This window comes from Acomys minous (assembly GCF_964271855.1).
Source record: "Acomys minous genome assembly, chromosome: 2".
NCBI lineage: Eukaryota > Metazoa > Chordata > Mammalia > Rodentia > Muridae > Acomys > Acomys minous.
Window position 1 is genome coordinate 69,919,825 of NC_140484.1, and position 121,896 is coordinate 70,041,720.

At 44.8% G+C, this 121,896-nt stretch overlaps 2 long non-coding RNA genes and 1 pseudogene across 4 annotated transcripts; 1 reads left to right on the forward strand and 2 right to left on the reverse strand.

Annotated features, from left to right (window-relative positions):
• The first annotated feature begins 8,354 nt into the window (after nucleotides 1–8,354).
• On the forward strand, nucleotides 8,355–9,037 carry LOC311591848 (small ribosomal subunit protein uS3-like; annotated as a pseudogene). Its single transcript has one exon. The product of its transcript is annotated as a small ribosomal subunit protein uS3-like (transcript).
• A 15,802-nt stretch (nucleotides 9,038–24,839) lies between these two features.
• Nucleotides 24,840–120,504, reverse strand: LOC311582642. The gene is made up of 2 exons (XR_014774179.1): nucleotides 120,459–120,504; nucleotides 24,840–25,270 (listed from the first exon to the last, which is right to left on the reverse strand). It is a non-coding gene; the product is annotated as an uncharacterized lncRNA (long non-coding RNA).
• LOC311592882 lies at nucleotides 50,767–54,687 on the reverse strand. Of its 2 annotated transcripts, none has more exons than XR_014777530.1 (3): nucleotides 54,566–54,687; nucleotides 53,581–53,668; nucleotides 50,767–52,777 (listed from the first exon to the last, which is right to left on the reverse strand). It is a non-coding gene; the product is annotated as an uncharacterized lncRNA (long non-coding RNA). The 2 variants fall into 2 exon arrangements; XR_014777531.1 differs by lacking the exon at nucleotides 54,566–54,687 and adding an exon at nucleotides 54,302–54,519.
• Nucleotides 120,505–121,896: the final 1,392 nt, after the last annotated feature.

Consider the following 121,896-nt stretch of genomic DNA (forward strand, 5'->3'; position numbering starts at 1 on the left):
GAACCAACCACTGCTCCTCCATTTTTATATGAAAATCTGGGAGGATGCAAGAGAAGTGAACCTGTGGTCACGTGTAAAATCATGAGGCTTCCAGGGTCTTCATCCTAACCTCGCTGTTTGGCTTTCTGTGGCTCTTAGAATTGTGTGTGTGTGTGCATGTGCGTGCGCGTACACACACACACACACACACACACACACACACACACACACACACACGTTGCTAATTCATCAATGCCCTGCCTGTTCCTCACACTATGACACAAGCTCCAGAACAGAAGCTTTTGTTGTTGTTGTTGTTGTTGTTGTTGTTGTTGTTGTTGTTGTTCACTTCCGTGTTCCCAACCCTAGGACAACACAGGACTCACAGTAGGTCATCAGCAAATACAGGCAGATGTGCCTAAGCAACATGTGTTGGGCATATGACAGTGTTTTCTGCTGATAAATTAGATTATCAGAGCATTGTGAGTCCATCCGATGGCATGCTATTTGGCCCTAGGAAAGGAAGAAAGTGACACTATGTGCCAGAGGATGATGGATCCTGAACACGCTGAGCAGAAGCCAGTCACAAAAGCCACACATTTTACGGTCCTATTTAAATGAGCTTCCAGAATAAGCCAGTCCATGAAGACAGAAAGATTAGTGATAGCCAGGGGCTTGGGAGCCGAGGGTAGGAGTGATGATAGTTAAAGTATAAGGGGCTTGGAAGCTGACTACTACTCTACTCCATTGGTAGAGTGCTTATCCATCAAGCACAAGGCCCCACGTTTTTCTCCCTAGCACTGTATAAATCAGGTGTGGTAATTTCAACACTGGGGTGGTATAGGCAGAAGAATCATAAATTCAAGATAATCTTCAGCTACATAAAGAGATTGAGGCCCACCTGGGATACATACATAAGGCGCTGTCTGTGAAATGGGGGAGGGGAAGAGTATAACATTTGTCCTTCTCCGTTTGGTTTATGTCACTTAACATAATGATCTCCAGCCCCGCCCACTTTCCTGTGGATGTCTTCACCCCATGTTTCTTTACAGCTAAACTAAACCTCAGTGTGAACATGTATCACGTTTTCTTTATCCATTCATCTATTGATGGGAACTTCAGGCTGGTTCTGCGTCTTAGCTATCGTGAAGAGAACAGCAATAAGCATGGGCTTGCAAATATCTCTGTGGTGTGCCGACCCTGAGTCCTCTCGGTGTGTAGCTAGGACTTGGGTAGAGCTAGGTCATATGTTGATGTGTTTTCAGCTTTTGCAGAAACATCCACACTGCTTCTCCTGGTGGCTTCGCCAGATTGTATTTCCATCAGCAGTGCATAAAGGGTCCCCTGTTATTGCAGGACTTTCTCGACCCGCCAGTGGTGTAAATATGGCATGGAGACTTCTAATATATTTTAAAGTTTAGGACTTTGGCTGGGGCAGTTTCCAAGCCACTACTTAAACTAACCTGACTATCCTAGCACAGCTACCCACCATGTGGGGAGCTCTTTACTTCCCTCTACGCTCCAGTCTGTGTCTGTTCCCTTCTGCGTCTTCCTCAATTCTCCAGCTTCTGCCTCTCACCACGGCACCTCTTACTTCCTGCTTCCGACTGTTGACCATCAGATCCTTATTACAACCAATCAGGTGAGACAACTGACACATCTCTTAGATGGCTCCGGGCACAGAAGGCTGTCTTACCTTCAAGTATCTGTGCAGGTGTGGAAGAAAAAGTATTTACAAAGTTGAAGCCGGTGATGGGCGTAGAAAGGGTGATGCCAAAATCCTTCCAGCACCCAGCTCTCTGCTGGCACAGAATTGTCCATTGAAAATGTGGAGACACGCCCTCACACAGTGTGAAGGAAAGTCACCCCAACACTCTTGATGAACCTCAAAGCAGTTTTAGCCTGCATTCCCCTGATGAATAAGGAGATGGAACGCTTTTTCAAATAACTTTAGTCATTTACATTTCTTTATTTAAGAACTATTTGTTCAATTGTTTAGTTAGGGGGATGTTTGATTTTTCTGACTTGTCCATAGATACTAGACATTATTCCTGTGAAATGTGTAGTTGGCAAGGATGTTCTTCTATGCTGCAGGCCGTCTCGTAAGCCCTCACTTGCATCCCCCTTTTCTGCACCTTCAGCTCCTCCATAGCCTCTTCCAGCCAAGCTCCAAGCAATTGAAAATGGCTCCCCTCACTCTTTTTCTCTTACTCCCCTCACCCTATCTACAGGCAGGGCTGCCTTCATCTTTTCCAGAAAGGAGAAGACCCTCAGAGCCCAAGCACTCTGTACTCTCAGAGAAAAACTTCAGGTCAAATAGCAAAGAGTTGCGCAGCAGTCTCTTATTAAACCATAGCTACTGGCAGTTTTCTTGGAACCGGGAAGAAAGAACACTGCTGATAATGAAGAAAACCTTCCTGCAAGATCTCTTGGCTCTTGGTTCTGTTGATGGATAGTGTCAACACCTTTAGTACAAAAAAATAAATAAATAAATAAATAAATAAATAAATAAATAAAGAATAAAAAAAACAAAAAATGTTTTTCTACAGACAGTGAAAGGATCAGCTCTAAAGGATTATTCCATGCCCGCTTCAAGGGACCAGTCAGTCAGGTTGAGCTCCACATGTGCCTGAAGGTTACAGAGGCATCAACTGAGTCCTCATCACAGTGGGAGCATCACTAGACTTTCACCGTGGCTCTGTTCTGGGCTGAACACTACAGACATCACAGGCTTAAGATGCCGTGCACTCTGGTATTCCCCAAAATGCCCAATTCTGGCTTATTGTGTGTTTAGCAGGGTTCCTCAACCTCAGCACTCCTGGCACTGTGGGATGGGAAACGTTTTGTGATGGGGACCAGCCTGTGCTCTGGAGGATGCTGGGCAGCATCCTTGGCCTCCACACCAGCAGTACCTCCCCAGTCATGGCGACCAAAAGTGTCTTAGTGGATAGAAGGGGGCCAAAGCCACACTGTACCAGAGCTTTACATAATCAGTTAAATTCAAAGCTTGAAAAGGGCTGGAGCCACTAAATCAAAGCTGTGGGGCAAATATGCTCCTCTGGCATTGAGGCAGGAACACAGAGCTCAGTAAAAGTCACTGCTGCCTGGCTCCCAGAGAGAAACCATAAAACAATGTACCCGAGAGCCTCAGGAACACAGTGGGATTTACAGCTGCTGAGGGGAGCGTGGGCAGGAAAAGCCATGTCACTGAGAGTACCTAAGATGCTAAGTGGTGGACAGGTGTGTGTCAGAAGCCAGGGACCCAGGACTCATGTCCCACAATGGGACTGCATGGGACAGTCTAAGATTTCCCTCAATCTAAAACGAGACTCCCCACCCGTCTGGTGATCCTCCTGCCTTTGCCTCCTTCAGCAAATTCTCCTTGCCTGGACCACTTCAGCTGGCACTGCCCACCGCTCTCATCTGAGTCTTTGCGCTATTTCCAACATGGAGGAGTCAGTCTGCAGATCTCCTAACTTCTCCATCTGTGCAGAATAAGGTGGCTACGGAGTAAGAGGAGGGAGCAGTGGAGAGGAACTCCGCCTCCCTGTGGCTGGTCCACAGTGCCTCACAGCAGCCAAGACCACCTGTCGGAAGAAAGGATGCTCTGTGCTCTCTTTGACTTCCAGAGCTTTGATTCCCGCCGCCGCCGCGCCCCCCGCCCCCTGCCCACCATTGGATGAAGATAAAATGGAGGGCATCCGTGTATTCCTATTCAACTCACAAAGAAGTACATGAGAAGCCATGCAAGTGGCTGCCTCCAGGGAACCAAGAGAGAGCAGCTGAACAAATGTTCACTGCACAAAGCCCTGTGCTGGATGAGAAGGGCGGTTTAGTCCAATTAGAACAAGCGTTGATCGCCGTCTCTGCTCTCCAGGGTGGTGAAATGAGGTAGCGTCCGTGAAGCGCAGACGTTAGCCAGCTCAGTGAACAAATAATCATTGCAAATGAAGCCACAGCGCCAGGTAATTGAATTCATTTGTCTCATAAACCGTATTCGACAACTCACTGCTGAAAGAAACGCCGCCTTGGCTTGCGTGGTCACTCTCTGCTCTTCTTCCGGTATTGAGATCCCATCTCAGACGAGGTAGCTCAGATGATATCGAGGGTGCGAAGGATGAGAGAGAGAATCGAACACTCCACCCCACCCCACCCTGGGCTGCCAGTGCTCCTAGTCATGGGTGGCATGCAGACACTGTCCTGTTTCTTTACCCCGTCCACAGATTCTTCATTTCTCTGCGTTCCTAAGCTTGCAAGTGCCTTACGGTCAGAGGGGAGGACGGAGACTAAAGGGCTAGGTATGAGGGCTACGGTCACAAGTTAGACTTTCAATCTTACTAGTCTACAGAGCATGTTTATACACACGAAAGACCTGGAAGACAAAACTAGACAGAAAAACATTTTCAACAATTAGGTTTTTTTCCTTAATATCAAGGCTCAAAAAGACCATATCTGGATGGATGAGTTAGTTCGTTCATTCTTTCTTTCTTTCATAGACTAGAAAGAAAGATAGACTCAACTAAGGAGCAATTTCTGTTGACTGCCAGACCAGCAATCATGAGACACGCGTCTCTCGGGGAGTGAGCTCCGGGGCACTTGATCAAGGCTGTTCACCGATGTGACTCCCAAAATCACATTCTCTAAGCAAGGCGCTCAGTGTCTTCTGCAGAACTAATGACCCTCCTACGTAAGGTGTATTTCTGCAGCTGTGTAGAGTTGTTTAATTTAAACTCACAACCTGCTGGCTCAGCACACAGACATTGTGAATGCCACCACATCAGCTAACATGCCTCCTCCCCCCCCCCCCCACCCCCTCCAGAGTTTCAAAACAGTCGCCTGACCTTACTGTGCAGCCAGGAGCAACTGACTCGCTTTCGGGCTCTTAGCAGTCATGTCCCCAGAGAAAAATGACATTTCTGTTTAGAAGAACTAACCCTGTTTGGACACCACAGAACCCCTAAAAATTATTCTCCTGCACATGGAACAGCTTCCTGCATCTACTCAAGAGCTTAGTCACACGTGGGACATTGCATCGCCTGTTTTCGTCATTTAATTATATGTCAACCACATTCTTAAGTAACAGTATGAAAATCAAGCCGGGCCATGGTGGTGCACGCCTTTAATCCCAGCACTCGGGAGGCAGAGGCAGGTGGATCGTTGTGAGTTCGAGGCCAGCCTGGTCTACAAAGTGAGTCCAGGACAGCCAAGGCTACACAGAGAAACCCTGTCTTGAAAAACAAAAACAAAAACAAAAACAAAAACAAAAACAAAAACAAAGAAAATCAAAGGCATTTTAAAATATTTTTTTTCCTCCCTGCAAACTTTCCTGGAAGACATTTTTAAAGAAAAGATCAAAAATGCTTTTCCAAAGGTTTTTTTTTTACTAACTCTCTCCACCACCTTCAGTTAGGCTTCTCCCCCCCCACTGAGCCATCCTAGACTGCGTTCTTCAGGGTAGTGTCCTGGAACCTCCCAAGACACTCTCTCCAACCCCCACACCCCAGAGAGAGAGAGACTGAGAGAAAGACAGACAGACAGACAGACAGACAGACAGACAGACAGACTCCACCCTCTTCCAAGTCTCAATGCATGTGACAAAACCACCCTACCTTGCTGAAAGGAACCTCCTCCCTCTCTACTTAGCTCTGGTCCCTGATGCCTGGCTACCCTTTTTCACCTCTTTTATCCTCATTTTATAAACCTATTTCCCTGTTCTAATAATTCATTTCTGTTGTGGTAGCAGTATATAAGAGATTTACTGTTGCAGGCGGGGTATGGGGGTGGGGTGGGGCTCACAGTTCTGGTTGAAGGTTGAAAGGCCAGCGCTCACAGCAGCTGTGGTTACCTGCACATAACCTCCGTGGTATCCAACCAGTCAAACTTCCAACATGAGTGGGGGAGGGGCCCCTGAGGTTCCACCCTTGACAGAGGGCTGCAGACAACAGATGGATGTTGAAGGCGGGAATTTCGTTCTTCTCTGGGGACATGGCTGCTAATAGCTTGCCAGTGCCTCCTTGGGTGGCCCCACACCCATGCTCATATAGACAGGACCAACTGGATTCAAGAGGGACCGTCAATAACAAAAGGAAAAATAGAGGTTAGAAGGGAGATGGTGTGTCGGCTAATTTTATGTCAACTTGACACCAATCTGAGAGGATGGAACCCCAAATCAGAAATTCCTTCCATAAGATTAGGCTACAGGCCTGTTGTGGGTGGGGCCGCCCCTGGGCTGGTGGTCCCGGGTGCTATAAGAAAGCAGGCTGAGCGAGCCATGAGGGACAAGTAGTAAGCAGCACACCTCCATGGCCTCTGCATCAGCTCCTGCCTCTAGGTCCTACTAGGTTTGAGTTCCTGCCTTGGCTTCCTAAGTCAAATAAACCCTTAATCTCCGTGGCTTTAGGTCATGGTGTTTCATCACAGCAGTAGTGACCCTAACTACGACAGACAGGATGGGAGTCGCTAGGAAGAGGTAATGATGAATAAATGTAACCAAATATACACACTGGGAAATTTTTCAAAGAATAAATAAAACATATATTGTTAAAGATTGAGAGGCTGTATTTGGTAATGTCCTTATTACTGGCAGTCTCCAGGTGACACAGGAAGTCACAAGGCCCACTTGGCCCTGATGGCCTTCTCATGGTCGCTTTTCTACTGCACCTGCTGTCACTGCCCTGCCCAAGTTCCTCCCATCATCCTGCCTTGGGTTGGCCTGTCACCCTCTCTGCTTTTTCTTAACTGTCTTCCCACCACTCCCAAGCTGTTCCTTCATGGCTGCATCTATGACTGGAGACCAGCCAGCCAACTCAACCAGGAGGCCTGGCTGTGTGGTGGGACGGAACAGTCTGTTCCACGCCCTGTGATGATTCTCCATGAACGCTGGCTGCCTGCTGAGTGAACTCATTCCCCTTTCCCCTGGGGATCTAGAGCTTGTGGGAGGATGAAGTCATTTCCTTTCCTGCTTTATTTCCCTTTATTCACCCACTACAAAATGTGCAGTAGGCATGCTGGGCGTGATAGCACACACATTTAATCCTAGCACTTAGAAGGCTGAGGCAGGTGGATCCCTTTGAGTTCACAAAGGCCAACCTGGTCTACAGAGTGAGTTCCATGCCAGCCAGACCTACATAGTGAGACTCTGTCTCAAAAAGAAAAAGAACTGCTTTGGAATGTATTATAAATTGAGCAATTTTATGGGTTCACCTCCTGAGCTTCCTTCCCACACACTACCCACTATCCAGGCTGCTGCCTTGTCACCCCCACCCAACTCAGCCTTGGAATTTACTACCCTGGGCTCCATATAAAGTGCAGTCCAGCTGCAACCTCCTGCCTTGCATGCCTGGTATGGTGAGAGGCAGGAGGAAGGAGAGATTACACCAGAGGAAAGGAGAGAGGGAGGGAGAGAAAAAATATTAAGATATTTAAAATCCATCTGATTTCAAGTCTGCACAAAACTTCCATAACCTGCAGTCACCCACTTTAAATGAATGAAAACAGCTAAACGCGCACAGGTCATGTGCACCACGCTAAATAAATACTATTTCCTAGATGTCTGTCACAATCTCAGAATCCGTGCAAAATGCTACAGAGTATGTGGTAAAAAAAAAAAATATTTCCCACACATTTCCTGTTACTTTATTTGCAATAAATTCAGAGTCATGCCTGTGCCCTCAGAAAGGTTAAGAAGGTTCACTCTGGGTAGATTTGTGATGACTAGAACAATTCTGAGATGAAATGTCTCAAAGGTAAAATTGCTTTATAAAGAAAATACTCTCTTTTGGGGGGAAAAATCTAGGATTATCACAGGAGCCAATAAAATCCTCCCTGCAATTCATCGAGCCCTATCCCAGATTGACAACGTTCTACAGTGTGTAAGTCATGTCAATAATGGCGCACACCAGTCAGTGCCAGATCTGGTTCCAATTAACTGAATGATTAAAATGAAAAGATTGTCAAAGGAACATTTTTAGGTAGGTTCAAGAGATGGCAAAATAAAAATCAGCCACAATGATGTCCGCTTCCCAAAACATGTGCCAGCCACTTTCCTCTGGTGATGCCAGGTGTCTCAACAGGGAGCCGGTGGGCAGCCTTCCAGGGCCAGCCGGAGCCATTCCATTTGGGAAAGAAAACCTTGACCTTTGGTTAGTTATGGGATCGGAAAAGGAACTTTGCAAGGCAACCAAAAAGGGGCTGCTCACTAATTAGGCTGAGACTCAAGTGTTTATTACAATTGGGAGCAGTTGCCTGTAACCCATCACCCCTGCATATATGGTCAGAAAGTCAGCATCCCCACACTTGCAATTTATAGATCTACCATTTTATATCTAAATGTCTCTTTAAAAAAAAACTTTGTACCTCCTTTCCTTTTGGGGGGCATGGCTGCAAGACGGCAGTCCAGACTTCCAAGAAGAGGAAGCTTGTGGCTGGCTGAAGATGGCTACTCTGGAGTTGAAGTCTAAGTTACACCAACCAGAACAGAAATCATTATTTTAGCCACCAGAACACAGAATGTTCTTAATGTTCTTGAGGAGATGGGTCATCGGATCAGAGAGCTCACTGCAGTGGTCCAGAAGAGGTTCAGCGTGGAGCTTTATGCAGACCATGGCATGGTCTGTGTGCCATGGCCTAGGCAGAGTCTCTGCGTTACAAACTTCTAGGAGGGCTTGCTGTGCACGAGGCCTGCTATGGTGTGCTTCTGTTCACTGCGGAGAATGGAGCCAAAGACTGTGAGGTTGTGCTGCCTGGGAAGTCCCAAGGATAGAGGGCCAAGTCCATGAAGTTTGTGGATGCTCTGACGGTTCACAGTGGAGACCCTCTCAACTACTACGTTGATACTGCTCTGTGCCATGTGCTCCTCAGACAGGGTGTGCTGGGCATCAAAGTGAAGATCCTGCTGCCCTGGGACCCAAGTGGTAAGATCAGCTTCAAGAAGCCTCTGCCTGATCACGCGAGCATTGTGGAACCTAAGGATGGAATCTTGCCCACCACCCCCATCAAAGAACAGAAGCATGGAAAGCCAGAGCTGCCTGCCACACCCCAGCCAGTGCCTATGACATAACAGGGCCTTGGCAGCTGCATCTGGAGGCTGGATGTTGTCCTGTAAAGATGTTTAATAAAATCTGGCACAAAGACATTTTTGTAAAAACTTCTTGTATTGGAAAACTTTTTTCACACAATATATTTTGATCATATTTTCCCTCCCTCAGTTCCTGCCAGATTATCACTACCTCCCTACCCATTCAACACTATGTTCTTTTTTCTCTCATAATAATAATAATAATAATAATAATAATAATAATAATAATAATAATACAGACATGGGCTGGGCATAGTGGCACACATCTGTAATCCCAGCACTCAGGAGGGAGAAACAGGCAAACCTCTATGAATTTGAGGCCAGCCTGGCCTAAAAGAAAGTCCAGGACACCCAAGCCTACGCAGAGAAACCCTGTCTCAAAAAAAAAAAAAAAAACAAAAAAAACAAAAAGAAATACATGCAAATACACACAGACACACAGACACACAGACACACACACACACACACACACACACACACACACACACACGCTAAAAATCAAAATAAACAAGCAAAAGATGAATAAGACCAAATAAAAATGCCCAAATAAATCAAAATGAGACAAGAAGTCTACAAAAATAACACTGAGTTCATTTGTGTTGGCCAGCCACTCCTGGGCATGGGGCCCGCCCTGAGGTGAGGTTAATATATTCAGTGAGACTCCATTGGAGAAAACTGACTTTTTCCTTTGCCAGTGGGTATCAGCTGGAGATAGTTTCTTGGTTAGGGGTGGGAACTTGTGTTTTCTTCCCCGTCTCTGTGATGGCTGGGATCCTGTGTGGCTTTAACCTTCTAGGTCCCATGCCTGATGACAGTTCCTATGAGTTCATATGTGCATCAGTCCTGTTGGGTCTGGAAGACAGCGTTTCCTAGATGCCACCCATCACCTCCGACCCTTACAACTTTTCTGCCTTTAAGCCTTGAGGGGAGAGCTTTCTTAAAGCCCTGCATGCTCCAAAGTCTCTGACTCTCTGCCCTGTGGCCAGTTGTGGGTTTCTGTGTTGGTTCCCATATACTGCAAGAGGAAGCTTCTCTGATGATGACTGAGCAAGGCACAGATTTATGGTTGTAGTGATATGTCATTAGGAATCATTTTATTATGTTACTGTAACAGAATAATAGTTAAGCCTATGAACTATCTAGTCTTGAGTTCTTGGCCATTTGAACAATGTGAGGAATGGATTCCATTTTGTGGAGTGAGCCTCAGATCCAATCAGAAAGTGGTTGGCTGCTCCCATAACATGAGGGCCGCTATTACAGTATCTTGGAGGCATGTCACCACTGGTACGTCACAGGGACTATAGCCAGGAGATGCTGATAATTACCTTTCTCCTCTGGTCACATGTGGCACACCTCTCATGCCAGTTGAGCATCAGCTTGACTTGTCCACATCCAATGCCATATGTAAGTGTTATCTTCAGCTTTAGGACCTTAACCATCAGGTTGAAGTCAGAAACCAAATAGCCTTGTTAATAGCCTGTGGCGTTTAGAGGTTTTTATGGGGCCCCTTTAGTCAGCAGTTCAACGAGATATAGTGCATTCCTGGCACTGGAGGTTTTACTTGGTGACATAAGACATCTATTTGAGAGATTTATCTCCCCTAGTATTTGATGATTCCATTTAGATTTTTTTTTCATATATGCACATACTTTAGGAATTTTTTATAATACTAAATCTCTAAGTGGTTCTCAAATAGTGTTAGTTGTCTCTTTGAATATTTCCTCCTTTATCCTTCCCTTCTATTCACCTCTCTGTTTAATCCTCCTATCCTAGCTTTCTTTCTGTCTTTCCATAGCAATCTATTCTATTCCTCCTTCCTTGGGAGATCCCCTCTGTCACCCTAGTGCTTTACTACGTACCTAAGCTCTGTGATAGTTGGATTATAGCACACATAATCAAAGGCTTCAAATTTAGCATCCACACATAAGAGAAAACATACAATATTTGTCTTTTGGGGTCTGAGTCCCCTCACTTAGGATGAGTTTTTCTAGCTCCACCCACTTTTCTGTTGGTTTTATAATTTCATTTTCACAGCTAAATAGCATGCCATTGTTTCACATTTTCACTATTCATTCCATTGGTGGACATGTAGGCTGCAATGGAATTAAAAAAAAAAAAAAAGATAGTGAAAACTACCTACCTGCATCCCAGCCCAGGGTGGCCACTAGGGTTCCCTGGCAGAAAGCATTTCTGTGGATTAGCAACTGACAGAAAGGAATGGAGATGGGCCAGAAGAAAAAAAGGCTTGAAGGTTTGGTGGGGAAGACCTAAAAGCCTTTCAATTGACATATTAATCACGGACTTCAAGTAAGTGTTCCTAATTTCTAACTATATTCTTTGGTTTCCTTCCAAATGTGCTTCCCCTGGTTTCCCTGGTCCTGGGTTGCCCCAGGAAGCTGGTGGCCTGTGCCCGGATGATGACCTCAGCCCTCAGGTCGCTCAGCGTGCTGGTGGGGATTTGGACCTCGAGGCTTGCCTAAACCTGAGCCCCACTCTTCTCTCCTTAGAACCCAGGTTCTCAGTCCAGATTCATCAGGCTCGCAAAGGGAAGTTGCTTTGAGTCTTTCATCCTGAATTAACATGCCCTACTCTTACATATAAAATGTGGGGAGCCAAGGGAAATGTATGTTACAAACATAGGCACCACACAGACGCTGTGTAACAGTGTTCTGTCAACCAGAAGCCACATTTGTGACAGCAGCCTTCTAAGATGATGGTGGCTTGAGACACCCTACCACCTGGTATTTTTAATGCACTCTTTCCATTTTTCCACGTGCTTAGACACACATGTGTCATCACATCACAGTTCCCAAGGACGCTCATTACAGTAATAGTAAGAGCCACGGGCTCCTCTGTGTAACCTGGAAGCGCAGTGGGCTCTTCCAACAGCGTCTATGTATGTACATTCTGTGGGGTCCACACGGCAACCCACTTCTCACACTGTGTGCTCATTAACAACTTGTAGTTGAGACTCGAGACCAGGGAATTTTGAGGAGTTTCTGTCTTCGTGTGACAAAAGTTTTGTTTGAAACTGTGAAAACATGCTTGCATACACGTGTGCGCACACTCGCCTAATGCACACAGCAATGACCTGGTGGTGCAAAGGAAGCAGTTCTCATCTCTGATGCCTGGTGCCCACACATCACCGAACTATAAGCGTAAAGAAGCTCTGCTTATGGACGCAATTCACAACCACAGGCACATCTGCTTGTCTCTTCAAAACCTAAAAGCATCCTCAACTTGGTCATGGAGATGACCCCTCCTAGACTCGACATCTTCCAACGCAAGCAGAATCCCATTCTCTGAGCTCAACCATCACAAACACTTTTCATTTTGTTGTTCGAGCTCTTTTAAGTTTTGTACCCTGACTCAGGCACAGAGCAACACCCACAGAAGAATGAATGCTGGGAAATTAATTCACAAGGTGTCTGCCTGTCTTTAAGAAAGGTTTGTTCATCTAGTGGTATGCACACCAACTAATAGCTCCAAGCATATTTAGTTTGCAACGCTCTTTATTAAGTCGTTTATGACTTTGCTGCCAAAATGTAATTGTAACTTGAAACGGTGTCCTCAGATGTCCACTGGTAGCTGTTAAGAACCAACTCAGAGCCTTCCACAGGGGCCTCTTCTGTGCCTTCCCAGCAATAAGCCCTGCTGGGTTCATCTGCTAGTCCGTGCTGAGAACCAAGCTGGGTGATTTATTCTCGCCCCTCTCATTTGCCAGGGAAAGCACGGGGCAAGTCTTTCCTGCTCTCATCCCCAGTGTCTGGAGCTTGGCCCACTTACATATTGCTTCCGGAGTCTTCCAATAAGCTAAAACCCCCAAGGCACTTAACAATTAAAAGAAGGGATCAAAGGTACTTGGTTGGAACACGCACATCCCGTATAAAACCTAATTGTTCTTTTTCCATGGTGCCCCCCAACTTGTCCACACTGCCCAGGTAGGAATGGAAATTGCCACATAATTTAGTCTTTGTAGGCTCCTAACATTTATGCAACAAGAGAATAACTTGAGACATTTTAATTCTCCCTCTCTAACTCTCCATTGAAAGGAATAAAAATTTTAAAGCCACTAAGAGAGTTCGAGTTCACACCGAAACCCTCTGGGCTAAGAGATTTAGAATACCCTGAGTCAGCACTCACACACTTGTTACAGAGCCACGCAGGCAGGCTCAAATGAGGCCGTCCGGTTTTCAAGGCCCCTGCAGGGCATGCTTTTATTTGGTATCGTCAGGCCCAGAACTTATTATGTCTTGGCCAGTTCGGTCTGTTTCCAAAATATTATGCCCCTGAGGCACAAACACCGGCCAAGGCTAGCTCACCATCACATTAGCAGAAGCACCACAAGTAACTCAGGCCACCACAGCCCACAGAATAACCCTTTCAAGAAATATTAGCTTAGTAAATTGTGTGTATATGCACTGAGTAGGTAACGCTTGGCTTTGGCAGGCTGGCACAGCCCCTATGTGTGGGTTTATTTCAATAATAAAGTTAATTCCTCAGCCATTGGTACATCGCCATCACCCATATAAGTATCCCCCAACTCATGTCTATGCAGGCAATTGCAATTAAATACAGAGACCACAGGGGGCAGGGGTTGGGGAGAGAGAGAGAAAGAGGGAGAGAGGGAGAGAAAGAGAGAGAGAGAGAGAGAGAGAGAGAGAGAGAGAGAGAGAGAGAGAGAATGAAATAGAGAGAGGGAGAGATTGTGAAAGAATAAAACATAAATTATAAAATAAAGCTTACTAAGTGCCAATGATTGCTTACTATATGTTTTCTACAGTTACTCTCACATTTTTCTCTTCACAACTCAGCAAGATTGGGTCTAAAGTTAGCCCTGTTTAACCAGAGAGCTTCAATAAGATACCCAGTGCCACAGAGCAAGTAAGAGACAATCCAAGATTCAAAGTTAGGCCTACTGAGACCCCAGGCCGTGCACTTGGCCACTGCACTGCCTTCTGTGGTCCCTGGTGTGCCCCCACCAACCCCACCATGTCCCCCGATTCTCCTTAGTCTCCTTTTTCTGGCCTCTTACCCTCATAGCTCCTAAAGTCCTTCTGTTCCCCAAAGTCCACACCTCAGATAAGGTCCTGTGCACCACAGACAGCCCGGGCCCCAGAAGGGCCCTAGGCTGTCACATAGATAACACCACCAACTCCTCTACAAGCCTGCGGACATACCCTCACACCACTGCCTTCTTGAATTGAGCACAACTTTCCGAAAATAGACTGGGCACATCCCTGAAGGACCAAAGAATGAAGTCACTGCACCAGAGCGCTTATAGCTGCAGTAAAAGATTCTGGTTTCCATCCCAGAAGTTAGCACCATACAGTCTTACTTTCTCCTATTACTCTTTTCACAGAAGTAGGCCTTCTTCGATGAGGGAATTCTCTCTGCCACAACTTTGCCCCTCTCTAGCCATTTCTAAAATGTCCTCAAAAAAGTATTCGCTCAACTGTAGCAACCCTTCCTTTATGTTGCAGCACTTTGACACAACAAAATTTGAGTTTCACCTGCCCTGTGGCTCAAATCTAGACTACCACACAGTAAGACTGTACCCCATTGGGTTGCACCCCCACATCAACCAGTGCCACAGTCAAGGAGAAAAATAGGTAGAAATCAGTAACTGTGGAGCCTGCCAGAAATGGTAAGTGACTTTTGCCCACAGTCTCTTCACCGTGACAAGTTACAGAACATGCTCATCATCAAGAAAAAAAAAAAAGACACAATCCTCAGTTTCTCCAAAGTTGAGGAAAGCCAATGTCGAGAAAGCAGTCGTGTCTGTTAAGAGTGGGGGGTCAGTGGAAGGGAAACCACATGATTTGAAAGGCAGTACTGCCACCATTTAGCCAGAAATCTAGGTTTATCCATCTCTAAAACCCATCCCTCACTACCATGTAATTATCAAGAGAGTTGAATTATTTAGTATGTTACTGTAATTCTGCATAAGCAACTGGTACTTATTGCTCATTGCCTAGTATAGCGGCTCTCAACCCTCCTAATGCTGCAACCCTTTAATACAGTTCCTCATATAGGGGTGACCCCCCCCCAACAACCATAAAATTGTTTTGCTGCTACTTTATAACTGTAATTTTTCTACTGTTGCAGATCATACTGTAAATATCTGATATGCAGGATATTTGATATGTGATACCCCCACACACAGGGGGTCGTGACCCACTGGTTGAGAAACACTGGTCCAGTAGCTGCAGGTCTTGACTGTCCTGGTTGATAGACCAGGAGTTAGGCTGCAGACAGTGCACAGAGGCTGGCCTGCTGTGGGACAATTTAAGAGATGCTGATTCCATCCCACACAGCTCTCCTCCTCCCAGAGACTAGCCTGGCATTTTTTCATGTCAACAATAGAGGCACTAACGATGAGCAAGCCCAAAGCAAGGTGCACAGCTGAGCACAGAAGTAAAGGCAGGGGAGGAGATAATACCAATTATATCAGCTATTTCCTTGTTTCTAGGACAGAGTGCCTGTTTTGGCTCATAGTTTAAAAGACACAGTCCATCATGGTGAGGAAGACAATGTAACTGGGGAAACTTCGTCTCTGGAGGTAAGAGTTTGCTGCTGGTAGTAGACTGGCAGCTGCAGCTGCACAGCAGGAAGTGGAGCTTGGTTGCAACACTCAAGGCCTAGCCCTACCCTCAAAACACTCACTTCCTCCAGCTAGATCACTTCCTCCAAAAGGTTAACCTCCTTGTCTTACTTAAGGTCACCATCGCTGTGATGACACAGCATGACTACAGCAACCAGAGGAGGAAAGGGTTTGCTGGGCTTATGCTTCCGCTTCACCATTCATCATCCAAGGAAGCAGGATAGGAACTCAAGCAGGGATTGCTGAGGCCATGGAGGAACACTGCTTACTGGCTTGCTCCTCATGGCTTGCTCAGTCTGTTTCTTACGGAAGCTTGGACCACCTGCCAAGGGATGGCCCCACCCATGATGGGCGAGGCCCTCCACCATCGATCACTAATCAAGAAAATGCCATACAGGCTTGCTTAAACCCCAATGTTATGGAGACATTGTCACAATTGACACGTCCTCCTCTCAGATGACCTTAGCGTATGTCAAATTGACATAAATGTATCCAGGACAATTGACCCCTTGTCAACTTGGTACACAAATGCATTAAGGCACAACCTTTACTTTCTTGTTCATCCCCAAGATCACACAGTAATATAAACATCACACTATAAAACACTTTACAAACTTAAAAAGCCCCATAGCCTTACAAATTCAAACACTTTAAAAGTTGTCTCTTCAAAAATACCCAGTCTCTTTTAAGATCCAAGTCTCTGTAAGACCCCAAAATTGTTTTTCTTTCTTCTTCTTTTTTGTTTTTGCTGTTGTTGTTGTTGTTGTTTGGTTGGTTGGTTGTTTGGTTGGTTAGTTTTTTATGTTAAAATCTTACAACTATAGCCTCATGTAAAAAGAAAAATTAAGTTAAATAATTTCTTACTTCAAAAAAGAACCGGGAACAATCACAAGCAGATCAAAGCAAAACCAAACTCACGATGGTGTAAATAACACAAGATCCACTCGCCATCTCCTGGGCTGCTCCAGAGGGCTTTCGTCACCTCTCCAGCCCCACCCTCTGCAGCACACAGAGCCTGTCCCCCAGGCTTCAGCTACTCCCACTCCACCACGGCTGCTCTTCTTGGCGGTCACCCCATGGTACTGACAACTACAAAATGCTGCGGTGTCCTGCATCAACTGGCCTTCTCTGTCACCAGTAGCCTCTCCTAGGCTCTCTTCGTGATGCCAAGCCTCAACTTTTCTGTACGGTCCCTTTGATCCCAGCCTTCGCTGCATTAATCCTGCCGCTGAGGCTACACCTTAAGACAACACCTTCATCAGTAGGCTCGACTGACCTCTTCCAGTGTCAGGCCTCAGCTGGTGAGTACAGACTAAACTTTGGTATTGTTAAGCATCACCCGTCTCGATGTTTTGTAAGCATTCTTCCCTATCAGCTTCTGATTGGCTGAATAAAGACTGAGAACAAAGGCAGGACTATTCTCTGGGAATATTCCCTAGGAACTCTGGGAAAAAAGGAGGTGCAAAAAGATTCACCTACTAGACACAGGTAATTGGACCTATGAAGCTGAGGAGAGGCAAAGAACCACATGCCAGAACATAGATTCAACATAGGTTATAAGAGCTAGTTGGGAAAAGAGTAAACTAAGGCATAAAGCCATTATAAATAAATATAAGTCTCCATGTCCTTGTTCAGAGTTGGGGTGGACATAGAAAGTCCTATGGTTTTAGGAACCAATGGCACAAACACATGAATTTGGGCAGGGCACTTCACACTCCAGCCATAACAGGGGCACCGCAAAATACAAAATTAAGTAAGAGGGAGTTGGTCATTATGTGCAGACTTTTTGTGGAAGACTGTCTAGAAAACACTGTGGGCTCTGTGAATCACACCATCGCTGCCATAACTGCTCAACTCTACAATCATGGAATGAAAGCAGCAATAGGTGAACTTGTGTGTAACAGTGTTCCAATAAAACTTTATTTAGAAACACAGACAGCAAGCATGTTTGCCTGGGAGCTGCAGTTTGTCACTACTGGGATTAAGACCATTACTGAGGCTTTTAGTAGCCTATTTCTGGCATCTAAGTTGTATAGTCTGGGATGTAACTGAAGAGATTACTCTCACCTGGTAAATGGAGTGCTGTATCTGCCCTCAGTATCATCGCTCACCTGCACAGGCTGAAATTCTATTCAACAAGATTAACCATGCAAAAGGCACTGATCAATACAAACATAATTTTAGCTCCATCAAAGTCTAATAAGTTTCTTCATTCATCCGAGCAGGAAGTCAGCCAGATATATGAAATGAAAAACCAACTGTCACTTTCAATGATGAGTGGGCAGCGATGCTTTACTGGTTAGCGATAATAAAACAATGAAATACTAGGGAATAAACTAGGGGTGATATCAATGAAGGATAAAAAGAAACATACAATTAACTGATCCAGAAAGACAAGCCATTATTAAGGGACCTTATGAAACAGGAAGCGAGCACCCTCAGGGAACACAGCCTTTAACTGAAGGTCATTGCATTTATTGTCTCCTTCACTGGCACCTCAGCGCGTGTAACTCAGAGTTCTGCACTATGACAAGAGGCTATGTTTGCTCCCTGCCCCCTCCCCCCTCCACCCCCGTTAATCTTCCTTCCAAGGCTGCTAGCCGAATTACAAGTAAGAATATTTAGGTTAATAACTGCTACCAAGATCAGGGTCCATGTGACATCCCCTGCAACTATCCATAAAACCAGGGCAACATGTAAAAGTTTGAGGGGAGAGGGGGCAAATTTTGGACCCTGGGGGATCTGGACAATGTTTGGAGTTTTTTTTTGGGGGGGGGGTTGTTTTGTTTTGTTTTGTTTTACTGTCACAGCTAAGGAGTGCCACCATTATTTCATAGGCAAAGAACAGGGTAACCTTAAACATTCTACAATCTAGGACAGATTCACACACTATATATGTATAATCAACCGTGTGTGTGTGTGCACGCGCGTGTGTGCGTGCTATACATTATAGAGGGCTAAAGGGCCTTGTGCACTGGAGCAGCCAGGAAATTTAAACACACAGCTTACCTCTTCAATGAACTGTGGTGCACAGCTGCTCTTGCTAGAATGCCAGGAGTTGAGTAGGGTTTTTCCTTGGTTCATTGGTTGGTTTTTCAATACAGAGTTCCTCTGTGTAGCCTTGGCTGTCTTGGCTGTCTTGGACTCCCTTTATGGACCAGGCTGGCCTCAAACTCACCTCCCAAGTGCTGGGATTAAAGGCGTGCACCACCACGTCCAGCTGGAACTATGTAGTTTTACAACCTGGTGAGCCTTTGTTGTCTGCCCATATCTTACAGAATTTTTGTCTTTACTTAATCCCAGACCCTTTCCACCTAACTCTCGAACATTGTTTTTAAATCATAAAGCCCACTCTTATGAGTGATGTCACTTTACAACAACCTAAGTGACTTCTGTGTTATCTTAGAGCCAGGCCAATCCTGCCTTCCACAGGTTTACTTCAGTCATTCTCCCTAGACACTCAGCCTGAGCATTGTTTCTAAGTCAACAAGAAACCATCTTATGGATGAAGCCATACTTACTATGCAAAGAGCTTCAACGTAAACATGTCTTGAATTATTGTGTACTTGGAACTTAGTTAATTGTTATCTGAACTCTTTTTTTTTTTTTCCAACATAGTGCTGTGCTTAAATATGGCTAAAGTAAAATGAATTTCCTGGGCCAGACTCTAGTAGGCCTGGTCCAGCACCAGTTACAATAAAATTGTGCTAAGCCAAGTTTCCTTCTTACCTCACCCTGCTCGTTTTTCCCTGCCTGCTGTAAAGCCTTCCGGGGAATCCCCACAATACATGTGCATTTGTGTGAATGAGGAGGTCAGAGGTCAATATCAGGTACCTTCTTCTACCGATCTCCACCTCATTTGCTGAGGCAGGGTTTCTCCCTGAACCTGGCGCTCACCAACTCATTTACGCCGGCTAGCCACTGAACTCTAGGGCTCCTCCTGTCTCTACCTCCCCAGAGCCACCACATTTGGCTCTGTTCGTGGGTTCTGGGGAGCCAGACTCAAGTTGGTCCTAGTGTTTGCTGGGTAACCACTTTACTAACTGAGCCGTCTCCCTAGCCCCAGAAGTCTGCATTTTAGAGAAGAAAAAGGCATCCACCAAGATCAACAGCAACTTCTTAATGGTGGGTTACCCTAAATTATGACCATACTGCACACAAAGGAGGCATGAACTTCAGACTACCTCTACATGTTTTGTTTTATAGCCTACCAATGTTCCAAGCCAGTTATGTAGTGTCAAGGAGTCTACAGAAAACGTGCTAGAGACAGTATCACTTCTAAAGGAAAAATTCTACAACCTGGACCAGAAATAATAAGTGGGTGATGACCCATTTGGACTGACATAGCTGATTTAGATTAAATTCAAGTTTGATTTTTAAAAAAAAAAGCTTTTATGAACATGTGTCTATAGAATATCATCCCTGTGACTGTTAGTTTCAATTGTCAACTTGACACAATCTAGAACCATCTAGTAAGTGAGTCTCAAAGAGAAATTGTCTAGGTTACGTTGGCCCATAGGTATGCCTGTGGGAAACTGCCCTGATTACATTAATTCATTGGTTCTCAACCTTCCTAATGCTGCGATCCTTTAATGCAGCTCCTCATGGTGTGGTGACCCTCATAACTATAATTTTGATACTGTTATGAATCATAATGTAAATATATGATAGGCAGGATATATGGTATGTGACCCCTGTGAAAGGGTCGCTTGACACCCCCCCTCAAAGGAGTCACAACCCACAGGGTGAAAACCGCTTCATTAGTTTGGCCAGCACTGTTCCTTGATTTGGGCTCTGAACTGTGTAAGAATGGAGAAAGAAAACTGAGCTCTAGCAGGGTTTCTCTCTGACCTTACATGTGGGTGTAAACAGCGGCTTCAAGTTCCGCGTGCCTTGACTTCCCTACAGTGATAGTCTCCAGCCTGGAATTATAAACCAAATCTTTTGCCCTCTGAGTTGGCTTCCGTTAGCCTGTTTTATCCCAGCAACAGGAAATGAAACTAAGATAAATCCTAGCCTCATGTCGTGCACAGCATCTAAGCCAAAAGGCAATATATGTGAGAAGTCTTCATCTCATTTGAACTGTGTCTTGACAATCATTTGCAACCTCAGCGTTTACTGATGTAGCTCCAATGGGATATAATTTGTCTGCAGGTCAAGGAGCTGGAAAATTAATATCTGTTTAGCTAAATAGATCACATCTGTTAGCAAACTTGTCTAAACAATTTGGTGTGATTGCCTACAATACACAGAAACAGAGACCATTTATCATCTGGAGTATCACTTAAACCCACAGGCTTGTTTTCAGTGTATTGCAGAGAAAATATATATATATATATGCCTGTATCTGTGGACACAGTCTACGAACCATTGGAAGCTTTTGTTTTTTAAACTTTGCAGAACCTAAGGCTCAGGAACGATAAGGAAACACTGCATTACTGAGTTGTATCCCAGGCCTACTGTGTGTGTGTCTATGTTTGTGTATGTTGTATATACATGCTTATGTATGTGTGTGCTGTACACATGTGAGACCAGAGGTCAATATCAAATGCCTTCCTAGATTGTTCCCCACATTCTTTTTGAGACAGTCTTGCTATGTACCCCTGACTAGCCTTGAACTTCCAGCAATCCAAGTTTTGCCTCCTGAGTAGCTGGGATCATACCACCAAGCTCACCAGAACGTTTTTACATAATGGTTTGTTGGTTTGTAGTCTTGGTTTTTGATGGTTGTTGCTATTTTTAAGTAGTAGAGCAAGGTGGTGAATAGAGACTGGGTCCAGCCTGGTCTACTTAGCAAGATTCTATCTTGAGAAAAACGAAAGTGAAAGGATCAGGACTCACTTCTGGAGCCTTCTTTTAATTCTGTTTCTTCGTTGCAGCATCCTTCCACCTAGCCAGTGATCTGTGACAATTCTACTTCAGTCCATCCCTAAGCTGCCTCATGTGATACAATTAGTAAGTTCCGAGGCCTAACACAAAGTCCCCACAAATAAACTCTAGCCCTGCAATTCCAATATTCTCTATTCCGCCTCAGAGGCTACCTGAAGAAAAAGAAAAAGAAAAAACAAACTGAAGTTTGATCCTAGCAGGGACAAAGATAGTCTGCACAGTCAGGCGACTCCAGGTCCAAAACCCACATTGACCATTTTCTGGCTGGGACTTTTGGGCAAACAGTAAACCTCTCTGACCTTCAGATCAGTGTATGGAAAGTCAAGATAAAATGAGCTCCAGTTTGCACACCCGTGTGTGTATAGCAACACAATATTGGCAAACCTGCAATAGGCAAGGCCTAGAAACAACCCAAATGGCTACCAACAGATAAACAGATGAGAAAAAATGATACATACATCCAATGGGGCAAATTTCAGCCTTGAAAAGGAAGGAAAGTATGACGTTGATAATGCTTAGGGAAATTGTGTTCAATGAAATAAGCCAGGAGGAAAAAAAAAAAAACAAAGCTGCATGAGTTCACTCACACGAAGCATCTTAAATAGGCAGAGTCACAGAAGTGGGGTGGGGAACTTACAATTCAAGTTTGCAAGATGAGACGGTTCCAAAAACTGTCTTTCATAACAACTTAAATGCACATAACACTGCTGGACCATACCTCTAAGTGGCTGATGGGTTTTATGTGGTGTGCTCTTGCTGCAAGTTTTTATAGGTGGCAGGGACTGTTGGAAGAATGAAAGGAGGTCATACTTATAAAGAACTTACAAAGCACAGGCTCTACCCTCTACATAAATTAGCCAGCCAGAGCCTAACTCCCACCAAGTGTATACTGAACATTTTTTTTTCTTTTTTTGGACCTGGCCCTGTGCTGAATTCCCAGGACAATACACTTGAGATGGGTCATCATGTTACCAGGGAAATAAGTCTGTCACAGGCAAGGGAAAGGGACAGTGAGCTGGGGATACAGGAGAGCAGAGACAAGGGGAGCAGACAGCAACCTCAAGGATGTTGATACATCAGGGCCCCTTGGCCCATAGCCTTGCCTGGGACCAGTGGACATTGTTGCCTACACCCCATCTGCCACAAAGAACAACAGGACAAGAGCTCTATCTTAGCTGCCTCCACCCAGGAGGAGACTTACTAGTGTCACTCTATGCGCTGGAGTTCACAACACCCAGGAGTAGGTAAAGTTAGAAGTCAGTTGTCAGAGGTGCCAAAGAGGAAAGATATGAACATTGTGGAGCCCCACCACCACCATGTGCCAGACCCCATCCACGTGCTGAATAATAATAATGCGTATAGACCTTCCAGTGTTAACTTAGAAACAAGCCAAGCAGTCCAACCTGCCCAAAGGCTGTGACCCTAAATCAAACTGACCCAAGGTTCTTCCTCCTGCTCCTCCTCCTCCTCCTCCTCTTCCTCCTCCTCCTCCTCCTGACTTGAGACAGGAGGTCACACTTTGAGATCCCCTCCTATCATGATAGGACCAGATTGTTTGACTACTGAAAAGTGACATTAATGATCTTGACTTTCCTTGACTAAATTGCGGTCTGTTAGTACATTTCTGAAGCACATTTCAGAGGATAAAACTACTTCTTAACCAAAAATGGGGATTGAAAAACAAAACAAAACAAATTTGCATGCTACTTGAACACAGACTCATCCCAGGAATTGAGAACAGCATATTAAAAAAAAAAAAGTACAGCACAGCACTAATTAAAAAACCTTCAGTGGCAGCTCATGCCTCAGGGGGCCTCAGCAGACACGATCCGTGGCATTCCACAGAGCCTAGAAAGAAGTACTTTGTCATGATGTATAATTTATGTGAGCAAAAACCTGTTTCCTCTCTTCCCAAACCAGTCAAGAGACAGCACAGAGCCACTTTTTGATGCCCCATGTCCCTCCACAGGCAGTATCTTTCCTATAGTGGTCTAATGTGTGGTTTGACCCAGAACCCATTTTTACACATCATCCTGAAGTTGAATGACCCCCACCCCAGAAATCCTGCCAAGAATGAGCTGATGTGCAACTTGGGGGAGCATAGGAGAAGAGTATTATTTCTGAACTTATTCAATTGGGTATTTTTTAACCAACCATGTTAGTTCCACGGGCATGAACAAGGCTCTGTGATGTGCCCACCTGGAGAAGCAGCCTGTTTCAGAAACATGGAAACAGGCCATGTTTGCCCTGTGGCTTGTGGCTGCTAAGCCTCCCAGCTATCACTGTGATCACAAGACATAGTCTTCTCCCCACTCTTACGTTGTGTTAAAGCTGTCTGGGCTCCCTCAGCATCCCTAGGCATAATGAGGCAACTTCCACCTTCCCCCCCCCCCCCACTTAACTCAAGTCACCCTAGTGACCCAAGAGCAACTCGGGCATCCTGCCCACCTTGTCACCTCTGCAAAAGCTGACCTCCGTTTTCCTTCAAACTCAGCTCTCCACCCACCAGTTTAAAACTCCCTGGAAAAGGGAGTCTACTTATCAGCTGGTCATCTTCCAGCAAGAACACTTGGTTGGCTGGAGCTCCTGAGCCAGGTCACAGGAGAGGCCACAACTCCGCACAGCAAGTATATCTAGCCAGCATGAATCAGCACATCCCAGATGTTTTTATCGGCACAACCATCTTTTAAAAGTAAATAAGTAAACATTTTTGCATGGGAACCACATCACTCACTCTCAGTACTTCCTCCTGTGATGGAGTTTGGGGCTGATGCAACTGTCCAGCTGTTGTGTGGGATACTCTTTTAGCCCCTTGCCACTCTCCCAAATGGGTGATGGAAACAGACGTGGGAGTCAACAGTAGGCAGCCATTTTACAGATGGCAGATCGCTGGTTGAGCTTGAAGGAGGACATGCTGGCCATGACCTTGAGACCGGCCCCTTCCTGACCTTGTCCTAACAACTGTGTATCTTTTCCTTACTGCTCTTGTGTTGATGACAATGAGCCTGGAGACAATGCTCATCACACGGATGCTTCCTTCTATCTGGAGACTAAGAAACAGGGTCTCAATGCAGGTGAGAAGCCTCGCTCACTACAGTCACTCGGCCAGAGGTGTAATTCTAAAGTCACCTGCCTCTCTACTCCTGGCCTTCTTTCTCCTCACATCATCTCATCTGGACTATGTCAGCTGGTAGAAACATCCAGATTCTAGAGTGCAGTCGAAGATGGAGGACTGGACCATCTGCAAGTCACAAGATATGGCCTTGTGGGGGGAGGGGCATGTTGGCTCAGTTTATTAACAATTAAACTTTATTATACAACCCAACTAGCATATACAAGAAGTAAAAAAAGGTTAAAGGGACAGAAGATTAAAACCTCCTGGAATCCGTTCGGCAGGACGGGTCCTTAGGTGTCTCAGTTCCACGAGCTGGTCCGGTCCCTTCCTCTCTCTCCACGCCTTCTCCTTCTCTCCTTCTACCTCTTCTTTTTCTCTCTCTCCCCCACCTTCCCAGTCATATGCAAAGGGCGGTCCCTTCTCCCTTCGAGGGTCAATTAGGAAAACAATAGCCACGGTGGGGTTCCTAGGTAGGCTTCCTGAATTCCAAGCCCAGGAAGGCTCCAAACAGTCTCTCACAAGGTATTCATGGTGTGCCCCAAGGGTAAAGCCCGTCAAGACTGCTTCCACCTGAGACAAAGCTTAATCTTTCCTACACCTCACCCTTCTCTCTAAAAAATTAAGAACTATATACACATATATACATATATACATATATACATACTCATCAGGAATTAAGAACATAACAAAGTCCTTTTATACTTGTTAACCTAAGGGAAAGTATACCACTATCCTACCAAAGAGAGTCCTTTTCTTTCATGAGAAATTGTAATTATTAATCTACTAAAGCTTCTAGTAACACTGTGGCTATCTAGTCTTCAATCCCATCAGAGACCCAAGAAGGAAAATCTATCTAATAAAGGAAGTGCTGGCAGGCAACTTCCAAGTTGCAGAGTACAGAGAGAGCAGACTGCCTGGATAGTCACCGAATTCTCTCCTTCATTGGGGCAATCAGTCTTCAGCCTTTCGGCCCAAAACATCCAACGAACTGCTTTTTGAAGCAGGAAATCCGACGGTCTGGTCCATCTATTCTCTTTAAAGCTGGACAGTCATCTTTCCAGCATCATTGTTGATCGTTGCAGACAGTCAGCCTGTCATCAGCCGTAGAGATAAGAGCAGTAGCAGAGCAGTTTTTCCGTCTAGTGACCATTCTGTCACCAGCGTCTCTTGAAGCCCCCATCTTCAATGATGCAAATGGAGAGGCGGCCAGGAGCGGATGTCTCTCTCTGTCAGGAAAGCCCTCATCATTAAATGCCATATTCTGTGGATCTCTGAAGAGTTTGAAGAACAAATCTATCTATTCTTACAGTTATCAATCTATTCCTTTGAAGACATAGACAAGCTATTAAACAAACCTGCTCTATAACAAAGTGAGTATCTAATAGGATTTCTACGTAACTAAATACCAACTTTTATCCCCGATGATTCCAAACAGTTTTTTATAAGACATTAGTGGTACAAATAATACATCAAATAAACATTGAACAAAAAGAACGTAAATTTCTGACATACAATATACAATATTTTGTCAACATATAACATACAATACATAAGGCAAAAATGAATGGAATATACAATTTAAGTTCATATCAATGTGAAGCAAAAGTTGAAGTCTTAAATTTCCATCAATCAAAAGTCTTAAATTTCCATCAATCTACAATACCAATGTAGAATTTTTTAAGTTAGTAGATTCAATAATCTACCTTTTATTCTACAATCCTGTATCCTCCCTTCCTTCCCCCCTTTTTCTTAATATTAAAAGGGATAGAAAGTAAGAGAGAAAGAAAGATAGAAGAAAGAAATCCCCAAATGAACTTTTATTAATTGTAAATAACCCCGTTAGGCAAAGATGAGCATTGGTAACCCACCAAAAACACACATCCCACCTACTGGGAATGGGGGCGTCGTGTTCTCAAAATTACTTGATGCTGTTTAAGAGAAAAATATTTTTCGGGTACCCAAGAAAAATAATATATTGGCCAAGCGCTGGAAAAGCTAGCTGTTTTTTGTCCAGTCCTTTAGGGATCGATCCTTTCGGCTAGCCGATTTATTGTTAATATGCATGCAATTTCTGGAAGAAGTAGTAGTGCCAGAGGCAGAAGTTCGATCTTCATAATTGTCCTGTTTTTTGCTCTGAAAGTAAGCAGACTTTATAAATCATTAGTACAGGTATGTTAGTACATATATAATTTTCAAGGGAACATCATTTGAGGCATCTTGCTCGAGGTGCCAGAGGCATGCTTTTGGGGTTAAATCACCCATGCTGCCTGCTGTCTTCAGCATTGTCCTGCTTTTTGCAAATACAGGGCTCTACCTGCATATACACCAATAGGACAGAAGAGGGCATTAGTTCTCCAAGCTGTAAGGAACAATGTCAAGCTGTTAAGAACCAGGTAGCTCTTAAGATTCACTTGTTATATGGTCAGATCTAATCTTTATAAGTTTAGTTGGTAGCCATATATTTTCACTCCCTGTGGAAACATACGCATACCCACGACCCCATCTCAAAACTACTGCAGGTTTCCATTTCATACTTTCCAAATCCTTGAAGAATATTGGTTGCCCCAATTCCTCAGTTTTTTCTATTATCTAATGTCTCTCCGCAGCTGACGTCCCTTCATCATTCACATTAAGAAAATTTAGAGTCAACAAAGCATTATTTAATCGATCCCTGGGTGTCTTTACCCTTCCCTTTTGTTTAATAAGCATTTCTTTTAAGGTACGATTAGCTCTTTCCACAAGTGCTTGTCCTGTGGGATTGTGAGGTATACCAGTAACATGCTTTATATTATAATACATAAAGAAGTTTTTCATCTTAAGGGACACATATGCAGGAGCATTATCAGTCTTAATTTGTGCAGGTATTCCCATAAATGCCATTATTTCTAGTAAGTGAGTAATCACACAGTCAGCCCTTTCAGAACTTAAGGCAGTTGCCCATTGAAAACCTGAATAGGTATCAATGGTATGATGCACATATCTCATTTTTCCAAATTCTGCAAAATGAAACACATCCATCTGCCAAATTTCATTCCTTTTGTTACCTCTAGGATTAATTCCAGCAGGTAATGGTAGTTGACTATATAAGGAACATGTAGGACATTTATTAATTATTTCTCTAGCTTGTTGCCAAGTGATAGAAAATCTTTTCTTCAACCCCTTACCATTGACATGATGTTTTTCGTGAAATTTGGAGGCTTCGAATACATTACCTATCAATAATTTGTCGATCTCTTCATTTCCTTGTGCCAATGGACCTGGTAAACCTGTATGGGATCGAATATGAGTAATATACAAGGGATAATTTCTGCTTCTGATGACCTGTTGCAGCTCTATAAATAAAGTAGTCAATTCTGTGTTATCAGGAGTAAATTCAGCAGTTTCTATATGCAAAACAACCTTTTCAGCATATTGAGAGTCAGTAATTATATTAAGAGGTTCAGGAAAATCTAACAAAACCATAAGGATAGCATATAATTCTGATTTTTGAACTGATGTAAATGGGCTTTTAATCACCTTGGTCATTTTCTCAGACTTATAACCAGCCATACCTGATTTATTTGCATCTGTGAAAAAGGTGGGTGCCCCTGAGATTGGTGGCCTCTTTACAATACTTGGAAGGATCCAATTAGTTCTTTTTATAAACTGTATACGTTTGCTTTTGGGGTATCTATTGTTAATGTCTCCCAAATAATTACTACAAGCTTTTTGCCAATCTTCATTAATTACCCATAGTGACATAATCTCAGAATCAGTAAGAGGCACTACAATTTCCGCCGGGTCCATCCCTGACAGTTGACGCAACCTTATTCTTCCCTTTGTAATCAATTCAGAAATTTTCTCTATATATGTTTTCAATTTTTTGCTTTGTTTATTTGGCAGGAATATCCATTCTATAATCCGGTCTTCCCTTTGCATGAGAAGCCCAGTAGGAGAATGTTTTGAAGGCAAAATAACCAAAATGCAACCAAGTTCAGGATCAATTCTATCCACATATGCCTTTTGAAGTTTTTGTTCCACCAGAATTAACTCCTTTTCTGCTTCAGCAGTTAAACACCTAGGACTGTTTAAATCCGAATCCCCTTGTAAAATCTGAAACAAGTTACTTAACTCATAGGTAGCTAACCCGATTGTAGGCCTTAACCAGGTAATATCGCCCAATAATCTCTGAAAGTCATTAAGAGTTTGTAATTGATCTCTACGGATCTGTACCTTTTGTGGTCGAATTTTTTGTTCAGTTATTTTATAGCCTAAATATGTAATTGAATCTCCTCTTTGTATTTTTTCCACCGCAATCTGTAATCCCCAGCATGGCAGAATTCTTTGTGCTTCCTGAAACATTTTTTCTACAATACTAGGATCAGAATCAGCTAGCAGAATATCATCCATGTAATGATATATGATAGATTGAGGAAACAGCTTACGAAGTATTTCTAAAGGTTGTTGTACAAAATACTGGCATAAAGTTGGGCTATTTAACATTCCCTGTGGAAGTACCATCCAATGATATCTCTTCATTGGAGAATTACTGTTCAGGGTAGGTACTGAGAAAGCAAACCTTTCCCTGTCCTTCTCGTGTAGAGGTATGGTAAAAAAACAATCTTTTAAATCAATTGTAATTATATGCCAAGACCGAGGTAATAAGGAAGGCAAAGGAATTCCAGGTTGAAGCGAACCCATGGGTTGAATCACCTTGTTTATGGCCCTCAAATCTGTTATCATTCTCCAACCACCTGATTTCTTTCTTACCACAAACACAGGGGAATTCCAGGGGCTGGAAGATTCTTCGATGTGTTGAGCCTCCAGCTGCTCTTGCACTAAACCGTGAAGCGCCTGTAACTTTTCTTTTGTTAAGGGCCACTGCTCCTGCCATACAGGTCTGTTTGAAATCCATTTTAGGGGCAAGGCGGTTGGTATCTCAGCAGTGGCCCCTCTTATAAATTTTGACACTCTAAATCTGAAGAATTCTGAGGTTGGACAATGGGCATAGCTGGTGGTCGCCTCTGATCACTTACATTAATCTCTTCCCTAGAAGCGCATACCAATTCACCCATTGTTTCAACCTTCTTTATCTCAGTATTTGCAGGAATAGTAATCTGAGTACCCCATTGCTGTAAAAGGTCTCGTCCCCATAGATTTATAGGAATGTCAGCCACATAGGGTTTCAGCCTCCCTATCTGCCCATCTGGTCCCACACACTCAAGCCACTGTACACTTTGTTTTATTTGAGATAACTTGCCAATTCCTACAATTTCTGTATAAACCTTCTTAAGTGGCCAAGTTTGGTTCCAAGACTTCTGGCAAATGATGGAGACGTCAGCTCCACTGTCTACCAAGCCTTCTATTTTAATATCATTCAATTGTATAATTAACTTAGGTCTCTGATCATTAATTACTGTTTGCCAGAACACACGGGTCCCTGTGCTCCCGAACGCACCAGTCCTTTCCACTGGAGCGGCTTTGCCCTTAATGTAAGGAAACAGTAGGAGTTGAGCAATCCTATCCCCGGCATCAATTTTCATCTCCTTTTTCACACATACCAAGATTTTTATTTCCCCTTTAGAATCTCCATCTATAATACCAGGATGCACAATAAAACCTTGAGAAGTCAGCCCGCTTCTTCCCAGAACCAATCCTACTGTGCCTGAAGGCAAAGGTCCAAAAACACCAGTATTTAATTTGTAACATTCAACCTGAGGAGTTAGGGTAAGAGACATATTTGAAGCCAGATCCAAGGCTGCACTGCCTTCAGTAGCATGCATTAGATCGCTAACACTCAGTTCCCGTTTTCCTGCGGGTTTGTCACTTCCTGACTGGCCAAAGGAATTCGGCTGGCATTGTTTACGGGGGCCCGAGCCGATGGCCCCCTCCTGCCGTTTCCCGTCGGCAAGATATTGCCTTGCACATCTCGCTTAGATTGACAATCCCGAGCCCAGTGTTTCCCTTTTCCACAGCGACTACAGTACCCTGGGAGTCTTGGTACCTCATTACCATCATAACCAGAACCCCCCTGTTCTCTTCTATGAGTTACGTTTCCTCCTGGGTTAGTGCGCCTTCTATTTCTACAGTTTCTTTGCACATGACCGATTTGACCGCAATTAAAGCACCGAGTATTATGATATCTGGGCTCTCTGACTAAAGCTTGTCCCACAATATTATTCTGATATTCCTGAGAGTTGATATTAACTGTCTCCTTTACCCAGTCATCTAATGGAGCGCCTCTTTCCTTTAACGGTCTAAGCACCTTCTTACATTCAGCATTTGCATTTTCATAAGCCATGATAAGTTTTAATGCCTTTTTGTTATCAGAATCTGGCATCGCCTTATCCATAGCAGATCCTAATCTCTGCAAAAATTCTGTAAAGGGCTCCAGAGGTCCTTGGAACACCTTAGTAAAAGAAATAGTTGTTTTCCCAGGTTCCTCTACCAGCTCCCAAGCTCTCAAGGCTGCCTTACGACATTGTTCAATCACTCTATCGTCAGCTTGAATTTGCTCTCTCATGTTAGTATATGGTCCATCACCAAGTAACTGATCTCTATTAATATTTATTCCCTGTGCGATATTTTCTTGTTCTATTTTTATAGCCTCTGTTTGCCACCATGATAACCACTGTAACTGTTGTGCTGCTTCCAATACCGCTGAAACTAAATTTTTCCAATCTTGGGGAACAAGTCTATTCTGATAGGCCCAGCTGTTTAACATTTGTTTAACGAAGTTAGAATGCATACCATATCTGATGATGGATTCCTTAAAATGTTTTAAATCCATCATGTCTACAGGACACCAGGCTATTTCGTCATGACCCTCAGCACCATTTGGCTCGATTACATGTCTTACAGTGACTGGAAAAGCTGAAGGTGCCTGGGTGACTGTGGAAGTATCCTCCACTGGTACATTTACTTCCAAAGACCTTTTGGTCGGTCTGGCTTCCTTTGCCTCTGGTTTCTGACCTTCTCCACCCTTTTTAACCAAAGGTGCCTTCTGCTTTTCCAGCCCTTCCACTTTTCTCTGTATTTTGCGTATTTGTTCAGTCAAGTCAGTAATTCTTTCCAAAAGGATAGAGCTTATTGACTCTTCCTGATTTTTCTGGCTTTCCGGTCTCTCTATTTTCTGTCCTTCATCACTACCAAATGCCAAAAATTCTATCCGTTTTCCCATCCCTTCATTTTCATACCTCAGCCTTTCTATCTGTCCAGTCAAATCTGCAATCTTTTCCAAAAGGATAGAACTTACTGACCCTTCCGGCTTTTCTATACCATTAGCCTGTCTTCTAATCCTTCTAAGCATGAAATATTGTAATAAAAGGACAATGAGAAAACAAAGAATTCCCTCTAAGTATAATGCAGGAAAGAGTTTTGCAACAGCAGTTGCAATTTTGCCAATACCCTGAAACAACATTTCTATCCCGTGGAATACTGAATCTTCCCTCATATCATTAGGGATTGTGGAACCCATCGGGCCCCACATCGGGCACCAGATGTTGGCTCAGTTTATTAACAATTAAACTTTATTATACAACCCAACTAGCATATACAAGAAGTAAAAAAAGGTTAAAGGGACAGAAGATTAAAACCTCCTGGAATCCGTTCGGCAGGACGGGTCCTTAGGTGTCTCAGTCCCACGAGCTGGTCCGGTCCTTTCCTCTCTCTCCGCGCCTTCTCCTTCTCTCCTTCTACCTCTTGTTTTTCTCTCCCCCACCTTCCCAGTCATATGCAAAGGGCAGTCCCTTCTCCCTTCGAGGGTCAATTAGGAAAACAATAGCCACGGTGGGGTTCCTAGGTAGGCTTCCTGAATTCCAAGCCCAGGAAGGCTCCAAACAGTCTCTCACAAGGTATTCATGGTGTGCCCCAAGGGTAAAGCCCGTCAAGACTGCTTCCACCTGAGACAAAGCTTAATCTTTCCTACAGGGGCATATGTTCGAAAAGCAAAGAAAATGTGCCAAAGATCTTAACATATAAAGTAAGCTTTGCTTTTTTTTTTTTAATAGGGTTTTGTGTATGCCAGACTGGCTTCAGATTCACTATGGAGCTGCGGGTGGTTTTGAACTTTTGATCTTCCTTTCTCTACCTCCTAAGCACGGGGATTATAGGCACACAGCATCACGTCCAGTATTACGTGATGTTGTGGATTGACTTGAGGCTTTCACGCATGCGAGGCAAGGGCTCTGTCACTCAAGGTCCATCCTCTGTATCGTTTTCACAGTACATGGTGGGCTAACCCAGGGAGGTCACATGAGTAGAGAAGGGTATGACGGGACCCTTGAGTCCCTAGGGTCTTAGAACGAATGCCTGCTCCCACCAATCTCTCTACAGAGGCATCCACGACCAGCTCCCAGGGTAGAGACTGAGAAACAAGAAGCAGGAAAAAAAAATGAATTGTGTTAAGCTTTTCAAAGGCTTTCTTGTTTGATCCTCTTGCTGTGAGAAGGGTCCCACCTCCCGGCCCGCCTCCTCATAGTGAGTTCCCTGCATTCCTGGGGCACCCCCCCCCAGAGGAAGGGCAGTTTGGCTTTTCCCTTCAAACTCAACTTTACCTTCCTAACATCAACCAGTACCAGGCTGCTGCAGACATGGTGAAGCCAGCACTCGCTACACCAAGAAATGAGTTCTGTTGTGCTGCAAAACACACTGCTGCCTCATTAAGTCCCTTCTAAATTCTGCCTGTGCGAATTTCTCCCAGGAAAATAATAGTAAACGTGTGAAATCCATTAGTGCAGATATTTTCTTCAAAGAAAAGCAGAAGGAATATTGTAACTTTCCAATGTAGGTAAATAATAAAACAGATACAGCTAATCAGATGTTTAAGTGGCATTTAAATAATGGAATATTTAAATAATGGAATAATTAAGGAATGGAACTGGGGTGATCTGCAAGAACAGCAAGTGCTCTTAACCAGGCTCTTAACTTAGTCCAGTGCCAAATTTGCTTATAATTATATGCATTAAAAAGCATTGATGTAAATGTTTCTTATATCATATAAATTTGATAATGAAAGTAAGGTTGACAAATGATCCTGCCTGCTGTCTCGGCTCACAGAATTAATGGTTATAACTATTAGCCAGGCAACTGGCTCTAGAGAACTGAGCACTATAATATATAAATATAAAATATCACTGTAATTTTCTTTTTTTTTAAGTTCTTGCAGTAAGCATCCCCTGTACTTACATATAGCCATATTCATGCTGCTAAAAGAGCAGCACAATCTGTCTAGATTTGCTTCCGTGACTGGAACTCTGCTCTGTTGCCCCAACCATATGATCAGAGTCAACCTGCTCCACACCATCTGCTGTGCACTCCTCCACAGCTGGAAATCAGAGAAAGAAAAAATGGCCATGACGTGTCCGAGGTGTGTATTATAATACCAATCTGGCAATAGCAGGCAGAGCTGAGCAAACAGGAGCTTGTGCTACCAGCGAGGCAGCAGCAGAGGCCGCATGGAGCTATTGGAGAACAGAATGCTTTGAAAAGGGCTCACTAGCAACTTGTAGCTGGGTGTGTTATGGCTTGGTTGTGACCAGTCTCCTCAAGGCCTATGTACTAATGGTCTGTCTCTGAGGGTTTTATTGCTGGGAAGAGACACCGTGACCAATGCAACTCTTATAAAGGAAAACATTAACTGGGCCTGGCGTACAGTTCAGAGGTTTAGTTCATTACCATCACGGTGGGAAGCATGGCAACACGCAGGCAGACATGGTGCTGGACAGGCGGCTGAGAGTTCTACATCTGGATTTGAAGGCAGCAGGAAGAAAGAGACACACTGGGCCTGGCTTGAGCATCTGAAACCTGGAAGCCCACCCCCCAATAACACGCTTCCTCCAATAAGGCCACACCTCCTAATAGTGCCACTCCCTATGGGCTTAAGGGGGACATTTTCACTCAAACCACTGCAGTCTGTTCCCAGGGATGCTGTTAGAAGTAGTAGACGCTTTAGGAAGGAGAGCATATGGGGAGGTGTTTAGGTCATTGGGGGGTGTGCCTTTAAGGCAATTGTGTAACCCACTGAAACCTCTGAAGCACAGAGCCAAAATACTATTCTTCCCTCTTTGTGTGCTGATTATATCAGATATTTGTGTATGTGTGTGTGTGTGCATGCACGCGCACGTGCGCAAAATACTCATACACATAAAATAAATGCATCTTAAATTTAAAGAGAAGTGTCATGGAAATCTCACATTTTCTTCTTTCAGATTTTAATAAGAGAAACCACCCCCCCTTTAATCATGCTTAATCCTATTGTATTAATCTTTGGGTTTGTCTGACTTTCTAAATAGTTGGCTTTATCACGTGCATGTGATGGCATGCATGCACTCGTGTGCACATTCATGTGCAATCTAGAGCTCCACACTGGGGGACTTCCCTAATGGCTCTCTAATGATACTGTATTTTGAAGCTGAGTCTCTTACTTGAATCAGGAGCTCATTGGTTTAGCTAGCCTGGCCGGAGTGCTTGAGCCACAGAACCCCGTCTCCATCTCTCCAACACTGGGACTTCTAGTTTGCTCTTACCCCCACCTGGCATTTAATGGGTATGGTCTGAGGGTGATATAAACTCTAATCCTTATGCTGGCATAGGCCACTGAGCCATCTCCAGAGCCTGAATAATGTTGTGAATTTGAAGACTACTTTCACCATGGAAACTACACTCAGACAGGACATAAGACAAGAAGAAATCTTACAGGGACAACTGGGACCTGAGGAATCACTCAGGCGCTACCCCCAAAGACTCACTGATTTGTTCAGTTTTTGTCTAAAGCCCAGGAAATTGGATTAGGCTCTGTAACTCACAGACACTGGAGTTACCCTGCCGGCAGCCCAGGGTCTGAATGCATCCCTGTATTCCAGAACACGTCTATCTGCCCAATGCACAGCAAACTTAGCTGAAGCTGAGGCGCAGGCTCAGAAGCACAAAAACTACAAGATTGGTTTCAGAGATTCATATCTAAGACCAATTCCATGCTCTTTCAGAGTCAGTCGCCCAAGGTAGACAGCTGAGGGATGCAGACTCTCATTAACGATAAAAGAAACTGGCTTCGGAAAGGCATAGGACCATGAAGAATTGAGCATGATCCTCTTGTCAGCCCCAGAGCTTTCCAGTGGCTGGGCTCATGCACTGCCAGCCCCAAAGTGTGGCAAGGCATCACAAAGTAATATATCCCTTACAACCTAAGAGACAGGAACTTTTGCTGTCCCCGACAGCCAGAGTTAATAATACATCCCAAAGTCACTTAAGACGTAAGACCACATCCTACTATACACTTACCTATTTGTCTAGCCTGCATTAAGATAACAATGTGACAGCCAACCTTACTTTTCTTCTATTTCCCATGTAATCAACTTCCATGACCCAAGCTAATGAATGGCTCTAATCTTACATACCCTTCCCGTGTCCACGACCTAAGGGTACTGCATGTGGGTTTATATACGTGTTGCAATAATCGTTGTCTGAAAACAGAAATATATGCTGAAAGCAATCTCATAAAATGAGTATCCATAAATATTGAAGAAAATATATGGAAAATATTGCTTGATAAACAATGGTGCTTGTAATACTATTTGTCAGTTGGGTCAGTTAGAGTCAGTGACTTCATCCCTTGTAAAACTGTCAGAGGTTTCTGTGAAGTGTCCCTGGTTCCTTTCCCCAAGTGATCACTTCTGTACTGTTCAATAAGAGAGGGAGAGGAGTCTTTTGTGAGGGATCTACAGACAGAAACACAGGACAGACAGACTCATTCAGGCAGGCATGGATTCAGACTTATTCAACAGACCCACAGGGGCAGCAGAAGACACACAGAGGGTGAAATAGAGACTGCAAGTCAAGGCTCGTTCTTGGTCAAATGACAGGAAGAAGAAGCGCTTTATTTATCTCTATCCTTAACATGACACCGATGCACTATTGGTGACTCTCGGTTTATAAACCTCAAATGTGTTAAATCTACGCACCACAGATTCTCAAATTCACAAGCCCTGTGGGAGGGAAGAAACCAGACAGGGAAAGCTCACTGCTGAGCGGTCTGGTGGTCTCCATGGAGTGACCAGGGAGCCTTCTTTTCTTGGGCCTTAGGAAGAGCACGCTAAGCGTTTGACCCCCTTTAGTTGTTTCTTCACAACGGTGTGCTCAGGGCAGAGCTGCGCTTCCCTCTCCCCTGCAAAGGACTTTGGTTATATATAAATTGAATTATATGTGTGTGTACATATATATATGTAAATATATATTCTAAGATATGTAATTAAGAGGAAAAAAATCATTTTTAATTACCCACGAACATGTGATCAGCCAGGAAAAATATGAGATTCACAGATGCTTCCAGAAAATTGAAACCTGAACAGCATCCTGAGACAGGGAAAGGAATGGAATTTTGTGGCTTCTCAGGAGGCCTAGGGACAAATTCTAGAAGGAGGGGGATGTGCCTTGTTCACCTGTACTCAGTTGACTAGGGCTTCGGCTTCTTGAGCAGCTAAAAGCCTCTCAGACACTGAAAGCTGCCAGGGCCTCCTATCTTCCTGGTTCCCTCACTAACGAAAACTCCCCTCACCCAAGAGCAATCAAGACAGTTTCTCAGAGGCATGGCCACAGACCAACCTGGGAAGAGGGCAACTTCAGTTGAAAACTTGTCCTGTGGCCATGCCTCTGAGAAACTGTCTTGACTGGTAACTGACGTGGCCGGGCCCAGCTCACTGAAGACAAGAGCATCATAGGCAGTTAGGTAGGTCTGGGGTATCTAAGAGAATGCATGAGAAAAGGAGCCAGTAAGCAGTGTTCCTCCAAGGGCTTTGCTTCAGTCCCTGAGGATGGTTACCCGGAAGAGTAAATCCCAGCACTCTGGAGGCAGAGACAAACTGATCTCTGAGGTCGAGGATGGCTTGGTCTGCAGAGCCAGTTCCAGGACAGCCAAGGCTAATACATAGAGAAGCCCTGTCTAGAAAAACAAAAACAAAACAAGAAAAGCTTCATTTTCTTACTAAAAGAGCTTCAATTCAAAAATTATGATATTTTTTAAAGGCTCAACCCTAACAGAGCTACACCTAAAGTCCTAGTCTTATGAAAGCTGCTAAATTATTGTAAACTGCTAATGATAATTAAGAAATGCAATAGTCAGCCATTTTATAAATGATCAAATCCTTTAATGTACCCAAAACTGTATTTGTAGCCATGCTAAATACTAATGTAACTAACTACAGGAATAAGCCTTATTTAGCTTCCTCTATGTTTTTAAGGTTAAGCCTAGGACAGGCAACTAAAAACAAGCAAAATTTGTCTATTCAAATATACTTTAGATAGATAGATGGTCCTCGAACACTTCAGAGACCTGCAGAATATGGCATTTAAAGTGCTTGCTAAAAAAGCTTTTTGTAATAGACATGCCAGCTCCTGACAGCACCCCAAATCTCCTCCTCCGAAGAAGAGCACAGAAGAACCTCCACCTGAGGTTTGCCTCAAATGTAGCAAAGCTACCCACTGGGCTGTAAACTGTCCTTTGTCTCGACTGCTGACAGTACACTGTCCAAACTGTGGACAGGCAGGACACTGGGAAGCTGACTGCCTTACTTTGCCTAGACAAAGAGGTCAGCTCCCAAAAAAAGATTGCTGCTTCGCAGAAAAATCTGTCATACCTTCCAGGCCTGGCAACCAAAGATGGATGCCCCACTGACATAGAGGAACCTTGCGTAACTGACTATCCAGGTAATGGTAAGTCTCTGCCATTTTTATAGACTCTGAAGTGGCTGGGTCTGTACTTCCTGCCTACTCAACTGAAATTTATCCGGCTCAGGACTCTGATGGGTTTGAAGACTGGACTAGTGAAAGATTTATCAGCTTAAAGGCAGAAACCAAGGATTCAGATGCCTTTTTCAGTCTTCTTCATGTGTAAAAAAAATAAGGCTTCAAGCCTCACTCCTAGAGCTGCCACTACTAGGGCTGGACACAGTTTTGCCATTCCTTTGTCTAAAGGATCTTGATATACAGTGACTGCGCCCAGTAATCAGCCGCCCCACCTGTGTCTCACAGCGAATAACTGCATGGGAAAAAAAGCGCAGAGTTTACGTAAGGTCTGAGGACACAAAAGTTTAAGTTGTGAGGATCTAAGAAAGTGTTTTTAGGACTTAAGAAGGTGTCTTAAGGTTGGTAAACGCAAGTTATAAAAGCTGCAGGACGTGAAAGCATAAGCGGTGATAAGAAAGTGATTTATGGTATAGAAAAGGAATTTTTAAATGCTTCAGGCTTCTTCCCTTGCTATGATACTGTTATATTAAGACTTCAAAGTTCAGAGCATTAATATTGATCAATGGAGTTCTGATAAGTTGTTAGTCTATCTCTGGTAAAAAATAAACATTAAATAAATAAATAAATAAACAAACAAACCACATTCCTCTATACAAGCCACTATCGTAGTCACAAGCTAAAATGTTTAAATATCCTTTGCTTGTCTTTTAAGTATAGACTTTAAAATGTTTCTCATTATGCTACATTTCTATACTCCCAGCCTTCTGCACAGAGGGCAGAAGCCCCTCTTTCACGGTGTGTAGTCATACTGAAAACCAGGATCAAGCGAGCTTTTGCCACTTCCGCTCCGCAGAAGGCTCTGTCTTCCCTGCGTTCCCCTTAAAGAGTGTTCATGCTGTTAACCCAAAAGCATTTCCCAAGCCTCCACCATAGCTCAAAGGTGTGAGTCTACTGCCTTCTCTGCCGCGTGGATTTCAGGCTGAAACTTAGCTCTCTTTGTAAACTTTAAATTTTATTGTAAGCATCTGAGAAACATCTCGGATCCACCTCTCGCAGGCCAAATAGACTACAGATAAGTATTGTCAGTCAACAGCCTGTTTGTTTGTCACCTGCCTATTCCTGGGGGTGGAATCTATTCCCCTTTCCCTGGTTTGGGGACACCAGCCCCCTTCCTCAACTACCAAGACCATGGGCTTAAAATTTTCAAATGTAAAAAAATTTTTTTCTCCCTAAATTCCTTAACTTTACCTACTGCCCCTAATACATAACCCTCCCAGCAGATTTCCTATCAGTTAAAGACTACAAACTGCCGAACTGTGGCCGTCAAATCCCTAGGCCCTGATGGTCACATAGAGCCTGGGCAGCAAGGGAAACAGCCTGCTCTTCCCAGACTTGGCCAATACCCAGCTTTTTGGACCCTTGATAATGATGCCCAGATGTCAGCAGAAAGCAGTCATTTACTCATTTACTGTCAACAAAAGGCTGGGATGTTGGGTTTCAGACCTGGGACAAACAGCTAAGGTACCTATTTATCAAATATCAAAGCCGACCTGGCCCCAGGTCAGGTTCTCCTAGTGTCTCTCTCTCTCTCTCTCTCTCTCTCTCTCTCTCTCTCTCTCTCTCTCTCTCTCTGTGTGTGTGTGTGTGTGTGTGTGTGTGTCTGTGTCGCTCTCTCTGTCTCTCTCTGTCTCTCTCTGTCTCTCTCTGAACTTCTCTTCGTGTGTGTGTGTGTGTGTGTGTGTGTGTGTGTGTGTGTGCATGCGTGTGCGTGCATGTGTGCGCATGAGCACACATTCCCTTTTCTCACCCACCCACCCACCCACCCCATCTCCCTGTCTGCATGGCAATTTCCCTGGCCCCAGTCCTTGGACCAGTGAACCCACCTGAGAGCTGCCACCAATAAACTCTCCTTTTTGTACTTTTAATTCAGCTTGAATTGGCTTATTTCATCTAGGAGAAAACTTATCATCATTAAATATATCGCTTACTCAAATACTTCTTCTTTACATTCTTTACATGGAACTTACTCCCATTCAAAACTCCACATGCCACGCCCTGGCCCGCACAGGCTTGTAGCTGTATCAGAATGCAAGATGCTTTCTGTACAACTTCAGAAGTCCCCATAGTCCTTGGTGGCACGGGCCTTTAATCCCAGCACTCAAAAGGCAGAGGCAGGTTTGTGAGTTTGAAGTCAGTCTGATCTGCATAGAGTTCCAGGACAGCCAGAGCCACATATTAGAGAGACCTGTTTCAAAAAAGGGTGGGTAGGGGGGCTGCTGGAGAGATGGCTCGGAGGTTAAGAGCACTGGCTGCTCTTCCAGAGGTCCTGAGTTCAATTCCCAGCAACCACATGGTGGCTCACAAACATCTATAATGTGATCTGATGCCCTCTTCTGGCCTGTAGGTGTACATGCAGGCAGAGCAATGTGTACATAATAAATAAATAAATCTTTTTTTTTTTTTAATGCCAGAGGCCTACATCTCCTAAGACTCAAGGCAATCTCTTAACTCTAACCTGTAAAATCAAAAAAGAAAATTACATACATTCAAATGCACAGAACATACATTATCATGTCAGAAGGGAGGAAAGGTGGATACTGAGAAAACTGGGACCTAAGCAAGACAAAAAACCAACTGGGGCAAACTCCACAGCCTCCAACTCCAGTCTGATGTTAGAGCGCTCTTTTAAATATGGCTCTTCCCTTCCAGCTTTGCTGGCTGCAGCCGAATCTCTCTCGGGGCTGGTTCTGTGCCCTCTCTGCAGCTCCCCATGACAGGGCTCCCATTGGGCTCTGGCATCTCCAGTGTCTTGGTGTCTCCAATGCAATCCAGGAGGCCTCCTCTTCACAGCTTCATGAGATGGCATCTTGGGACCTCCATACAGGGACTCTCCTGCTACACCCCTGGCCTCAGAAGCTTTTCTTTTCTTTTTTTTTTTTTAATATTTTTTTATTAATTTGTTCATATTACATCTTGATTGTTAGCCCTTCCCCTGTTTCCTCCCATTCTTCCCTCCCTCCCACTTCCCCCCTTCTCCCCTCCCCTATGTCTGTGATTGAGGGAGACCTCCTCCCCCTATATATGCTCTTAGAATATCGAGTCTGGGGGAAGATTCCACAACCTCTTTGTCCCTGTATCCTTGATAAAGCCACAATGTGGCTGAAGCTGTCAAGTTCTTCAGCTTGCTTGGGATGGAATCAGGCCTTTCTTTAAACATCTCATCTCTTTAAGGACTGTACTTGGATCCAATATTACATTCCCTGGTTTTTTGTTTTGTTTCGGGTTTTTTTTTTCTCCTCAGATTGTACATTTTGTCTTTTTCCTTGCTCCTCTTCTTTTTCATTGTAGATCTGCACAAGAATTGTCATTAATAATCACATGACACAGTCAATACTAGGCTACTTTGAAATTATCTCTGCCAACTACACTAGTCCTAAACTCTTCAATTTAGCCTCTGACAGATTTTAGGACATGGGGAAAAAGCAGCCACCTCCTTTGCTAAACTATCACAAGACCAGTCTCAAGCCCCACGGATGACATTCCTCCCCTCGGAAACCTCTTGAGCAGAATCTTCATAGTTCACCCTGCTTTCAGCAGTGTTGTCTTCCACACTTTTATGATGGCACATTAAGCCCTGCTTAAGGCATTCAACAGCTTTTCTTGTCCAAAGTCCCAGTGTCTAAGAAAGAAGCATGGTTGGGCCTGTCACAGTAATACCCCGGTCTCTGATACCAACTTGTTTTACTTCTGTCTTAGTTACTATTTATTCTCTTGTTGTAAAGAGGCATCATGGCTGAGGGTACTTACAAAAAGAAAGCCTTTAAATGGGGCCCTGTTTACAGTTTCACAGGGTTAGTCTAGGATCCCCATGATGGGCAGCATGGCTACAGGCAGGCATGGTGCTGGAACGGTAGGTAGCTGAGAGCTCTCATCTGAACCCCAAGTTGGAGGTAGAGCGACTGAGCCTCGAGTGGGCTTTCGAAACCTCAGTCCACCCTCTCACCAGTAACTCACCTTCTCCAATAAGGTCACAAGTCCTCCAACAAGACCACGCCTCCTAATCCTTCCTAAACAGCACGCCAACCAACTAGAAACCAGACATTCAACCATATGAGCCGACGGGAGCCATCCTCATGTGAACCAGCACAGCATTTGTCATCTCCGCAGATCAGGAAACAAAGAGAGCTCTGCCCAGAAGGAAAGCCAACTACAATCTTCAAGGCTTTTCCTCCTAGCAACCATCTTCCTGCAGTTAGTCCCAACATCCTAAGGTTTTTCACACAAAACCACCAGCTGGGAACCAAGCATTCAAACACATGAGCCTGTGGGTGACATTTTTACATCCAAGTTATAACGTGGAACCATTATAGATTTATTGTTTCCAGTGCCATGAGTGTGTGTGTGTGTGTGTGTGTGTGTGTGTGTGTGTGTGTGTGTGTCTACATCAATATGTACTTTGGTCTTAGCACATCTATTGGTTCTTTCTCAAATTGTTCTTTTTGTTCCAACATAATATTTTTATTGATTATTTGGGAATTTCACATCATGAACCCCAATCATACTCACTTCTTAGTCTTCTCATATCCATCCCCACTATGACCTCCCCTGCCCCCCCCCCACCCCGCCAAAAGAAGAAAGAAAGAAAGGAAAAAAAATCCAAGTCCAATTTGTGTTGCCCATATACTCACTGGAGCATGGTCAAACTCCCAGTGGCCACTCACCTAAAAAATAAAAATAAAAATAAAATAAAATAAATAAATAAATAAACAAAGACAAACACAAACAAACAAAAAACCTGAGTCTTTCTCCACCAACTCCTCTGCCAGATGCCATCAATTGTGGAGAACTACACTTTAGCATCCTTGTGACTATTTAAGAGTCTTCTTTGATGGCTTCCTGTCTAGGCTGTTAATTTGGAGGGGCGCCAACATGGTGGGGTTAGGGGTTGTCACAGAAGCCTTCTATGTCTCTTTCTCAACTACAACTCTGCAGTCATCAATACCACTGCAAGCATAGCTTCCTTGCCTATTACAGTGAGTGGAAGCCCAGATCATGGACTTCCAAGTGGTGTCTGGAGACAACACAGACTATGGATATCTACATGGTCTCCAGTGGTGTGACAGACCACAGACATCAGTAAGGCCCTCTGCCACAGCATGGGCCGTAAACACCATCATAGCCCTCAGTGGCATCACATGCCCAGAACATCAACATGGCTAAGGCAACATGGCTAGGGCAACATGGGCCACAGACACCAATATGGCCCCTGGTGACAGCCCAGTTCATGGACATCAGCATGGCTTCAGATGGCAATGCAGACATCCACACAGGTCATGGGCATCAACATAACCCCTAGCTACAGCAGGACCATGGACCTTAACATGGCTCTCAGTGGCAGCATGGACCACAGGTATCAACATGGCTTCAGGCAGCAATACAGGCCACTCATATCCACATGGCCTCCAGTGGCATCCCAGACCACAGATATCCACGTGAAACTCCCAGGCTTCCACATGGCCTGGGGCAGAGGACCACAGATACCACCATGGCCTCCAAGGGCAGCACAGGCTATAGAGGTCTTTTGAGGAACTCTAATCCAGAAAGCGAACCGTTCTTCATCTGGGATATGCTGTCATTGCTCAGAGCCAGGGTGATCCTGCGAATGGGCAGTGTGCTCTATGCTGAGTCTGCACAAGCTCTAGGCTGCTGCACACCACCCTAGTCAGCACAGTCAGCACACTATGTTCCCCAGTCTACCCCAGCCTTCTGTCTCACCTGTCATCACCATCATCATCAAGTCTCTAATTCTGTCTCTCTCACCCATTTCCCCATTGTTCCTACCTCTCCATTGCCTATTTGTTTATCTTAATGGCATTGGAAACCGCAGTGTGTCTGTCACATGGTGTTTATTTTTGCCCAAACATCTTTACATGTAAATATTCATTACAAGTCATTGGTATTTCGGAGCTTTTGCAGACCTGCTTGCAATTTAAATTTGTATGTAGTTTAAGACTTTAGGCCTCTAGCTGGGGCAGACTCTCAGTGAGAGTCTAGCTTAACCCTACTTCCTTAACCCTACTTCCTTGCACTGTGGCCCTACCATGTGGCTGGCTCATTCCCTCCCTGTTCCTCTCTAGTCTCCCTTCTGCTTTCTTCCGCATCTCCTTTGAGTCTCTCAACTCTGCTTGCATCCCTTATGCATCCCACCTGCCTGGAAACTCCACCCCATACTCAGCTATTGGATGTCAGACCTTTATTATAACCAATCAATACCTGATCCATCTCTTCGGTTGCCTTAAGGCATAAAGGACTGCCTGACCTTCATCTTTAGGGAAGGTGTGGAAAGCCAAGCATTGACAACTAGGAAACTGATGATCCATAGAAATTACAATACCAAAATCCTGTGCTATTTGAGTATTTGGGTAGTCTAGCACTTGACCTTTGAAACAAAACGGCCAAGCACCCAGTATTGTACATTGTCCTACAACCACCATCAGAAATCTTCCATAGGAAGATCTCATCAATTAATCAATAGTTTTTTTGTATGTGTAGTGTTTCTATTATAAAGCTAATTGTAGCAACTGCACCTAACGTTACTCTATTCTCTGTGGAGAGTATATGTCCTTATCGGATGCCTTTTAAAACTCTAATTAGGTAATTGGCAGTTGAGCCTGGTGACTCTGTTAGGAAACAGAAATAGTTTAGATGTGTGGTATTATTCTTAGTAAACCAATACACATTCTTTCAGTTCCTTGTGGTCGGAAGTAATTTCCTTAATAATTTATTCCAGAATCTTAATGTCTGTCAGTAGTCAAAACTCATCATTTTATAAATTTGGAAGGAAAACACTCTATCTCTCATGTTTAGGGATGTAGTTCAGTGGTAGAGTGCTGACCTAGCATGTGCAAGGCCCTAGGTTTGACCTCATCACTAAAAAAATAAAATAAAATAAAAAAATAAAAAATAATTTACATTTCTCTTTTTTAAAACGCAGAACCAGTCATGTATGATAGTGGCAACCACTGATCCCAGCACTCAGGAAGCAAAAGCAGAAGGATCTCTGGAAACTTAGGGCTAGCCTGGTCTACATAGCAAGTTCCAGGCTGGCCAGCTACAGAGTAGGATCCCTGTCTCCAAAACTAAAATAAAATAAAAATAAAATCATACTTGTAGTTCTCCACTTCCCATCATCCTCACCATCCACATTTTCTCAAAACCAACCATAGATGTTAGGATGCTTACTTGAAGAGCCCTGGGAAGTGCTTCCTTTGCCTCAAGATACTTGAAACCACCTAGAGCATCTCAGATACTCCACTCAAACCCATTTCTCACCAGTGGACATTCTGCCATTCATCTTGAGAGCATTGCTGTTGAGAGCAAGACAAGCAGTGAGTCTTCCTGCCTTGTCTGTGCCAGTCACGCCCACCACCTGCATCGTCAGAACAGCGTATCGTTCTCTCTGGGAAGGGATGGTGGGCTGCCGATCCCCAGCACCCTTCCAACTCCTGGCTGTTCCCTGCTTACTTCCAGCTTGGCAGGGGATTCGCCAGCTGTACACCTGTTATCCCCAAAAACAGGGCTACAGTCTCACAGTCTTGCTTAGCCTCTGTCCCATGACTTGGGTGAGTAACACATCAATGTCAGAGCAACAGACAAACTTTTAACCTTCAGAGTCAGCCTGAACATGGTGGACAATGAAGGCTCTCTGTGCATCTCCAACACCCTACTAATTCAGGAGCGCTTCACCAAAGATAGAAAAGGATGAATGAATAAGGCACATGTCTGACACAGGGGCAAAGCGATTTGTCAGGTAGCAAAGACTGTGGACAACCCTGGTTGGCTCTGGTTTTGGTCACATCAGGGTGTAGACGGAGCAGAGCTCATTCCCCAATAACCACTGATGTTGACATATGGCTAACAGTCCACTTGTCCCAAGCTGCGTTTGTCATTTTGACCCTCATAGCCCTTTCTTAGCATCTTTATTTCAATCCCAGTCATGTTCAACTTTGGCCTTTCTGGCGCTGTAGTTACAGACCTGTGTGATATGTTGTCACGTGTCTTTCTTGAGCTCTTTTATCACTGATGTCCCCTCAATGCTTTACCAGCAAAGAACCATTCCTGGGGCCCCTATTTCTTCCTTGACCTTTCCCTCCTCCCATTGGCCTTAAGTTCACAGGTTAAATGCATCATTTTCCACCCCGCTCACCACTGGATAATTCTCTTCTCCACTATCTGACCAAAGAATTAAGCATCTGTTGTTGTTGTTGTTGCTGCTGCTGCTGTTGTTGTTGTTGTTATTGTCTTCTAAGTCTTGTGCCATTACCTCTTGAGTTTATAGTGTGTACCTTATGCTGTGTATTCCATGCTGTCAGCAAGAGGACAATGAATTTGATCTCCACGGGAGCTGAAATGATCAGCTCTAGGAGTTTCATTTTTTAAAAATACAATATTCCACCAAGGTCAAGGCTCTGTATAATTAAACAAGCATAAAAGCATTCATATGTTTTAGGAGCCAATAGAATAAAAAAATCCAACCATGCCACCAGATTAAGTGGAGCTGCGTCTACATCTAAGGAAATGTGTAACATGGATCCAGGGATCCCCTCTCCTGAAGATGAGAAGTCCTTGACGGGGCACCAAATAAATACCAGTGGATTCTGACAAGTACCAAGCAGCATCCAGACCAAAGTCTGGTCACTTCGCTAGTTCTCAAAGTTGTATTACAGTAGCTGCAATGGCTTGACTGAGATGTTCTCCAGGAGTCTCCTCAGGCTTTTGAATACTTAGTACTCAGTTACTGGTTATTTGGGGGCAGGATTAGGAGCTGTGACCTTGCTGGAAGACATATGTCACTTGGGGCCAGGCTTTGAGGTTTCAAAAAGAAAGGCTCATATGATCCTGAGTGAGCTCTCTCTGGCTCCCTGCTTGCAGGTTCAAGGGCGTGAGGCCCTTAGCTGCAATGCCTTCACTCTGCCAACGCGGATTCTAGTGCCCTGAAACCATAAGCCCAAAATAAACTCTTTCTTCTACAAGTTGCCTTTGCTCTGTTGTCTTATCACAGCAGTGGAGAAGCAACTAATAAAGAAGTTGGTGCCAGGAGTGGCTGTTGCTGGCCTGACCCTGTGGGGTTTTGGAGGAAGACTTTGAGGCTTTGGATGAGGGAAGGGGTTGAATGTTGTAAGCGGACCTTAATGGGCCATCCTAGGAGACTCTGGGAAGACAACAGTGCTGAGAGCTATGCAGACCGTGGAGGCCCCGCTCAAGAGGGTTTAGAGGTCATTCGCTAGAGATCATTCGCATGGTGCTTTGGCAAAGAATGTAGCTGCTTTTTGCCCATGTTTAAAGAACTTGCCTACAGCTAAAGTAATGGACTAATTTCTCTGGTGGAAGAGATTTCAAGGCAGCCTGATGTTGACTCTGCCACATTGTTATTAGCAATCACCCTTCGCAGCTCTACAATGAAAAATATCAAATGGGACAAAAGGAAGCACAAGATGTACAGTTTGAAGAGAAAAGGGGCACCACACCCAAGGTTTGTGCTGAAAGAGATAAGAAGATTAAGGCCAGGTCTGAGGTAACAGGAAAGGTGTCCTCACAGCAAGACCCTACATTGCTGTTTCACAGCAGCTGACTAGGATTTGCCTCATGACCTGGTAGGGGTGTGGTTTTGCCAGCCGCAGATAGTTCCTGTGATTGTGTCACATTTGGAATTCTGGAGACTTTTCATTGGGTATATAAATGCTGGGGCCCTGAGTGGGTTGTTGGTTGCTGTTGGTTGTACTTTGTTAAGTACTCATGTGCAAAGAATAAATAAGAAAAAGAAACTAGATATCCTGGCAAGATCAAACTTGCCCCTAAGAGCGAGATGTCCCCAGTCAGCAGGAAGTAGTCTAACGGTAACACCGCCTCCTTTCTTACCCCTCATTTTATTCAAAGATCTCTTTCCTTTTCTCTCTCTCTCTTTTTTTTTTTTTCCTCTCATATCTAGTGTTAGGGGTTGAAAGGGTGGAAAGGAAGTGGAGAAAGGTGGAAGAAATAAGAACCCACAAAGTAATAAAAGTCCAATTACGGTAGGATATTTGCCAAGGAGAACTGCAGGTTGGGAGTAAGAACAGCCTGGGGGGGGGGGGGGCTCTGTTGCAGGCAGCAAAGCTGGGAAGGAAGAGATGTCTAAACCCTTTTGTATCAGACATGGAGCTATAGGATTTGCCCTGCTGGGTCCAGTATTTCCTCATTATGCCCTGATTTATTTATTTCAAAATGGTATGTATATCCTGTGCCGTTGTGTGTTGAAAATATATAATTTGTTCTTTGGGCTTTCTGGGGAATGCAGTTAAGAGATTGCCTTGAATCGCAAAAAAAAAAAAAAAAAAAAAAAAAAAAAAAAAGACTTTGGACTTTGACACTTTAGACAATGTTGAGATTGTGAAAGACTATGGGGACTTTTGAAATTGGATTAAATGCATTTTTCATTATGATCGGGCTACAAGCCTATGAGGGTCTGGGCGCTGAATGTGGTGGTTTGAAAGAGAATGGCCCCCCATAGGCTCACATAGCTGAACACTTGGTCTCCAGTTGGTGCGTGTTTGGAAAAGGCTAGAAGGTGTGGCCTTGCTGGAGAAAGCATATCACTGGGGAAAGACTTTGAGGTTTCAAAGGCTTTACACCATTCCCAGTGAGCATCCCCTGTCCTCTCCTTACAGCTCAAGATGTGAACTCTCAGCTGTCCCTACCCCCCCCCACCCCCACCCCCGCCACCTTCATGGATTCTAACCATCCAAACTGTGAGCCCAAAACAAGCTCTTCCTTGTATATATTGTCTTTATCACAGATCCTATCACAGCAGTAGAAAAGCAACTAATACCCTGGGACTCTAGGCTCGTTACTGGGTGAATACCTTTTCTCTTGAGAATAGTTATAATTCAGGATGTGGCTGGCTGTGAGGTTTTGCTAGATTTAAAGTAGTAAAAGATGTAAATCGAACCTAAAAGGCCGAGAAGGATGTTTTTTTCTTCCGTATACAAAACCCCCGAGAGCACCAGCAGATTCATAGCTATCTCAATGCTCTCTTTACCATTCTTATCTCCCTGTGGCATTGGGATAGGAGTGATAGTGTTCTCTGCCCTCTGGAGGGTACCCCAGATTGGTAGATGAAGGACGTATCACATCTCACTGCAGAAAGCTGAGTGGCTAGGCCCCCAGTCAAGCCGGATGTACCTCTAGGCAATTGGGAAACTGATGCCCATTCTTAAATATTCCTTTAGAAAACAACTTGAATCATCATGCCTTTTATTACTCCCTTGTGTGGTCCTAAATAACTCTTTCCTTCAGCCCTGATAAGGTATTTATAATGGACACTAGGCCCCGTTTTATTCTGTAAGGCCTTCGTCCCTTCAAATATGAACTAGCTCCTTTCTCTAACAATGAGGGTGGACATCCCAGAATAGCATGATGTTGTTCACTGTGAGATTGTAGAAGGAGGAAAATTCAGATAATTCAATGAGACATGATATTGGGGGAGGGGAGCTTTATCGTCTTAAGTTCCATGTATGGGCTTGAAAATTAAACTGCGGTAAAACCACAGGAAAAATAAGCATATGCATTTTACTTTGCTTTTACATGTACATAGAAACCTTCACAGGAAAAATTAAGATCATGGCACTGAGATCCAGTCAGAACAGCTATCATGACAAACAAGAGTTGGACGGGGAGTGGAAAAAGAGGAACTTTTATACAATACTGGAGGAAAGGTAAAATGGCGCTCCTTCTATGAAAACCAGTGAGGTGGGTTCTCAAAAGTAGGGACTGGGGATGTATAAAGTGTGTGGTGGTGAATGAAAATGGCCCCCATAGGCTCCTAGGGAGCGACACTACTTGAAAGGATTAGGAAGGTCGCTTTGTTGGAGTAGGTTGCCGCCTTGTTAGAAGTGGGTCACTGGGGTGTGGGCTTTGAGGTTCCAAAGACTCAAGCCAAGCCCAGTGTCACTCTCTCCTCCTGCTGCCTGCCGGTCCAGATGTAGAACTCTCAGCTACGTCTCCAGCACCATGTCCGTTTGTGTGCTGCCATGTTTTCTGCCATTATGATGATGGACTAAACCTCTGAACTGTAAGCCATCTTCAAGTAAATGTTTTCCTTTATAAGAGTTGTCATGGCCATGGTGTCTTTTCAAAGCAATAAAACCCTAACTAAGACAGAGTGTTTGTAGAGCATGTTTGAAGCCCTTGGTTCAACCTCTAACACTACAGGGGTGAAAAAAACCTTAAAATCTAACTACCTTATAATTCAGCTATGGCACTCTCAAAAATATAGCCAAAAGGATCTAAATCAGCATACCACAAGGACAACTGCGCATCCATGTCTGTGCAGCCCCATTCACAATAGCCAATGTGGTTCCAGACCAGATACCCATCAACAGATGAATGGATAAAGAAAATGTGACATGCAACACAATGGAGCTTTATTCAGACATTAAAACATAATAATAATAATAATAATAATAATAATAATAATAATAATAATAAAATCACATCATTTGTAGGAAAATAGACAGAACTGAAAAACATCACATTAAGCAAAACAAGCCAAGCTCAGAAGGATAACTATCACATATTCTCTCATCTATGGAAACTTGATTTTGACATGAAAGTGAAAGAGAAACCATTTGGAAAGAAGGGAGCTAGCACAGAGAGGAAGGAAGACAGGTGATAGTGATGAGGGCTGAGCACAGCCAAAGTATACACTGCTACAGTATACTTGATAAGATGTTATTATGAAGTCCTTGCTTCATACATTTACCACATACAAATAAAAAAAGTTAAGAAGCAGTCAGGACAAAAAGCCCATCACTGTGTAAAGACAAGACATGGTAATGAGGTTGAAACTGCTTAAGTGAAGTGAATCATGGGACAGTGACTAGGAAGTACCAGGGGAGCTGACGTGAGGATTGTTATATTGGCAGTGACACCAACAAAGGGCTCACTGCCAACATACACAAGAGTCAAGATGATGGCATTAGGTTTTAAGAGTTTTTTGCCGAAGGTTGAACAGTCAGGAGACAGGAAGCAGTTCAAATCTGTTTCCTGACCAATCAGGAATAAAGAGATTGAAGCAGGGACATCGAGGGCAGGTTGTTTCTTATTCCAGAGATCAGTGGCACAGTCTGGCCCAGTGACCATCCAACTAGTCCACCCTGCGGCTGTAGATGGCATGCCTCCCTTTTGATCCGGGCTCACCTCAGGTCAGATCTTAGTCACTGGCGTGGACAGGGTTGTTTGCGCAGGTCCATCACGGCATCAACCCCCAGGGAGCTCTGTTCTCACAGGACACTTTCTGAATTGGCTTTAGGTAGAAAGGGAAGTTCTGAGAGCCTTCCCTGAAGCTTCTATTTCTCATGTACCGTCAGGTCAAAAGTAATTATTCTTTGGAACTAGCCATATGCCTTGGTGGTGAAGAGCTCAGGCTGCTCCTCCAGGGGACCTGGATCAGTTCCCAGCACCTACAGGGTAGCTCACAACCATCTGTAAATCTAGTTTTAGGGCATCGGAAGTCCTCCTCTGGCCCTGGCCTCAGCGGGTATACAGAATACATGCAGGCAAAATATTTATACACATAAAGTGATTTTTAAATTAGTGTGCCAAAACTACTTATTTTGAAGAGGAGCGTGTTCTAAACATTTGTTTTGTTTTGTTTTGTTTTGTTTTGTTTTGTTTTTAAGAATAGATAAGAGCCTGGAGCAACAGAACACACCTGTAGCCACAGTACCCAGGAAGCTAAGGTGAGGATTGTGAGTTCGTCCAAGCTACGTACTAAGATCCTGTCTCAAAACATTTTTAAAGCCCATAACTCCACCCACTCGTCCTGACTGCCCGCAGAGCCCTAGATTCGAGATCTGATTCCGTTATCTCCCCACCAGGTAACTTTGCTCTCCAAAAATTAGCACTAACTACCAAACAGAGAATTATTTTCTAGCAAGAGGAGCATAAGAAAACAGTAAAAGGTGAGTGCAGAGACTTGTAGGTGTGGGTAAGTTGGTCTCTGTGACCGGACCTGCCCTGAAGGGCTCACAGACGCATCATTTCTAAGGCCCAATCACCGATCCTTGTCTAAAAATCTCATAAAGGCCTCATTTCACATGAGCTCCAGGCTTACCCAAAAATTGAAAAGTTACTTTTCTACAGAGAAAAAAAAAAAAACTTCCTCTTCAAGCATGTCCTGAGGAAGAAACTCCGAGGCCGGCACAGTTAATACCCCACCCCCAAATATTAGAAAGATCAAGTGCCCCCTGCAAGATCTGAAGGTTCTAAAGAACCGCTGCCTCCATGAAAAGCTGATGCGTCGCTAGCCGAAGGGCATCCATGGCTGCATGCGGCTTCTTTAACAGCAGGGCTTGACTTTCTGTTATGGAGGGAATCAGCAGCAAACAAAAAGAAGGCAAGCTCAGTAGACGGCAGCCCACAGCCTCCCATAACAGCCCACAGCCGCCCACAGCAGCCCACAGCCACCCACAGCTGCCCACAGCAGCCCACAGCCTCTCATAACAGCCCACAGCCGCCCACAGCAGCCCACAGCCACCCACAGCTGTCCACAGCCTCCCACAGCAGCCTACAGCCTCCCACAGCCTCCCACAGCAGCCCACAGCCTCCCACAGCAGCCCACAGCTGCCCACAGCAGCCCACAGCCTCCCACAGCAGCCCACAGCATCCCACAGCTGTCCACAGCAGCCCACAGCTGTCCACAGCAGCCCACAGCCTCCCACAGCAGCCCACAGCTGCCCACAGCAGCCCACAGCCTCCCACAGCAGCCCACGGCAGCCCACAGCCTCCCACAGCAGCCCACAGCTGCCCACAGCCTCCCACAACAGCCCACAGCCTCCCACAGCAGCCCACAGCAGCCCACAGCAGCCCACAGCTGTCCACAGCAGCCTACAGCCTCCCACAGCAGCCCACAGTCTCCCACAGCAGCCTACAGCCTCCCACAGCAGCCCACAGCAGCCCACAGCTGTCCACAGCCTCCCACAGCAGCCCACAGCTGTCCACAGCCTCCCACAGCAGCCTACAGCCTCCCACAGCGGCCCACAGCCTCCCACAATGGCCCACAGTAACCCACAGCAGTGGAACACAGCCACTTTGTAAGCAGTTCATCAGGGCAGGGAAATAAAGGTTCCCTACATCTTCAGAGTTGGACTATGAAATCCCTACCTGAAGGATGGAAGCAGATATTTGAAACGGGTTGGGGCAGGCACGGGGAGTGTCAGCAAATGAAGTCTGGAAGTCTGGGTTCATTTAACTGTCATGGGGCAAATAGGTTTGACAGTCAGAGAAGTGCCAGATCAGACCAGGAAGGGACATTTATGCCAGCTAATTCCCAGCTCGAGTCAAGTGGGTAATTTCTTATTGGCAAAGCTTAAATTTTGTGATACTTAATATACTGAATTGGCTTGGGTTTGCTTAAGGGCCCTGGTGAGAGAAACAACCTCAGGATAATTACCTCTTTCTTATTTGTTTTAACACAGCATGATGTTGAAATAAACTAGTCCCACTCTCACAAATTTTTCAGTCAGAAAATAAACAAAAAACAGAAGACCAGTGGCACAAGCCTCTCTCTCTCTCTCTCTCTCTCTCTCTCTCTCTCTCTCTCTCTCTCTCTCTCTCTCTCTCTCTCTGCAGGAGGCAGAGGCAGGAAGACCTCTGTGAGTTTGAGGCCAGCCTGGTCCATACAGGGAGTTCCAGGCCTGCCAGGACTACACAGTGAGATGCTATTTCAAATGAACCAAGAAACAAAGCACACGGGAAAATAGGTATGGTTGCTTCCCTTGCACAGGACATGCCAACACATGAGCAAATACTGGTATCCACGACGACCCACTATTCCTTCTGTTTATATTTCATTTACCCCACCCTCTCACATATTGTGACATACCTGTGAGGCACGCCCAACACCTGCCACAATGCATGTCACCATAGAGTAATGAAGGCTTCTTGACCTGCATCCTTTTCCTGTGAACGTCTACACATTTTGCACTCTCCAACTATCAAAAAGTCATTATTGGTAATAATAATAATAATAATAATAATAATAATAATAATAATAATAATAATAATAATAATAATAATAATATAAAATGAAATGACATCACAGGGTAGGGTGGAACAGATTTGCAAGTTGGGAAACAAAAAACAGCACCTCTCAGATGGAAACGTACAGCGCGGACAGCGGCGGTCCAACCGCAGCGCTTCACAGAGCCCAGCGACCATCTTGATTGCTGACGGCTTTGCGTGTGAGGTTCCAGCGCAAGACCAGAAGGCAAGTGTTCGAACAGGCGCCAAGGCGGAGTTGAAGACAGGCCGTTTCTAATTAAGAATGGCTCTAGAGTCCTGCCTGAAGCTAGAGCCCAAGTCAACTGGTGGCTTAGTGGTCACTAGAGTTTGCTGATGTCACACTTGCCACCCTTGCTGAGCCCCCAAGAATTTCTCTTGGCTGTCTACACATCTAGTACTCCCAGCCCAGGGGCTCCTGGGTGGCAAGGCTGCCCAGCCCCTTGCTGAGCATAAGGCTGGAATTCGGTGGCAATATGTGGGTGTCACAGAAGTTTTCCCCAGATCTCAGATAATCCGTCTTTGGACAGGCAAGATTTTAAAAAAAGAAGGAAACGCGGAGGGCTCGACCAGCTGGCTCTGAGCGCTTCAGTTCCCTGTTGCAGAACCGGAAATGTGAGGCCTCAGTAAGCGAAGCGATGGTGACCGTGTCAGTGTCGGCAGAGTTCTGCCCGACCCACAGGAAAGACCACAACGCGTCGCCGCCTCCACAGCGTCAGGAATAAGACCATCTAGTCATGTGAAGTGGGAGCAGCCCCGAAGCTTATTCACTGAACATTAAGTGACGACGAGAATGTGTCATAGAAGAGCGTGGGAGGACCTGAGGGTGTCGCCGAGGTCTGATCTCCCGTATTTCATAAACCCAACATGGTGGTGCGTGCCTCCAGTCACAGTGAGGATGGCCCCCCGGCGGCTCATATGTTTAATGCTTGCTTGCCAGTTGTGGAATTATTTGAGAAGGATTAAGAGGTGTGGCCTTGTGGGAGGTACGTCACTGGGGGCAGGCTTTGAGGTTTCAAAAATCCACTGGCTGTTCGCTCTCTCTCCCCACCTTGTGTTTACAGATCAGATGTCAGCTCTTAGCTACTGCTCCTGCGTCAGGCCTGCCTGCTACCTTGCTTCCCTTCATCCCAGAAGCTGAAAGCCCCCAATAAACTCTTTCTTCTATTAGTTGCCTCGGATGTGGTCTCTTACTACAGCAATAGGAAAGTAACTGAGACAACTCCTTTTTCTGTTTGAAATTACATATTCTAATGAAAACCAAGTGTAGGGTCTTTGAAAATGAGCCTATGAAGCTAGAAATCACAATGGCCTCCAAAAGAGATCAAGCCCTGACTGATAGAATTATTGGGAGACTGGAGGTGATGCTCGGCGGCTTCCGCTTACCACAAAAATATAAGCCTCCCAGAGAGGGACCTGGTTATCCGTTTTACACCAACTTGTTCCCATATTTTCATATCAGGCAGAGTACAAGAGGAGGTAAAAGAGTTTTTTTCCTAAATTTTGAAAAGGTATCATCTTGAGTTAAAAGACAGCCTTTATTATTTAATTAACAGATGTTAATTAAATACCATGGGTTTCCTTATGACATTGTTATATGTGCATATAATGTAGTTTTATTATAGCTAACCCCAATTGTTTGTTTATTTCTTTGTTTTTGAGATAGGATCTTGCTATGGGCCCCAAGCTGGTTTTGAACCTGCAATTCTCTGGCTTCAACACCCAAAATGCTGAAATTGCAGGCATGACACAACATACCTCTAAAAGTATATTTCTGACATACAATGAGTGAGTTGGACTTATTACAGGAATCTTAGAATGATTTTATATTTTAAAATGGTTTGATATGAGGAACTCTATCAATGCAATTCACCATAGCAATCGGTTAAAGAAAAATTTAACATCGATTTTGGTCAGTAGCAGAAAACAGCGTATAATTAAACAAAAATTAATCCTAAAGAGTTGAGAACTAGCCTTAATTGTTCTGTGCATCCCACACACCTCATACGCTTATAATTTTAGGATTACATAATTCTTGTGAGAAATTATATGTTTTCATAAAAAAAAAAAAAAAAGAACTGGATGCTGACACTGGATCAGACCTGACAGGATTCATTCCTCACAGCATGCTGGTCTCTGACCTCCTGCATCCTTCATGTTCCAGCCCCAAGCGCTTCAGGTGCTGTTCCTCATCAGAACAAGACAGCTCCCAGGACGGCTTCGAAGAAAACTTCTGATCCCAATTAGTCCAGCGTTCTAGACTGTCCCACATAGGACTTCTATTTAGCCTGGAATTTCTCAACATTTAGAAACTGAGCCACAAATACTATTCCTGGCTTGTTTAACCATTTTCCCCCATTTTATTTGGGCCCCTACAAGGGTATTATTTGCCCCAAATCAGAAGAAACCTTCTGTAGCTCTTTTGGGTTACAGATGATTGTTTTCAGTGGGAGCTGGTCATAAGTTAGTATTGGCCTTATTCAGAGAAAAAATGAGTTGGACTCATGGATGTCTCTCTTTTCCTTTATCTTTCATAGGTACAGAGCTAGGGGTTGAAAAGAAAGAAGGGGGAATTTAGAAATATGAGGGATGATAAGACAGAAAGTAGATTATTGAATCTACTGCTCAACTTAAAGCTTTAATTATTACTCACAAAAAAAGGTTATTTTTAATTCATAGGTATAGATTTTTATATATTGATGCAAAATAAGTTTAATTTTGATACATTGGTATAGAATTCAAATTTAATATTATGCTTCACATGCATTATATATATAGGTATTATATCCATATAACTCAATTATAATACAAGGTTTACTTCCAATACTTTGAAAGTGCTATTGCAGGCAGTTTATGATAGTTAAGTAACAAACTAATTGTTAGTTGATCAAATCCTGGTCATGTCATTTACTAGTCTATTTCTATCACAAGATTATATATCCTAAGTTTAACAGATAGATAAGGTAAAAATAGATAAGGTCTTCAAAAGCTTCAGAGACCTACAGAATCTGGCATTTAAAGATGTTACTATCTTAAAGATTCTTTGACAACAAGACATGTTAACTCTTGGCAACACCCAGCCTTCCTCAAAGAAGATCATGAGCATCAAAGAACTTCATTATGGAGATGCCACTAGGCAAAATGTCCTTGTTTCTGCCACAGACAGAATTCTGCCTAAAAATGGGAATGCTTGGATGCAGGCAGAGTTGATGGCCAAACTCTGCCAAGACAGGGTAAGAAAGTCCTACCTCACTCATATGTCTGTCAGATATACTAGGCCAGAAGGCTGAAGATGATGCTGTAATGTTAGAGAGAGTTTTGGGTGACTGTTCATGCGGTAAATTGTCTTTGTCATTTTTTCATTTTGGAAGTTGCTAACTTGTGCCTCTGGTTTACTCAGGTAATTAAGTTTTATTCCTTCTCAAGTCTCTGATGGGGTTGAAGACCAGATAATTTAGCTTTACAATTAAGCTTAGTTGTTTAGGGGATAAGATGTTTTTAGGTCTAGATAGATGTTTTAAGTTAATAGAGATGAGATATGATAGATATTGATTTATATTCAGAATTTCAGACTTATCAAGATAAGAAAGATGTTTTCTTCAAGGTTGCCAAAATCAAATAACCAAAACACTATGAATGTAACATTTATATAATTCCTGATTGTCTTGTGGTTCTTCTTGCTGAATGTAGTGTATTGTATTTATGTATAAAAAATAAAATAAAATAAAATTTTAATCCTAAATTTGGTAAAACACATAATATATGCCAATAGAAAAGCCTTCATTTTCTATATATGTAATATTTCAAATTTGTTGATATTGAAGAATGCCTTATTTTGTCTAATTATTGTTTTTGTTGTTGTTATTGTTGTCCAAAGGATAATTCAGATTTGTGATTTCATCCCTTCACTACACAAGAGCAATTAAAATTGAAGTGGTTAAGGTTAAGAAAGAAAGAAAGAAAGAAAGAAAGAGAGAAAGAAAAGAAAAGAAAAGCCTTCATTTAAGAAGATACAGTATAAAGTTCACATCATAGAAGGTACTGCTGTCACTACTCCTCATCAGTGTTCAACACTGGGGTTCTAGGTTATAATTTACAGATTTTTTGTTCTCAAACATCAACTCAAAAAACTATTAGAACCAAAAAATCAGTAGCACAACTGGATAAAAGCTAAATATACAAAAAGCAAAACTTAAATAGCATTAAGAAATTAGAAAGCATGGTGAGATAGTAGAACCCTTTCAAAACATGTAATATACTAACTCACAAACACGCAAAAAATACTCTTATACAAAAACACAAACACATACACACATACATATGCACACATTCATACACGACCTACATACATATAAACACATATGCACACAAACACATATATACACAAATACAGAGAAATATACACAAATACATACATGCATATACACAGGCACACACATATGCAAACACACAGAGACATTATATACACAGAGAAAGATTCCCTGGGCTTGCCTTGCCCCCACCTTTCCCTCCCCTTGCCCCTGCCTTGTCCTCACCTTGCAGGGCCGAGACTGAACCCACAAGCGCACTTGTACTAGGCAAATACTCTACCACTAAGCACCACACAGCCCTGGCACTACCTCAGTTTATAAGCACTTAGTGCTCAGGTAAATTCTTTTTTCCCTCACTCAGGTAAATTCCTTAACATCTGCATTCATCGTCCATTGCTGTGAGAGCTTTAGTCCCAGCTTCCCTGTACACTGTAAAGGAAGCTCATGAGAGAAGGCTGCTCACAACAAGCCTTGAAGAAGCTTGATAAACCCTAAATCAAACCTGGCCCACTCTCTTCCACAATATTTTACTGCTTTCACTGGAGGACTTTAAATGCCAAAAAAAATTTTATTCAAGATGCCCTTTGACAGAGAGAAAACAATTTGCAAATGCCACCGAGATTAGAGCAATATGTGATTGTTTTCTCGTGTACCTTAAATTGTCTTTAAAAGAGTCTACAGGGTAGAACAAATGGCCTACCCTCTTCCAGAAAGACAAACTGCGGGCAATTAGTGCCTTTCAGTAGTCATTATGCCTTTTCTGAGACAATCAAACCTAGAGGCTGCGACGCCTGGCTGCAGACCGACAGGCATCTCCTCTGTAAACTCCCTAAAGTGTCAGCTGAAAGCTGTGCGTGGTTTTGCAATTATAATTTTAAAATGTTTCCATGTGAAACCCCCTAACTTCCACCATCTGGACAAATTCCTTCATTAAATGTGTTCCTGGCATTGAAGGATCTCAAGATAATTTATTTAAGGGAGAGAAGAGATGAACCCGCGGCTCACACACCTGGCTGCGCTGGCTCCTCATCTTTCATTTAACAACAGCCTGACAAAAAGGAAGCAGCTTAGACGTGTCTGTCTGGCCCACTGTGTGAGGTAAACTAGAAAGATGAGAATCACGGGGGATCTCAGAGGCAGGAAAGGGTTAAAGCCATCATCAGTCAACTCTAGAAATAAGTCCAGGGAGCGATTAGGATTTGCTGTAATGCCATCATGAGACAAGTGTCAAGCTTTCGTGGTTTCCACAAAAATCCAATCCTTTCCCCCACCACAACCTTCATGGGACAAAGAAAGGATGGTCTCAACGCACAGAGAGACCACTTCAGGCCACAGAAATCAAAATCCCTTTTTGCTCACTACAGCTTGCCAGAACAGTAGAGTTCTTGTGGGAGCAAATGAGATGTAGAGTTTTAATGGAGGTCATAGCTTTTTCTTTGGGGAAACCACTTCTTTTCTGTTACTCAAAGGCAAGGTCTTGCCCTTATGTTGAGACCACAAGTTTCCTATGAGCAATTATGCTTGCTTCTCCCTCATGGTCTCTCCCCATCTCTGTCTCCCTGTCTCTGTCTCTATGTCTCTCTCTGTCTCTGTCTCTCAGACACACACACACACACACACACACACACACACACACACACACCCCTTAGCCACCATGTCTAGGCCAGCATAGTGTCACAGGAGCCTGATGTGCTCAGGGTTCCCCAGGAAGCCCCTCAATCCCAGGAGTCACCTCCACACAGGACACTTCTTACCAAGAAGGGCAGAGGCGAGTCCCTTTCCTTCCCTCATGGGCAGTCAGCTGCAGCATATCTGTTTTCACTGCTCCTCCCCGCCCCCACCCCACTCCCAAGCCCAGAAGAACCGGACTGGGAAAGCAGAAGAATAAATCCCCAAGATACACACAGACTGTGGACCTGGGATTCGGCTCACAGAGTAGAGGAGGAGAAAGAGTTCCACCCACTGTAGATTTGAGCTCCACACTGGAACTGGAAAGGCAGAAAGTAAGAAAATGTTTGCAAGTTGGTTTTATGTTATTAAGGGACAAGAAAGGAAATTGACAAAGTGTGGCTGGAGCCAATGTCTGAAAGAAAGAAAAACTATTTCTTGTCCATATCCCCACTGCATGAGGCAGGTCAAAGCAGTTTTCCACCTAGCACAGGAAGACAAGAAGGGCCATCAAAGGACTGCAAAAAATAAGTAACTGGAAAATAGCACACCGACTTAAGGTTACTATGGAAACAGATCCAAGGTTATCCCGCCCAAAAGACTGCAGACAGGTAAGGCTAACCCTGACAGCCTGGACAGCGCAAAGGATGGAAAGGTCAGGCCAGAGTGCCAAGGATTTGAGAAATTCACTGAAGAAAAATATCCAAATGACAGTGACAAAACTACCTGGGGATCATCAGAGCCACGGAGGGAGGTGAGATAGAGCACTTTGTTGTTATTGTTCGGTTTATTTTAGTTTTTAAATTGATGTATATGTGGGGAAGTGAGTGTGTGTGTGTGTGTGTGTGTGTGTGTGTGTGTGTGTGTGCGCGTGCGTGCACACGCCTGTCCCCATAGAGTCCTGAAGAAGATTCCCTGGAGCTAGAGTCACTGGGAGTTTGTAAACAGCCCAAAATGGGTACTAGGAACAAAACTCAGGCCCTCTGGAAGATCAGTGCTCAATCTTAGAGTCTCAAGAGAATGCGTGAGACTGATAGAAATACTCTCCATCTTGATGGGGATGGTGTGACAGCACACATAGACTGATCACCTAAAATGGGTGGTTTTATCACACTGGGTATGGTTTCTCTTTGTTTGTATGTATATGTGTGTCTGTGTGTGCACAGATGCATGTGTGTATTTGGGTACATATGTTCATGTGAGCTCATGTGTATAGAGTCCAGTTCTTAAGATGCTGTTCTCCTCCAATCCTTGATAGTCTGAAGCAGGATCCCTCCGGGTGGGGTGGGGTTGGGGGGGAACTATAGGTGTGTGCAAGCACCCTCAGCTGTTTTCACACGTGTTCTTGGGATCTGAGTGAGCTCCTCAGGTTCTCAAGGCAAGTACTCTTCTGACTGGGGCTATCATCTCCCTGGCATCCTAACCCTGATTTAAAGGAGAGATTTAAAAGGCATATAACCCAGATGATAGGTACGGGCCTTAAATGGATCTTGAGTCAAACAATTTATATCTAAAAAAAATTAATTTACAGAACAAGGCAGGCTGGATACCCTGTAAGTGAAGATGTTTTTGCTAAGCTGGGGGAGACAGTGATGATGCTGTGCGCAGTCAGAAGTGCAGCTATTACCTCTTAGTGATTCTTACTAAAATGTTTCCAAATGAGGACCAACATGGTGGCTCCATGCGTACCGGCGCTTGTCTCCTGACAGCCTGAACTCAATCCCCAGGAACCACGGGCTTGAGGAAGAGACCCAAGCCCAGCAGCCTGTCCTCTTACTGTGTTTGACATGTGGACACACAAATAAATACATCATATTTACATACATACATACATGCAGACAGACAGACAGACAGACAGACAGACAGACAGACAATGTATTAAAATGAAATGTTTACAAATGAAACTAAACTACGTCTGAGTTCACTTCAAAATAGCTCAGGAGACTAGGGTAATAAAGGGGAAAAGGCAATAGGATTTACCATAAGTTAATAACTTCATGATGCATAGGTAGGGTTCATTACGGATGGAATTTTCCATATTAAAAAAAAAACTAAAAGCAATTGTATGCTCATATAACGACCAAAAGAAAATTCAATAACATTAAATCAATAGTGGCTTTTAGAATTTGAATTCATTTCCATCTTTTCTTTATAATCTTGTGTGTCTCCAAACCATTCTTAGATAAATAAGACTTTAGAGGTTTTTTTTTTTTTTTTTACTCTTTCATCCTCACCTATCCTTTAAACCATAATGCAAGTCCTCTCTCCTCCAAATGCAAACCCCAGCAGCAGCAGCAGCAGCTTCCCTCCCACGCTGGCTTCTCCCACCGGACACCTGGGAAACCACGTCCTCTCCTCAGCGCCAGCCATCAAGGGTTGCCTTTTGATGATCTAATGTCCCACGCTCGTCTCTAAGCATGCTCTCAGGCTTAACTCTGCCACGCAGTTTCAAGGACCCCAGAGATGTCGCTGTCTGCACGGTTATAGTCTTCTAAAGTGAGAGGACGAGGTTAGCGTTAACCAAAAGCAAGCGAACCAGGGTAGAGGCCAGGAGAGAGGCCAGGCACGGAGCCTCCAGCCGGCCTGCCAGTGTGGCAAGGCTGGGTCGTGAGAGGTACCACATGAACTGGAAAACTCCTGAGTCTGGGGAGTCAGTGGAACTCAGTTGTATTCACACCTGTGTGGCTTACCTTCATCCCCAGCAGCTCCAGAAGTCAAGCTAATACTGTGTAACCTGAAGCTGACATCATTAATGACACTGGGGCCAAGTGTGGTGACGCACACCTGCAGTTCCAAGCATTTCAGAAGCTAAAGTCAGAGAATCATGAAGTCAAATCCAGTCAGGACCATGCAGCAAGTTCAAGGCCAGACTGGACTACATAGTGAAAACCTGTCTCAAGATTAGACAAGTAGATAAATAAGTCACACTGTGTTATGGTCTGAGTGTTTGTCACCCCAAAACTTATACATTGAAACTTAATCCCCAGTACAATAGTATTAAGAGGCATGGCTTTTAGCAAGACTCTTCTTCAGACCTGAGATTACTGCCTGTTGTAAAGGAGGTTTGCGAGAGTCTTTCCATCGTTTCTGACACATGAGGACACAAGTACCACCCTTGTAGCAGACAAGACTCCCCAGTCTTCCAATCTGCTAATGCCCTGATCTTGGATGTTCCAGGCCCCAGACTGTAGGCAAGGAGTGTCTACTGTTAAAAAGTCAGCCTGAGGTGCTTTACTGCTGCAGCTCAATAAACAAAGACACACTCCATACAAACTACCAGGTATAGCCCAAGGCCCCCAGGTAAACATGCCTTACCCAGCAGGCACTCACCTAGGTCAACACTCAATTCTTTGTTGGGACAAGGTTAACCCTGTCTATACAAGTGTCTTCTTTTCTAGAATAAAAACAACCAATGTTCCCCTCTTACAGAGAAGAGAACTTTCCTTGGGACTCTTACCTCCAAATTTGCTGAGAGGAGACCAACTGAGTCTTCTGAAAGAAAAGCAATGGTAGACGTGGACCCCAAAGATAGACAAGCCTTGGGAAAGAACGGAAAGAAAACGGCTCGGAGAACTGAGCAGTAGGGAACTAAGTAAGGGCTCCAGGCCAGGAGCATCAGCCCTGACTGGGAACTCCCTCATTTGGGATACAAAGACTTGGGCCCATCTCATGCCAGACTCGGAATGTGTGGGATAAGACTGGGATGTGTGACTTAGCAAGTCACCCAGGCAATTTTAGTCCACATTATAATTTTTAAAGCACTAGCATGTTTAAAAGACAAGAAAAGTGGGTAGTTATTATGGGAGGGAGAGTCATGTCCTTTGAGGACATGGCTGTTAGGAGGCTGTCTGTGCTGCAGTGGGTGGACCCACACCCGAGCACGAATAGGCAGGACTAATTGGATTCAGGAGGCATCAATAACAAGGAAAAAGATAGAGGGCATGAAATTGGAAGGAGGTGAGGTAGGAGGCACTAGGGCTGATGATATCTGCATGAATTTTTCAAAAGAAATCTTTTTTTAATTGTGTGTTCTGGAATATCCACAGACGGAGCAGAAGGGCACAGTTGGAGGAAGTGAATGGTAGCTAGGGAAGGTTCCGATGGACAATGCATGCGATTTCCATTTTAATACTTTCAGGTGCCAGATTTGGGGTTGGTCCCTCTTCTTAACTGGAGATCCTGAGACTTAGTTCAATTCTCCCACTATCTACCCAAAGTTACCAGCAGAGCACACACAGTTCAGTCCCCCATGTCTGTCCTGGCTCAGGCAACAGTCCTAGGTGTTGGTCCCCAGGTTGCCCGCCCATCTCTACAAATTAGCTACCGGTTGGGGTTTTTCACGAGCCCTCCTTGGGTTAAATAATTTATTCCTTCAGCTCACTCAGAAGACATCTCACCGATGTTTACTAGTTAATTGAAAGAGACACAGGATGGCCACAGGCAAATGGAAGGGAGGTACAGACAGGGTCCTGGAGAAAGAACATGGCGTTTTCATCCCTTCCCTGGAGTTACTGCTTTTCTAGACACCGTCATGTCTAAACTCCATTTCTCAGAATTTTTAGTGGAGGTTTTATCAGGTAAATATAATTAATTAAACCACCAGTGATTAAACTCAACCCACAGCCACTTTACTCTTTTTGTTTTGCTTTGTTTTGTTCTGTTTGTTTTGTTTTGTTTTGTTTTTTTCAAGACAGGGTTTCTCTGTGTGGCCTTGGATGTCCTGGTCTTGCTTTGTAGACCAGGCTGGCCTCGAACTCACAGCGACCCACCTGCCTCTGCCTTCCTGAGGGCTGGGATTAGAGGCGTGCGCCATCTCGCCCAGCTCACTTTACTCTTCTTAAAAGTATAGGAGAGTAGAGAGTACTGGAAGTGTCAGACCTTCTCCCATCATGTTTTGGTCCTGCTAGTGACCAACCTTCACCCAGAAGCCACCAGGACCCCCAGCCACAAGTCACCTTATGAGAACACAGAGGACATTGGTCATTGTAGCCATTCCAAGAAGTGTAGGCGTTCTATGACAAAAACTAAGGAGAAAGACAAATGCACATTCCTGTTTATACCACAGGAACCTATGAAGAGCAGCTTGCACAGTGAGACACACAGCCTCTTAAATACAGGGACACCCAAGAGGACCTGGCCCGTGACTCAGCTTCATTCAGGCCTCCGAAGCAGGATTGCCGCACTCAAGCAAAACAGCAGGGATCAGAGACTAGCAACAAGCCCAGCGCTGATAGGGCTGGAGAAGTGGCCCCAGTGGTTGAGAGGACCCCAGTTCTGATGTGAACAGCCATGTCTGCTGCGCACAAGCCACCTATAACTCCAGCTCCAGGAGATCCAACGCCCTCTTCTGGATGCCAGCAGCACCTGTATTCACGTGTACAAACCCACACCGCAGATACACACGTACACACTTTCGTGCACTTTTTAATTCTTCTCTCATACATCACATCCCAAGTGCAGTCCCCCTCCCTCTGCTCCTCCATGTGTCCACATATATAACCCCTTTCTCTCCCCCTAGATCCACTCCCCCTCTGTTTCCCTTCAGAAAAGAGCAGGCCTCACAGAGATATCAAACCAAACATGGCGTAACGCGTTACAACAAACCCTCACATCAAGGCTGGATGAGGCAATCTGGTGGGAGAAAAAGGGGTCCCATGAGCAGGCAAAAGAGTAAGAGACATCCCCTGCTCCCACTCTTAGGAGCCCCACAGGAACATCAACCTACACACCATAATATAGATACAGAGGACCTAGCTCAGACCCATATAGACTCTGTGACTGTTGCTTCAGTCTCTGTAAGCCCCTGTGAGACTGTTTAGCTGAATCTATGGACCATGTTCTTATGGTGTCCTCTTTAATTAAAAAAAAAAAAACAGACCACAGATCACATCAAGGTCTTTTAGCTTCCACAATAAACCTTGTTGTCCAATAGCTCCGATGAGCCCTCTGCTGCCTCTCCTAGGAATCAAAATGGGCTCCCGGAAAATGTAAAATTCCCATCTCTCAAATCAGCAACAGAATACAAATCATGGGTAAATCAACTGAGTAATATTTATGACAAATTAAGGTGCACTGTTTTGTAAATTGTGAACCATCATTAGGCCTGAATTTATGGCTTGGTTTAACAGCTCTGCTCCTCTCTCACCTCAGGTGCTCACTTCTCCCCTGTTTATTGGGAGAAAGAGATGGGAGTGAGGCAATTTCCATAACAACGATCTTCCCTCATCCTGAAGATGCTCTTAATCAATGAGCTGACAGCATAATGCGGGCTTGTTAGAGCCTTCAAAAACAATAAGCCCCAGCCGGGGATGGGACTCTGAGCTGCAATCAAGGAAACCATAGAGGACGATAGGGAAAAAAAAAATCCCAGCGGCTGCAGCTGACACTCTTCTAAAAGAACTGTCTAGAGGTGTACGTGGCGCTTTGCCGACCATCACCAACTCTGCAAGCACAGCAGGTCTCGCCTGTTGTGACTCTTCATACAAAGAAGGATGAGCAATGAGTCTGATGTTTTGACTAAGCATCCTAAGACACCCATTCAAAAGGTTACGCTCTTTAAAGAGGAGGACTTAGTAAACCGCTGTAGAGTAAACAGACCATCCCAAAACTCAGTAGAGAAACAACAGCCGGTTCCTTCTCACAGATGTGGGGCTACAGTAGCTGCAGTAGCTGTGACAAAATTTCGGATGGCAACAAGAGTGCACTTGAGCTTGTTTGTGGCTTGAAAAGGCATGGTGTATATTGGAAGAGAATACGTGGATGACAGAGTGTACAGCTGGGACTCAGGAGCCCCAGGAACCCAGGCAGAAGCATAGCCAGTCAATAACCCTCAAGGCCTTTTCCCCAATAAGCCTCTTCCTCCAGCCAGGCCCCATCTGCAATGTTGTCAAGCAGCACCAGCAGTTGGAGAACAGTGGTCCAGCACATAAACCTCTAGGGCACATTTCATTTCGGAAAGGTAACAAGCCATAAGCAGGTGACTATGCTCATTCAAGCTCGGCTAGTCTCTCATGCTCCTTGGACCAGTGGCCCACTCTAGGCATAGCCTTCTCATGACTGAGGCCAAGAAGTGGAAAATATTACAACATACTTGCCCTTGGCATGGACATGACACTCTGACTTCTGCCCCATTGTTGGTGACAAAGGAAGGCATATAGATAAACCAAGGTCAAGGGGAAGGAAATGTGCCCTGCCTTTATGGAAGAAACCCAAAGTCTTACAATAGAGTATGTGGAGACAGGAAGAGGTTATACTAAGACCAAGTGATTGGATCTACCACTGAAAGATCCCTTTTTCTGTGATTCATGTTACCTGAAGAGTCCTGTGGTTAAACACAACTCTTTTTAGAAAGCTATTGGGCCAGGTAGCTCAGAAGTAGACCACTTGCCTAGCATATGCTAGGTTTGACCACAACCCAACAAAATGTAAAGATAAATCTAATGAAATTATCTCCTTAAAATTAATAAGAATGGCTTTGCTCCATATTCCTACTGTCAGCCTTTTCTCCATCAATACTGGGTCTTGCCCAGTCCCTCCACTAAAGCCAATTGTCCAAGTCACTGGTTTCCAGAGCACCTTGTGTATTAGTCAGGAGTCTCTAGAAAATAATACAATCTAAAAGAAAAGTTGTTGGATTTGCTCAACTGATATAGTTGAAGTAGCCTGTCAATGGCTGTCCTGCACCAGAGAGGTCAAGAACTGAATTTGTGCTCATCTCATGAAGCCAAATGCCCAACAGTCCCGGTCTGGTGCCAAAGGCCCAGAGGGTTCTTAGAGACTCACTGTTCTCCATTCCAACGAAGCCCAAAGAAGCTGGTTCTATTATCAGCAAAGGAATCACCCTCCGAAGAGACAGAGTAGATGCACTGGCCAGCAAGCCTGAAAGTCCAAGGGAGCAAAACAGGCAAAAGGCTCCCATCCTCCACATCCACTTATCAGGCTCCCCACCAGAAGGTGCCACCCACATTTAGGGTGGGCTTTCTCACATCAATTAAAGCAGTGGACAATGCCCCACAGACTTGCCCACAGGCCACCCTGACTTAGGCAATCCTTCACTGAGGCTCTCTTTCCAGGTGATTCCTAGGTTCTATCGAATTGCTCATTAAAAGTCACCAGCACATCCTATAGCCCAGTACGTTGTCTTGCTGGGTAGTCTTCAAAGCCCTACAGTGTTGACAGTGGCTAGAAACTTAGTGAGGCAGATTGTAGGTCCTTATCCAAGGCAAAGCCTCACAAACTCTGTGGGTTTGGGCTAATCACCTAATGGCACGCATTCCCATGAGGCTTCAGGTGAGTCCCATCCTGTTTAAGTATGGAAACGGTGGGCCTTAGAGCATTCCCCTCCCAACTCCTGCCATGGAGCAGGATCTCTGACTTTGCTCCTGCTGTTACATCCAGCACAGAACCTATAAAGAAGCTTTTTAATTGCCCTTTGCCTTAGATAAAGCTACTTCCCCACCACTGAAATAGCAGACACATACGTATCACTGGACCTTAACTCCACAGTCCAACTGTAGGCACCAATAAAGACATTCGCCATGGAATGTGGAGTCAGAGAGACTCGGGTTCCAGTCCAGCTTTGCACCTGAGTCAGGCTTGGGCAGGACTCACTCCCTCTTCACTTCAGTTTCCTCTTATAAGGTTAGTAAAAAAAGAAAAAAAAATCTGGTTTTTTTGCAAATGCAAAAATGCAAATAAGTTTATGGGAAGTATACGACACGGTGTGTGCAAGCACTTTCAGCATTGTATCAAGAAAGCTAAACCAGGTGTGGCGGGACTTGCTTTTAATCCCAGCATTCAGAAGGCAGAGACAGGTGGATCTCTGTGAGATCAAGGCCAGCCTGGCCTACATAGTGAGTTCTAGGCCAAACAGGTTTTTAGCCTTGTCTCAAAAAAGAAAGGAAGGAAGGAAGGAAGGGAGGGAGGGAGGAAGGAAAGGAAGGAAAGGAAAGGACAGTCAACACTCCAATATGGACGAAGGAAGGCCCATGATTTAATACGCTACTGATAGTTCATGGGGTCTCAGGGAGGAATAGACAGTTTTCTTTAAAAGTGTGGCCATGGTGGGCTGACTACACTCCAACTGATAGCTCCACCTCTGTGATTATGAGTAGCACAAATTGGACTTAGTGGGTTATTTGAAACAAAAAAAGTACATAAAATTGGGAGGAGGTGGAAAGAAGACAGAGGTGAATCTGAAACAAGGACTGATGGTGAATCCAATCAAAACATATTGTGTACATGTATGAAATTCTCAAAGAATTAATGAAAGCATTGTTTTAAAAAAAAAAAACTACAAAGTCGGGCTAGAGAGGATGGCTCAGAGGTTAAGAGCACGGGCTACTTTTCCAACAGTCGTGAGTTCAATTCCCAGTGACTACATGGTGTCTCACACCATCTATGGTGACATCCGGTGCCCTCTTTTGGCATGCAGGCACAACACTATACATAATAAAGAAATAAACCTATTTTTTAAAAAAGCCAGGCATGGTGGCACAACACCTTTAATCCCAGCACTCAGGAGGCAGAGGCAGGTGGATTTCTGTGAGTTTGAGGCCAGCCTGGTCTACAAAGTGAGTTCAGGACAGCCAGGACTGCACAGAGAAACCTTGTCTCAAAAAACAAAAACTCTTGGAGCCAGAAACACAAACACACACACACACACACACCCCACATACATACACACACACACACACACACACACACACAGAGGCTGTAAAATCTAAAGAACTATTTAGCTATTAATATCTTAACCACTTAGATGGATCAAAATGGCGGTGGAGGGCAGAAAGGCAAAAGGGAGAGACTAATGGAAAATTCCAAAGGAACTGCTGTGTTAGGGTTGAGCTCTGAAGGAGAGCCGGAGCCTAGGATTATGGAAGCCAGTGAGCACACTTGAAACCCCTGTGCTAGTCTGAGCCAGGCAAGCCAAAGCTTTGAGTTCATCATCCCCGAGGCCTGTGCCCTTTTTCAGTCGGATGTACAAGAGGCAAGCCTGTTCCTCCAGTTTAAGAAGCATGGAGCTGTGGCTTTCAGCTGTCTTACTGGTGTCACATGAGGACACTCCAATTCCTTGCATTTTGGCATGCTCTGAAAAATTACCCCAGCTGCACCACTCCTCAGGAAGGAGGCGACGCTGGACCACAGCTTTCTGAGTTTCCCTAGAGGCTTTGCCCTGATGAGATGGGGACTCAGAGATGGGAAGAATCGGAACACCCTTTATCCCAAAAGAACTGGAATTTGCTGTACCTACGAACTTAGAGATGCGATCGTTGGCTAAAGCTATTACAGGGGACAGAACTGTGAAGTTAGCCATAATCACCTCCATTCCACTCTAAAGTGATGCTAATTATGAAGATGGTTTTGTAAGGAAAGCAGCATAGGGGAAAGAGTATAATCACTTTATATTTGAAAACAAAGGAATCATTTTCTTGAAGATAACGCAGGTGCTAGAACTGAGTTTCTGGAGAACATTATATATTATGTAATATATATTCCAGGCATAATAGAGCCCATCCACCCATAAACGTAGCACTCTAGAGGTAGAGACAGAATAATCCGAAGTTTACAGTCATCCTCACCTACATCCTGGGCTATATGAAACCCTGTCTCAAAAAAGGGGGAAAGGGGGCTGGGAGACGGCTCAGTTGTTAAGTGCTCGCTGCCCAAGCATGAGGTCCTGGGTTCAGATCTCCAGCATCTACCCAAAAAGCTGAACGTGGTAAAGCCGCCATCGGCACTGAGGAGATGAAGGCAGCAGGTCTCTGAAGCTCACTGGCTCGCCAGCCTAGCTGAACAGGTGAGCTCCCGGTTTACTGAGAGACTAACAAAATGAGACAAAGAATAACTGCAGAAGACGCTGTGCTCAACCTCTGACCTCCATATGCATGTGCACCCACACGCACATGTGCACGCACACACATGCAGCACACACACACACAATTTACACATTTCAGAGATGACCCATAAACTTAAGAGTTGGAAAAACCAGAAAAGTAATTGATAACCGTGTTTGTGTTCACCAGAGCTCCGTGCTCAGGTGAATTACCAGGAGCAGCAACAGTGGAGAAGCCCCTGAGTACAGTCTCCCATATTCCAATATAAGCCATCTCCATCACCCCAAAATGACCCTTTGTTGTAAAAAACCCCAGTCTTTGAGACAGTCCGTTGTTAATGAACAGTCTTTCTCCTCCAATAGAAACAGTCCAACTGTCCTGAGGTTGTCCTGGACAGTAGGAAGCATAGGTCCTTCCACCTAAAAATGACATCAGTGAGTTGTAAAGTTGCCGTCTACCAGGCACCAGGTTCAAAGCTGAAAATCATACTCACTGGAGTCATCTCAATGCTGCATCTGCACCTAACTTTGAACCAACTGATTTGGAATCCCATTCCAGCCAGATGTTCGCCTTAAGTGCAGCTCTATGGAGAACGCTCCAGCCTTGACTCATATTTCATATGACTCAAATACCACTTAGACTCTTTGAGGAGGAAACTCCTTTTGATTAGTGTCCCATCCCTGATCTGGGTGCTCATCACATGCTAGTGGCTTCCTAGCCCAGGACGCTTGCTCCTAGTTTGTTGCCTAGTGATGTGAGGCTGCAATTCCTCCCTGACCACCCAAACCCCGCTGTCCTCCACCCATGCCAGGTCCTGCTGATCCTGTCTAGCGGGAAAAGACAGAATAACTGCACCAACCCCAGGGGTGACTTTATTTAAGCGTTGGCCACAAAGACGCTGTCCATTAGTGAGGAGTGACTCAAAGAAAGCACAGGCCGCCTGTGGCTCTCTAGGGACACCGTTCTCCAGTAAAATGCCTTCAGTTCCTCTGAAGACCATGAGGAGGATAGAGATGAGACCACTACAGGGGCGCAAAAGGCAGGCAAGCTCTTGACCCTTAACCTTTAACATGATGTGTGTTTTCTTCTGACTGCATCCCTGTATTTGCCCAACAGCTCCATCCCAAAACACCAGATAAGGCCAAAAGGTTGGCGGACTCAGAGCCCCTTGTGATGAGGTGAACATAACACCTGTGGGGCTCAAGGCAGGCACTGTTGTGAGTGCATTGTGTCAGAAATTATAGGCAGACAGTTAAGTCCTCCCACAATACCAGAATTTATTGATAAATAAATTCATAAACTACATTGGCTTTGTTGGTTACAATTTGCACAGGAGTCTCAATTTCCCCTGATAGCTGGCTAAGGCAAACACAGAGTATTTTATTTTATTCCAATTTGAATTCCTAATGTTAACTATCAGATCACATATACAACAGTGTGTGTGTGTGTGCATGTGTGTGTGTGTGTGTGTGTGTGTGTGTGTGTGTGTGTGTGTACATAGTGGCCACAAAGGATTAAAGGGGCTGCAGTTGAGTTCAAGGGGTACCAAATAGGCCTTACTAGAGGAAGACATTGGGGATCAATACAGATGTATAGAAGCCACTGCAGATGGCTAAGTGAGCTTTTAAGGACCTGAGTGGAGGGTGCCGGTCACATTCTAACCACACCCCCAGGACAGAACTAAGTAGAGTCTTGGGGAATCACTGGGCTATCCAAATGAGGTATAGGATCTTAAAGTCTATAGGAGTTAAAGGCAGGCCCAAAAGAATGACAAACGAGAGGACAGATGGGTGGATGGTAAGTCCCGATTGGCAGCTAGATGGATGGGTGGCCATTTGAGCAGCTCGTGTTAGCAATGGGGACCACTGGGACTGTTGGGCATTTTGTCCCTGTTAGTCCCTTAACACACATACCAGATTGATAGGGGTCATCACAGTATGGTGTTGGGGGTTAGTCTGATATATTTTGATGCCAATTAATAAAAAGTCATCACACCTGGGCAGGGCAAATGGGATAGGTGTGGCTAAGGTTCCTGAGCTTGGGGAGACAGAGAGAATCTTCAGAGGAAGAGAGACCAAAAGAGAGAGAAGGAGATTGCACCATCATGGGTTAGGTGGAGGAGAAGCACATAGCCGGTGTGGATGGGGATTTGGCCCAGATGAAGAACATTAGGAAGTACATGGGATTATGGATGGGAGGTAGCTTGATAGAAATTATTAAAAGCATGAAATACCTGCCCCACTATGGGAAGTAGTTTAGAGGATTAATGTCTGCCCTGCCCCAGGTCAACTAAGGCTATTTTAAAATAGAACAGGTGTCTGTGTCTTGACTGATTGCTAGCGGATTCGAAAATATTGCCAAAATAGTAAGTATAGGCCAAATAATAAACATTATTAGGTTAAACTGATAATTTAACAACAGCAAGTGGTGCCCAATGTGGGCAATTATTAGGCAATACTGATAAATTAACTACGACAGTATGGCCTGTTTGAGGAGCGCAAATGAGCAAGCTAAACCCTTTCTTGGCTTGTGTGTTTGGTATGTTCTCTTTTGTACAGAAGGTAGAGAATGACCCTGCCTGTATTTTCTCAAATGAAGTCAAATGCTGATTATAAAATGGGCTTTTCAAGGCAAGATGCAACCTAAAAAACAAACAAACAAAACAGTTTTACACAATATGAAGTAGCTTGAAGCAGGACTCAATTGTCACACATACAATGACTTCTAACATGCCCCCAAGTCCCTTGAAACATAGAGAGTAAACAGACACGAGGAGAATTGTTACTGTGAGATGTCTCTTGTGGTCCCTGAGTCAGCTCAGATGTCAGGCAATCTGTCAGGGCAAAAATCACAGGACTTTCTCTTAGCTGGTTGAAAGCTGCCTAGTGCTGGACATCACACGGCAGGGCAGCTCGTTATGAGCCCCCCACTAACTGCTGTAGATGATGCCTCTGCTGCATGCTATAGCTACTTTGTAGGGAGTTGAAGACTGCATTTGCTCTACAAGGTGTTAGTGGGTGATAAAAATGGGACACAAGGCTGACATCTCTATGTGCCTGTCTCCTTTGCTGCCTTAATCCTTGGGTCAAACTCTGCTTGGGCCTGCCTTATCATGGGCCCAGACCAAGCCAGTAAGCCAGGACATTTATGTAAGGCAACTGTGCCAGCTGTCAGATTAGTTCGATGGTTCCCAGGTTCCCAAGGTGGCTTCCCAAACCTCAAGACTGGGATGTTTGCACACCAAAAGGAAAACATCATTTGAAACTATACCTGTGGCTAGCATTAGCTTGACAGCCATCAGTAGAAGCTGCTTCCTTCATAAAGTCACCTCTGAGAAGTGTCATCTTCCTTTTTAGGAGCTAAAGACCCAGGAAAGGCACCTGGACTGTCTTGTTCACAGTACTTGGCTTGGTCTTTCCTATTGCTTCTGTGCCATAAGAGCCCATCTCCACTATCAGAGATGGTCCTAGTCTGGAATACACTACAGCAGTGAAGAGGAGAATGGTTGTGTCTAGTTAGCCATCTTAGAACACAGGAAAGGTTGAGGGAGACATCTCAATCAGCACCGTCTGAGGGAGTGAAAGGTCAGAACATATGGACTGCATCACAGCAACATCCCAGTTCTGCCATCTTGCCAGAAACTCAGCCAGCTCACCCAGGTCAGTGATCAATGGTGCTTTCACCGGCCACTCATAGAAGATATTTTGTATGTTGCTGAGGGGTTGGAAGTTGCTGAAGATATTGGTTGGCAGAGCAGACTCCTGTCCAACAACAGCATTCTAGCTGCTCTTTTGGCTTCTTTGGTCGCTAACTGCTCTTGGATGAAGATTGCCTTTGTTTAATCCCCAGTGAGAAGTGTTTGCTAAACAAAATAGCAATGCAAGAAGAAAGTGGAAAACTTGTTCCCGCGTGTTTTGGGGAAACTGTAAGGGTATAACCACTCAATAAGACAGGTGCTTTTAGAGGCAAACTCCTATGTTACCATCGCTTCAAAGTGCCCTTTCCTTTTGTCCAGCTACAAAGTTAGGACATGGCTGAACATAACCAGATGTGTCCCCATCTGCAAGCTGAGTCATGCCCCAAAGTGTCCCTACCCTCCAGTTTATCCACTGAACAGTGCTACAGCATTGAGCCAAACATACCCAAAATTGTATTTCCCCATCTTACCTTTCCTTCTTGAACTCTGACCTTGAGCTGAGCATGCTTAGGAATGTATTCACCCCAAAAATTCCTAAATAAATATGTTGGCTCCCCCAAATAAAACTCTCATGGTCCCTTTATTCAGGTAAGGCTCCTTCATTTCTTGGCTTTGCTTATTTTGACTTTGCACTTAATTAAGATGTGAACCCATTGCGTTCAGTTACAAGGATTTCTGAAGCCAGTTGTGCACAGAAAGGAATGACAGTCCCTTTGGAAGGAAAGCAAAGTGTTAAGTGTCAGGATTATTTATATTCTGTCTGTGTGTGTGTCTGTGTATCTCTCTGTGTCCCTCTGTGTATCTCTCTGTGTCTCTCTGTGTGTCTCTGTCTCTGTCTCTGTGTCTCTGTCTCTGTCTCTGTCTCTGTCTCTCTCTCTCTCTGTGTGTGCATGTGTGTGTGTGTGTGTGCGTGTGTGTGTGTGTGTGTGTGTGTGTGTGTGTGAAGGGATGCCCCTTGTAGAAAATGCCTCCCAAGAAAGACTGAGGTTAGCAGGGCTCTGCCTATCCTGTCGTTTCTCCTCGGCTCTTTTGGCATGCTTCCTCCATCCCACTCCCTTTTCACCATGGGCATGGCACCGTCATGTCAGCTGGGTAAAGGAAACCATTGAACAGTCCAACAGATCTCTTTGAGGCTTAGGACAAGTCCTATCACCTGTGTCCACTCACATATTTCTCTATAAGCCTTATAAGGAGAGGCTTGTAATCGACAGAGACGTAAACACTGAGGTTCCTACCCACACACCAGTCTGCTCTTACCTCTTCTGACTGCACCTGGAGCAGCCCCAGACAGTCAGAAGGCAACACATATAAGTCTAAAGAACAGATCTCTTGGAAACACCACAATGCCAGTTCTAGGTCCTTTGCTTCATCATCACCAATAATCAAGACTGGCAAGAATTGCAATTAAAAAGAGTAGGTCTTTTTCAGTAATTCTCTCCCCACACCTTATTTTAATTTTAACTTACCTTTGATTTCATACCTCGTGTAGCATGGCTGAAACCCCACATAACAACCCTGAAGAAAAAGTAAAAGATGGAATTTCTCATTAGGGAGATTGTTCGGTGGTTAAGAGCACTGGCTATTGCTTTAGCGGACCTGGCTTCAGTTCCTACCTCCCATATGGCAGCCCACACATGTCTGTAACTCCAGTGCCAAAGGATCTGACAGCCTCACATAGACATACAGGCAGGTAAAACACCTATGAACATTTTTTTAAAAATTAAAGGCGGGGCTGGGGAATCAATGGTTAAGAGCACTGGGTACTCTTTTAAGAGGAACCTGGTTCAAATCCTACCACCCACATGGTAGCTCTCAACCATCTTTAGCTCTAGTCCCAAGGGACCCACCTCCTTCTTCTGGCCACCTTGGGCACTGCATGCACATGTCACCCAGACATACATGCAGGCAAAACACCCACACACATTAAAAGATTTTTTTTAAGGATGGAATTTCTCATTCACACAGACCCTTACATATGAGGAAGCATCAGAACAAACCACTGATACTATCAAACAGCAAGGTCATGATAAACATGCCATGCTAGAGGCTAGAGGTTAGAGGCCAGAGGTTAGAGGTTAGAGGTTAGCATTCAGAAGGACTAATGAGCTCCTCCAGTGTATAAGCGGTATTTAGCCTCTTTTGCTGTTCTGTTTTGTTTTGATTTGAAATAAGGTCTTGCTATGTAGGTTGGCCTTAAACTCAAAATTCTCCTCCATCAGACTCCAAAGTGCTAGGATTACAGGTGTACACCACCATGCTTGGCCCAACTTTTTTTTTTTAGCCTAGCTATTTTTATAATTATCAAAATCATTTCTTATACAACATCTGAGGATGTAGCCACACCGACTACTGAGCTATGACCCTTCTCCTTAACAATGTTCAATTTGAGATGTAACTCATTTACCATAAAAACCTCAATGATACCATGAGCTGTTTGCTTGTTTTGTTTTGTTTTGTTTTGTTTTTCCACACAGGGTTTCTCTATGTAGCTGTGGTTGTCCTGGACTCACTTTTTAGACCAGGCTGCTCTCGAACACATAGAGATCCACCTGCCTCTACCTCCTAGAGAGTTGGGATTACAAACGTGCGCCACCACACCTAGCTCCAGCTTTATTGTAAGTTTTTATATTAACCAACCCAGAGAGTGAACTCACTAACTGCTTCAAGAGATACTTGACAGCTATATTATTATAAGAATATAAATATCCAACTTTCAAAAGCAACCAAGACTCCTGGTGGCCAACCACGTCTTATCGCCTCATCATCTTACAGTCTGTCCCTCTTCCCAGTCCCTTCCATCCCAGCTGCCTTTGCTTCCATCTGGAAGGATCTTTGTCTGGACCTCTGCAAGGTCAGTATCTCCTGTAGGTCATAACCTCATTTTCTCTTCCTATTCAAGATGGCCAGCCCTCCTCCCCATACGCAATGACCTCCTCGCTCGCCCTGCCGTTCCCCCCGGCACTTAGCACAACTTACCATCTCCTTGCTTATTCAATCACTTGTGTGTTTTTCAGCATCTTCCACTCACCAGAAATCAGCTAACTCCATGAAGGCAAGGACTCATCTCTGTCAGGGACTCTTGGTATGGTGTCCGGACCTCAGTGAAGAATCTGATTAAGCATCTCCCTAGCTCAGATGAGTTTTAAACTTTAAGCTTTTAACCCTTTATCTGTCCATACACTGGACCAGAACAAGACTGCCTTCTAAGGAAAATGTAAGTGTTGCTGGTAGGGACTGCTCTGAGCTGCCTGTGTGGACAGGAGGGCCAGCCCTCATCCGGGCATGGGTCTTGATGAGATTTCCCTGAGGTGGTAAAGGATGCCCACTCCTCCTCTAGCCTGAGGGGATGACTTTTAACCCTGGTCTGTTATGTGGTGGAGCTATGTGTCTGAAGACAGATATCAAATTTGAAGCTAGCCTGTAGCTATTAATAGCAACTCTTACTTATCTGCAAGAAACAGCTTTGATGGGAAAGCGCCTAGAGAACCTGCCGCCCAGTCTTTCCTTTCACTTTAAATGTAACTTTTAAAATCCGTCAGACAATTGAAGAGAAAATTCAAACCATTATTTTGCTTCTAATGTAAGTTTTTACTAAACTGTTTTTCACTATATTCTTGACCTACATTGAAAAAAATATACTGTAAGAAACAACCTTGTGAAACTCATTGCTATATGGTATTATATGTCCTATATGACTGTCTTTGAGGATGTTATTTTTGGCACCACACTGAGCTTCCTATTAAAGACCCACAAGAGAAATTTGCCAGCGATCTTATAGCAAGAACAGCTATGCTTTTCCAGGACATAAGTTTATGCTTAATCTTCTTATATCTTGTTTATTCCTGTGGTCTGAAGGACAGGAAGCTTATAGGCATGTTTTGGGGGCCATACCTGGGGGCTTTATATGGTCACCTTACTTTATCAACATTTTCATATCCTTATTTTCCTCTCACTTCAATTTCTTTAGTAATTGAGGGTCTTCGATTTTTTTCTGGAACACAATGGGAATCCCTGTAAATATGGTTTACTTTCATAGTTTGATACCAGGTTACACACACACACACACACACACACACACACACACACACACACACACGCACACACAGTCACAAAGGTGACATGGGGCACATCTGAGTAGCCTGATTTAAAATAGCACATACTGTCTAACAATGCCAAGGATCAGATCTGCAATTCATATTGTTACTCCTAGGACTCACACGACTGTAGATACAGCGAGAAATGTACGTGATGGTCTGTTGAGAAAGATCTCCTAGGACGCTAGGGACAAGGCTAGACTAGAATGGTGAGTCTCTTCTTTTCTCATCGCTCTGACCCTGTTCCTGACATAGGCAACTGAAGAAAGGATTTTCTTTGGCTCGTGGTTTGGCAGGACACCATCGCAGTGTGGAGGGATGCCCACAGGGACCCCATCCACAGTGGTGGGAGAAGGAGGCTACCTGCACAGGTCTTAGTAGATAAGGAAAGAGTCAGCCAGAAATGAGACACCCTATAGGCCATAAGACTCATCCCTGTACTGGGCGTGGTGGTGCACACCTGTAATCCCAGCACTTGGGAGGCAGAGGCAGGTGGATCACTGTGAGTTCGAGGCCAGCCTGGTCTACAAAGTGAGTCCAGGACATCCAAGGCTACACAGAGAAACCCTGTCTCGAAACCGCACCCCCCCCCAAAAAAAAGACTCACCCCTGTGACTTTACAGCCTCCAGCTCGTCCCTATGCCCAAAAAGTCCAACAATTTTCCAAAAGAGAACCTCCACCACCAACTCCGCAAACGCATGAGCCTGAGGGGACATCTCACACTCGCACCATTGCAAGTGGTTCACAAAACAAGCACCAACCAGACCCATTAGGTTCAATCACTAATTGCAATGGTTGAGTCTTTTGTGTTTTCATTTCATTTTATTTACAACTGGGCAGAGAGGGAGAGAACGAATGGTCATGTGATGGGAGGACACGCCTTCCCATGCGTCTACAGTCATCTATTTGCCACTCGTTTCCGTAGAGCCTGAGAACTCCACGGTGTCCTCTTGCCACCTGTCCCCTGCCCTACAACAAGGCTAGTAAGCAAGCCTGTGCTCACAGCCTGAACACCCAACCTGTCACAATAAGCCACAGCATCTCATCCCCAGCCCCAGGGGGACTTCAGGAGTTGGCGCTGAAAACTGTACCCCAGAACCTCTAAGGTTCCTACAGCTTGTACCAGCAGGTACACTCTCTGCGGTTAACAGCATCCTTCCACCTGACACACAGTAAACATGTAAGGCGTGAGCCCTGCCTTCCTCCAGGCCTTCCCTCTGGTTCACTGCAAAGAAGTCTCTCCTGCTCCTTTCTGCCCACCCATTGCTGCGTGCTCTGATGTGACTGAACACAGAGTTCAACCGCCTTCAAAACACACCCCACACGCATGTACTTCTAGGTGTAAGACAGAGAAATAACCAAGGGAACAGACTGAACTGTTTTTATCAAGAGGTTCAATAGGAAGAAGACTCCAAAGTGGTCAACCCTAAACACACATATGAACAACAATAAATGGATTCAGCAGGTTATATGTGTACATGTATGTATGTTACATGTACATGTGTAACAATAATAATTAATGAAGAGGAGGTTAATAATATAAGAGTAACTGTGGAGGCACAGGAAGTGAGAGTGGGGCAGAGATGAGGTAAATATAATACTCAATACAAAGTTCTCAAAAAATAAAAATTGTACATTTTTTTAAAAAGGAAGGAGTAAATCATCATAGCCACTTGTAGGGCCGTGATGGCTGTTCTTGGTTGCCAACTGTAATTAACTATCTAGGTATACCTGTGGGGTTTTTCTTGATTAAATTATTTGAAATGGTAAGGCCTACCCTAAACGCAGATTTCTGTGAGGGTGGAAGACCCACCTTAAGTCTGGGGCACACCTTCTGGTGGCAGCCTGTACAAAGGACATGGAGGATGGAAACTTGCTTTTTCCTGCTCGATCTCACTCTCACTGGCAAGTCCGTTCCATCAGTGTTTACCTCTTCCTGCCTATACTGAAGACCAGCTGCAACATCCAGCCTCAGACTGAACAACTGCCGAGTTCTTAGACTTTCCAATGAGAGACAGCATTGTTGGACTAGTTAGACCATAACCTGTAAACTACTCTAGTAAAGCCCTTGATTGGTAGATAGATAGATAGATAGATAGATAGATAGATAGATAGATGTGAGAGAGATGATAGATGAGAGAGCAAGATGATAGATAATAGATAGACAGAGAGATAATAGATAGATAGATAGATAGATAGATAGACATACAGACAGATAGATAGGAGAGAGATAGGTGGATGGGTGAATGGATGGATGGATGGATGACAAGTAGGTGAGAGAGAGAGAGAGAGAGAGAGAGAGAGAGAGAGAGAGATTCATTCTATCAGTTGTTTCTCTAGAGAACCTTGACTAATACACAAACTTTTAAGAAGCCAGAAAAGAATAATATGATTTTCCTTTCAAATATCAGCCAAGGAGCAGGGTGGGAGGTGGGGGGGAAATCCAGCACCTGTTTTAAAACACAGCCAGACTGTAATTTTATGTGATTAAATCCATTGCCTAATTGGCTTCAGCCTAGTCCTGAAGACCCCCTCAGCCCCGCTATCCTTAGGCTTCCAGCGGCAACAGCCATGTTTAAACAGAATGGCCCCCGCTCCTATCATGCCTGACCACAAACCAAAATCTCCTACCCCAAGAATTTAGAGTAAAGATCCAGGAGACAGCTCAGCCTTGTGGGAAGGAAAAGAGAGATACAGCGGGCTGGCAGCAACTCTGTGGGTACTTTGTTCCTGCCACTGAGACATAACCCACAGGTTCCCCCATGGAACTGGGCTGGCTAAAACAGCCAAGTGTTTGTTTTGCTGTTGCTGATGCTGATGCTGCTACTGATGATGATGATGATGATGACGATGATGATGATGACGACGACGATGTTACTTGAAGCCTATGATGGTTGGAGTAAGAACAGCCTCTATAGGCTCATATGTTTGAGTTCTTGGTCCCAAGTTGGAACTTATTAGGAGGTGTGGCCTAGTTGAAGGAGGTGTGTCACTGGAGGCAAGCAGTGAGGTTTCAAAAGCCTGTGACACTCTCTCTCTCTTCTCTCTCTTTTCTCTCTCTCTCTCTCTCTCTCTCTCTCTTTCTCTCTCTCTCTTTCTCTCTCTGTCTCTGTCTCTCTCTCCCTCCCTCTCCCTCCCTCTCCCTCCCTCTCCCTCCCTCTCCCTCCCCTTCCCTCTCCCCCTCTCTCTCTTGTGTAAAGTGATCCAAATTCATAAAACAAACAAAAATAGACTAAAGTATGGTGTGAAAGCAAGCAGGAGGGAGGGAGAATGGTTTGGGGAGGAGGAAGCAGACCAGAAAGACAAGTATGGAGTGGGGCAGAAGCAAAAAAAAAAAAAAAAAAAAAAAAGATGGGACAGGGACAGTTGAAAAGAGGGATGAATTAGAACAAAGTATAATTACACACATGAAAATATTGTCACAAACTCATTATATTATATGATAACTGTGAAAACTAATAATGAACAAGATAACAATAAGGTTGGGGCCGGGTGTGGTGGCGCACGCCTTTAATCCCAGCACTTGGGAGGCAGAGGCAGGTGGATCGCTGTGAGTTCGAGGCCAGCCTGGTCTACGAAGTGAGTCCAGGACAGCCAAGGCTACACAGAGAGACCCTGTCTCAAAAAACCAAAAAAAAAAAAAAAAAAAACCAATAAGGAGCCACCACCAGTACCTTGTGTCTACCAGAAAGGGCATTGCTAGCTGGGGACAGAAATTGATCACAAATGCTATTAATGCAAGATCCAGGAAGGGAGCAGTTGCTGTGTGAGTTAACCAGGGCTGACTGGTGTCTTGGGGATGTGCAGAAAGGAGCCAGCTTTAAGCACAGAGGCAAGGGAAGGAATCAATAACTGCCTTTCACTAAACGACCCCTTCTAGGAAGGCAGGCGTTGGGCTCGTGTGTCCTCATCCATTCCTATAGACCCCAGCAGCAGCACTGTCACCCAGAGCTTGGTCTCCCTGAGGGCAAGAAAGCTGAGTCCCGAGGCTCTCCCTACTCTCAGGAGCCAATGAAGTGACAGACAGGAAGACATTCTGAATTTTTTCAGTCACTCCACAAGTACAAAAGAGAGAAATTAGGACTGGAGAGGTGGCTCGGTGGTTAAGAGCCTGCACTGTTCTCTCAGAGCACCCGAGCGCAGTTCCCAGCACCCACATCTCACGGCTTACAACCCCGATAACTCCAGCTGCAGAGGATTTAACATTCTCTGTGGTCTCCAGGAACCTTCACATGCACACACCCCACACAGACACACATATGTGTGATAAAAAAATATAAAATAAACATTTAAAAAGATGAACTACAAATGGCCAATAGACACTTTTCTTAAAAAAAAATTACAAGTTTAGAAAGAAAGAAAGAAAGAAAGAAAGAAAGAAAGAAAGAAAGAAGAGCTACTCTGCTCTGCTTGCTAGGGGACCACATAAAGACCAAGCTGCTCTTCAGCTACATATGTGTAAGGAGCCAACATCCAGTCCTTCAGTTCTTTGATTGGTGCTTCTGTCTCCTAAGCCCCCACAGGCCTAGGTTAGCTGACTCTGTTGGTCTTCTTGTGGCGTTCTTGTCCCCTTCAGGTCCCTCTATCCTTCCTCCCACTCTTCCACGAGGCTCCCAGAGCTCCACCTAATGTTTGGCTGTGAGTCACAGCATCTGTTTCCGGTCTGTTGCTGGGTAGAGTCCCTCAGAGAACAGTTATGCTAGGTTCCTGTCTGCAAATAAAGCAGACTATCATTAATAGTGTCAAAGGTTGGCTCTCTCCCATGGGGTGGGTCTCAGGTTGGGCCAGTCATTGGTTAGCCATTCCTTCAGTCTCTGCCCCATTTTTTTTTTTAAGAGAGAAATCAATCAGGGCTGGAGAGATGGCTCAGCAGTTACCAGGTCAACCTGACAACGGATAGCCTCACCCACAGTGAGCTCTCTTTCATTAATTAGAAATTAAGAAAATACCTCACAGACATGCCCACAGGCCAATCTGAAGGCCAACACTTCCTCGGGTAAGATTCCTTCTTTCCAGGTATGTTAGGTTTGTGTCAAAGTAACCATGAACTCTGAGGACCCTGCTTCCTAATGTCAGTATTTTGCATGGCTGATTATGAGAATTCCAGACATGTCTGCTGTGCACACACCCAAATTTTAAAGAAGGTAAACCCTTGCTAGTCTCCAATGTGACAGCCGGTGATTATTGCCAGCTCTAGATGCGTTCTTCAAGCTACTAAACAGCTGCTCTTGCCTTGGAATCTCATCTCTCAGCAGCCAATTCCAGACCATTCTATTCTGCCTGCCTCAGAGTATCTGGCAACCTTACAGCAAGCAGATTTCCCATTTGAACTTGAGATTGCCCCATTTATCTCTATTATGCTGGCCCAGAAGACAAGACCACACGCATTACTGTAGCTCCATGTTTTCTGGTGACATAAACACTCAATTAGAGGATCATCACTTGTGTTTTGGACCTCGAGGGGTGTTCAACAACATTCAAATAAGCACCTTTTACTTGGAACCAAACTAAGCATTTCCTATCTGTTACCTCAGTCCTCGTGACAACCAGGAACATTGGTTATAACTTTACAAATAAATAGGGAGATCAGACAGTTGTCATCGAGTCTCTCTGTGGGCACACACTGCAGGCAAATCCAGAGGAAAGAATAAGAAGGGATATGATACAAACCCAAAAGATGGCGCGTCCGTTATTTCTCATTTGACAAGAAGCAACTTAAGGGCTGGAGAGATGGCTCTGCCATTAAGAACACTGGATGCTAATCCAAAGGACCTGAGTTTGATTCCCAGCATGCACATGAGGCTTACAACTGGCTGTAACTCCAGTTCTAGAAGAGCAGATGCCCTTTTCTGCCCTCCACTGGCACCATGCATGAACATGGTACATATACATACATGTAGGCAAACCATCATGTTTTAGTTAGGGTTCCTATGGCTGTAATGAAATGCCATGACAAAAAAAAGAAGTTGAGGAGGAAAGAGTTTTGTGTTTGTTTGTTTGTTTGTTTGTGATTTGTTTGGGTTTTTTGGGGTTTTTTTTGGTTTTTTTGGCTTACACTTCCATATCACTGTTCATCATCGATGGAAACCAGGACAGGAACTCAAACAAGGCAGGAACCTGGAGGCAGGAGCTGATGCAGAGGCCATGGAGGGATGCTGCTTACTGGCTTGCTCCCCATGGCTTGCTCAGCCTGCTTTCTCACAGAACCCAGGACCACCAGCCCAGGGATGGCACCGCCCACAACGGGCTAAGCCCTCCCCCCACTAATCGCTAACTAAGAAAATACCCTACAGGCCTGCTAACATTTTAACTGGGGTTCCCTCCTCTCAGATGACTTTAACATGTATTAAGTTGCCGTAAAACTCTGCAGCTCACTCCCATACGCATAAGGTAAATTTTAGAAAAGGAGACAACTTGAGTGAAGAGAGGACTATTTTTGGCTCGCCATTCTAGGGGACATCACCTGTCATGCAGGAAGCCTGGCCGTGCCCAGTTCTATGGCGGTGGGTGTGTGAGGCAACTGGTTGCTCTCATCCCATCCCTACATAACAGAGACTAGAGGACAGGAAGGGGGAAAAGCTTACAGTCTTAAGGCCTGTACACACACGGACACACAGACACATACATATATACGTGCGCGCATGCGCATTTACCCTCTTCTGCCACAACCTCCAAAAGCGGTGCTACAAGCTCAGATCAAGTGTTCAAACACACAAGGCATTTCACATTTAAACCATGAGAGACAACAGGAATATTTGCTCCAATCCAAGTGGCTTCACCTCATTACAACCCCAGTACACATTCCAGCCTCTCGGAGCGTGCCTGCTTCTTTCATTACCCTCTTGCCGTTCACCACAAAACTAGAACCTGGAGCCTGAGGCTGGAAGAAAAGAGAAAACCATCACGTCTCGCTTCTCAGCTGGAACATGACGTAAAACAACACATCTAAAGCCATATTAGGAACATCTTGATAGCAAACGAAATCACCAGCAGCAAAGAAAATCACCTTGGGGGTTGCGCCCTCTCCGCCTGCTCTGGCAACAAAGGCTCCTCGCTGGAATTTGTATTCCCTGAGACCGCTGTGCAAACCTAAATCTCCAAGACTCGGAGGATGAGGATGACTCTGGAATTCCAAAGGGGTTGCGGGGTGGGGGTGGGGGGGAGCAAGTGATTCTACAAACCCCACCTCAGCTTCCTCATGGGCTGGTCTCTAAAAATTGCAGCAGTGTTCTGACAAATGCACAGTGAGAATTTCATTAAAACCCAATGACATATTTTGGTCCATTACAATCTACCCCTGAGTCTTGGCATATACAGTCTGTTTGACTGTTTCTCACCACAGTCCATTTTTCTATTAGATCAAAAAGAGAGAGAGAGAAATCTCAAAAGCACTGAGTGCAGGTATTTTAAATTAATGAAAAGAACATATCAAAATTTAATAGGGGAAAATAGGTCAGCTCCTATTTTTTCATCAAGGAGAAGGTCTCCGTAGGACAGCCTTGGAGTGCACCACCACTGAGAAAGGATCACTGCCAGAGAAATTGAAAACGAAGCCTAAGGCCTTCCTCTGCCTTTGACTCTCTATCTCCCTAAGTGACAGGAAAATTCGGTTTATTTGTAGAAATTCAATGTGGGTTGCTTGAGGAAAGTTGACTTGAACAAGAATCTATCAAAATAAAGACAAATGTTTCATGAAAGGAAAGTCTACAAATGAAAGAAAGTGCTGTGTTCTTCTGGGGACTGGTAATGGCAACCGAATCGAGGCAGAGCTGGGCACGATCTCCAGTTAGTGTGCTTTGGGCCTTGTCTAATTACTCTTGAGAACCAAGGTCAGTAAAAGAGTGATAAAGCAATGCCATCCTAGGATTGCCAGTTAGCGGGACTTCCTCCTCCTCCTCCTCCTCCTCCTCTCCTCCTCCCATAGATCTGCTAGAATCAACTCTGTCCATCGCTGCATGCTGTGCAAGGACTCTTGCAAAGATTATGCAAACAACCACACTAAAAGTTGTCGCATGGTCCTCTGTGTCATCATTAGTCAAAAGGCAGAAACAGGCAAATGTTCATCAATGGAAATACATATATATATATATATATATATATATATATATATATATATATATATATACACACACACACACACACACACACACACACACACACACACACACACACAATGCTAGGAGAGGGACCAGCAGGAGAGGTGTCAGTGTAGGTCACTGGAGAGCTGGGGTAAATGTGATCCAAATACCTAGTTATTATTTATATTCATGTAGGGGGTGGCATAGGAGTCATGGCACATGTATAGAGGTCAGAGGACAACTTTGGGGCATTTGTCCTCTCCTTCTACTATGTGGATCCAAGGTCATCAGGCTTGACAACAAGCTCTTTACCCCCAAAGCCACCTCACTAGCCACAAAGTACTTACGTGCACACATGAGAATAGCACAAGAGACCAGTTAACTCAGATAATCAATGTGAAGTAGTAAAAATGATTAAATAGAGCCTGGCAGAGTGGCACATGCCTCTAATGGTAGCACTCAGGAGGCAGAAGCAGGTGACTATCTGTGAGTTCAAGGCCAGCCTGGTAGACACAGTGAGAGTCTGTCTCAAAACACAAAAATGTTAAACAACAAGAAAAATAAATCTTGTGACCAGGAATAAAGGAAATGGCACACTGATGTTGTCCACGCTGTGTAAATTGTAACAACATTTTTCTAAGTAAGTCAGATACAAAAGGCCAAATCAACGCCTGCTTTGTTCTGCATCTCTATAGTGGTATATGTGGTGGTTTGAATGAGAACAGTCTCCATAGGCTCATCTACTTGGATGTTTCATCCCTGTTGGTGGAACTGTTTGGGGAAGGATTGGGAGGTGTGGCTTTGTTGGAGGAGCTGTGTTACTGGGAGTAGGCTCTGAGGTTTCAAAAGCCCACACCAAGCCCAGTCTTTCTTTCTTGTCTTCTCTGTCTCTCTGTGTGTCTCTTTGTCTCTGTCTCTGTGTGTGTCTGTCTGTCTCTCTCTGTCTCTGTCTCTTTCTCTCTATGTGTGTTTCTCTGTCTCTGTCTATCTCTGTCTGTCTCTTCTCTCTCTCTCTCTCTCTCTCTCTCTCTCTCTCTCTCTCTCTCTCTCTCTCTCTCTCTCTCTCTGTAACCTTTCCAATCAGAAGTGAGCTCTCAGCTACTGTTCCAGTTCCATGCCTGGTTACCTGCTGCCATGTTCCTGGTCATGATAGTCATAAACCTAAAGCCTCTGAAACTATAAGTAAGGCCTTCATTTAAATTCTTTTATTAACTGCCTTGGTCATGGTGTTTCTTCATACCAATAACTGAAATGCTATACTTACAAATAAAGTTAAATGTGTTCAAAATACTCAGCATTATGGGCTGGAGAGATGACCCTCGGTTAAGGGCGTGACTGTTCAGTGGGATTGCTGACTCACTCTAGGCTCATTTGTAAGGGTTCCCATGAGAGATCAAATGAATGAACAGAGCCTAGCTTTGACTTGACCCCTGGTTGCTGCTACCATGTTCACCATGTTCTATGCCACACAACTCTCTTAAAGCAAAGTCTCACGCAGCCCAGGCCTGACTATTGTCTGCATCTCTGGAGTGCTGCAATTACAGGCCTGGGCTGCCACACCTGGCACATAGCTCAGTGAGTAACGTGCTTCCTGTGCAAGCATGAGGACCTGAGTTCAGATCCCCAGACCCCATGTAAAAAGCCAGGCACCACAGCGTGTGTGGTTATAGCCTTCAGCACTCGGCAGCCAGGGTTGGGGGCAGGAACTCAGTGGCTAGACAGTACCTCGAAAACTAAGATGGCGAAGTAGCTGACGACGTTAGCCTGTGATGATGTGACTGGGAAGTTTCTTCCACAGTCTTGGGCATTTGAATGCTTAATTCCCAGTCGGCAGTGCAGCTTGGGGAGGCCTAGGGTGTGTGGCCTTGCTGGAGAAATCCCAGTGGGTTTTCAGAGTGTAAAGACTCATGCCAGTCCCAATCTCTCTCTGCTCCCTGTTTGAGGTTAAAGATTTGAGCTCTCAGCTGTTCTTCCCACCATGACCGCCACCTGACTGCCACCAATCCCCGTCATGATAGACTCTTACCCTCTGGGTCCATAAGCCCAAATAAAACTCTTTCATCAGTTGCCTTGGTCATGGTGTCTTATCACAACAATAGAAAAGTAAGAAATACACTGTCCAGTGTCCAGTCTCTGGCCTCCACACATACACACACTGGGGAGTTTACCAATGCATACATATGAACAGACAAGTGGGGGGGGGGAGAGGGAGGGAGGGAGAGAGGAATTCACAGTGGCAAGCAGTTCAGCTATGTTTTTACAAAGTCCACACTTACCCCGAATGTGATGAACTTCAGTTTCCTGGCCCACTTGAGCCTCGGGATCGCATCCATTCTGACTGAACAGATCTCTTAAGCATCTCTGTCTCCCTTGGGTTTGCATGGCTATCGCAATGTGAGAAGTTTACAATTAAAATTCACATCATATATTTGCAGAGAACAACAGAACCGGATGAAGTTATTAGCACCCCGCAGCTTCCCAAGGCTCTAGCCCTCGATACAATTTTCATACCAGCTGCCGCTGATTTCTCTGGCACCATTGCCCCCGGATGGGACTAATTCTGTCCTCTAGAATCCTCTGTCGTTTCTCCTGTGTGGGTGTCTCATGCACCCGAACTTAGGAAGCCGATGTCAGAGGCCCAGGGCTGAGTTTCCCCGCTCAGCCCCAGAGAGTCTCGCCTAATCTAGAGAAGGTTTTCTAGGCTGAGAGAGCTTCACAGACAGGGAGGGCAGCGAGGTTGCAGGGCATGAGGGAGCACCAGACACAGAAGTCTTACTGCAGCCCTAGCTATGCTGGGAGAGTGGCACCCTACTTTAGGGATAAGAAAACAGAGGCAATCTTGAAGCTGAGAAGAGGATGTGTGGAGGGGGGAGTTGGAGGAGACGGGGTGGGGTAGATACGGCCAAAATTCATGGTATTCCTGACTGGAATTCTCAAACATTAAATTAAAAATATTTTCTAAAAAGAAAAAGAGCAGTCCCAGGGCAGACAAGGAGGCTGGCCACTTGTGGCTTCTCCTGTCTTGTTCCTTTCAGACTCTGCACTCGCCCAGTTAACCATCTGTCTCTGTCACCTTAGAAACCGACCCCTCCCTCTCCCACCCCCCACCCTCCCCACCCCCGCCCCCAGCTCTTAGCGTCCCTCGCTTGGAACCCTTTGGGGCTTGTTCTCTGTCACTTCCAAGGAGAGTAAGAGCTCGCTTTTCTCCTGAATGTGGGTAGTAGCCCCCAAAGCTCCAAGGCTTTAAGCCTTGGGTTATTGGGAGGCACCTGAACCTTCTGGGATGGCCTTAAATCATTAAGGGTATGTCCCAGGAGGTGACTGTGGGACTTTTATCTCTCCCTCCTTGCTCTGTTTACTGGCTTACAAGGTGAACAGTTTGCTGGACTGCAAGCTCTCCTCAGAGGCCCGAAGCGACATACTCAACCTTGGACTGGACCCATGAACCAAAAACAAACCTTTTTTTTTCTTCTTCATAAATTAATTCCCTCGGGTATTTTATTACTGTGATGGGAAAACTAATACACTCTCCTTGGAATAAATGTGCACATCTGAGTGGTGGCTTTGGGGAACTAAGCCTTCATATTTGCTTCCCAGTCCAGGAGGAGCGTTAAGGACCTGCCTTAAAGCACTCCTGGAGCGGTAACTGTGGCTTCAGTGCTGGCAGCAGGACAAATGGAAATCCCTCTGTGCAATTAGTCCATTTATCCTAGCCTTGCTCATGCCAGCCTTTCTCCTGCCAAATGCAGCGCCATGGGTTTTGGGTTCGCTGTACTTTCTCTTCCCAAAATCTCCCCAGGGAGCTGTAAATAAATGGAGGATGTGGCCCAGAGATCAGGAGCTGCATGCCGTTGGAGGACTTCCAAAAGGGACAGGTCACACTGGTGACCAGAAGTGACACTGCCGGGCCAGTGTGCAGCAGAGCCGATGTTCCAAACTGTAGCCCAGGTTAGCCTTGAACTCACTGAAATTTATGAGCATCCTGCCTCCACATCTCAATTTTTTGCATCCTATCAAGCCAATTATTTGCTAAATATGCAAACACAACAATTGATTACCACCCATGTGAGCCTCACGCAAGAGTTTTCCCCTGACTCCTCAAAGTCACTCTGACATGACAGCCTCTTCCTGTAGGGGCTCAGTGGTGGTGTCCTGAGAGAGGGAAAGTGGGGAGGGAGAGGGTTGTCAGGATCACCTGGCACCCACTAAAGGCACCTGCTGAGGTCTCCTTAATTCTTCAGCGACTAGCCTCCAATGGACCAGAGACCTCCTGGATTTCAGTGTGTGCTCTAGCGCCATCTAGTGTTGACTTGTGAATTGGTTCCTGCACTCAGCCATAGGAAAACAACTTCTCTGAGTTTGGAGTGGGGCCACTTGCAATGGAGGCTGTTAAAAATCTGCTGTATCGATCCTTACTGCTTTATTCAAATGATCCTCCTATTTCTTGAGTCCCTCGACTTTCAAGACCTCACTCTCTACATTTCACTTCAAAAAGGAACTCAGCTGAAATTAAGATATTCTCACTGCGAGCCATTCACTAATTCCAAAGAGCAGTAAAGGGTTAGAGGCATCTCAGATAAATGCAGCTCCCGTCCCTCATCAAAGAATCTGCCCTCGTACTGACAGAGGCTATTACAGAGAGGCATCACTCACCACACTGCAGAGAATAAGTGACCGTGGGGTGCCCAATCCCCCAAATAGTACATCTACAATGCAACCCCTATACCTGAGGCCCAGGGAAAAATAGCAAGAAATGGAGCATAATGACTTTAAGGGCCAGAGGACCAGGGTACCTGCTGTGAGACAGTGTCTTCTAGACACTTCAGGGGTGCTTCACCCGGGAGATCTCAACAGACAGACACCAGACAACCAATGACAGCTGAGGGTAGGAGAGTCAGTGTGCTCCAGGGGTCATGGAACCAGAGTGTCGGGGAGGAAGGTGGAAGGAGTTGGAAGGGCAGAGAAAGGAGTGGAAATTATATAAAAGTACTCATCTATGAAATCCCCCCTCCAAAAAAAATAAAAAATAAAAATAAAGTAAAAGGCCCAGGGATACGCAAGCTCCAGCAGGAATAGGTCTGACATTTGATCACTAATCTCAGTCTCAGTTGTCATTTTCAGACAAAAAAAAAAAAAAAAAGCAGAACTGGACCAGCTATGCTTCTGTACAGAATGCGTCTCCACACACTTCCTCAGCCACATTCAGAGCTTACAGAAGCCTTTGGAAATAGAGTAACAGAGCACTAGACACAGGAAAGGTTGGAGCTTTGGTGCCCTGAAGAGGTTGGCGGCCAGGAACTTACCAGGAGCTCATTTGGAAGTGAAACCTGCAGACTGGAGGCTTGCCACCATCGGGAGCCAGGGAGCTGCCCTCGGTGGATAAGTCGAATGTTTCATGAGCAGAACAGCTTAAGCTTGGTCACCAGAACATGTGGAAAAGTAAGATCTGCCTGAATAGGTTTGCCCTCTGATGTGCACATGTACACACATGCACACACTCATGCACACACTCACGCACATACACATACATACACACAATATACCACACATACACACACACACACCTCAAAATGAGTGGAAGATTTTCTCCTTTTCAATATTCTGCAATCATGCATATAAAATTAGACGTATTTGGTTTTTTAATGTCTAATAGAAATCTCATGTGTATATGTGTGTATCTACATATATATACATATATATATAATATTCTCTGTGGCAAGATTTGTAACAATTCAAATTCTATTTATTTATAAGACTATTTGTTGGCTGGGGAAGTGGTTCAGTAGTTAAGAGTACTCACTGCTCTCTCAGAACCCAGGTTCAATTCCCAGCTACATAGTGGCTGACAACCATCTGTAACTCCAGTTCCAGGGGCTCCGATGTCCTTTTTTGGCCTCCAAGGGCAACAGTTATGCATGTGGTACATAGACAAGTACATGCAGTCAAAATACCCATACACATAAAATAATCATACATACAAGTAAGTTATATGGCCCGAGTAAGATAAACATATAACCAACAACAATGAAAAGAGAGACCATGAGTTTGAAGGAAAATGAGGATGAGGCTATGGGAGAGTTTGGAGGGAGGAAAGGGAAGGCAGAAATGTTATGATTATATCATAATCTCAATTTTTTTAAAAAAAATTTAATTTTAAAAATCTGGGCTTAGGCTAGACAGATGGTTAAGGGCTCATCCATAACTCCAGTTCCAGGGACTCCAAAGCCCACTTCTGACCTCATTGGATACTAGGCACACATGTGGGCACATATACATTCATGCAGGCAAACACTTATACGCATAAAACAAAATATTTAAATTAAAGTCGGTAGCTGAGCGGTGATGACACATGCCTTTTATTTCAGCACTTGGGAGGCAGAGGCAGATGGGTCTCTGAGAGTCTGAGGCTAGCCTGGTCTATAGGTTGAGTTCCAGGAGTCAAAGCTACACAGAGAAACCATGTCTTTAAAAAAAAATTAAAGCTGGCATTGGATGTGCATGCCTGTAATGCCAGGGTTGGTGAAATGCTGAGGGATCCCTGGCGTTTTCTGGTGAGCTCCAGATTCAGGGAGAAGCCCTGTCTAAGAAATAAGGTAGAAAGAAATTGGGGAAGATAGCCAATATTGAACTCTGGCTTCTGCACACATACACACTGCATGGACACACACACACACACACACACACACACACACACACACACACACACAAATTACAAGACTATTTGGCATTCTATTTCTTCTTGAGTCAACTGTGGTGGGCTATATGCTTCCCTTAAATTGTCCATTTCGTCTAAAGCTGATTTTTATCAACTTAAAGTCACTTGTGTTAACTTGCTATATTTTAATATCTGCTTTCCTACTATTTTTATTTCTAATACATTTCTTTTCCTTTTTAATATTTAAGTTATTCTTTCCAGAATTTTTAAATAATTTTCAGTCTTTTCAAACAACCAAACTGGCTTCACACAAACCACTAACCCCAAAGCAACAGTGGGCAGCTGTCGGGTAAAATAGACATCAGAGCTTTTGTGGTTTCCAGCAGTGGTCCCCTGAGTACCATGGCAGACATCTGAACTTTTGTGGTTTCCACCAGTGGCCCTCTGAGTACCACAACAGACATCAGGGCTTTAGTGGTTTCCACCAGTGGCCCCTGAGTGCCACGGCAGACATCAGAGCTTATGTGGTTTCCACCAGTGGCCCCTGAGTGCCACGGCAGACATCAGAGCTTTTGTGGTTTCTACCAGTGGCCCCTGGGTACCACGGCAGATCCCAGCATCCACCTTCTGACTTTTCTTCAACAGCTTCTCAGGCAGTGCCTGGCTCTGAAGGGCGACGGCTGAGTCGGACGTCATGTGGGAACCCAGTCTCCTCGCTAGCACCTGGTACCAACCTGAGTTGGTCAATGCGTCTTTCCGGGTCCCTGGGATTGGAGAAAGGCTGCCCGGGATAAAAGGGAGAGAATTCAGAGAAAGGACGTCCTTTCCAATGAAGAGGAGATACAGGAGAAGATGCTGCTTGTCTTGTCTGCATGCATAAACCTCTAAGGTGGAAGCTGCCAGGCTGCCACACGGTGTGAGGGCAAAGCACCTGAGCTGGGCGGAGCTAAGAGCAGCAGGGCGCTGGCAATGCCCCAGCTCCCGATCTGTGTGCCTCAGATAAGAGGCTCCTCATCGGTTAAGCTGCTTTTGGCAAGGCTTGTTTTCAGCTGAAAATGCCATGCTGGTATCACAGGGGACAAGCTCTCTGCCTCCTGAGTGGCTTCCCGCGGTTTTATCAACACCTCGCAGTGATTTCAGCCACTAGAGACGGCGCCCGGATGTTACGGCAGAACTGTTACAGCTAAGGAAACTTCTCTACACTGGGTAACTCTGAAGTGATTTCAAACACTGACGTGGTTTGCTACATGTTTTCACATCAAAGTGTATGTGTTTTCTTTATTCTAATGCTTATTTAAGAATGTGATGTCTTATCAGTGTCATACAGGAGAACTTGGCATGAACTTGCTATCCCCGAGGACTATGACATCACACCTTATTAGATACCCCGTCCCTAACATGGCCTCAGCCACCAGCCTTCAAACTTTATATAGACTCAAGGCATCCTGGGAGCTTTAGGCTCACGTGACAGCCCCCGCTCTGCCAGCCACTTCACACAATGCCAAGAACTCAGGCTACCACAGGGTGGCACCCTGTTCGATGCAGTGCTTATCTCCGAAGCTCCACCTGCCAACATCAGCCCCCTTCTCTACAGAGGAACCGTGAGCAAGCTCGGGGAGCTGTGCTGTGGAGGTGAAGCGAGCTTCTACCAGGACCTTCTCTGGAAAGCTAACAGGTCAACCTGCAACACGGCTTTCCACAGGGGCTTGCCTCCACCCTCATGGCACAACTGAACTTTAGTAACCATGAGAGCGGATCACCATGTGATTAACATATCTGGTCTAGGAGAGATCTGTCCATGGCGATCTCCTCATCTTCAACGATGGGGTCCCTGCAAACATTTTCTAAGTAGCACCAAACCTTTAAATTTGCGGAGCCATACTTGACCACTCCTATCTCTCTCACAGGCAGTTTTCTACGTTGTCCTTAAGACCCTGAGGAGAAAGTGAATTCTAGACAGCCACTGCTGCACAGTTAGACCTAGTCTCAAAACAAAACAAGCAGTTAAGAAGCCGTTCCGACTGTAAGCTCTTATTAAAGCGGTAGGTCTGGAGAGTTAGTCTGTGGGAAGAAGAAAATAAATAAAGCAAGTGGAGAGCTTATTCAGACGCTTGGGTGACCTAGGTCAGACTCCTAGAAAGTCACACAGTGGGCACACATCTCTACACCTTCTGGAGCTAGGGACCATGACAGAACATATCACCACCAGCCAAATTCACACAGGCATGCTGAAACTGTCCAGAATAAGCACCCATGTTTCTGGGAAATGACAGTTCCACTTTATGATCTTTTCTCACAAAATCCTTAAACGCTATCCTTAACTTGTATTAATTATCAGGGTGTCTTTCCCTCGCAAATGGCTGAAACATTATCCCAGCCTAGTTTTAAAAGGCAAGAAGGAGGAGTCCACATGTAAGGAAATGGAGCAAAGTTGACTGTGGGGCTTAGAAAGCACCCAGACTTTGTCATGGCTTGCTGCTTTTCTCTGCACGTAGCTCCATCCTCTCCAAGCTGCTCTCGGAGGCTGGAGCCGTGCTCATGGGCTGCCCTGCAGCAATCACTCCAATGCTGAGACACAAAGGCACGCAGCTGCAGGGGGAAGCTCTGAGTGGAAACTCAGAGATGGACCTTGTTGGGACAATGTGTTTCTGGACCAAGCACTATGAGGAAGAGACTATCTGGGGCTGGCTCAGTTGGTGAAGTTCTTGCCTTGCAAACACAAGGACCTGTGTTCAATCCCCAGAGCCCACATTTTAAAAAGTCAAGTATCATGTCCACTTGTCCACTTGTCCACTTGTAATTTCAGTACCTAAAAAGGAGGGGACAGATGGGAGCCCTGAGGCTCAGTGGCCAAGCCTACTTGGCAAGTTCCAACTCAGTAAGAGACCCTGTCAGTGCCAGAAGAGCAATAACCAAGGTTGTTCTGTCTCACACACACACACACACACACACACACACACACACACACACACACACACACACACACCGAGAGGGGAGGTCATTAAAGATTAAAGTTAAAATGTTTGCAGGATTGGAGAGATGGCTTAGTGTTTAACAGCACTGGCTGCTCTTCCAAAGGTCCTAAGTTCAATTCCCAGCAACCACATGGTGGCTCTCAGCCATCTATAATGTGATCTGACGCCCCCTTCTGGTGGGCAGGCACACATACAGGCAGAATACTGTATGCATAATAAATAAATAAATCTTAAAACAAACAAACAAAAACAACAACAACAACAACAAACAAACAAAACACTTGTTGCTCTCGCAGAGGACCTACATTTGATTCCCAGCACCCACACGGCAGCTCAGAACCACCCGTAACGCCAGTTTCAGGGACCCTGATGCCCTCTTCTAACCTCTGAGGGTACCAGCCATACGGGCAGCACACAAACATGCATACAAGCAAAAACCACTCATACATATAAAACAAAACCCTTTTTTTTTTTTTGGTTTTTCGAGACAGGGTTTCTCTGTGTAGCCTTGGCTGTCCTGGACTCGCTTTGTAGACCAGGCTGGCCTCGAACTCACAGCTATCCACCTGCCTCTGCCTCCCGAGTGCTGGGATTAAAGGCATGCGCCACCACGCCCGGCTCACAAAACCCTTTTTAAAAGAAAATTTTAAGTTGAAACATTAAAAAACTTTAAGTGGAAATCTTCCCCCAAAAGATGTGTTCATGTCCGAACTTCGGGTGTGTATAAATACAACTTTGCTGATGAATAGGATCTTTCAGAGTAATCAAGCCAAGATGAGGTCACACTGGATTAGGGTATGGGGAAGTTAGGACACAGAAACACACAGAGAGGGAATACCATGTGATTAAAAAGAGGGTGGGCCACCAGCCAAGAAATGACAAGGACTTCAGAACATTCCAGAACTCAGGAAAGACCTGGAACATATTTCCCTTACAGACACCAGCCTTACATACACCTTGATGTCAGACTTGTACCCTAACATGCACAAGAGACACACAAACTGCTGCTGTGGTAGTCCCCTCGGCTGTGGTATATTGTTACAGCAGCCCTAGGAAACTCGGGAGGAGACATAGGACACCATTTAGGGAAGGTGTCCATAGCAGTGACCTTGGAGACAGGAGACAGGATACTGTGAGTGGCAGCTCTCACCCATGGTTAAAGGATGGACTAGTTTTCTCCTCACTGTGACATGAATGCCATGCACCAAGAGCATAAAGGAAGCCAGGAGTCGTGGCGCACACCTTTAATCCCAGCACTTAGGAGGCAGAGGCAGATGGCTCTCTGTGAGTTCGAGGCCAGCCTGGTCCATACAGTGAGTTCTAAGAGAGCCAGGCCTATGAAGAGAGAATCTGTAAAAAGAAAAGACTATAATAAAGAAAGGATTTATTTTCTCACAGTTTTAGATCTGTGCATCATGGCGAGGGGGACGTGAGGGAACTGAGAGGCTCACCTCATTGAGGGAGAAAGGAACACGGATGTTCCAGGCTTTTCCTTTCCCCCCTCTCTTACTTTATCTGTACCCCTAGCCCAAGGGACAGTGCTGTCCATATTCGGGGCAGGTCTTCTCCTGCTCAATCCACCCTCACACACCTGGAGTTACGGAAATATGCCTTACCAGCCCTCTCGGAGATTTCAAGTCTAGCCTAAGAGTTGACCTCAAGAACAGCTAATGAGTCCCTCACCAGAATAGGGTGAAAGGCATTGGTGGAACTATGTAGAAACCATTGTATCAATAAATACAAGTTACCCTCTTTGTCTAAATTTCTCATTTGTAAAGAGGAAAAATATATATAGTTTTGCTCTACAAAAAAGATATTTATTCTTTCTCCCCCAACTGTGATACAGATCCCCTCATCCAAAGTTAGGAATGTATAAGCCACTATAAGCCACTGTGTGTTAAATAAAGATGGAAGTATCTTGATTTACTTTGATTTTCAGGAAGCTTATGAAATTCATCCTGTGATATGCCCTGCTATAAAACAAAGTGTTTCATTAATTATATACCAAGGTATATGAAATATTGAAAGTTGAAGTACAGGGTCTGTATTAGTCATCTACCAGCTTTATTACAGATATGAAATTCAAACTATGCATCGTCTAATAAAAATTTACTCATATGAACTAAAATTAGTTGTCATGCTAGTGTGCTTTAAAACTATTTTTTTTAATTGTTACCGTGCTTGTATTAAATGGTCAGTTCAAAGTTGGGAAAGCGTTACTTACAAAGAGTAATCTTCCACAGACACCATCAAATGGCCTTGTGCTTAAAGATTCTATTTCAAGGCAAGCCCCGCTGCTGTTAGAATTCTAATGAGCTGCACAGACAGAATCCTTTAGCAGCTTGAACAGCAAGGAATCTTCCCCACAACCGCACTCTCTTTTCAAATGCAGGCTTGTGATAAAAAGTTAAAGTTAAAAGAATTAGTCTCGTGACTATGCATCCAGCTCGCTCAACCTGCAAATCCCCTACTAGGCGCTACTCTCAATGGTCAAAGTGCTACTTCATATACTCCACATAGTCAACTGAGTTAACTCCCAGCATCACCGTGGGATGGTATATCCATTGCCTTTCTCAACGCTGTGACCCAATACCTGATAATAAGCAACATAAGGGAAGAGCGGCTGATTGGGGCTCATGGTCTGAGGGGACACAGTCCGCTGTCACAGGAAAGGCATGGCATGGGTGGATCTCTGGTGGTAGAAGTGTGTAGCTAACAAGTGGCAACTGCTCATTCACATATCAATGAACAAAGGATGCAGAGAGAAGGAGAGGTGGGTGCTCAGCCAGCTTCCTTGTTTTCCCTCTTTGTTCAGTCTAGGACTCCATGTCATTGGTCATCGCAGTGCCTGACAGCCACCTTGTGTCGGGGCAGTCACCAAGAAGGTGAGAGGGCTGTGTGGGAGGACAGGCCAGATGGGCTTGGGATGAGCAACACAACATACCTCATAACTGAGTGCCATTTTTGGTCTCTTCTTTGACAAAGGACAGAGTCATCTATTTAGTGTCATTTTGCTTAGACCAGAACCCACACATCACTGGAAAAGGACAAAAAAAAAAGAAAAGAAAAACCCATCCAGTATATGATTGTAAACCCTTGTGACTACATGGTCAGCTCAGACGTCATCCAATCCAATCGCTACCAAATGGATGAAAAGGTGAGTAAAGGGTTAAATGCCTTCTCTTTCTCCTTCTTTCTTTCCTTCTCCTCTCTCTTCTCTTAAGCCGGACACACACACACACACACACACACACACACACACACACACACACACACAATCTTCCCTGTTCTTAAACATTAGCCTCCTGGTCGTGGCCCATCTGTGGTGGTTTGAATGATTAGAGCCCCCCTAGGATATATCCTCAGTTAATAGACCCATTTAAGAAGGATTAGAAAACGTGGCCTTGTTGGAAGAGATGTGTCACTTTGAAGTGTCACTAGCCCAGGCTATTCCCAGTTATCTCCCCTCTCTCTGCCTCATGCTTGAGGACCAGAAGCAAGTGCTCAGCCTCCGCTCCGCTGCCTTTCCTGCCTGCCTTCTGCCTTGCTTTCCCTCACAATGGGCAAGGATTCTAACTGTCTGGAACCATGAGACCCAAATGAAATGCTTCCGCCTGTAAGTTGCTTTGGTCGTGGTGTTTTGTCACAGCAATGGAAAAGTAAGACACCGAACAACTTTGCTGTGCAACTTTTCCTGGGAAGATGGTAATGGATCATCTACTTACCCCCATATAGGGCAGCTACAGCAGATGGAAGAAATGACTCCACCCATGTCTGGCTTAATGAACCAATAAACTTACGGGGTGGGGGGGGGGCTGACTTACAGGAATATGGTGAGGAGTTACCTATAAAAGTATGGATGACTCGGAAGCTGCTGCATCACCAAGAGAGCGCCCTGCACGGGTGGCATGCATGCAGGCTGCATCCCTGGAGCCCCCTGCAAGGCTGGCAAGCAGCTCTCACCACAGGTTAGAGCAGTGGTTCCCAACCTTCCTAGTGCTGCGACCCTTCAGTATAGTTCCTCATGCTGTGGTGACCCTCAACCATAAAATTACATTTGTTGCTACTTCATAACTGTAATTTTGCTTCTGTTATGAATCATAGTATAAATATCTATGTTTTCCAATGGTCTTAGGCAACCCCTGTGAAAGGGTTATTCGACCTCCCCACACACCCTCCCCCCACAAAGGGGGTCATGGTCCATAGGTTGAGAACTGTCGGGGTAGAAAGTCTTCTCTCCTGGGCAGTGCCTGCTTCTTATACAGCCTTGGGAAAGGACTCTGTCGACCTTGTGAATTCCAGCTTCCTAAGACTTGTAAGTTCTGCTTATTTCCTGAGTCAATCTCTCAAACAGTGGTGGGGAATACCTTCCGAATAAATGAGTTGGTAAAGCTACGGGATACTTCTCCTGTGTCATTGTCCTTGGTCTTGGGCAGCCTTGTTCAGTGTAGTCACCACAACCAGGAGCTCTCGCCTAGCCCCCCACTCTACCCCAACCCCTGTGGACTATGCTCCTGAAAAGTCATGTGAAGACAAGAGTAGAATTTGTAGAGTAGACTATTAAAGGATTGCAGAGGAGAACTAGGCAAAGCTAACGGAAATCTATTGTGTGTGCAGACCACGGGGAGCCAGGACTCAGGCAATCTAACTGAAGCACAAATAACTTGACTTTAGTCCGACAAACGCTGTGACCTCTGCATTCTCTACCCATGCTGATACCAGAGAAAGGGTTCTACCCGGTTCAGATAGCAGAGAGGGTTACATCGGGTCCCATTACTTGGTGGACAGGGTGTCCTGTGGTGAGCCCCTCTCCCCGGTGCCCTGCTCTGACAGCTCCTGCGCTGACTACAGAGGAACAAGGCCAACTCTGATACATGTGTCTTTGTTTTCTGAAACAGACTGTGTGATCAGGAAACAGACCGAAGCCGTACGCAGAGATGCCCTTTGACCTCACTCAGCTCTGTGCTCAGCTCCTGGGTTTACCTTACATCTGCAGGGAAGCAAGTGCTAAACAAAAGCACCGAAGCTGGGAGGCCTCCCAGGGACGGGGCTCATAGCTAAGGTCACACTGTCAATCAAAGACAGAAAAATTGGAACCTGAGCAACCGAGAGCACAAATCAGTACATTCACTTTTCATAGCAGGAAGAAGAGCCACTCATCCTTCTAAGTTAATAAGTTTTTCTGCACAGAGATTGCCGTTAACCCCTAACATGCCATCTCCGCTGGGTAGCAAACATTCATTTCCTGCCGAATCAAATCTGTAAGTTCCTTGTGAATGTCCAGGGATGGTGGGATGCTCAGCAGGTGAGGGCACCTACTGCCAAGCCTGGGGATCTGAATTCTAGTCCTGGGGTCCACAAGGTAGAGAGAGAGCTAACGCCCACAAGCCGTCTTGTGACTTCCACTCACAAGCCATGGAATGCACACACACACACATGCGTACACAAAATAAAACGAATGAGTGGAATTAGTTTAAAAATAATACAATAAAATAGTGTGGCACCTATAGCACAAACTATATAGCACCTAATGAAACAGGATGCATCCAGAATTAAACAGAATTAATTGTGTATTAACAAAAATGTCAGGACAAGCCAGTAGACCAAAAACCAACCTTTCAACCAAGAATCCTGAAACAACTGATTATTCATATGCAAAACAGAACAAAACACACACGAAAAAGAAATCTAACTTTACATCACACCGTATTTAAATCTAGGCCTAAATACGAGGCTCAATATCACGGAAATTTCTAGAACAAATGGAAGAAACTACCTGATGTTTTTCAGGCCTCTTAACATATATTTACAGTTACTTATTTATTTATTTTATTACTTATTTAGGGGTTCATAACCACCCCATATGTGTTGAGGTCAGAAGAAAATTTTACAAAGTCAGTTCTCTCCCTCAGCCTCTGGGTCCCAAGTTGAAGCTCGGGTAGTCAGCTTCCTGTAACCACTGAGCCATCTTGCTTCCCTGCCTAAGCTTCTTAAGATTTAATAAGCCACAAAAGACAAGTCCTTTTTGGTTCCTGCATTCATGTCGGGCACATCATCACAGCTGCCTGTAACTCCGAAAATCCAATACCCTCTCTGTGCCTCTGTGGGTACCGATACTCATGTGCACATACCTACATACACACATAGTTAAAAATACAATAAATCTTTTTTTAAAAACACACACACACTTTTAAAACAGTAGAAAGGTAAGCTGAGCCTGACAGAAAATATCTACCAAACTTATATTTAAAATATACAAGCAGGGCTAGAAAAATGGTTCAGCCATTAAAGGCTCGGCTCACAAATGAAAATATAAACTGTATAGGCAGAAAACAGCCAGAGACCACAGGCCCAGCCCACCACCCTGCAGCGTGGGGCAGGTGGGCACCACTATGATGCACAAGTATGTGGTGGAAAGATGAGAGAGAGAGAGAAAGAGAGAGAGAGAGAGAGAGAGAGAGAGAGAGAGAGAGAGAGAAGCTGTAAACGCAATGCGTTTTCTACGGGCACCTTTGCTCCCAAATAATGACACAGAGACCTATTATATTTATTAATAAGCTTCAAGCACTGTAGCTGGGCTATTCTAACCTAACTAGGCTGGCCTGGCTACTTCCCAGCCATGTGGCCCGTTACCTGCCAGCTTAGTCTAGCCCTGCCTGCTCCTGACTCATCCTCGTCCTCACAGAGACTTTTCCTCTGCAACCTTCTCATGACAACTCTCAAGGCAACCTGTGGAAGGTCAACTTAGACATGGTCAGGGGAAACACTGGAAAGGTAGGCATACAGTCAGCGAAAGGTCACTCAGCAGATTTCTCTCTGAGGGTACCAAACTCAATTATCTAGGGCCAGTGCCCTCTGTCACCTTCAAGAGACTCTGAGCTCTTTTAACTCTTTGGGGGCCAGGGAGAAAGAAAAGAGAAAGAGGGGAAAAAAATCACATTCACGCAGATGCTCAATGGATGAAGCAGAACAGCTCCAGCAAACAAGTTCCAACAGGCTTCCACAACTTCATGCAGACAGACAGACTGACAATCAGACAGACAGACACATATTTGGTAGATGCAGCAAACGCCGAAAGCTCCAACGCCTTTTTATTTTTCCCTAGCTCTATTTATACATAAGAAGAAAAATTATATCATAGTCATACAGGCAATCATCAAAGAAATCAGATTTATTCATATACATAAGAGAGAGTTACAACATATTTGTTGATTACATGTTTTTCTATCAAAACTCTCACCTAACCAAAAAAAAAAATGTATCTTTTTTTGCTGTTTTGTTTTTGTTTTTGTTTTTGTTTTTCATGACAGAGTTTCTTTGTGTAGCCTTTGCTGTCTTGGACTTGCTTTGTAAACTAGGCTGGCCTTGAACTCAGAGAGATCCACCTGCCTGTGCCTCCCAGAATGCTAGGATTACAGGTGCGCACCACCACACTTCCCTGCAACCAAACTTTTAAAAAATATCTTTCAAAACAATTTTTTAAAGTATCTTTTACTCCACAAGCTCATTAGAAGTTCAGAGTAAGTTTTTAATGCATCTTCCACTCCACAAGTTCATTATAAGTTCAAAGCAATAGATTTTTATGACATAGGTTAACAAGGTTTCTACGGAGAAACAGGTGATCTGTCTTATGTCTTAGTTTTGAAGTCACGGCTCTTTTTTTAATCATGGTGCACACCGAGACCCATGATCTCATCTATAAAATCATTATCAGGGATTAGAAAAATCATCAACTCATCTAAACAGCATTAGTTTATGAAAGCTCATCTTCATGTTGCTCTGTGGTGGGCTGTCACCCAGGAAACAATTTCCTCATGCCCAGACACACCATGCCAGATACATGAGGGACACAACAGTGACAGACATGAGACGGCACAGCAGCATCAGGAAGCAACCGAGAGACAAATGCCTCTGGGACAATACCTCTTCAAGGTGCACCCGTCACAGCTATGCAAAACAGTGGGCTGTCTCCAAGCAGCTCACTTGCTCACTGAAGTTCTTCCTTCAAGGCCTGTGCCAGCAGCCTTCTCCTTTCTCTCTTTACTCTCCACCTGGAACCCCCACGCCCCAACTAGTTATAGAAGTCCTGCCTTATCCTCTCCTGCCCAGCTATTGGCTGTGCAGCTCTTTATTAACCAAAGGTGACAGAGAAAAGTTTTTACACAACATTGATGCTACAATACTCATGACAACGCAAGCAGAACTCTGGGTAAAGAAATCAGCCCTTGAATACACAGCGCACAAAACTATCCGCCAACAAGATGCAAAGGTTTGAGCACTTTGAAGAGAGGTGGAACTGGAGAAGCGAAGGCAGTGAGGAAGAGCCTGAAGTAAGAGGCCTGCACCACCCCCTGAGGCCATGGTGATGTCTGGGCCGGTGCTGCCAATGAGGACCACGAAGCCCTGCCTCAGCAGTGGTCTGTGTCCATGGCCATGGCCACTAAAGGCCGTGCATCTAGTCCTCTGGGCTGCCACCTGAGGCCATGTTGATGTCTGAGGGCCACACTGAGCTGGCTTCTCACTAGCATGCATGGGAGATCTGGCCCTGCCTCTCACCAGGACAGCACAGGGGAGCTGGCCTAGATGGAGTGAGCAGGGAGAACTGGCCCCATCTTCGCCTGGGAAGCCTGGGAGAGCTGACCCTGGAAGTGGGGGTGCAGGAGAGCAGTGAGCTGACCAACTCAGCTACCACGCAGGCTCAGATCCAGAGCTTTGAGTTGAGCCACCCCAACATCTGCCTCATCTATGAACTTCAAGAGTGAGTGAAGGGGCTGGTCCTGCAGAACAGAAGCTGCGGGATCTCCATGACACAGGGCAACAACGGGACATCCAAGAGGAGTCTCAGTGAGGGCCCAGTATTATAGTATAGCAGAACCTACAGGCCTCGAACCAGACCAATGACTTATTACAATGAACATTTGCAGGTAAATACGTATGGATAAAAGTATAAACTGTAAGGGGGTTGGAGAGATGGCTCAGTGGTTAAGAGCACTGACTGCTCTTCCAGAGGTCCTGAGTTCAAGTTCAAGTCCCGGCAACCACATGGTGGCTCACAACCATCTATAATGTGATCTGGTGCACTCTTCTGGCCTGCAGGTGCATATGCAGGCAGAGCACTGTGTACATCATAATAAATAAACTTTTTTTTTTAAGTATAAATTTTGTGATACCCTACAGCTTCCTCGGTGAGATTTTGTTTTGTTTGTCTTATTTAAGTTTATTTTTTATTTTCCCTTGTGGTGAGGTTACAAGGATGGAGAGCAGATATGGAAAGACTAGGAAATGAGTGGGATTGGGGTGCATGATGTGAAATTCATAAAAAAGATCAATAAAAATATGAAAAACTGTATGTGCAGATTGGAGAGACATCCATCTCAGTGACTAGAGAGATTCCACCTCTTCCAGGTGACCCAAGTTCAGGTCCTAGAACCCACAAACGGTGATTCACAACTGTCTGAACCCCAACTCCAGAGGACCCAACACCTCTGGCCTCCAAGGGCACCAACACTCACATGCACATACCCACACGCAAACATGCACAATTAAAAATAAAAATAAGTGTCAGGCAGTAGTGGTAGTGCACACCTTTCATCCCAGCAATCAGGAGGCAGAAGCAGGTGGATCTCTATGAGTTCAGGACTAGCCTGGTCTACAGAGCAAGTGCCAGAACAGCCAGGGCTACGCAGAGAAACCCTGTCTGAAAAAAATAAATGAAAATGTTTAAGAGTGAAAATAAGTATTTTAAATTTAAAAAAGGAGAAAGATGGTTCAGCAGGTAAAGGCGCTTGCCACCAAGCCTGATAACATGTGTTCAGGTCCCATGACCCATGTAATAGAAAAAGGGAATCACTTCCTGCAACTTGTCCTCTGACTTCCACATACATGCTGTGGCACAAATGTGCAGGCATGCGCACGCATGCGCGCGCGCGCACACACACACAAACATTCTGATATAACTGTTTCAAGGACTACTCCACACACAAAAATAAAAACCTTCTAACATGCACAAGACACATGTGATCTCAGAAACATATAAAAGAAAAGCCAAGCTAAAAATACATACATCTTGCTGAGTATGGTGACCCAAGCCTTTGATATCAGCTCTTGGGAAGCTGAGGCAGGAGATTGCTTGCAATAAGGCCCACCCCGCACATGCTCAGGGCTGCAGATTTAATGCCTAAGTAAAGGCTCACATTCTCCATGCCTAAATAAAGTTATAGCTCAGGTGGTAGAGCACTTGTTTTGCATGCACTAAGCCATGCACACCACCCCCGGCACCAACGGACCCCGCTGCAGTGGCAGGCGCCATGTACACCACCCCCGGCACCAACAGACCCTGCTGCGGTGGTGTGCACCTGTAATCTCAGCACCCAGAAAGGAGAAGCAAAGGAATCAGAAGTTCAAGGCCATCCACGCGTATATTGCACAATGTCAATAATTTTTTAAAAAATAAAACTGCTAGATGGAATATGTATGTTGTTTTCCTACCTTGACAAATATAGCTTCGTAAGGACAATGTTTAACATGGATATGAAATTAGATTGTTCTGTGACTGAAAGTTGATGTCGCGGTTCCTTTTATGATATTGTCATGAAGGCCATGACCAAAATCAGCCTGTGGAGAAATGATTTCCTCTGTCTTACACACCCAGTAACACCGCATCTCTGAGGGAAGTCAAGGCAGGAGCCTGAAGGTGGGATCTAAAGCAGAGACTTTGAGAAACATGGCTCACTGGCTTGCTCCCTCAGGCTTGCTTGCTTGCATGGCTCTGGTCCACCAGCATAGGGATGGTACCACCCACAGTAGATGGATCTCCCCACAGTGCCAACCAAGAAAACGCCCATGGGCCAATCTGGGTGAGGCAATCCTGCAACTGAGACTCCTTCCCCAGGCTGTGGCGGGTTGTTGACCTGAAGCTAACTAGGAAAGTTGCCAGATGCAACTGGACTTAGTATTGCATGTAGCTGGACCTTCTGCTAATATCTGGTGGTGTTTTGTAAGCACTAAGTGTTTACATCACTGCTGAAGTTACATTTTCTTTCTGCGACAGGACCACACTACGCATCCCTGAATGCCTAGAGCTCCATGTGTAGACCAGGATGACCTTAGCTCGTAGAGACCTGCCTGCCTCTGCTTCCCAACTGCTGGAATTATAGTGTATGCCCAGATTAAATTACATTTTTTATGAATTTTCTTCTTTTCTACATTTCAGTAAATGCCTCATTTCATGTTTAGGATCAAGATAGTCTACATAAATTGTATGGTATTGTTAACGCCCTACATTTTTAAATAATAAAGATATAATATTCAAAAGTATATAAGATGAGAACAAGTTTTTAAAACATTAATGAGAATATTGACATCATACATCTCTATGCTTTCAAAAATGAGCTATTTTTCCTAGTGTATTCCAAGATATCATGTAAGATACAAAATGTAATTATTAGTACACAATTGTATGATTGGTAGTTTTTTATAAATGTGGTAGTTCTTTTTTTAAGGCTTATTTATTTTATGTATATCAGTGCTCTATCTGCATGTACACCTGCATGCCAGAAGACGGCATGAGATCCTAGTATAGATGGTTGTGAGTTACTGTGTGGTTGCTGGGAATTGAACTCGGGACCTCTGGAAGAACAGACAGTGCTCTTAACCACTGAGCCATCTCTCCAGCTAAGATTGATAGGGTTTGGTTTGGTTTGGTTTTTCGAGACAGGGTTTCTCTGTGTAGCCTTGGCTGTCCTAGACTCGCTTTGTAGACCAGGCTGGTCGTGAACTCAGAGCAATCCACCTGCCTCTGCTTCTCAAGTGCTGGGATTAAAGGCGTGCGCCACCACTGGCTGGCTAACTATATTTTAAACAATAACTTTTTTAGTTTTTTAATTGATCCCTGGACCTTGTGTGTGTGAGGCAAGCACTGCCACTGAACTACTCTCCAGCCCTAGTAAATGGTATTGAAAGATGAAATTGTATCTAATTTCTTTAAAAATATAATCAAATTCATTCTAGCATTCAATTTCTGCCTAGTTGTCTATATTGTGGGTATCAATCATACTTCAGATATATTGTATTAAGACCTATAAAACATAAACTTAAGAATAGCATGCAGTGATGTGTGTGTTTTCATCAATATGTGCACATGTATAGTACATGTGTTCATCTGTGCATAGAGGCCAGAGGTATCTTTTTTTTTTTTTTTTTTTTGAGACTGGGCTCATGATTGGCTAGGCTTGGCTGACCAATCAACCCCAAGGATCTGCCTGTCTCCATCTGGCCAGCACTGAGGTTACCGACAAGCATGTCTGTGCCTGGCTTTTACATAAGCACAGGCAATCCAGACTCACGTCCTTGTGCTTGAGCGGCAGGCAGACAAAAGTGCCGGAGGCCCCAGCCCTGGAATGCAGCTTTTACTACAGCAAGTCAGCCCTGGGCTGCCATAGTGTAAGGTCTGCAAGTAGCTCGCCCCGTTTGTGCAGAGCTCTGAAAGCAAGCACTGGCTCTCAAAGAGAAGCAAGAAAATGAACACTTGGCATCACTGAGAAACAGCAATTCTTCATGCAAGAAACTACCACTGGTGAATGAAGGACAAAATGATCGAACTGTCCTTTCTTTGCCTTAGTGATTTGCTGCTCAGATCACCCTGGCACTCCCAAGCAGGTCCACTGAAGACAAAGGCAGAACCCTCAAGGTCATAACACCAGGTACAGCTACCTTTGTTAGGAGGACAAGGGTCAGTAGAATGCAGGGAATGCACCCAGTTGACCTTCCTACTCAATTTATGTCCCAATGTAAAAAGGCCCCCCCAAAAAAACTCACTAATTTGTCGATGCCGCCCCCGACCAGCAGGAAAGACACCAACGCCGGGAACTCTTCTTGCCGCAGTTTATTCAGGATCCTGGACTACCGGAGTGACCCCGGGAAAAGCTCCCACAGAACCTTTATAGTGTGCCTGGTCCTATCAGAGCCATGTTGTCGCTCTTGGTTGGTGAGTTTGGATCAAGCCACCTCCTGCTATGCCTTCAGGCATGCACATAAGGGGCTCACATAAGGGACACACTGCGCATGCGCATAAGGGGCGCATTGCGCCGGGAAAGCAGCAGGGGGCACTGCTATCTGTGGCTCTCCACACTAGCTCAGCTGACAGCCCAGGAGGAAAAGGCCAAAAACCCCAGACCAAAGGCTTGCTACTCAAAGTCTGAAAAACCAAAGGCCAAGGAGCAGAGGAGCTCAAGACTAAGAGCCAAGTTAAAATCCCAAGCCCAAAGAAGCCCCAAAGACCCTTTCTATTTCTACACGCAGTCTTAAATGCCCCTCAACTCAAAGTCCCTCCTACTCTTTAATCCCTGTCAGCTGGCTTCTTGATCCACCTCTTGACCTCGGGTTAGCTATATTAAATCCTGTGCACAGAATACTCTAGGATTAAAAGTGCGTAAGGCTGGCTGAACCACACCTTAATCACCTGCTTACAATAAACAGAAAGTTCTTGGATTAAAGATGTGTTTGGGCTCAACCACAAGAAACAGGGATTTACAGTTCAGTCTCAGGGATCACAGTGAGAGCAAATATCCTACAATATTAAACCTTTTATTTTTGGGGGGGCAGGGGGGCATTAGTTTTTGGTTTTTTAGGGGGTTTTTTTGTTTGTCTTTGTTTTTTTGTTGTTGGTTTTTTTGGGGGGGGTTGGTTTGATTTGGTTTGGTTTTTTGTTTTTTGTTTTTGAAGACAGGGTTTTCCTGTGTAGCCTCAGCTATCCTGGAATTCACTCTGTAGACCAGGCTGGCCTCAACTCACAGAGATCTGCCTGCCTCTGCCTCCCTGAGAGCTGAGATTAAAGGTGTGCGCCACCGGGCCTCCAGGCCTAGCTAAACCTTTCATCTAAAGACATCCAAATTCAGTTCTTAAAAATCTGCTAACTTTTAACTACTTGGGTAAAGTGTGAACTTACAAACATTACATCCATCCATCCCCGTTGTAACGAGTTTTTGGCTGCAAGTTCATGCCAGGCCTTCCCAAAGGTTCTGTATCACTGTTAACAGCCACAGCTCCCGGCTAGACACTGTGCTAAGCCAATGGCGTTCAGCCTCCCTAATGCTGTGACCCTTTAATGTAGTTCCTCATGTTGTGTGACCCCCAACCATCAAATTATTTCTTTGCTACTTCATAACTATAATTTTGCTGCTGTTATAAATCATAATGTAGATATCTGATATGCAGGATATCTGATATGTGACCCCCCCACACAAGGGGGTCAAATCCCACAGATTAAGAACTGCTGGTTAAGCATTTTACACTTTTCATCTTTTTAAAATCTTTCTTGGGAGCTGGAGAGATGGCTCAGTGACTGATAGCATGTACGATCCTTGCAAGGAACAGGAGCTCTGTCCCCAGCTCACTGCCACCTGTAACGCCAGCCCCAGGGGATTCCTCTTCCGACCTCTGACAGCACTACATGCGTGCGCACAACCCCACCACTTCCCCCGCACATACACACACACACACACACACACACACACACACACACACACACACTTTTAAATAAATATAAGTAATTTTTAAATTCTTCTAACAACCCTCTGAGACAACTACTTTGCATGCCTGTATTCATGCGTGCATTTGTAATATAGGTCTATGGCAATATGTGTAAGTTTAATATAAAGTATATTTCTAATTATGTGGAGTATTGGACTGTATTCTGTTCTATTAATACATCTTTGGAGACTTGTCCACATTAGCACATTTAGGTCCTTCTTTTCTGAGTAATATGTGCAACTTTTTTTTTAGGGTTTATTTATTAAGTATACAGTGTTTTGCTTGCATTTACACCTACCCACCAGAAGAGGGCACCAGATCACATTACAGATGGTTGTGAGCCACCATGTGGTTGCTGGGAATTGAACTCAGGACCTGTGGAAAAGCAGGCAGTGCTCTTAACCACTGAGCCATCATCTCTCCAACCCAATATGTGCAACTTTCACTTTGAGAAGGAAGCAACAGTTGCCAAAGGCCTCTATTATTCCCCTTGGCTGGGAGTTCTGATTTCTTGATTTCTAATACCTTTTCATTTCTGAGACGCACATGCAGTAAGTCACCAGGTGAAGGGTTAGCTAGTTACACAGCCGACCAAGCAGGAGCCTCCCCTGGCAAAACAAAACAAAACAAAACAGAAACAAAATCCCTAATTTGCTGTGCAACATTTAACTCCCATTGGAAACAAGACTTCCTCCAAATGGAAGAAAGAGAAAAATACTAAATCCCAACATGTCGCTTCAGAAAGATACTCTTTAAAAAAAAAAAAAGCCTATGAAGAGGCAGAAACTACAATATGCATACACTTGTTCTTTAACTGGAGAAGCCTATACCATCTGAACTAAATTCCTGGAGCCAGCACAAGTCTCCGCTCTCCCTCCCGCTCTGACCTGCACCAGTTGGCACCAGTGAGTCTCCCACTGCACTCCCCTGTTCCCCCATATTCCTTCCTGTAGCCCGCCCCCGCCCCCCATTCCCCCGCCCCCGCCCCCGCCCCCATCCCCCCGCCCCCCACCCACTTGCTCCGCGGCCTCCTAAGCACAATCCCCCCCCCCCCCCCAGAGTCAGCCTGCAAGTCGCTTCACAGTAGTAAGTGAGAAGCTGCCCAACTCTCCCTGTAAACGACTTCCCTATTGGATAAACTGAGACTTGCGGGAGACCACCCCAATCCTTTTCCATCGCTGTCAGCAGAGAAGATAAGTTAGCTCGTTAGTACTTACGAGACATTAAACAAGATGAGACCAGAGCGGGACACGGAAAAGAATGGAACATAAACACGCTGATGAGCGAGAGATAGACTAGGTTTCTAGGACCATACACTTCCTAACGGGACACGCGGTGAGTCTGAATAAGACCTGGCACGTTTATCCTTTTTTTTCCCCCCCTCGAAGTCTCTTCATAAACCAGAGTTTGTTTTTAACAAGCAAGACCATTCCTGCGTCTTCGAGGGGAGACCACCTGGGAAACCTTTAATGGCGACGACTTGACCTGTTAACCCGCTGAATCTCACGGAAAGAATTTGTCTCCATCGCCAAGAAGCAGTTGGAAAATAAAATTCCTGAAAATTTTGCCCACCTAGGACTTCTCTAGGGAATTCTCCATGGTTTTAAGCTCCCTCTTCCTATACCTAAGACACTTTCAAGTAGTTGCAAATTAGCTAACTTCCAAGTTAAGTTTTGGTTTTGGTTGTTTGGGTTTTGGTGTTTTTGGTTGGTTGGTTGGTTGGTTGGTTGGTTGGTTGGTTTATTTTGGATTATCAAGACAGTTTCTCTGTGTAATAGCCCTGCGGTTCCGGACTCACTTTGTAGACCAGGCTGGCCTCAAACTCACAGAGATCGGCCTTGCCTGCCTCTGCCTCCCCAGTGCCAGGATTAAAGGCGTGCGCCACCACGCCCAGCCTTAGGTCAGGTTCTATCAAGAGAAACACAACTTCGAGAACACTACATCAGATTCCTGGGCAACCCTGCCTAGAACGCCCGTTGCCTGTGATACCCTGCCCCTCCTATCAGGCTCCTCCCACGGCCTCTGATGCCCCTCCCCTCCCAGGTTCCTTCCATCTCCTTAATGACCATCCTTCCCACCAGGCTCCTTTCAAAAATCTCCAATGCTCCTCCCCCCTCTCTCCCTATGATCGCTCTGCAGGCTCTGCCTTCTGGTTTCGCACAGTTGGGGGCAACCCACTGGCTCAGGTCCTCTACAGCTCAGGCAGTATTAGGTCCACATTGGCAGCCCACAGACTCCGGACGGATGTGGCAAGGAGGGCGCGCTCACTTGAGCCGCCGGAAGGTTCGTGCTTCCTGGTTCTCCGGAAGCAGCTCTTCTCCCTTCACTGTGGAGCCCCTAGCGAGATTCTGGCATGACCTCCCAACGGATACCCACCAGGGTCCCTCTTGCTCTGCAGCAGAACACACAGGTAACTCCACCCAAGAGTAAGCTCTCCACACAGAGAATCAAGCCGCTTCCTAAACAGGAGGGGGAAAGCTCCAGCGGTGACTAGAAGGGAGCAGGAATGACCTCCAGCCACTGGGGACACAGTTAAAGTCTGATGTGTGGGTAAGGGGGATAAAATGCCTAGCATCGGGTACACCGCCTTTGGATCTGAGTTCTGCCACTCACGGCTTGTAGGATCCTACGGGTCAGTTTTCCATCCGTGAGTCCTAGGGGCAACAGCATCAACAGGTGGCTCATAATAGCCTGTTGTAAGTGTAAGTGATACCTTAGTGCCCTGTGGATTTACCCTGTTTGTTATCATCCATCAACACACACTCAAGACAATTAGAAACGGCACAAATGCACTGGAGACCCTACATTCCAGGGCCGGGACAACAAGTCCTTAGCAGAGAGCTGCTTTTCCAGGGGACCCAAGCACCCACATAAAGCAACTCACAGCTACCTGTAACTCCAGCTCCAGAGGATCTGGTGCCCTCGCATCTTCTATATAGCATCACACTTAAAGTTCCTAGCATCGTGAAAGCCAGTCGATCCACAGAGCAATTCCTGTTGAACTCTGGGTAGCTTTAGGGGCTGGAGGAAAAATAAGTATTTTTTATGTAGGGGAGGTTTAAGGAGGATATTTCTTCTCATCTTTTTCTCCATTATCTTTTGTTCATCTGCAAAACAGTGGACACTGGTAATAGAGGAAGATGCTCCACGGCCTTTAGTTCTGTAATTTATGCTGCCATTATATTCTGTCCGTGCAGGGATGACATCATAACACACAAATCAACTCAGACCAAATTCACGTAAGGGGAAGTAAGCAGAGTCACTGATATCCCCATAATAAATTGAATTTCCATTTAGCCATCTTACAAGACCTCGCAGCGCATTCCTGAAGCCAAGCTCTCATTAGCATGCCTTAATAGGACAGACCCAGGAGAAATGTTAACTTTTGGTTTTCAGGGTTTGAAAGTCAGCCCAGGAGATTGAGTTAAAAGGTGTGTAACGTGAAAACGCATCTGATTGGATCACAAATCAAGGCTACAGTCAAAATAAGAGCTTTGGCACTTCAGAGAAGTTTTTTTTTTAACTTATGGAAAGTAGAAAAGATATGAAAAACATAACCAGGGCTGGAGAAGATGGCTCAGCGGTTAAGACCAGCTCATCTGAAACTCCAGTCCCAGGGGATCTGATGCCCTCTTCTGGCCTCCACAGGTACTGCATGCCCCTGTTGCCTCAGACACACATGCTGGCAAAACACCCACACAAAAGTAAACTTTAAAAGAGCATATCACAAGATGGTCTGATAGGAAATTCACAAACCGTCACATGTTAAAAACAAAGCCCATTAATGAGACGGTTCCATTTTGCTGATACCACCCTGCTCACTGTATCTCCATGGACACCAGGCACTGAAAGGGTCGGGTAAATGAATTTTGACCCTGACCAGCCACCCCGGTTTACTGCCACAGACATGGTTTTGTGCTTGTACTTCCTGTTTGCTACTTTTCTTTTTTGTTCTCCTGCATATAAAAGGCTGCTGAATCTGAGGCAGGAAGCCAGCGCCACTACAAAGATCTAGGCGCGGGCCGCTTGCTTAATGTATTTTTCTCTCCCCAACTGAAACCAGCTCAGTGACTCAGTTTCCCAGAAACCCCCACAACATTGTGGCGGCCCCAGTGAGATTACACCACAGCACCGCTCGTTGCCTAGAGTGGCAAGGAGGATGAGTTGGATGACCCATGGCCCATCAGTCCCCTCCTCAGAGGTCACCCGAACTCACCTTTGGGAGTTCAAGACACAGATCTCTCTTTACTACTGCCTTGAGCTGGCAAAAGGAGCACTGTAGAAAGGGCAGCAGTTAGTGCCTCTGAAGGCCATCCATTCAAGGGGACATAATAAGACGTAACAGATGGCAAAGATCCAGAAACATAAGTCAGCCATTTCGTATTAACATATACTTTTGGACCATGTTAATGTTGCGTAAGGGAGGTAACAACTGTACAATCTTGTGGGGAACATTAAGAGACGAAGTTAATGAGGAAAATGTTTTACATCAAGAGTAACACAAGCTTCGTTTAGTAAGGTTAAATGGAATTATACCACTGCCTGGGCCATGTACCAGAGTTCGGTAGGAGGACACAGGAACTGTAATTAGCTGTTTGCTGCGTCAGACTCCTGAATAGAGACAGGCACCTGAAAGCTTTGTGAAAGAAGCCAGTTAAATTCAGCGACTAAGTGACAATGTAAAAGAGAAAGAGAATCCTACTGAGTTATTTTTATAGGAGTCTCTAGCAGCGTTCCAAGGACATTGCTTGGATGGCCGGAAGAATTTTTCCAAAGCTGTGGGTTGGATTACAGAGTATCTGGCAGCCTCTTTTAGTCAGGGAACATGGGTGATTGGGGTGTGGACCCTGGAATCAGACTTTGCTAAGAGGAAGAACTGACAGCCAGAGTACAGGGCATGGCCAATTGAGCTAGCATGCAGACCCTGTACCAGTCGTGTGGTGGCTTAGGTACAAACCTGCCCTGGTGACAGCATTCCCCCTATGTCAGCTAGAGAGACACTGAGATCAGAGTAATTGCTACTTCTCTCTGTGTGTTATTTAGATGTTTCGGATGAGGGTGCAGACTCTAAGATCCTCCACTGGACAAGGTTCCATCCCCCATCATGTGAGACACGAGGAACAATTCATCTTCCCTAGAGATAAGGAGGCTGTTTTCCTGGTCTGGCCACATATCCAGAGCTGGTCCAACCTTCTTAGCTGAAGACAGGAGCAGAAGGCTTCAGGCGGGTTCGATTTCCCCCAAACAACCTCACCCTGTAATGAAGCAAGCATGCACTCTACTCTGGCAGGGCTGTGCCCAGGGAAAGGTTCCACCTGAGCCTTGGAAATGTCCTGCCTGAGAGCATATTGTAAATTTAATACATTTTATTCAAACATTCAATTTTTCATATGCAGGGGTTTTTAATACACATGGTTTTGAATATTATTTTTACCTTAAATAAACTTTAAGTTTACTTTAAACTTATCTGAAGTTACTTGCTTTAGGCTTAACTTTGACAACATATGCAGAAGACTATATAATGGAAGATGTAAGTTGGTCTCTGTAAATGAACCACACTTATTCTTACCATGACTACCAATATAGTTTTGAGCACATTAAAGACATTTGATCATTTATAAGGTAGCTGATAATTAATTTTTATGTCTTAATTTTCTTTAACAGTTTTCAATAAATTGGTAGCTTTGTAAGATTAGAATTTTACAATTTGTCCCTCTTAAGATTTTGAGCCTTAAAAGTTACAATCTTGAATTGAAGCTCTTTGAGCATCAAAATAAACTTTAAACCATTGGTAGAGACCATAAAGAAACCAGGAACCTCATTTTCCTGATCCTTTCATAGTGTGCTTTTACAAATTATCACAGCTTTTCATATGACTCAGTTTCTCCAAATAGCTCAAGCTTAACAATGTTAGCAAAGACGTGTGATTAGACATACATCTCCAAGTCAGTATTAATATGATCAGATCACTGTAACAACAGACACATCCTTAGACTCCTTAAATAGACAGGAGTCTAGGTGTTACCGTGTGCTTCTCCAGGTAAGCACGAGTGGAGAGACAGACCCTCCACTGCCTGTTTTGTTTTGTTTTGTTTTACCTGCCGACATCCATTCTACCTAGGGACTCTCTGCAGTGGCAGCGGTGAAGGTTGTGACCTTAGGGAGACGAGCATTATAACCAACATGAATCCATTTGTGAGCCTGTTGACCTGCTGGTTGCTGAGCTGTTGTTGATAATGGCTTTGCTGCCGCTCTAGGTTCCCTCATACAAGCCAAGGCCTTCTACTGCACCACACATGCAGTGGCCTCCACCTGACAAACCACGTTGCAGGAAAGATGGAGGAACCCGAATAAAACCAGCCCCAGCCCTTCCTGCCTCAGTTTCCTCCTCTACCAACCCCCCCCCCCACTCCCAGCCCTGTGCTAAACAACCCCCTTTCACCAAAGATTTGGAAGGCCAGTTGCCGAATGAGACTTGCGCCCCATCACACCTCCATCTTTCCTGGGGTACCTGAAGGGAGGGGAGCAGAGGTTGCTGGCTTCTTGATCAAACGATGAATTCAGCTTGTAACAGATTTGTTTTTCTTGTAAGAAGTCATGCAGCTGCCAGTTGCCTACAAATCCACATAATTAAGATGCCAAGAATCGCCTACAGCGATGCTGTCTGGAAAATGGAAGCCTTTTTCATCTTTATTTTCAGTGAGAGATATAGTCACATGACCCAAGATTCAGGTTTGGTCTGGGTGCTGCCCAAATGAGCAGACTCACATACCCCAAATGTTTGTAACCTCGTCTAAGAACTTATTCCTGTCTGACCAACAAAAAGCCAACACACCCAGGCAGGGCATTGGGGTATGTGAGGCTAAGGTTCCCAGGCTTTTAGCAGAGAGTCTGGAAGAGATTAGAGGAGGCGAGAGACAAGAAGAGGAAGAGGAAGGAGGCAGCCATGGGTGAGGTGGAGGAGAAGCACATGGCTGACGTGGATGGAGGATTCGGCCCAGATGAAGAACGTTAGCAAGTATTTAGGATTATGGATGGAAGGTAGCTCGACAGAAATTATTAGAAGCAGATGGCATGAAACTGGGGCAAGATATGGGATATCTACCCCCAACATGGAAGTAGTTTAGAGGATTAATATCTGCCCTGCCCCAGGTGAACCAAGGCTATTTTAAAATATAACAGGTGTTTGTGTTTTTATTGATTGATAGTGGGTTAGAAAATACCGCTGTAATAATAATTATAGGGCTAATAATTAACATATATTAGACCCTACTTCTAAATTAACCACCACAACCCAAAACTAAGGTACATATAGGAAATGCTAATGTGACATTCCCTCCTTATGTAGCCACTAATGCTGGTTTCTTATTCATCTTTCCTGGCTCTCATTGAATGAATACGGAAAAGCGTAAGGATGTCTTAGAGATGCAGATGTGCAAACATACACACACACACACACACACACACACACACACACACCTTCCCACAAAGGCCGCTGACTAGCCCCTCTGCCCATCATCTGACCTTTGCTGTGGCTGTCTGGCAGCTCTTCCTCATCAGGAAGGCTCGTCATTTGTTGTCACAGCTATACAGGCCCCTGAGGCCTGGAGGGCTGCTGTTTGTCTAACCATCTCTCTTCGACAGACACTGCAGTTGCTCACAGTCTTCTGCCGTCGCAATGGTACACTGAAAAGGGAAGTTTAAACACTAGGGTGGAGGAGATATATTAGCCTTGGCATTTCGGTACAGACATGTTTGCCAGGAGCCCCCCCCCCCCGACTGTTATTTCTTCCCACTGCATTTTTATTTTTCTGGATGTCAAATGTTGATGCTTTATTGCAGTTCACACATTGTTCGGGGTCATTTCAGTGGTTAGACATGCACAATAAAATAGAAAAATGTGCATCTGTGGAAGGCTTGAACGTTAACAACACAGCAGCAAATCTCCCATTTGCTGGATGCCTTTGGCAGCCCTGCTGCGAAACAGCGAGGGGCACAGGGATTCTGCAAGCTCAACACACAGGGGAACCATTGGACACAGACGCCTCTTTTTTTGCCATAGAAAGCTGCGCCTGCCAGTCAGGCCTCAGTTCTCAGGACAAAGGACACAGTGAAACACTTAGAAACTTTTTTCTCAATGCCCAAAACCCCATTGCTGCACACATATAATCGCAATGCTCAGAAAACTGAGGCAGGGGCATTGATTATAGACCACTGTGAGCTACAAAACAAGACCCTGTCTCAAAACAATTAAACAGGCAATTGCCAACCTTTGGTATATATACCCATGAGAATTGAAAGCATTCTCATGTGTAGATGTGTATATGCACACATGCATGCGCACACACACACACACACACACACACACACACACACACACACACAGGCATTTAAAACATTAAAAGCTAGACAAAGAACAAAAAGAAAGGCAGCCCCTTCACTGATGTCTGTCTTTCTTCTTAGCAATAGTATGCATCAAATCACTTTCCTCTATGACTCACGTTTCCACATGTTTACATGAGTTGAGCAGCAATGGCCTCTCTGGGCCTCCATATGGGGACTCCTCTGCCACACACCTGGCCTCGGTGGTTTTCCTTCACCACAGAGGAAGGTTTCACAGCTCCTTTTCCTGTATGTTTCTTGACTCTAAAATCAGAAACACATAGGTGAAGCTGCCAAGTTCTGCTCACTGAGGCTGGACTCCAGACTCCTCCTTGACGTTAATGTGCATAAACTGTCTATTGCTGGTGGGTGGGTTTTTGTTTTTCTTGTTTTGTTTGGGGGGCTTGGGGGGTTGTTTTGTTTTGTTTGGGGGGTTTTATTTGTTTGTTTGGGGGTTTTGTTTGTTTGCTGCTTAACCTTTCCTTTAATTCCTTTCACAAACTGGACGCTTGGCTGGGTGGGGTCTTACCCTGAGGGCACTAACTTCTCCTTCCGGTCCATTTGGAATCAGCTTTACTTTTATCTCCTTGAGCACAGGACTTGGTGCCACAGACGAGCTCAGTCAGGGAATGGTCCTTGGGGACTGGAGTTCTTGGAGCATCGGTGTACAGGAGATAAGGCGTTGACAAACAGAGGCGATTCAAGTTTGGTTTCCATCTGAGTGTATTTTTCAAGCAAGCAGTCTAGGGTTATATACATTTTTTTTTACTTTTTTTTTTTCCTCCTTTATTAATTTATTCTTGTTACATCTCAATGGTTATCCCATCCCTTGTATCCTCCCATTCTTCCCTCCCTCCCATTTTCCCCTTATTCCCCTCCCCTATGACTGTTCCTGCGGGGATTACCTCCCCCTGTATATGTTCATAGGGTATCAAGTCTCTTCTTGGTAACCTGCTGTCCTTCCTCTGAGTGCCACCAGGTCTCTCCCTCCAGGGGACATGGTCAAAGGTGAGGCACCAGAGTATGTGAGAAAGTAATAGCCCACTCTCGCTTCTCGGCCTTTTGGCTAAGATCAAGTGTAGTATCTGTTCTTATCAGTTTATACATTTTTTTCAAATGCATATTTGAAAAATGCAGGGGGGGGGGCTGTGTTGTGGGGCTGTGTTTCGGTTACAGTTTCCATGGAGTAGGTTCAAAGGGATCAGTGAGCAATCGAGCATACATGGTACAGGTACAGATAGTTTTGTCATCATTTGAATTATAACTTTAAATGCACAGCAAAAGATGTCGTCATTCTTAAGTAATTGGCTTGCTATCAGTACGGAGGCATTCCTCGTCAAAGGTCAGCCTTCTCTTGCTAATTATTTTGCCCAGCACCTGGTGCTGAGGTTACGGGAATCAAGACAGTTTTTTTGAAACACTCTGTTTTTTGGTAAATGTCACAAGATAGTACCAAATGGCTAATCCTTGGCTATGTTTCTTTGATAAGCAGAGACCAGCGGAGCTTAACGATGAACTTTAAGCTTGAACGGTCCCTGGCTGCAGTCCCGTGTTAGCAACGTCTCCTGTAGCAACAGGCATACCTGAAAAAGGTCCTGAACTGGGAGTGAAGTTTTAAGAAATAGGATAGAGGGTAGAAAATAGCTCCCAGCAATGAGAGAAGGAAAAAAAACCTGCAATCAGATTTCTCCTGTTAGGAATATCGACCCCAATCCAGGAGACTCTCTTCTTTTCGGCGGTCTTAGTCTCGGGCCTGTGTAGTATTTGTCACACAGACTCCACTGGAGATGAGTGACAACTTGGCTCCAACATTATATTTCCTGGTGTTCTTTTTCTCCTCAAACTGTACATTTTGTATTTCTCTTATGCATTGTAGACAGGCATATGAGTGGTCACTAGTAACCATGTGAGGCAGTCAACACAAGGTTGTCTTAAAATCTCTGCCAACTGCATTAATCCAAAATTCTTCAATTTAGCCTCAAGCACATTTTTAGGGCAAGGGGAAAAGACAGCCACATTCTTTGCCAAAATATCACACACACACACACACACACACATACACACACAAACACACACATACATAGACATACACACACACACACACACACACACACACACACACACACACACACACACACGAATGCACGCACACAAAAATGGCCTCTAGACCAGCTGGTGTGGGAACTGGACAAGGG